Below are 105,495 nucleotides of genomic sequence, written 5' to 3'. Positions count from 1 at the left end.
CACGCCTAGACATGTGCCTCACTACTGCCTTGTTTTCCGGTCTTTGTTTGGTACTGCTTCATCCCGTCTTTCTTTCTCTCCTCTCTTTTGCTCCCCTGAAATGGCCCTTCTCTGCTAATGTAATTAGCACTGGTAAAGAAGGGCAGTTAATTACCCACTCTATTTTGATCGGGTAATTAATGTTATGCCAGGAAACAGCAACTGTTTCATTAACATAGCGCTCAAAGCAGTGAGGGGGCAGGGTAGCACCCAGTGGATGCACGTCTGTGTGTGTGTGTGTGTTTGTATGATACATGTATGGACAAACAGTGTATCAACAACTCAGCTCGGAGACAGTGAGAGACATGTGGACTTCAAACAGCTGCTGACACTGTCTGAGATCTGACCCCAGCAGTGAGTCACTGTTTCTCTCTGAGCTGTCTTTGTCACCATCAAGTGGCATGTGTCAAAAAAAAGCTCAGACTGCTGCCTCTTCCTTCTTCTCCTCCTCATCTCTCTCTCTCTCTTTTGATATGCTGTTAATTTGACAAGTTAAAGTCAGCTTTGTTCCCAGCACCTCAGCATTCATCTTGCTGAGTGCTCCTTCTGCCCAGTGGTGCAAGAGCCATATGCTTCTCTTCCACATGACTGTTTTGTTGTTGCTGTTGTCGAGGCTGCGGCGCGGCGCCATTTACCGTCTTCTGATCACAGTTTGGATAAAGACAGGATGAGATGCCACCTGCCACCAAGTCGTTCCACATCACACTGCGTGCTCAGCTTCAAAAAGCGCATCAAGCTGCTGGGCATATGAGAGCAAACACCATGTCATCTTTCATTATCGACACTGCTTAAGTACTGATGTGCTTCCATGTTTAAGTTACAGTATTGTCTGCCTAACAATACAGGGAGCATATAGCACCAAATACACCCTTCCCCTCCTGCCTCTCAGGGGATGTGTTTGTGTTTATATACCCAATTAGCCCTCCGGCCACAGCATGGCCATGCATTAGGCTGACATTAGCCCCGGGTGTATGCATCGCCTGTGTGTGTGTGTGTGTGTGTGTGTGTGTGTAAAATACAGTGCACCCCTTTTTCATTTGAGGCACAATTTCAGGGGTGTGCGTGCCTTATTAGGCAGACGGAGGCAGAGCTTGACAGGGGTGGCCCACTGTTTTGTCAAATAGATTGGTAGATTGGCTTCCACACACCCAGCCGGTGTCCTTTGCCTTTGGCCCGTCAGTAAAACCTGCATTGTTGCCCATTAGACCACTGGACCCCTGATTCCCTTTTTCAAAATGAATCCCCCACCCTTTCTGCCATTCCCTTGGGTGTCAGTAGAGTGGGGTGGCAGATGGGACAGACACAGAGCTGCCCCATGAGACCCCCTCACCCCCACCCCACCCCCCCAACAAAATACACACACATATATACACACATGTAAACACACACAGCCACATTCACTTATAGGGGCACACACACAGGCTCAGACATGCATGCATGCACATATGCATAAGTGCACACATACACACACAGAGACACACACACACAACAGCAGCAACAGCAACACATAGCTCCCCTGCCCCCCCACAAACACAAACCTCATCTGTCAGCCTGCTGCTTTTGTCCAGACCGCAGGAGTATGTTCTGTGAACACAGAGTGACGTCTCTGTCCCTGCCTCTCAATCTGTGCTCCGTGTACCTGTGTGTGTGTGTGTGTGTGTGTGTGTGTGTGTGTGTGAGGGAGAGAGAGAGCTGCACAGTAACAGCTGCACAGGGTGAGACGCGTAACTAGAGTGATGCTTCCGAGATAAATTACATTTTAAAAGTCACTGAGTGTGTTCCTCCTGTTTCTGATCCTGTGTGGAAACTTTTATCAAACCTAATGACTTTTGTCCTTTTAAATATGTGAACTCTTTATCATCCAGGTAGATGTAAAGGCTCATCACTTATTTTTATAATACTGACTTTATGCACATTAATAAAGACAGTGAAAGACACAGATATTATGCATGTTGCATGTTTCTGATCATAAGTTAACATACAGACTCCTGCATGCATGTATACTGTCAACAGCATTAGTTAGGGGAGAGCGGGGTCATTTTGCAAGTGTTTCCATTTCCTAAAAGAAATGTGTGAACAGGTGCTCAAATTTAGACTGCACTTTAAAAAAAAAAAAAAAAAAAAAATCAATTTAAAGTATATTTTTTAGCCCAGAATAATGTGTCCCAACGGACCCAACCCACTGTCCCAGGGATGCTGAATTTTGGATACAAGCACTCCTTGTACATTTTACAAAATTGTGCCTTTCACATTTGGGTTAGGCTGTAAAACGCTTAATAAACTGTTCAATAAATCTGTGTTTAAATTAATTTTTAAGGTGTTTTTTTTTAAGAATGTGCTTCCTTTGTTTGAGTATCATTTGTTGTATTTAAGCCATGCTGTGTGACAATGTTCTGTTATTATTGTATGTAATGGTTATGCTATGTACAAGGTGGTATGGTCATGAGTCAAATAAATGAAATGAACTTACATTGTTGGCAAACAGCTGTATCTATTAAGAGATAAGATTATTTTCATAACTGTTAAAGTGGTCTGTGAGTAATAGGTTATTTCATGCACAAAATGTCCCAACTGACCCCGCTCTCCCCTCATTAAGTGGTGTCTGTTGTGCAGATATATACTATACAATATTATAGGCCTACTATACTATGCTATATACCTAACTGTCTCTTTTGGTTTCACTATGTCTTAGGTGTGCCTTGTTAGTACATTTTCCAAACATCCTCCTCTTTATAAAATATGCAGTGTGCATGCTGTATTGCAGGATAGATGTTTTTGCCAGTAGAGAAGACTTTTTATGTCACGATCTCTCTCCTCCTCTGGGTATAATATTGACAATTAGCCAGATTAGAGGACTGGGGATGTAATTTGGGCCAAACGCACGTATTGGCTGTTTGTGCGCGCGCCGGTGTGAGGTGAGAAGGCCCCACACTGGTGATTAATTACAGCCAGGCCGCGTGACAAAGGTGGGAGCTCTCCCGGTGCTGTCTGCTGCCGACACGGAGGGAAACCCAGCCTGGCTAATTGACCCGGCTTCTGTAAGGCCATCCATCAACCGTGGCCCGAGTGGCCCCGTAAGAAACACATTATTCAGAGGTAAGTTAGTTAACCAACTAGCGCTCCACCATTCATTAATGGTATTAGCTGCTCTCCTGTCTGTCTCTGCGAGCCTGCGCGTCCTCAAAGCTGCGCTTCAGTAAACGAAATTAGCAGGCAGCAAATCCAAAAGCAGGCTTGTGGAAAGTTTTATTTTGTGTTTCGTGCTCGTTTTGATTGATGTTTTCATAACTTGTGACCCTTTTGGCGTGAAGTGCAGCTAAGGCAGCTGCAGGCCCAGAGCGAACAGCAAACGCCATTTTGAGTCTCATGGTAGGCTATTTTGAAACATCAACTAGTATATGTGGGATTAAAATGATCTTTCTCCACACCATTTATTAAACAAGTGCCAGGAGCAGTATTATTGTTTTTAAATAGAAGTCCTGGATGCAGTAATTTAAGTCTAAAATTAACTTTATGACAAATTTCCATCTGCTTATACAAAAACAAGATTGTATGACTCGGCAATTATTTAATTAGATTTTTGTAGAATGGTCTAGACAGCAGGGGAGTCCTTATTTCCTGAAAGTGGAGACATTTGATGTCTCTAAATGGACATCCACTCCAGATAGAAACCAAAATACATGACCCTTGTCATAGGTGATGATGTGCTGTTGATCTGTTACTCAAAGCCCCATCAAAAACATCCTTGTAATCATAGGCGTATATTTCATGGGGGACAAAGGGGACACATCCCTTCTTAATATTCAGAACATTTGCATTTGTGCTCCACAGTAAAAACATGAAAGTAGCTGAATACTTTTGACAAAAATAGACATTTACACCATGAATTGATGCAGAAAACGCACAAACTGGTGCATTAAAATTCATCAGAATCCAAGAAATTAAGTGTTTGATGCACAAAATTTCCAAACAGAGGAGCCCCAAACCTCCTGTTTCATATGTGTTCCCTCAAACAAATCCTTCGCCCTCTCTTGCAGTGAAAGCCCTCCATCTTACCTAAGTGGCAAATAACCAGTCTTTCCGATGGACTGCTATTAATGCTGTTGAAGTAGGCTAACCCTAAAAATCTCCGAAACCATTACCACACATCAACCGGTGCCGTAGCTGTCAGTCTTGTCTGTTATTGGATTTCTCTTCCCTCTCCTTTGCAAACCTATAGACTGAACAGGAGAGACAGGTACAGCAGTGTCCAGATCAGCTGTCAGAGCACTGTCTGGGTGGTGCGGTTATAGCTAAGTGAAAGGTGGAGGAGGCCTGAGGTCTCTGCTCTACACACTTGGTCAAGGCCCACATGTGCTTTCATTTGACTTCCTCACGAAATATCCCTCCAGATACCTCACAGGAGAAGAGGAGAAGACATATGGAGACACACATTAGAGGACGTTTTGGTGCAAGCGGGGAGAAATGATTTCTCATCCCCAGAAGGTGACTTATCATACTGGAGTCTCTCCACAAATATCCGTCCTCCTCCCTCCCTGCGAGTGCTGCGGAGGCAGAGAGTAATTGCAGCTGGGTCATATCTAGTTGTCACAGTTGACCCTTTGCCAATGAAGTTATAGCTCTGCGTGTGTGCGTGTGTGTGTGTGTGTGTGTGTGTGTCTGCAGATGCGTTGCAGCTTTTTATCGCTGCTCTAAACAGATGTGAGTTGTCTTCAAACCAAAATTTATCTTCAGACTTTTAATGGCAACTTTTTTGTAATTTTCAAATTTCAGTGGGTGCATCAGTGCTGCTCATGATCATTCATGCAAACTGTGGCTCCTGTGTGTCTGAGGCAGCCCCATAGCGCCACCTACTTGTAAAAGAGCAAATCTTTCCTCTCCCCTGAGCTCCAGTGTTCTTCACTAGAATAATTTTGACTATAAGAGACAGCAAACATACAGCATCTCTTTTAGTTACAATATTTTTCTCAGCATGATTTGTTGCAGGCAACATCAATTGGGTTTGTATGTCAAATTCTGTCACATGCCAGCGGTGGCAACACTGTGACAACAACCACAAACAACCGTTTTATATGTCTCACCGTCCTCTGTATACCAGCATCCATAAATATGCAGGAGGATATCTAATCAAATAAATCCATTCATTAGGAGAGCTGCTGGTATTTCTGCTTTTGCATTAATTACATAGTCATTACCATATCAATTAGAAAAATCAGAGATCATGTAATTAAGGTTTAACCAAAAGCACCTGCTGCCTCTGAGCTCTGTTGTGGTCTGTGTCTATGTGTGTGTGTGTGTGTGTGTGTGTGTGTGTGTGTGTGTGCGTGCGTGCGTCAGTCCTAATCTAATCTCTGGCCTTTGACAGGACTCCCCTTCATCAATCCTGAGCTGTCGGAATTTAGCTTCTTTTTTTGTGTGTTTTGTTTTGTTTTTGTTTATAAGGGTGGGTAGCGGCAGTGGTGGAGGGGGCGTCATGCAAAGTGTTGTCATGGCGATCAAATTGATTGGCAGAGACGCCTGATTAGAAAGGAAGAATAGGAGACAGGTGGAAGGAGGCGGGCTGTACATCTAAGGGAACAGATTGGGACAAAGTGAGGAGTCGCTGGGTGTCAGGAGGGGAGTCACTGTCTGTTTTGACTCTGGTTATACCTTGTAATTACTCTAACGGTCCACAGAGGGTATTCCAGTATTCTGAGGTTTCAGAGGTTGAAACAGTAAAGCCAGATGTTCTCGTATTTTACTTTGATGTAATTAAACTGAATCAAATATTTCAGAAATTTGCTCCAGTGACAGATTAACAAGTTTCCGAGGCTCTGACCGCAGAGGGACGATGTGCGAATGGAGGTGTTTTGCAATGTTGGTTCGCCACCTGTGAGGAAAAGATGAGTGGAGCTGAGAGGAGGATGGAATAATTCTTTTAATGAAGGGGTCAGAGGAAGCCATGTGTAAGGAATCATGGGAAGAAAAATACACAGAGGAAAAGGGACGGAGCAGGAGAGGAGATGAGGAATGAGAGGAGGGAGGAGCGAGGGGAAGGGAATGGGACTCAGGGGGACTGACACCAGCCTCCGGCCTCCTCCTCCCCTGCACTTCCTGTTCCATTTCCTTTCTTCTCTTAATTCTCCCTCTTTGCCTTTTTAACTCTTACCTGTTTTCACCATTGAGGTCAGCTCCACACCAACATGCACACAGGCCTGGTCAGATAAGTTCAAAAGGCTAAGAGAAAAAACAACAGTTCAGGAAATCTAATACAATATACTTATGAAACAATATAGGTCACAATTTTGCACATTTTAGCCCCAAAGCTATTTATCTTATTTGTAGCTTATGAATAAGACTTAGCATTACAGCTGATTCCTGAAGCATTTAATTTTTTGTTTTTCTAGGAAGGGCTGGGTGATATGGAAAAAATCTGATTATATTTTACAATATTTTTGATCAAATACCTCTACTGATATTGCAACAGTTTGAACAGTTGAAGGGTGGGCTATTGATGCTTTCACAAAATATTTACACAGTGAAATCATTGATAAATAATCATCAGTAATGTGGATATAATGACTAAGTGCGTAAAGATAAATAATAGAACAGCTATAACAGTCTGGTAGGTTCAGAAAAAATACATTATTTTACTGTAATGAAGCCTTTAAATCCAGGAAAAGACAGTTTCCAAAATTTAAGACAATATCCAGTCTCATGTCATGATATTCATATAATATAAATATATTGTCTCTCTCTGTTTCCAGGGGAGCCATTGCTTTTCAAGGGATATCAAAAATTTATAACACTGTTTTGCACAAATTTGAGGAACCGTCATATTGCATTTCACTGAAATCATACTCTCATGATTTCATGTGACAAATAAATTGATTGTTTGAATGATTGAAAATATGTCCCTGGTTAGTATTTATGTGAAGTCCAACATCGCACACTGTCATAAAGTCTGATTTTTTAAACACAAGAAATGCAAGTTATCTATCTCAGTAGTTCTCAAACTTTTAACCCCTTTGAAACTGATGTTTCAGATGTTTTGCATCTGTCACTAAATTTGCGGCAAACCCAATTTTTTGTCACATTAAGATGGCATTGTATTTGCATTGAACTGCGTCTTTGTGATAAATTGCACGTACAATTTAGAGATATAATTATGCTGGGAATTATGCATGACTAATATTTTTTAAATGATCATAAAAAAAACCCAACTCACGTAGCCCCTGCAGTACTCCAAAGTACCCCTAGGGGTAAGCGTATCCCCATTTGAGGAGCACTTACAGTATCTGAACTTGGGGACAAATGTGCAAGTTGATTTTGACAAGCAGCCAGTCTAAAACTTGGTGTGCTTCATTTAAATTAACGTAATTACATTTTTTAGTGAACGGATTAAAACATCCACCATATGGTTCATTCATGAAAACAAAACCTGTCCTATTGTTTGGGTTTTAAAAAGCATTGAATGTGTTAGATTGACGGTGATTGAACACCAGCCCTCAGCACACATAAAACTGTCCATCTGATGTCTGCAGTGATCCTGTGCCCTGATCAGACAACCTTCGTGTCCACATCGTCTCTCACTGTGTGTGTCAGCTCAGGATTAAGGTAATAAATCTTTTCCCCCCTCCTGTCCCCTTTTAACCTTTCTCATAACATTCCTTTATCCTCACATCCCATACCTAATTGTAGTTTAGTGCTGTGAAAACAGACCAGTCACCAGGATAAAATGTTGGCATTGTATGTTTCTGCAAATTCTACATTTGTAGGTTTCATACATATTATGCAGATCAGAGTACATGTATGTGAGCTGAGCTTCTCATCAGGGTGAGGAGGGGCTGGTGGATGCTATGACACTTAGGTGAGATGGCTGCAAAGTAGAAGATGGCGACAGACAACTGTTCAAGACCATTAAAAGTGTATGTTTTTAAATGATAGTTCAGGACATTTGTTGCGACAAATCCGGGTATTTTAGGCCATTTTTCTGACCTTAACCACAGCCTTGTCACAACATAAAGATGAAAATTAAAACAACTAAATGTAAAGTTTTAACATATGTACCAAGTTTGCAGAAAAATGCCATGCCAACATTTTTTTCTGGGGACTGGGTTGGTGAGAAATACTGGTTCTCTACATTATTGACTCTAAATGATAACATCTCAGATTTTTTGGTATTAATGAGCTGAAAGAAAGAGATTCATAAATAACATGTCACCAAAAATAGTACCTTTCGTACCATAAAAACATGAAACCATAACATTATACACTTCTTTTTTTTTTTTTTTTTTACCTTTTTGTTAATCAGCCCTATTTTAACACCAGGGCTCCTGAGGCAAAGTCTGAGAGCAGTCAAGGGTTTTTCTGACGGCATATAGTAGGTAAACAACTGCTAATAAGAAATGACAAAAGATGATATATAGAGACAGTTGTGTAGTAATAAATAATTCAATTTATTAATCCCCTTTGTAGAATTCCTGCCCATCAGTCAGCACCCAAGAGTTATCACTAGCTTTGCTGTATGTAGAAGTGACACACACTATGTCACCACTAGATGGCAGAAGTAAACTGGATATAAAGTCTGTCCCTCAGCTGTTGCAGCTCCATGTTTTGAGTAGCACGCTCAGCTTCCTCTTCATCTTTATCCTCTGAATGTTCATTCATTGGTCAGGCACTACAGTATGTGGAAAAATGCTCCACTTAATATTTTGGGCATCACACTCTGAGTCACTCAGAGCTATTTTTTCCTCTTTGTGTTGTTCTCCAGAGATCTTTCAACACTGACAGTAGTTTGTTGGACACTTTGATTGATGAAATAGTGCCAGTGTTCCTCCATCGATACAAATAGTGTTTTCAGTAACACTTTGCCTGCACGACTGAACCTGCAGCTGCTGTACTTCACACTTCACAGATGGCAGCTTCTGTTATTTGTGGTCAGAGACTCACCTTAATGATTTACAAAGATGAGGCATTTCAATTGAGGAGCTATTTTTGTGACTCTAATGAAGAAATGCTGCAGACTCATCACATCTCTTCCTCACAGTGAAAGAGGCAGTTACGTAATTGTTACAATCATTAGGCGAGCCTCCTTTAAACAGCCAGTTGAGAACAAAGTGTTGCTTTGCTTACACACGGCTGTGCTGTGCTTTGACAGATCCGCTGTACACAACAGCAGCGATTGTCAGTCTGCCTAAGGCCATTGCCATTCCCAGCTGGTGTGACGGTGAAATTCACTGCTGACTCTGCGGCTTTGAGACTACTCTGAACTGCTGTTCACACCAGCGAGCTGGTGATGGTGCAGCGTCAGTAACACTCTTGGCATATTTACACTGAGCTTTGGTCTACATACTTTACACATACACATACATACATACATATACATACCCTAGAATACAGAGCCAAATCAGATGAGCCCTTTAGATGAGGTGGCAGGCTGCCTGAGCCGCGGCACAGTGTGGACATGAAGCCTGCCCTTGGTTTGTTACCTGCCATATGGCTTTCCCAATCAGTGCTCTCTCTGCTGGTGCGGCGCCAACAGAGAGGGGGAGAGCGACGCAGAGAGACAGGGAGAGAAATCTTTCTGAAGGAGCATTTCAGGTCTCTGAGCTAACCTGCTCTATCCTCCCTTCACGCTCTACTAGCCAAGTGTTAGTAGGGGAAAGATGACCACAAAAAATCCACCAGACATTACACTTACTGAGGATGTACAAAATACCAAGAGCTACCCTAAATACAGTATAATTAATGCAGCAAATATTAGTTTAGTGAACTTTATTACATTGGAAATAAGCTAGTCTCTGTTGGAGAGGTGTTGATTTTAACTTTTTGTTCATTTATGAGTATGTAGTTTGTGGTGTTGTATTGGATTACATCATGCTCTTAATAGATATTAGTTAAAATTCTCACCTCCTGTAAAGATGTGGACCTGTTTAGCAAGCTAAGTCTGTCTTGATCCAGGTTGGACCCCTTTTGCCTTCAGAACTGCGTTAATTCTCTGTGGTATAGATTCAACAAGGTGCTGGAAACATTCCTCAGAGATTTTGGTCCATATTGACATGATTGCATCACGCAGTTGCTGCAGACTTGTGGGCTGCACATCCATGATGTGAATCTCCCATTCCACCACATCCCAAAGGTGCTCTATTGGATTGAGATCTGGTGACTGTGGAGGCCATTGGAGTACAGTGAACTCATTGTCATGTTCAAGAAACCAGTTTGAGATGATTTGAGCTTTGTGACATGGTGCGTTATCCTGCTGGAAGTAGCCATCAGAAGATGGGTACACTGTGGTCATAAAGGGATGGACACGGTCAGCAACAATACTCAGGTAGGCTGTGGTGTTTAAACCATGCTCAGTTGGTGCTAAGGGGCCCAAATTGTGCCAAGTAAATATCCCCCACACCATTACACCACCACCACCAGCCTGAACGCTTGATACAAGGCAGGATGGATCCATGCTTTCATGTTGTTTGAGCCAAATTTTGACCCTGACCCAGAAATCCAGACTCATCAAACCAGGCAATGTTTTTCCAATCTTCAATTGTCCAATTTTGGTGAGCCTGTGTGAATTGTAGCCTCAGTTTCCTGTTGTTAGCTGCCTGTTGTTTTTTGCAGAGATGGTCTTCTGCATACCTTGGTTGTAATGAGTGGTTATTTGAGTTGCTGTTGCCTTTCTATCATCTTGACCCAGTCTGGCCATTCTCCTCTGACCTCTGGCATCAACAAGGCATTATTGTCGAGAGAACTGCTGCTCACTGGATATTTCTCTTTTCCAGACCATCCTCTGTAAACCCTAGAGATGGTTGTGTGTGAAAATCCCAGTAGATCAGCAGTTTGTGAAATACTCAGACCAGCCCATCTGGCACCAACAACCATGCCACGTTCAAAGTCACTAAAATCACCTGTCTTCACTTCAGCAGGTCGTCTTGAACATGTCTGCATGCCCAAGTACGTGCCTTTTTTTGGTCATGTTGTGTGCCTTTGAGACCATTTTGTGTCTCTTTGTGGTTGTTTTAAATCGCTGTGGTCTTTTTGTGTCTCTTTTAAGTGGTCCTGAAACATTAGGCCCCTGGGCCTGTGCTTGGGAGGCCCATTTAGTAATCCATCCATGGTCCTATGGGTTTAAACATAGCTACCTAGCCTGACCAAGGGAGTACACTGCATATTCTCTTCTACAAATTCATCCCTCAGTTAGTTGTTGATGAATTGTTTAGTCAATAAAATGTCAGAAAAAAAATCTGTACATCTGACAAGATGGAATTAGCAAATGTTTGTCATTGTTGCTTGATAAATAGCTTCCATAATTGCTTATCAAAACTGTAGTTTTTGTCCATTGACTGTCCATTCTGTACATAGTGTCGGCAATAATTAAATACAAATTTTAGTGTTCATGTTCACGTGGGATTAGTTTCCTCCTGTCTATTTAGACACGTGATTATATCTGAAGGGTGCGCTCTCTTATCAGAGCAGCACTGAGCTGTGCAGTCCTGTGGTGTTGCTCTGAGTTGGCTATGTGCTGCAGTGCAGTGTTGAGCTCTGCTGTGCATGTACACTCACTCACAGTACTGCAAGATGAGCCTACGGGGGGCACTATGATCCACGGTGTAATCATTATTATGGATTAGTCCTCATGCTACCACACTTGTTGTGTTTGTCCCGTTAGTCCTGTAAATTTTGCCCTGTAAGATATCACTGATGTTGGTTGTTGTAACTGGTGAATTTCTCTATTATGTTGGTTGATTCAAGGCTCCTAAATTAACACATTTCAACAGCAGGTTGCTACCAGGACCCTTCATGTTTGACTGTAAAGTCGTGCAGTGAATGTTCCTGTCCCTCCGTTGCAGTACTCCCTATTGATCAATAGAGAGTGCTGTCTGACCTCTGTTTTTCCTCTACTCCATGTTTATTGCCTTTCCAATTGATCTTCTGTGACGACCAACCATAATCTGTTTCACGTGGTTAAAAGGGCAGTATTATGATCCTTTGATCCACTTAAAAATCACAAAACGGTCCTCAGTGTTCATCCATACTGTAGAAGCACAAATACAGCAAGGGTTTTTGTTCATCCCATCATCTCATTTTGGCTGATAGTGACTAACACTGCTGCTAAAATAACTCTATAAGCCACAGTTGATGGTGCAGAGGATGGCCTGCAGAATACTGTATCTCACTGTAGGCTGTGGACCTCTGCCAGCAAACACACCAGAGACTCTCTAAAATACTGAGGTGGATTCAACATGAGCAGCATAGTAAAAACCAGCAGCATCTGCTGTATCTGTTCACAAGCTACTGTTGCAGCTGATGTGTTAATATGACTGATGCAAAGCAATAAGATGCATTATTAGCTTTCCTGTCATTATGACTAACTGATTTAATGAAATGTTTGAGAAGTATTCTCCAGACCTGTGTGTCCATGTGACCTGTCCCCGATGATGAGGATGACTAAATTAGAGCAGGAAATGAGAATACTGTCCCAGGAGTTTCACCTGTGGTGTGGGTGTAAATTAGTGTAAAGCTGACATTTACTTTCAAGAATGACTGGCCAGAAAGTCCAGTCCAAGGACAGTGTACTTCTCACTTGTTAACACACACACACTTGACCTGCCGAATGTGGTATTTCTAGAGATGGAAACTTATTATCTGCTTCCAGCAAAGCGTTACTGTTTCAGTTTCAAGCTCGAGCATGTCAGTAAATGTCACAGCAAAATTTCTGGTGTTGCATGGTGTTAGTTTGGGCATCTTTGAGTTGGTTGATGTCAAAGAGGGGTGGGTGAGGTTTCTACACTGAAGCAGTTGATTGGACTCTACACTTGTTAAGGGTTAATTGAACTTGCGGTCCTTTCAGTTGACTCCAGATTGTTGTAGATACAACAGGCCCTTTTCACAGCAGAGTTGGAAAAGCACAGACATAACATTAAAGATGGGTCCGTTCGATACCGGCTCTGACTTTGTAAGGTAGTCCTTTATTTACTTTTTAAAATTTTCATTATTGCCCATGTGATAATATTGAATGGTGAATAAAATGCCCCAGGGATGACGTTTTTCTGTAGGTCGACACGAAAGTTAGCTCACACTGGTTCCGGCGTCAAAAAGCCTATGGTTTTTCTATTGGATTTTGGATTATTGTTTATTTATTTATTTATTTATTTGTTTATTTGAATGGGACAGTGCACATTGATGAACATGTTAAAACATGTAAAGATGCCGGATTGTAGCTTGACGCTAATTTCCATCCGTAGTCCCATTAACATAAAAACAAATTAAGACAGTACAACATTTCACAGTAAGAAAAAAGGAGCAGTAGCAATAAAGCAAGCACTAACAGTGAAAAACACATTGAAAAACACAAACCATAATATACAGACAGACAGATAAATTGCAATACAGATTGACTGTGGGTGGAGAGCTAGCCCACAGGTAGGGAGACCATAAGAGTTTTAGTTTCGTGCCAAAAGTAAGCTCTGTGGCAAACACTCATTTATGATACTTAAATGTTTTGTTCAACAAGATAATTTCCATAAATAAACACTGCTTTCATGATCATAGACGGCTATAAACAAACTACACTGCGGTTGCCTGACCTAACGTTGCCGCCATAACAAGGCACCTACAGTAATATTGAAGCACATATGAAGGCTAGGCGGCATCAGGTTTCAGAAACAAGTTCAACAATGAGGAGCAACTTCATGTAAAATGTTGCTTCAGAGGCTTTTATACCCTGACCAGAATACAGTTATCTGTAAAAAAAAACAAAAAACAAAAAAACAATCAATGTATCCATCCATCCATCCATCCATCCATCTTTTATCCACTTTGCTGCGTCTGGGTCGCGGGGGCAACAGGCTGAGCAAAGTACCCCAGATGTCCCTTACCCCAGCATTACTTTGCAGCTCCTCCTGGGGGATCCCAAGGCATTCCTAGGCCAGATGACATATACAATCAGTCCAGCATATTCTGGGTCTACCCCGAGTCCTCCTACTAGCTGGAGATGCCCAGAACACCCCTAATGGCAGGCGACCAGGAGGCATCCTGATCAGATGCCTGAACCACCTCAACTGGCCCCTTTTGACATGAAGAAGCTGCGGCTCTACTCCGAGCCCCCTCTGGATGTCTGAGCTCCTCACCCTATCTCTAAGGCTGAGCCAGCCACCCTCTGGAGGAAACTCAATTTGGCTGCTTGTATCCACAATCTCATTCTTTCAGTCATCACCCAGAGCTCATGAGGGTTGGGACATAGACGGACCAGTAAATCGAAACCTTTGCCTTCTGGCTCAGCTCCCTCTTCACCACGACAGTCAAACACAGTGCCCACATCACTGCAGATGCCATGCTAAACTGCCTATTCATCTCAGGCTCCATTTTACCCTCACACATAAACAAGACCCTGAGATACCTGAACTCCTTTGCTTGGGGCTGTAGCTCTGTCCCAGCCCAGAGGGGGCAATCCACTGTTTTCAAGCAGGGAAACATGGCCTCAGATTTGGAGGTGCTGACTCTCATCCTGACTGCTTCGCACATCGCTGCAAACTGCCCCAGTGCGTGCTGGAGGGCACCATGTGCTGAAGCCAACAGAACCACATCATCTGTAAAAAGCAGAAATGTAATTCTGAGGTTCCTTAACCAGACCCCTTCCTCCCCTCGGCTCTGCCTTGAGATTCTGGCCATAAATGTCACAAACAGAATCTGTGACAAGGGACAACCCTGGCAGAAGCCAACACGCACTGAGAACGTGTTTGACTTCACGTCGAGTATGTGGACACAACTCTCACTTTGGTCATACCTTATTGGATGGCTTGTATCAACAACCTTTTACCCTGTAATCCAGCAATACCCCCCAGAAGACCCCCTGAAGAACGCAGTTGTACGCTTTCTCTAAGTCCACAAAAAACATGTAGACTGGATGGGCAAACCCCAATGACCCCTTCAGCAGCCCTGTAAGGGTGAAGAGCTGGTCCTCCTGAATCTGGAGTTTGACAGTCAGTTGGGGCCTCCTTTCCAGCACCCTGGAGTAAACTTTCCCAGAGAGGCTGAACAGTGTGATACCCCGATCATTGCCGCACACCCTCTGATCCCCTTTTTTTGAAAATGGAAACCACTACCCTGGTATGCCAATCCGCAGGCACTGTACCCAACCTCCACACGACACTGAAAAGGCGTGTTAGTCAAGATAGCTTAACAATGTTCATAGCCTTCAGCATCTCAGGGTGAATCTCATCCACACCTGGCGCCTTGCTGCCAGGGAGCTTTTTGACTACCTCAGCAACTTCCGCCAGCAATATGGACAAGAGTTCAGACTGAGTGGGACTGAGAGACCTGCCCTCCCCACGGAGGACGTAATGGCTGGGTTCAGGAGTTCAACAAAGTCCTCCTTTCACCGCTCAATGATACCCCCAGTCCTTCTCCATATCCTCCCTGAACTTTTTGCTTCACTGACCACCACAGCTGCAGCCTTTCTGGCTGACCAGTACCTGACTGCTCCTTCAGGAGACCCCTGGGCCTAATTCAGCTTGATGGCCTTTTTCACCACTAGGGTCCACCAGCAGGTTGTTAGGTTGTTGCCACGACAGACACCGACAACCTTCTGACCACAACTCTCAGCCACTACCTCCAGAATTTAGGCTTTGAACATGGACCACTCGCATTCCATTTTCCCAGCCTCCTCTGGGAAGCACAAAAAAATCTTCTGGAGGTGGGAGTTGAAGACACCACTTATTACATTGTTGTGGAAAAACTTCTTATCCCCTGCCAGGGACCCAGCTTCTTAGCTGCATGTGATGAACTGTTTAAATCCCACCTAATGTTCAGTCTGTCCTTTGAAGACTCCCTTGCCCGCAGATGTACACCTTTGTGCAGACAGTAACAGAACAGTGACCTTTGAACAACAGTTGAGACCCATGGTGTCATGAGCTGCAGGCAGAACGTCTCAACTAGAGGTAAGGGATGTATGTTAAGGAAGTTTTAGTATTTCATTAGTCAGACCTTGCATAAAAACAGCCAGTAGGTGATATCTAAATTAAGAACTTGTTGTTTCTATCTCAGCTCGAGGTTTAAGCTTATTTAGGCACACACTTGTCAGTTTTTAGTTTTCTCTGGTTTCAGTTTTTCTCCTGCCAGACTTTATATATGAGCAGCAGTTTTGAGCAGGAGCGAAACAGGCTGAAAGTGCTTGTTTTTCCACTGAGATGCTCATTTTGTTATTCTAAGCATCTAATAACATGGAAAGGATCATTACGGAGAGAGACAGTTTGTTAAAAAATAAGATCTGTTTTGTTTTAGCAGAAACAGCCCTGAAATCTCTTTCACCAAACTCACCAGACTTCATTTACATGAACAATAATTTTATCATTGTATAACATATTTCACTTAATAAAACTCACAAACAAGTTGGTTTGGCTTACCACTGTTTCAACAATCACAAACTCTGGTTAGGTTGAAATAAACCCTCAATTCAGCCAGTTAGATGTGAAGGTATGCTGGCTTTATACATGATCAAATTACTGTTTATTTAAATGTATCCTGATGAAGTTGGCAATTGCGATTTCAGGGCTGTTGCTGGTTACAGAAAAAGGATCTTACTCTTTAACAAAAAAATCTTTCTCTGTTGGGCTGTAGGCAAGCCACATTTTTTGCGCCCTCACATTAATTGTTTTCAATGTAGACACTCGGCAGGTGCACTCAAGCGCCAGAGAAACGCCGTCACAGTGTGCACGCTTTCCCAAGTGCCTATTTTTCAGGGCGCGATGGTCCTGCGATAACCTGAGCTCAATTTTGGAATGCAGCAGGGTGAACTGCATGTCATGTGATGAGGAACAACCAATCACAGCCAGCAGATATTTTCCTTCTTCTGTAAATATCAGTCCATGGTAAATCTGAAGGAGAGGTTAATTATTTTAGTGCAGGGCTACTCAGAGCTTTACATCTGTCCCACAGACAATATTTTTGGCCTAATACACACTTACAATATAACACCTTGAAGAACATTAGCTCTGCACTCAGGATTTCTGGTAAGTAGGCTATGATACGGTACTGGTTAGAGTTGCATAGCAACCCGGATGCAACCTGCCTCCACGCCCTTGAAAGTTGGCTCACAGAAGAGCCCAGTGCCCAACCTCGTGTTTTCCAGGCAGATAAAGATGTAGCACATGTACGTCCCCTTTGTGTCCTGTCTATAATGTTGTAAGACACCTATTATAATAATCTGAGCCTGACAGTGGCAAAAACAAACCCTTTTAGTGCCTCTGCCGGCTGCAGCGGTCTCTTCAATAGTGGACCACTTTCAGTTATTGTTGTTACCATTAATCACTTAAACACAAAAACATGGGAAAACAGGGTCCAGGTTAACCCTCACACATACGCTATCTTATCATTGGGAGACATTACCATTAAAATACTTAACATGGACCAATAAAACCATTTAGTCTGAGTTAAGTGGATAGTAGTGAGAGGTTGGCAATATTGCTAAAGTCAGCATCCATAAAGACATTTACTCAGCTAACTGGGTAAAGCTGAATGAGATTGAGGGAATTCAGTGAAGGTGATATACCAGTGTCCTCTGACATAACTGAGATACCTAAGGTAGACATTGTTATTATCTTTGTTGTCGATAAGCTTTTGATTGACCATTTTGAACATAAAAATTGTCATGCCTATATGGTAAAGTATTAGACAGAGAGCGATCAAAGCCAACACTGCAGATTTACAAACTTTTGATTTACAAAGTTCATATGATTCAGATGGTGGCCAGTCTAAAATGTTTTAAAATCATGTCTACATCCTTCATTGTGATTTTCTTTGATTTTATAAATGTATCTCCAGGACAGACTTGAAAAACTGAATCCTTTCAGTCCTTAGTATGAAAATACCGGCCTTACACCAAACGACTTTTTGAGGGATCTGACCCAGCAACCAGCACTTATTTTTGTGAGAAACCATAATTTTTTAAATGGTCTGCTCCTTCTGAATAGCACAGCTTATAAATGGAGGCTGGTTGCGAGTTCAGGTGAAACTAAAGCTGATAAAAAGTAGATGTCAGATTGAAAAGAATAATGTCGACATATGATGCAATTTACATTGTGATTCTAGAGTTATGTGTTTTTGTGGACATGTAAGGAGTTGTCAATGTTTCATGTTTCTTAGTGCTTGTTTGGCATATTATTTTCCTCAATCTAGCTGTAGTCTAGCAAATAGTGACCCTGCAAGAGTCTTAGTCTCTGCAAAATCTTATAGTCGGTGACTAAAAACTCACATTGTCTTTAGATGTGAGAGGATGTCAGACTTAAGTCTTTTAGTCGTTTAAAGGTCCTCTAGTGTATGAACGGCACAAGTTGTTTTGTTAAATATTTGGTCGTCAGAATTAGTTCTTTAAGTCAGCTTCAATAAGTTTGCAGGAGAAAATCAGGCATGTGAAGTAATTTTTAGAATGTAGTTTAACTTCTTGGTGGTAAATAGTAAAAAGTAAAGTATTCAGTTCATGTTACCATTTTGGTTGTAAAGGGGGAATCAAGGGGTTAACACCTTAAGTGCTGTTGACCGTCACTACACTTAAAACTTGCAGTGACACTGAATGCTGAAAACTTAATTTAACAGTTCATAAACACTGGGCCAGTGTGAGCTTTAACTCCATTGGAATTGAAAGTATTTTTCTGTATACACTTAAGCAGTCACATGACTGTCTGTGTCTCTATTCAGAGGGTCTGGATTTGTTAGTGAGGTTACATACAGTATGCTCCCATGTGTTGAATAGGCTGCCTCTTCCTTCTCCTTTCACTGTGGTTAGTTTGCATGTGGGTCTGCGACGGTGTGTATGTGTGGCTCTGTCGTGTCCCGTTCACTGTTTTTTGAGGAGCACTGGAGCGGCTAATATGCTGGCGGGTGCTGGCCGTCACACTGAAGAGAAACTCGGGCAGTAGCTGTGTGTTTCTGTCTCCCCCCAGGTCCACACAACCTGTCCCTTTGTGTCCCAGGCAGGACCACCCCAGGGACAGTCAATATACAATGGGTGCACTCTGAAACACAAAACTAGGCTTATGTGTTTTTTTTAAGTACATTTCAGTGGTTTAGTATATTTAGGGAAAAATTTGTATGAAGATTATTTTATACATTGGTGCATGTTAAAGGGACAGTTTACCCCCAAATTGAAAATACATATTTTTCCTCTGTGTGCTTTTTATTTATCTAGATTTCTTTGATGTGAGTTGCTGAGTGGTCGAGATATTGGCCATTGAGATGTCTGCCTTCTCCACATTATAATGGAACAAGATGGTACTCAGCTTGTGGTGCTCAAAGCACCATAAAAATACATTTGAAAAACTCAACAGCAATATCTCTTTCGAGAAATCATGACCTGGTTACTCAAGATAATCCAATTTCCATTTTTCCTGAACAGCAGCAGTTTTTATGCCAACACAGATAAGAAGTCTTTGAAGTACTCAGAATTAATAGAAATTTAACATCTAAATATCATGTTGGACAAACTTCATCTGCCAGCAAAGATGATGTGATTCCATTAAAAGATCCTGAAGCCTATTTTACCAAAGCCACTTCTGAGCACTGTTGATATTCTGATCTCTAATGGAAGCAATGTCACGTTTTTCAAATGATATGTACCCACAAATTGCTAGTCAAAGTCCCACAGGGTTCTAGCATGTGGTTGCATGTATGGCATTTGTTTTGATTAGTGAAACCTGTCAAAAATGAACAGGAGAGGAAGTGGTTTCATGTGTATGGCTGCGAGGGTATGGATGTTTTCTTACCCTGGTTGTGATGTTTATTACATCTTCAGTAGTATCTGCTGCCTTACCTTTGACACAGTGTTAAGAGTCCATTTGCTGGCTTGAGCAGCTCGATCTTCGTCTTTGCTTTCTGTGGTGCGGCAGCTTTCAGTGTTGATATGCTGTTACTTATGACGTACAACCAATCAAAGTATTGTGAGCAGGACACTGAGCAAGGCAAAAGAGGGGCTGCATCAGAGCCAAAGAAGGGCATTTTTCAGTGAATTATCGGGCCCAGTTTGGGCCCAGTGGTAATTACGGTAGTTTCACATAAGTGCAGTATTGCAGTTGTCGTCACAGCCCTATTCAGTGGGTGAAACTGACCCCGGAACAGCCACTAAATCATCTTTTCAAATGCGATTTCCAAGGTCAAATTATATCAAATTGAATAAACTGGGATGTTGGTTGAATGGTGGGTTGAACTCCTAGTTAGATGTAATTGGTTGTAGCTGTTGTCAGGTTATAGACATTTGTTGAAAGTTCCAAAAGTGTAAATTTATTATCGAGGCATACTTTATATTGCTACCGTCACTCTCCCAAAGCCAAACTTAAGTTTTTAGATTAATTTACTAGTCAGTGGTTTCCATAAAATTTCAGTATGGCACATTAATTTCAAGTTAAAGCATTAATACATCACAGTAATGCAGCTGCAGTCATTGAGTACTTGAAAAACATGTGTTACATCTCCCAGTGACAGTGTACCGGCTCCGAACCGTGGTTGGGAACACACTGTCTTATTAACATTAATTTTAGCTTGGCTCATTATTAGCTGGTAACTAGCTTCTAGCGCTCCGAACCACCCTGCAGAAGGAAGGATGGCGAGGTGTTCGGATGCCGTAAAAGTAATACCGTTCACAACAATGGCTTTATTGCAGTCTTCACCACAATACAATAAACACGGCCTTCTCATGCGGTTAAGATGTAGCCCTGAGCTTATCTAGACACTTAATTCTACTGCTATCATCACTCTTTGCCGCCTGCCATCTTCACTGTGACACCCCGAGAGAGCTGCTTCCCTCCATATACACGATGAGGTGCACATCACACCCTCACAGGTTACCCACAAATCCACCGCCCTTTAAGGGGTAAAAGGGTGAGCCGGTAACACATTTCTTTGTTTCTGCATCCATGAAAAGGTTTGAAGGTAGGCAGCCAAAAAGCACAGAGTCAAACAGGGATTGAATCTGGTGGTTTGAATTTATTAAACCATTGCTTCTAACTATTAGGCTATCGTGTTTCTTGTTAGTATGTGATGGGTGTGGAACGCTCTCTTCTCTCAGATGATCCAGCTACTATAAGAGGTCCTACAGGCTGTGTTAAGATCCACCGTAAAACTTCCCCTCCATTAGCAGAGCAAGAGCATATAGCATAACAAGACCTATTTAGTTGGCTAAGCAAAAACTTCCTTATTACCCATGCAGTCAGTCCCGCTGGTGATTCATTTAGGCACATTCCCCAGGAGTTCAATATGGTGATGGATCTCTTGCCACAGAACTGTCAGCCCGTCAGTATTTGTGTTTGTTTGTGTCATTGCTAGGCCACATGAGCGAGTGATTTGTGTAGTAGCATTGCAGACAGAAGGCAATATCACCAGTCCTATTCATTAGTATGCTGCAGTATAGAGAGAGAGCTGCTATCAGATCAGGGGAAGCCTTGGCAGGAGAGCAGAGGGAAAACAGAGAGGGAGAGAAAGACATAAGTACACAGATATGGACAGGAAGCAGCAGCAGATAATGAGTGAAATGTACCAGGAATGGCCCAGAAAAGATGGCTAACAGTCTTTGCTTTGTTAACATAATTTTGGCTTTTAATAATACAAACAACCATGACTAACCCTAATTTCATTTTCTGAAGAGCACTATTCTTTCAAATCGGGCTCAAAATCATGAGTCATTCAACTGATGACTGTCAGAAAAGACCTGATAGTTACTGCAATAATAGGACAAGGATTGGCAGATTGGGACAATAGGACGGAGAGTGATAACATCCTGCTTGTTTTTGAATAACTCACGGAGGAGAGGAAAAAATAAGCCATAAATTAAGATGTGGCTGCATCGCAATCTATTAACAGCCATTCACCAACTGCCCCCCCTTTTTCTGTGTGAGTGTGCGTATATATGTACTGAAACACGTGTGGTGGCATGCGTGCTGATTGTGTGTGTGTTTGTGTGTCTACTGTATCAATGTGAACTGTACGTGTGATGTATAGTGAGCTGGGAAAAGAGAGATGTTAAAGGATATTTTTTGCCTGCGTCAGCAGCATTGCAGGGAGGAGGGGAGAGGGGGGGAAGGAGGGAGGAAGGGAGGGAGGGGAGGTAGGGGGAATGAGAGAGGCAGAGCAATACCAGTAAACAGGTGCTGGCTCCATCAGCACCTCTCTCCCTATGCACCTCTTTCTCACTGCGCACATATCCACACATACATTGTACATGAGCACAAGACACAGAATCCACTCACACTATAATATATTTATTCACACCACCCTTTCTTGTATTGAATGAAACACTATAACAAGGGATCAGGGGAAGAGGAGAAAAGGAATGGAGAAAAAGAAGTCAATGAAGCAAAGCTTTTGATGTTACTGAATCACACTTTACAATAGATGGCCAGGGAGAGATATGGAATAGCCTTTTATTGCTCACAGCCTCACTCTAATAAACACAAGCACACTGCACCAACATCCTTGCACGGGTACCAATCCTGTCTGCTGCAGCGCCTGAACAGTAGAGAGGGAGAAGGGAGCAGAAAGAGAGGGGGAGAGTAAACGAGTAAGAGGCAGCTTTTTTTTTTTCTCATGCATGTTTTAGATTTTTTTTTTTTTTTTTTTTATTTCCACTGGTAACCGTGTGTGTGAGTGATTGCGTGATTGGCTGTGGCGATGCCGGGTTCCCTGTGCAGCCTAGCGAGCCTCCACAGATGGACACACAGCAGGACTATGAGATACTGAGAAATTAAATACAGGAAAAGGAAACAAAATCAATGCAATGAGAGGAAGGAGAGCTGACTTTGACTCAAAGCTGCTCGGGCTATTCCTCAACTGACTGTCAGTTCATCCCTCTTTAATCTTTGTTGGGGGTGGGGGGGGTCGAAGCAGTTTCACAGAACGTCAAAGCAGTGAAGGGAAGAGAGATATAGAGAAGGAAAACAAGTCAAAAAGAAGGAAAACCTGTTTGTTCACTATTAATCTTTTTTTTTCTCCCGCACAGAGAACGAGGGAGAGGAGAGAGGAAGGCAACAGAAAAATTGAAGGAGGGAAGTGTACATAAGCGATTGAGAGAGGGAGAGTGCGAGCATTGGAGAGTGAGAGAGGGAGAGAGAGCAGCGCTGCAGTAGCATCCCACAGCAGACGGCTGAGGACTGCCGATGTGTGTGTGACTGCACTGCTGAAGAGGAGGAGGAGGAGGAGGCAGAGGGTGAGCACGCTCGCAGACTCTGCAGGGCCATAGAGGAGCACAGAGCAGCAGTGGCAGCGCTAGTGTTGGCCGGCACCAGGTAGAAGTCCCAGCGCTGTCGCCCCGCAGACCACCGCCGTAGGATCTGGACACGCCAACGCCACCGAGACCCCCACCACCCACACCATGGCACAAGCTGCCAAACATCTCCGCAAGAACAAGGATTTAGAAGCCCAGCTAGAGGCGGAACGCAAAGAGAAGGAGGAGGAGAGGGTCAAAAAGAGGAGTCGCTCACGGGATAAAAAGCGCAAGGTACTGGGACTATTCACAGGTGGGGTAGTCAGGGGTGGAGTGATGGGGGTAGGGTGGGGAGGGAGGGGTGGCTGGAGAGGGGGGCAGGAAGGTTGAGACGCCCCCCCCCACCTTCTTTCTCTGTCATGCCAAGCTCTGGTCAGGGGTGCCGGGGCACACATGGAAACTCAGTCATGAGTGTGTTTCTACTGTGTGTACACACAGTCTCCCTGGCACACATGTATGTCCTGTGCATACAGACATGGGGAAACGGTACAACACACTGCATGCTCTCCTACTCCTCTCGACTGCTTTATATCTGCTTTATTGACTGTCCTGTCTTAAGCCGTCTGATAAGGCAGTGTAGTACTCTACCTCTCACTGTGTCTGTCCCTCTTCACATCTCTGTCTCCTCTCTTTCTTTGTTGTCACACTGCGGTATGGTGTTAGTGAGCAAAATTACACTACAGCACTAATTATCCACGAAAACTGTGAGCTTGCCAATTTCCACAAACAGTCCATTCTCTTCTCCTCTCAGCTTTTCCTCTATGTGGCATTTTAATGACCGCAGAGCAATACCTGCAGACTTGCATCTGACTGAGAAGTCCCAAGCAGAGCTGGAGCGACTGGCAGAGCTCATTGTAAACAATAAATCTCCTCTCCGCCAGTCGCCGACTGCAGGGACGTATCACCAAGCTGCCGAGTCTACTTTATTCCTCTGGCCTCTCGTCGGATTTCACTCATTAATGAAAATGAGTCATCCACAGATTGTGCTGTTGTGTATTGGTGGCAAATTGGTCCTCAGCAAAGCGAGTATGAGTCCAGCCGCCCTGTGAGCCTGCACCGTGCCAGGCTGGCTGTAAACCAATCTGATGCTGATGCAGTAGAGACAGTGTTATGGACAGAAACACAGTACAGCTTCCACTTTCACAGAGAGGGGAGGTAGGGCTGAGAGGCTGGTGTAGGGGATTAGATTTTTCTTTTTGTTGTGCATGAAAGAAGAGAGGAAAAGGTGGTATGACTCAGATACACCTGGGGTAGATGTCTCTCAGGAGGGGTTTGCTCCTCAGCTCTTTTCGTAGAAGAGTCAGACACAGTCATTTCATCACAGACACACACACATATCACCACTCTGTCGGCGATGACTGACATGAGCCAGTGAATTACTGTAATGTTCCTCCATATCTTCACCTCTAACCTCTTTAAGAGACACATCTTATCAAGCTTTTGCTAAATGGACCAGGAGTGTGAAAGTCGGTGCAGAGATGCTTGTGTGCGTGTGTTTCATGCATGTGTTGTATGTGCATGCTGGGCAAGATGAGATTTAAGAAGGGGAAGCCTGCAGCTCTTACAGTATGGATGACACAGGGATAAGATATCTGGCGAGGGTACTAATGCATCCCAACTTTGACTGAAAGTGTATGGTTTCAGAGGATCCCATATCACTTACGTAACCATGCAGCTTAAGTCTTTCAAATAAGCTTCCTGACTCCCCTCCAGCTCCCCCTCCCAACCTCTCTTCCTTTTTTAACACCGGCTTACAGCCATTCCTGGTTTCTGGAGCAGATGTTAATACTGGGGGAATTCTCTCTCTTTCTCTGTCTTTCTCTCCAGTGCCTTCTTTGTTTCCTCTTTGATGCCCGCAGCAACGTAGTCAATTTCTACAGTCTGTAATTCAAAAGTTTCCTTATATTGCGTGGTGGTTAACAAAACCGCCGTCGCACTTAGTTTTTTTTCTCTGCCACTGGAAGCCTGTTTTTTTTTTTTTCTTTTTCTTTTCAGTAGTTGTGCCATCAGCTGTGAATCGACCTGCACCTCGGGAGTGTCCCTATCCTCGCGGTGCAGGCAAGGTCAACACTTCTCTCTGTGACAGAGCCACATTGTTTTTTATTTAACCACACAATACATTTTGCTCACCTTTTTTTTTTCTGTATCATTTTGTTGGCAGCAAATCAGGATCTTTGTTATGTAAGCCTCAGTTTCCTTCTTCACTGAAGGCCTTTCAATCGTTTATCCTGCACTATAGATGTGTTTTAAGTTATTAGCTTCCTTTATTGATCTTTACATGTCTTGTACATTGAATTGTTTCAATTTATTGTGATTGATGTATTATTGCTCCGGTATTTTTAGTCACAATAGCAGAGCGCAGGGCTGGGAATAGATGACAGTCAGCAGGTTAGTGTAGACCAGTGATACTCAATTTGTGGCCAGTGGGCCAAATCTGGTCCGTGATAGGGTGCTGGGTGGGCTTCCATGCTTTACTTTGAATCTAAATAAGGTGCCAGAGTCCATAAAAAAACAATAAAAAAGAGCTTTTTTCTATAAAGAAAAACATGCTAGGTGAGGATTCCCTTGGACCGCCTGACAGAGGTCCTGACTACGCCCCGCATGTCCTCAAATCCTAGTAACACTCCTGCTTATACCTGACCTGTGCAGGGCTGCTGCGACAGGATTTGCTTCTTGTCAAAGATGAGTGTGGACAGCAAATGTCAAAAGGTTGAAAAGAGGAAATTCATTTACTACATATACTGATAAATTTAATTGTTTGCATATTAACTGACCCTTGGGCCTCTATCATTTTGCAAAAGCGTCCCCTTCGGCAAAGCAAGTTGAGTATCCCTGCTTTACACTGTCACTGTGCTCTGGCTTTTTTGGTCCAGTTGGTCTTATGGCCTCTAGGAGCTGCTACCTCGGCCTTTAGGGTGAAAAGCCTTATTTATTTTCTAGTATTTTATTTATTTTATCTTTTAAAGACATTGTTTGATTTGCTTGTCCTCTTTATTGTTTTAATCCCTTTATTGCTGCCCTTGTTGCTAATGTATGCTTGGTGTTTTACATGATTATTTCCATCCCTGTGGGGGCATGTCCAGAGTCATAAAGCCAACAATTCGTCATCAAAGGGTGAAAGTGCTGTTTTAATTGGCTTCATGGTGTAGTGATATTATACAGCACAGGTCAGTTGCTGAGCAGTGGCTAATGCTGTCCTCAAATTACTTTATTGATGAGTTTGCTCCACTTGAAAAATGAGCATTGTCAGGATGTGAACAAAGCCCTATTGTCCTAGTCAGCACCTATTTTCACCTCATTCTGTATGTGGGTTTGTGTCTACATCTACAGCTGCTTCAGTGTGCAGTGGTTTACCTGGCCATGAAGGAAGGAGTAGTGCTTTGCTGTGTGTGTATTGTTTGTTTCATATCAGCGTGACGGATAAAAAATGTATCTGGTGCAATTTTCATTTGAGGCTGTTTACTTATTTAAAGATTCAGGATTATTTCAAGGTCATGGGAAATGTGCACCTGGCATTTCTTTCTGAACAGGCTGTTTTGAAGATTGAAAATATATCAACACTCCAGGGCCGCATAATTTTGTTCATTCTGTTTGAGTGTTATTTTGGCTTTTGTGTTATTTAAATATTGGCTGCTTAATTTTAGGAGTTTATGGTTTATCGCTGTTTTTAATACAAATGTGGAGAGACAAGAAGAACCATGAACACAAACAAAACAAGAATCAAGGTCTTTCTCTTCATGGTATTTATGCAAGTTACAAAATAGTGCGAGGTCAAATTGAACATCTAATTGCAATTTCTTAAGAAAACAATAAACTAAATTTGTCTTGCGAGCTGGTAGTAAAAGCCAGACAATTATTTCAGTCGGGCTCTTAATGACCATTTAGAGATCTGCTTCCTCCTGTTTCCAATTGTTTTAGTGCTACAGTACGTGATCAGTGCTCGGTGTGCCCCCAGGGTGGTAAACAAATCCAATAGTGTCATGGAGAATATATCAGAGCAGTATTTCTGTGAGCAGCAATATGGATTTATCTCTGAGGTCATTCACCTTTTGCTTATTTGAGTGGGTCATGAATGAGTTTTACGTTTCAGTGAGTTTTAATGTGGCAACAATGTCATGAATGCACATATAAATCTCATGCACCTATTGTAATTGTAATGGTTATTTTTGTGATAGGGCTGCAACATAAATGTAGATACCGGATCCGATGATGGCACCTGTTCATTCAAATGGAGTTGCTCGCCTGGCACATAGGCCAAAAACATGTTTCTTGCTTCTGGTTTTACTTATGTGGTTTGCAGTCCACTGAATATGCGCAGTAGTTTTTCTCCTGCTGGCCCCGCCCATGAGTTCCCACTTTGCTCATAGACTTTACATTGTAATGACATCACAAATCATAATAGAAAGAGTCATAATTAACTTTGTTTGCAGTCTGACTTGTCCTGTCAACAGTTTTACACATGTCTTTTTAGAATGGCAGCCTATGGGGAAAGTGCTTTTTGGAAGGCAATGTATTTTGTGTGCTGCAATACCGTGAGTGGCCACTGGGAAAAACTGGCTGCATGGCTGAGCAGCGTTACCAGCAGCCTGGGCTGCAACCAATGATTATTTTCATTATCAATTATTTTCTGCCATTTTATTTTAGTTTATTTAGAAAAACAAATTTGAGAAGAACATTTGAGAAGCTGAGAACCAGTGACTTATTGGCAAAAAAGAAAGGCTTCCATAAATAATCAATTTATCAAAACTGGTGCACATTAATTATTTGTTACTGTTTCAACTCTAGTGGCAATTTTAAACAAACTATGTAAATGTCTCTAAAGGCAGCGGGGATGGGCATTTTAAGTAACTTCCATATTTGAGTGCACATATTAAATAGTATAGAGTACTCGAGTACTTGGAAATTGGAAATTGTCCAACAAAAAACAAGTGCAATTTGAAATCCATTTGTTGAACAGCCAGGCTTCAATTAGCCTATTAAACCATAAATTCAAAGTTATCATAAAGAAATTGATCAAAGTTTCTGATGCTGCTGTTGCATAGGTTAAAGGCAGAACTTAAGAACAGTCTTGGGAGTCCGGAGCCACTCTCTAACCCTAACCCTAACGTCAGTTTAATGTCTGCCCAGTTAGTACAAGGTAAAACAGTAGCACCGGCTAACATCCAACACTGAACTGTTAAATATTCCAAAAATCTCACAACGGCACAAAACAGCCTAACTCTGTCCCATTAATAACTGTTTAGGAAACATTAGCTGTGTGATGCTAACAGTTAGCCCTGTCACTGTGTGTGTGTGTGTGTGTGTGTGTGTGTGTGAGTGAACGGACCCTGACCAACTGTTTCCCGGTGCGGAGCTCACACTCCAGCAGTAGTTCCATGATAATTGGAGTATATTCCTTTTGAGCGAAGAAATACACTGCACACGCTAAAAACAAATTTAAAAGTCATGTTCACATGTGGGAGGTTGGGCAGCGATTGAGTAACACTTTGAGAGTATACTGACAAGTACTCGAACACTCATGCCCATCCCTCAAAGCTTTTTCTGCCAGCAAATGTAACACCGTGGCATGCTGGGACAAAAGCTGCTTCTTCCAAAACAAAACTTAAAATTATTTGTTATAATCTGGCAATTATTTTCTTTTTTTTAATGATTATTCCATTAATCTATAAAAAACAGTGAAAATGGCCCATTAGAATTTCAGAGAGGCAAGATGATGTTACATTTTGCTTTGTCCAAAACCCAAAGATATTCAGTTTACTTCAGTTCACTGTAATGTAAGACAAGTCCAAGCAGCACATTCTCACATTTAACAAGCTAGAGCCATCAAATGTGAAAAACAGTTAATGAGAACATCTGCTGATTTGACTAATTGGTATAGGACTATAAAACTGTACTGTAATGTCAGTGTTGCAAGATCATATGTGAAGCCTGTATCTGATGTAGCTAAAAGGTCACCGTGTGTTCACATCCAGTTTCTGTGTAGTCGAGCTTGTCTGTTACTTGCAAGGCAGTGAAGTGCAGAGAAAGAGTCGTAGCAGCTAAGGACTGACCACTTAGTGGTGCTGGTACTCAGACTCATCAATACAATAAGTCTGGTCAGGATGCACTGTGGCTCCTTTTGTTGCTGTATATTGTCTGGCACTCAGAGGTGTTGGCTGCAGCTGCATATCGCAGCCCATCAGGCATCCATAAGGTATGGTTTTTCTAAACAGCAGCCGTGGTGCAGGATTGTGCAGCTAACATGGCTGCCGGGGAACATTTCAACGCTGAAAGTACTATCTAAGTGCCATCTCCATCTTCATATAAAGCAGAGGTGGCAGCAGAGGATCAGCATTCCAGCCTCGTCTCTGTCTGCCCTCCAAAATCTCTCACCCTCCCTGTCTGAACAGGAAGCTGAGCCTTCACTGAGGTTAATGTGTCGATGTCTGAGACAGATTGCCACCTTACTGCTGTAGATGTTGATGCCATGTTAAAGTGTATGTATGGCTTTGTGTTTTTTGAGTGTGTGTCCAGGTTTGGTGCAGTGGATTAGGGGTGCTGCAGCAGTGACTAAGCCCATCACAGGCAAATCTAGCACCTGTCTGCCGATCATCCCTGCCTGCCTGCTTACCTGTTCGCTCTTTGGCTACTGTGATCAAAGCGATGAATTTTAAATGGCCCATTCCTCAGGTCAAACCATTGGGAGATAGTAATCAATTTAATCATTGGCTGCTACAACGTGTAAATAGTTTATATGTGGATCGTTGTCTTTCATCTGAAACTTGGCTTCAGTCGATATCCATTTCAGGCTCAAGACAAATAAACACTGGCCTCCTGTTTTACCTCAAAGAGATATTGGCTGGTCCAATAAGGACTGTAACTAACGATTATTTTATTATCAGTCAAACAGATTATTTTTCTGATATACTGAACATGCCATTAAGACCTTACAGGAATTTGTAATTTTGGAGAATAAACCTATTCCTTTTCTTGCCAACTGATGAGAAGATCAATGCTACTCAAGCTGCTGGACTATTTCATGGCCTGGGCAATAACTTCCTGGAGTCTCTGGTGGTTGCCATGGTGAGTACCAGACTTCAGGAAGTCACTGCTCTTGGCAAAACTGTAACTTGTTATTTTTACACTTTGTTTTCTGTACAGATTAAAGGTGTACTATGAAGGATTTACCAAAAACACAATGTAAAGACAGAAGTTTGTGTGGTGTATTTATCTGCAGAGACTCTGCCCTCTGCCTGTATTTTCTCATTTTCTTCTTATGTTGCAATGCTCAGGACGTTCCCAAACACAGCACGCAGGTGAGGTCATGACTTATAGGTGCCAGACTGTAAGCAGCACGCATAGCTAAGGATAACATTGACACAAATATAGTGAACAAGAGTGAGTCTGGGGTTGGCTCTAACTTTCACTATCCTTTTTAATGTTACAAACCATAACCAACAATTTACATAGTAGGGGTGTGCCATATCATCTTGTTCATGATAATACCAGTATCATTTTTAATATCGTGACAAATGAAGTCAACTTGTTGACATATTGACATCATACTGTTACCCACGTCAACAATTATGGATGAAACCAAAATTATTACCGACTCCGCGGTGGTTCCAAAAAGGGGCAGCTTCAGTAGTGTGGAATAAACTGGTGTCCTGAATGTTTTATGAACAGCCCCGGACTTCTCAGACTCTTACTGCTCAGAGGGAACTCATTCAGCAGCTCCGCTGTGATGTAGTCATAAACATTTTGTATGGTAAACCTATGTAATGCTCGTGGCTCGACAAAAAAACTACATATTTGTGAATGTGCGATAGTTATCATAGCATAACAGCCTGTCACAGGTTACAGTGTGATGATTGGAGGAGAAATAGCAGAGCATAAAGGTCCAGGTGGGAAAAAAAAACAACTCTATCATTTAGGATTTTGCTAAAAGAAGGAAATCGCCTGTTGATTTATTTATATATAGATCCCAGGGTACATTTTTTGTATTTGTGAGCTGTTTAAATGTGTGATTTGTGGTAGATATTATTTTAACTATTAATATTGTATACAGAATCTAAATCTCACTCTGAGTTACTGTTGTTGTTCACAAACTAAAGAAATAAGAGATTATTTTATTTAGTTTTTACTGAATATTTGAAGGTAAACTGTTAGGTTGACATGTAAAACTGTATTACTTATTATATCATCAGAGAATATGGTTATTGCAAAAATACCCTGAAATATCGTGATATTATTTTAGGGCGATATCACCCACCCCTTCCACATAGTATACATTTAAACACACAAGATATAACAGTTTAATCAGTAAACTTCTGAGGTGCTGGTAGGCATATTTTGTTACCTTTGAAATATGCCGGGCTAGTTGTTTCACCCTGTTTCCTGTCTTGTGAAAATGGACCTTTCAGTGATGTACTGTAGGAGACCTCTTGTGTCCAACGCAAATGCACATTCATAGATTATGTGTTTTTGAATTGGGGGAACAATACGGAAGACACATACCACAGAAATTGCGGATCGTTTTTTTAATATTATACCCACATATCGCCTACTGGTCCACGAGACCACTCTATGCCAGCTTGCCGGTCCCCAAAACCAAAATGGTGGCTAACCCCTGCTTTAAACTTTGTGATAATTGTATTTAATTGGATATTTTCCCGTTCGATTCGTCGTTGGGGTTTTCTGGAGGAATATGTTGTGGCTCTAAAACTGCATTTTCTTCCAGATAGATCTTGGGTTTTAGATTTCTTTTAGTGGTAAGATTATGTTTAGTCTTTCTAAGGACACTAATGTGATGGTGTGTGGCTGCAGCCCAGGTGACCCTGTGGAACCCCTCAGACAGATGACTCAGCAGGCCTGGCCAAGGCACTCACTCATGTTGATGGAGCCTGGGAATGAGTTTCAGTGAGTCCAGCTCCTGGCTCTACAGTAAGTGCTGCTGGGGCAGGTTGGCCGGGAGCTGCAGCCTACTCTCCTTTAATTAAAGCAGGACTGGAAGGCGCATGTGAGGCAATTCACCAACCCCCGCCTCTCTCCTCCCTTGTCCTCCCTTTACCAGGGCGATGGCGGGTCTTTATTTATGAGCTAGCGAAGACTGAGTGATTCCAAAGCAGATAGCCCACCACATCGAATCAGGTTTATTTGATTAGAGAGACGAGACGACTCCCCTGCTCAAAAGTTACTCTCAGATCATTGTTAAAATAGAAAAAAAAGAAAAAGAGCAAAATAACATCAAGCATCCAGCAGGCACTCCCTCTCTGCAGGGGTTTGGCTTCCCCAAAACTCCAAAGCCTGGGGGTATTTTTAAATTGTTGATCCGTGATAAAGATTTCTCATCATGTTTTCGGTTTCATCCTCACTGCAGTGATTCATCCTTTCGATATAGACTGAAGCCACGAGCATCAGCATCCACTAATTTTGTGTTATCTCCGTAATCAAAGAAAGCCTGTGAGACACAAGCATTTATTGGTGTTTTTCGGCTGATGATTGTAAATGAAGCTGAACTGACACGTAGGACTGCAGTGCTTTCAGTAAAGCGTATAGTCTTCTCACAACAGGCTTGTGTAAACCTCCAAAAAATATTAACAGTAGCAGAATTCATCTGCGTTCGCCCTCCCACTGCACGGTTTAATCTATTCATTTGTGAGACAGCACGTGAAATGATGTGTCATATTTTGAGGGGCTTCCTTAGATTTCCCTCCTATTGCCTCCCTCCCTGCTTCATCTTCCTCCTATCTCTCTCCTTGGCCGATTGCGCTAATCTCTCCTCCCAATTGTTATTCTAATAGTGCAGCTGTTACGTAACTCCCTGAAACAAGAATTGAGAGATCAGGGTTATTGAAATGGATCCTCATCATGCCCAAATAAAAGAGAAGAGAGAGAGAAAGAATGAAGCGAGGTCTTCTTAAACGAATTTTATAGGTCATTGCTGGACAGCTTGTTGTGAAAAAAGGAAAGCTTTTGGTGTCTGTTACCCAACCTGAGCTCTTTCCCTTTAAGCTCCTTCTGGCCGATGAGAGAGGAAAGGACAGGAGGTGGTATGGGAGCTTAGTGCGGTTTGATGTCCAGGTACTCTGAGTCCTGCCTTGATATCCTCAAACTCTGCAGCATCTCATGGACTGATATGTGCGATAGCTAGGAGCCTCTGCAATGTGCAGCCTACCACTTATTGTATTGATCTACTCTGTTTTGCTCTGGAGAGAAATATTTTATTTGTCCTTTAAACAACAGGGCGTATAACTTACAACAGCAGGTGTTCGCTGCAATTCAATGCATTTTCTATCCCCATCCACCTTTTACTGACCTTATGATTCTGTCATTGTCTTTCCTTTTCATGTATGCCTTACCTCATGAAAAGAGAATGAATGAGCAAGGTTATTATGAATGATCATTATTGGTTTGCAGAGACCTTTCCCTCGTAGCATGGCGCTAGGGATGGCAGTGTCACTCCGCCAATTTGGACCACACCAAAGAATACAAACTTTCTGACAGATGGCTATGGAAATTTGTCGTTGACGTTCATGGTCCCCACAGGATGTATCTTACTGACATCAATCATCCCCCGGTCTCAGAGCTGATCAGCTATTGGTCTGAGGGGTGAGGGACAATATTTCAGGAGATCCGGTGTAGCCAGCAGATATCTGAGCCAGGACTTCCTCTTCCATGCACCAGAGGTTTCAGCTAATCTCTATACGCAGATATCTGCATATGAATGCAGATGGATTTTTTTAAAAAGCTAATATAAAGCTAGCTTGTCATTGAAGCATAGCTGATGGGTTAATTTCGGCGAATGTGTTCTGCCCCCCTACAAGGACTCTTTACCTGCTCTTCAAACATGATTGGTCAATACTACCCGGACTGGAAACCAGAACACTTACAGATACAAAAATCTTTTCCCGACACATAAAGATTCTGCATACATATAGAGAATCTGCAGAAATGAATGTTCCTCTGACTTCTCATCTAACAGTAACTACTAGTACCAATACCAGCAGTTACAATGTTACAGTGAGTGTTCAGTGTGAGCTACAGTTTGTCAGAGCCGCCAGACCAGCGAGGCTATTTCAGCGGCTCGTAGAGAAATGTTTAAGCGAGTTCTGCGTCACCTGATCGGCATTGCGACTCTTTAGAGCAAACAGTGTTGGGCTTGTTACTCTGAAAATGTAATATCACTTCGTTGCTCGTTACTCTTTTCAAAGATAATAAAATGACTTTACTTATTACTCCCTGCCAACAGTAATTCGTTACACTACTTTTCTGTTCCTCCCCATTAAATTGGTAATTGCGTATCTCCCCAAAATTCAGATGTGTGCCTTTGAGTGAGTGTCAGGGTAATCACCGGTAAGTGTAGCTAAGGCTAGATAGCTTCTTTTTTACCTGGGGGTTTTCTGTTGCCTCTGATGGGTATTTCCCCAAAGCTCTGCCTGAAAGATGGAGAGTCGCTCACGGACAACATTTCATCCACCACATATCCATCCACATGCTTCATCACTTCTTTGTAGCTGCAGCTGTGCACAAGTAAAATTCAGTTTTGGGTGTTTAACCAGTGCAGGATTACAGCCAACCTCCGCAGCCGCAGAGGGCTCACCTTTGGTGGGGTGTATTTCCTGGAGCTTTATGTCAGTTGTAGTAGCCGATGTGTTTCAGACAGAAGGTTTTTGCTGTGGAAAGAGTTTTAGTCCGACTACATGCAGTGAAAGTGTTTTTGTCATCTTTCCTCTTGACAAAATCAAAGTGATGGGAATACTTCCATGCTAAGTTCAGCGTTTTCAACTAGCTAGCTGCTTTGTGACGATAACTAAAATGAGTCCGCTGATGTGATGTTGCATTTCAAGTCAGTGGTGATGTGAAAACAAAAGTAACGCTGTAACAAGTTCTTTGGTTTTGGAGTAACCATAATATTATTACTGAAATTTCATTAGTAAATAGTTACACTACTCGTTACTTGAAAAAGTAATGTTATTACTGTAACACGTTACTGCCCAACACTGTGAACAAATATTGTCTGATAACGGTCGGTGGCTGATCAATTGGAGCACCCTTATCTTGGGATGTTGTAATTTATAATCCTCACCTGTCCCTGACTCTGGCTGGTCAAAGCAGAGATAGTGAGTTGATTGCGTATGGGGAGATTTTGGGAGCGTATCTATGTTTCCAGGGTTCTATGTTTTCCGGGTTCTATGTTCCCCACTTAACCCTGCAAAAAAGGTTCTATGTTCCCCGCTTGCATAAAAAAGGTTCTATGTTTCCAGGGTTCTATGTTGCCCGCTCAACCAAGCGGGCAACATAGAACCCTTTTTGTGTAAGCGGGGAACACAGAAGCTTTTTTGCATGGTTAAGTGGGGAACATAGAACCCGGGAAATATAGAACCCTGGAAACATAGGGATGATCCATCCACCACATACGGATGATACATCCACCTCCCCTGCACTTAACGTTCAGTAATTAGCAAATGTTAGCATGTTTAGACACTGAACTAAGATGGTAAACATGTTAAAGATTACACGTGGTTAGCATCAGCATGATAGTGTTGTCATTGAGAGCATGCTGATGTGTCATTCAGCTCAAAGCACTGTTGTGAGTCACTGAGCTGCTAGCACAGTTGTAGACTCAGTTTTGGCATCTCAGATGGTAAAATATGGAGGTCTACATTTTAGAACATGTATTGTTGCAAGTTTTGCATGTATTTCTGTGTTCAAGGCGAACATGCCAGTGAGGGACTACATTTGTATGTGTGTGGGAGGCACCTTATGTGTTAGTGATTGTGTGCGAGTGTTTGGTGTGAAGACGAACGCTCAGACTGAAGGAATATAGCCCAGGGGTAGAGCCATAGAAGAGGAGAGTGAAAGCAAAAAGGATCGAAATATCAGAGGAGTATGGGTGACCCCAGGGTGACTCTGCGCCCTTTTCCTCTGTATTGAATGACGGGTGTCTTATTTACCTGATTGATATGATGATTCCTTCTTTTCTGTCTACCGGAGGGAAGGGGAATAATTAGATTCAAAACCCAGCAGTACAGTAGGTCATTACAGCAGCGCAGCTTCCCGGCTGTAATTCTCAGTTCCAGTTGTCTGAGTGCGGACAATAGAGAACGTCTGATTCATTTAATGCGATGGGAAGGAGAAGATTGAGTTCATGATTGGAGTCTGAATTTCCTGACTGAATTAAACCTGCATAATCCAAAGTGGCATCTTGAAATACAGTATATATATGTTACAGCAGCTTAGTAGGGCTTCTGAAGGAAGGGATCCAGGTTTAGTTTTTATGACTATAGCAGTCCTTTTGGGTAACAGATGATGACATTTCAAGACCAGGACTTTGGCCTTGGTGCCTTGGAGTATCACTCTGTGCTCCCTGATGACAAATCTTACTTAGTGGAGTGCAGATTTCTTGAGTCATCTAATCCTTGTGTCAAGTGTCATCATAGTGTCGTAGCGTCATGGACCTGTTATTAAAAGCTTAGCCATTTGTCAACCCCTTCATCTGAATCCCCCCAAGGCAGAGGTGGTGTCACTTTGATTTGATCCTCTTCCTCATCCCACCCAGCAAACACAGTGGTGCTCTGCTCTCCAGGAGGATGGCCAATAACATGTAGAGACACAGAACATAACAGGACCTCCATTCATTCATCCATGCCTGTGCTGAAGGTGCTACATGTGTAGTAGCACTAGTTAATTAATTAGCTTGGCTGAAATATTGTGTTGCTTCTTTGCCAAGTCTGTAACTAAAAATTCTTTAAAAGTTTCACACTGCAGAATTCAGTGTGGAGGCACAGTAAATATTTTTTGCAAGGCTGACATTTGTTTTCACTAATTACACTCAGTTCTCAAACGGTGGGAATGTGGGAACGATTTGATGATGTTAAAATGCTACATGAACAGTGGCACCTTTTTTAAAATTACTCTCAAGGACACCCTGCATCTCTCACATCTGATATCAGGCTCCATTTCGTAGAATTACCACAGTTACTAAGCTCAGAGTTTGACAGATCTCTTTCTCTGCATAGGGATTTGAGGATGAGGAGGTGGATGGGTCAAACAAATACAGGACTTTTATCCAGGAGACTGATGTTTGTGTCAAGTGTGAAACAAATGTAACAGTCACATGAGATATATCATGTTATGTTACGTTGGCAACAAACATACTTAATTTAAGCCAAAATATGATCCTTTTTGTAAACCTAACCACGTAGTTTTGGTACAACTACAACGGTTTCACAACATTTAGGATTTTTGAAGTGGAGCTGTATGAGGTACATATCTATAGTCAGTTAGGGTTCAGTAGATGATAGTTGGTGTGCTCCCTGTTTGCAGAAACAGACAGGACTCGCACCCCAGAAGCTCAGCAATACATTGCTGTGAATGGGGGGGTGACACCAAAACGTATTTTAGCCACCCAAAACAAAAGGCACACCAAAAAAATTCACTATGACTCTAAGTGGATGCTACATTGAGGATATTTTCATCGCTTTTACTCACTGCCAGACAGTCCTTTTCTTTTTTGGCACTACATTTTCTCAACCGTAAAATAATGTCTTCTGTGTTGCCGCTGCTGTGCACTGTATGACTCCATAGGTCAACTGTTTTTGGGTCGGAAAATGCTGTTGCAAAATCAGATTTAAAAAAACCTTTACTTTTGTAAATACCAGTATTTCAAAGATAGTGTGCGCTTGTGTTTTTCCGGGCTGTCTAAACAAAGAAAAGTCCCGGTCATCACATACATTTCACCCTATTACCTTGATTGACATTACATTAATACGCTACCTGCAGCCTGAGACAATTTTGTGTGAACATTTCTCTTCAGAGGATTATGTAAAACCATGGCCAAATAAGTGAGAGAGATGCTTGCTGAATGTACTGTAATTTCCCATCACACAAGTCGTACATACAGTTATATATGCGGATATAAAATATGAAATACTAGGTTAGGCTACGGTTATCACAGTACACTAGTGGCTATAGAGTTTGTGATTCCAGCTTAGTTTCCCTCTACACATGGCTAACACAAATGCGTTGATAAGATAAACATAGCCAGTGGCACTTTGGTTGGTTTGGTCTTTACACAATAGTATTGAGAGCCAAAAATTTACGTTGACAAATAATCATTAGGCTCTTCTGGTCTGGAAAGTTTTTTCCAATTTATCTTGAGATAACTGAAGAAGGTCTGCAAGACACCGCCGTTCAGTAAAGCAGGGAACTCTGGATGGTTGGTAATGCTGACTTTGTAGACTGTATGTAAAGCGCTGGAATCCCTTCATTCAGAAAGATCCTGTAGTTGTGTTGCAAACAAGTCCAACTCATGGCAGCAGTAGCTCTCTAGGTCCGTGAGCATGCATTTACAGTTCACAGTTTAACTGTGAACTTGTTACTGACATAATCACTTAGTTTTACTTTCTAGTATTTGTTGTGTCTTCCATAACCCACTGACAGTCTGACCCAAACAGTGGACCTGCAAAGCAATACAGCACGCGGCAGTGGCGGCAGAAGTTTTACGGTTGAGAAAATGTAGAGACAAAAAAAAGGGCTGTCTGTCAACAAGGAAAATTGGTGAAAATATCCTCAGTGTGGCGTTCCACTTAAACTGATATTGATTTTTTTAAGTGGGCTGCTTTTTAGGAGGCTAAAATACGTTTTTGTGTCAACCTCCATTCACAGCACTGAATGGGGGTTCAATTCAATATATTGCTGAGCTTCTGGGGTGCTAGTCCCATCTGTTTCTGCAAACAGGGAATAGATAAGTACCTCATACAGCCTCACTTCAAAAATCCTGAACTGTCCCTTTAAGACTGCCACTGTTAGCAGATACTAGTTATTCTGTCGTCCACCAGTTGTGGTGCTAAGTAAATGACCCTGTGTGTCGTATTAGAGGGTAGGAACATATGACCTATGTGGCCATATGGGTTGGAAGACTTGTTGGTCTTGTCAGCTGGGACATGAGCCCTCTCTAATCTTGATGTATGTCAGTCATTCCAGGGCTGATTGAATGACATAAATTAATGCTCAATCTTTCAGACACATCTGCCATTAAAGCGCGTAAACACTTAACTCTCTGGTGTTTAACTACTGCCAATTTCACTGAGTGCTTAACATTTTTTCTGTGTGTGTGTGTGTGTGTGTGTGTGTGTGTGTGTGTCATCTTGCTTTTTTGTGTGTCTCTGTACAACCTCACACGTTCATTGAGCAGAGGCACGTGGGTTGTCTTGTGGCGCAGGATTTACTAGCTAGCAGGGAGGATAGTGGTGTCACCCAGCCTCTAATTGGCTGACCCTAGAGATTTTTCTCGAGCAGATGCAGAGCCATGTGCCCACCCCCTTCCCTTTCTCCCTCCCTCCCTCCCTCCCTCCCTCCCTCCCACAATACATTCCTCCATCCCTCCCATAATCAATTCTCCTGCTTCAATATAGACTACAACTCCCTCCCTCTCTCCCTGTTTCTGCCGCAGTTACTGGCGGCACATTGCAACACTGCAAGACCATGCTTTCGATTCTTAACACCTCCCTCTCTCCTCTCACAGCCTCCGAGTTTGCACTAAGCTATGGATCTCACATTTAGAGAGAGAAACAAGAGAGATTAAGTGAGCAACAGAGAGAGGCAGGAGGGGGGGATGGAGCATCAGTCATTTTTACTGTTACGGCAGCCTAATGTTTTCAGTAGGCAGGGAAAAGAAAAGAAAAGAAAAGAAAAGAAAATGGGATTGCTGTGTAGGTAGATATGGAATAATCAACTTCCACCACATACATTTGTAAAAGCTTTGATTTAGCAAACAGACATTTGTTCAGATAATGTTTGAGCTGCATTTTTCCCCGCCATATTAAATCAGTTTGGATCGAAGAGGAGGGGGGTCGGTCCTCGGGGACTGTTGCGGTATCAGCTCAGGATGAAGGAGAATCTGTGTGTATGCAGCAGCTTTACAGTACAAGGTCAACCGCACCTCGCACACGATCACATGTAAGCACACATGTATGTAGACCTGGCACACGTACATCCACTATCAGCCAGCCCTTAGTCAGCACAGTGTCGGGTGCTCTGTGAGAAAGCTGGATGTCGCCACCTAGTGCTTACACAGAGGACTTTCCAATCACTATATGAACACTGACATCATCTGATTTATTCTCTCATTTTCTCCTCCTGTCAAATACTCCTACACAATCCCTCTCTGTGCCACTACTACTACACACATCCTCCTCAGAAATGCTGTCCTTTAACTGCAGCCTACACCAACAGTATTACACGCATCCATATTTCATTTCCTGTTCAATGACCGAAAATCCATCATAACCATATGGATCGGGTCACAACAGTTGAGCACTGCTTCCTCGTTTGTTTTCTCTTTTCCAACCCAGTTTGTTCAGAGGTACATGCAGAGACTGACAGCTTCAAAAAGATAATCTGACATGTTTTTATTGATGGCTGGAGACTACTTTGCATTCAACTACATGCACCACGTCCTCGTCTCCTTTCTGCTCCTCCAGTCCAATCATACAGTAGCACTCCCTCCACCCCTTTCCCTTGCTCCTGTGGTCACTCTCCTTTTCACCCATTTCCCCCCGCTGCCTCCATGCAGAGTCTAAATGAGAGAAAATATATAACGGAGCTCAAGGCGGTGCAGGACAGTTAGTCTGCTGGTAATGGAGAAAATGTTTGTCAGAGCATAGAGCACGGTGACTTTGGCCTCAGCACCCCCTTAGGCAGAGACCTTTAATTGCCTACACACTGCTGGAACGCTTCTGCATGTGACGCAAGTGTGTGTGCGTGTATGTGTGTAGCCATTGTGGTTTCCTCTTTGTATGACCGTATTTGTCTAGGTTGTTCTTTGTGACTAAAATAACTGCTGGATCAATATTTAGCCTGTGTCCTTTTCCTCCTTATTCAAAGAAAATGAGTGACAGATTTACAGTAGATAACTTAAATGCACTAGATATAGGACAATATGAAAATTTCATGTCATGATTATTCAAAATGATTGTGATTCATGATATTATCCTGATGCTCAAAACTCTTAAAATAATGCCAGAACATACTGAAATCACTTTATCCTATACCTTGTTAGAAACCAGATATTTTTATTGCCTCACAGAGAGGACACACATCTTTTATTTTTACTGAACATCATCATTTTTACTCAGCATTTTAGTGAAGAACAATCTTAATAAGCTAGGCCTTTCAGCAATTTGAAATGACATATCTTCTAATAAGAAATACGCCAATGATTGATTAAGATCTTGTTGTGTTTTTTCAGGTTGGTGCATATGCAGCCTGCTTTTTGCAGAGTCTCTTTATGTTGGTTGCCCAGCACTCTCTTTGGGTACTACTGGACTTATTGTGAGTGCTTTTAACGCAGTCAAAAATTCTTATCCCCCTATTCTGCACTTCTAAATGTTTACAAGATTTTGGACCTTAAGGTTGTTGTAGTCATATAAGTAATGATTTAAGTCCAGATCCATAGAACATATCTTAGTAAACTTTGGTTTTAAGGACTGTGAGATCTTCACTGTTTGTGCTCACACATAATTTGTCAGCATGCATTAAAAAAAGAACAGCAGACACAAGAGCAGTTTTGTTTAGAGCTGAAATGATTCATCCATTTGTCAGTAGACAGATAATCAACAGTTTTGATAATAGATGGGTTTTTTTAAAGGAAAAATGGCAATAATTCCCAGTGTCTCAAATGTGAGTATTTGGTGATTTTTATTCTGCTACGATAGTAAACTGAACATCTGTTTGTGAAGACAACACTTTGTCTCTGGTAACTTGCTATTAATATTTGCAACAATGAAGAAAATAATGTGGATATTAATCGATAATTTAAAAAAAACTTTTTGTTGGAGTCTTAGACCTTTTAATGTAAAATGCTCAGTCTCAATCCTCTTTCTGCATCCCAGAGAATAAATGACACCACTTACATTTTGTATTTTGGCCTCAGCTCAACCATATTTTTCCCCAGTGCAATAACTCACACAATTTAAAATGACACCACCGTCCACATCCCCCTCTTGTTTATTCCATCTCTTGTTGTGTGTCCTTGGTCGGAGGCTGAAGGTCATTGTAAAGCAACTTCCTTGAACAACTTGCTGTTTTTCCATCATTCATCAGCTCTCTTACCCCCACATCCCCCACTGTCACTCCATTCTAGTCACTTTGGCATTCTTGCTTCCTGCTGAGTCGATGAAACTGAATCCACTTCAACACTTACTCACTCTTTTCTTTTTATATAATTCCACCCCCTTCTGTCATCCCTCATGCTGGCTTTGTCCATATTCAAGTCTGTGAATAATCTTCATCTTAATAACCTGGTCATAATTAAAATGTGAGATATTGTGTGTTTAATATAATAGTGTTAAAGGCTTCTCTACACTGAGTCCACTACACCAATTTTATGTTTACTTTGCAGTGTCCTGTGTAAACTTTATATGTATATTTACATCTAATTTTGGTATGTCTGAAATGCTTTGTAAATGTTGTTTAATTGTAGATTTTATTGTTATTGGGTTTATTTTTTACATTTCACATGCCTGTTTTTACACACTTGTAGTATCCTTGAACTTCAGCCCCTGTTGTTATGTAATGTGCTCAGAATATCTTGCTACTGAGCAGAGGAGTGTGCTTGAGTGTGAAAATCTGGCTCATGTTTCCAGCCAGCCATTCTGTTGAAAATCCTCTCTATTTGGCTTCAGCAGTTTTCATTTTAAAATAAGGCTGGGCATGGTTGTGTTTGTCATTTTGAGTGTCCTGCTGACGCATCAAGGAGCCTGTTCTCCTAATTATAATCTTTCTCTTTATAGCCATTACTTCTCTAAAGTTTTGCAAACACAATGATGTAAGGCAGTGGGTCCCAACTGGTGGGTCACGGTCCAAAAGTGAGTCACAGGTCCAGTCTTAATGGACCGCAAGTGATTCACCAACATGTCAGGTTTGTAAAAAACACACTTTAGTTTGAAGTACAATTACTTTCCGGCACAGAGCTTTTATTTTGAGGTACCGACTCATGCTTTTGATCAAGTGACTAACAGACAGCCACTTCACTGAGACAACAAACTAGCTCAATGATGTGGCCAAATGCAAGTATGGCGCTGAAAATATTAAACTGTGTGAACCTTGAATTAATGACCAAGGAGAAATGTGGACCCCATGGCTGTACGAGTCAGGAACCACTGATATGAGTCCAGACAAGGAATCCCTGTTTACTGTTAAATTTGTCAAATACTGTACATCAACCAGCATCACATTTTTAACAGTTGAGTTGTTCTCTTCTCCGAGAAGTTGAAGATTTTATTTTTTTGAAAGCACATACTGTGTCTCTTGCACTTGACATTTGATTTATGTGGCATCACTGCCCTCTTCACCTAAAAATGCAAACTGGAGCTGATGTGGACACAAATTAAATTAGGTGTGAAACAGATATTTTAGGTTAGGTGTTTTCTGTGTGGCTGTGAGAGTAAGCATGCATATTGTGTTTTCACCCAGAGTATGGCTCAGCACTGTCATCCAGACATCTGTTTCCCTCAATAGGAAGATTAATGAGAAATGGAAAAAAACAAACAAACAAACAAACAAAAGCTGCATAGCCAGAAATTGCAGCAGGGATGAATGTGAGAACAATGGTCGGATAGGGTAGGTATATGGAGATGAATGTGGTGTTAACAACAGATATGTCCTCTGAGGGACAAGACGTGTGCTCTGGATTGCCTGAAATTGTGTCGGAAAGATGTCATGTACAATATCAGGTTTAATGCATTTTGTTTTTTAAAGATGGATTGATAGCAGAGGACAGATGAAGGATGAGCTGGTCTTAGCTCCCTCTGCTGGTTGGAAAACGTTCAGATCTCATTTACAATCAGCTTCACTCTGACTTGGTCAGCATTGGAGCAGATTGACAACACAGCTTGATGCAGTCAGTAAGCTGACAGTTGGTCCAAAAATCATCCATAAGACACGGCCATGTCCTGAAGAGTGTCAGGGGAGGGAGGAACGGAGGTGTGAAGGACCTGGCACTGCATTGCCTTCACATGGAACCGGTCAGGTTGTGTTTACTCGACACACACACAGACTCCGTCTTTATCCGACACATACAGAGTCACACATTGCCCCAGATACCAGTCAAGCATGCACACATACAAGCTGTGTTCACACCCACCTCTCCCTCTGATCCAGTGCAGCAATTCAACACTGTTCTGCAATACTGTTACGCAGAGTCATCAATTATTCATTAAGGATTTCGGCACTTGTTCAGTCATGGGCTTGATAGACAGAGAGATGAAATTCAAGGGTGAAGAGGTTAAAGGTTCGTATCATTTTCCAAAAACCTCAATGAAACGGTATATATATATAATGCTATTGATTGTACTCATCTTATCGTTAGGTAACTGTTATCCTTAATCCTAAATCAGTGTGGGTGGAGAGATAATGGTGCAACAGATGATCCAGGCTGTCTGATTTATTTGTCATGTGGGAAACATCTGTTTCACTGCCAATAAAGCATCGCCGTCTCTCTGCTCCTTCCTCATAAACCCAACACATGGCTCCATCTTCTCTGCATAGGTAACATTGGTGGCCTCTATAAATGGCAGCGTAAGCACAATATATTATGTGGAACTCAGCAACAAGGGTCTCACTCAGTACATTTACATTTATTCATTATGCAGATGCTCTTGTCCAAAGTGACGTATAAATGAGGTACAGTCCAAACCACGTTAGATCAAGGAGAAGTCTTTGAAAATAAGTGCCTCAAGCTCAGTTCCGTGTATCTCCTGAAACAAGCACCACAAGGCTTACAGGGGCATGAAGTAACATAAGAGCCTAGCATACTGTTTTGTTTTATTCATTTTTTTTAGAAAGAGCTAGAGAGGGAACATATAAGTAAGCGCACAGATACTGTAGGTCTTCAAGTATTAAACTCTGCTGACTGCATCTAGTTCACTTACTCCTCCATTGAGATACCAATGGAATGGACTTGTTGTCATTCATTTGATACCAATATGAGCTGCAACAGGAAGCCAGTGGAGAGTAATGAAAAGGTTGTCTTTGGCTGAATAATCAGCCATGCCGCAGTATGGCAGTAGGATCTGATCTTTTTGATGTTATATACTGCAAAGCGACACCGACAAGTAAAGGATGCAACATGCTCAGTGAGCATTAATTTGTCATCATTCACGATGCTCATATGTTGGCAGACTTTGTTGGTAAAAGTGAGGTGGGGCTAAGCTAGATACTAAAGTGTTAAACAGAAGGACTGGCTGGGATCTCCAGGAGGTTAGTCAAACATATTTTGAAATATCACTGAGGCAGGCTGAGATCTGTAGTGAGGCAATCAGGTTGTCTGATGGGAGGTAACAATAGACCTAGGTATGATCAGTGTGAGAAAGAAAAATTGTAAGTGCATAATCAGACCAAGAGAGGTGGTGCATACTGGAAAGAGTAGGGGACCAAGTAAAGATCCTTGCGGTATCCCAGTGGGAAGAGAATAGTGCTTGGGCTCCTCTCCTTGCAATGCTGCTTTGAATGATCGCTCTGTAAGGTAGGACTTAAACCTGAGTTGTAATTTACCAGTGATGCATACTTCTGATCATGTTGATAGGAGTTTTGGGTGGTTCACTGTGTGAAAGGCTGCTGACAAGATGAGAACTGAAGACTTGGCAGACTGAAGACACCTTTCACTGACTGCAGGGTTTCCATCACTGACAGCAGTGCACTTTCAGTGTAAGGACAGCTCTTGAAACCAGACTGGTTTGGATCTAGTAGATTACTTTGAAGAGATGACGTCTGAGACATGCATGAAAGCTGCACGCTCTAGAACCTTGAATAGGAAGGTTAGTAGAGATTTAGGGTTGGCTTATTTAACAACTGAGATGGGATGTACCCAAAGCCTGCTTTTAAAAGACCCGGAGGACGAGTGTTGGGAGAAATTGTGAGAAATTTGGAGAAATCTTCCTTATTGAGAGGGTAGAGGTGTAGAAACCAGTGCACCCTTTAAGGAAAACTTACAGTGAAAGTCCCCTTAAAAAAATCAATAAAGTCATAAAGCAGATAGTCTATAGAGAGGGGTTCAGAGGTTCAATTGCTCTTCATAAGTGCAGAAACACTTTGGTCATGAGAGGACAACCTGACAGGAGAGGGAGGACGATGTCTTAGGGAACCCCCTCGTCCAAAGATTGGTGTCCAGTGAGACCCTCTGCAGAGCTCATGAATATGGACACGAGGCTGATCGATGGTGTGGGGAGTACTGTGCAGAGAAAGAGACCATCAGAGTGAGGAAGAGATTTAGACATGTTTTATAGATTGATACAGCCACTGAGGGTAGCCGAGGATACAGGTGTATTGAGCAGGAGCAAGGGGACACAAATAAATACCGACTGTCTGAGTATCTGTGAGTGTGTGTGCCTGCTTGAATGAGCATTTGTAATTGCTGTCTGCGGATGCTGATTTTAGTGCAGGGCTTAAAAGTGTAGTGGTGTGTGTGCTTACTGTCAGAGTGGAGACACAGATTGGCGGAGGCAGGTCTGGCACTGTGTGGTCCACAGCACTGCAGGGTCATGAATGATTTAATGGCAGGAGAGGTGAGCTCCGTCCTCCAGCTCTTAAGATGCACACAGGCATTTATGACCTGCAGAAGTGATTTACTTTCGTGACCGAACCAACTGTTGTATCGATACTCTGCATAAATTGGATTTCTTAAGGTGATATTTATGATGATGCGTGTGTATATGTAGCTCCATAAACGGCACCGCTGCTGCATTTTGCTGCAGTTTATCAAAAGAGAGGGAGTTCACTCCTACAGTCCTGTGTCGATGTTGCACATTTTCAGTGTAGACTTACGTAAGTTTCAAATACAGAAGAGGAGGTGGAAGATTTGCAGGCCTTCTTTCTTAAGTAGTATGTTACAGAAATACACTCTGTATATCGATATTTTCCTCACAGTACAAAACCACACATATTGTATCATCCTTGTATGATGTGAGAACAGTGTCATATTTCACTGTGTGTGTTGCAGTACTGCTCCAACATACCGCATTATGGCCAGGCTATTGTTGGACTGCAACCAGTGAGAATGGTCATATACCCTCACGAAGACTGCTTTATTCATGTGAAAGGTCACATCTCTCTAAATGGTTCAGCTGTTCACTGATACAGGTTTGATAGATCACAGCAACAGTTTAACAGGCTACCAAATGGAAATGTTACCGCATCATGAGAAAATCATGAAGACTGAAACATGTAGATGGAGTCTGAATGACCACACTACCTGCTCACAAGTTGTTTCTCTGGACACTGTTCAGTTCATCACACCTCCACATGGAGAAAAAACACAAAATCACAGCTATGCTCTTGAACTGTTCCTGTTTGCATGACAACTGTTTTACGTAGGGCTCCCCCCTGAAATTTGAAGATTTCAATCATCAGGCAGGGATCCTTCAGTCGACTAAGATTCCTCAAGTCAAGCAGTCATTTTTTGGGGTCTCTAGAAGTAGTTGCAGAGTCAGCGCTCCTCGCTTTCATGCTACTCTCTGGGGTAAAATCAATACACTATGTCATTGCGCTTGGTGAAGATGTCTGTGACGGGCACAGGCAGCTGCAGACCCAGAACCAGGGTGAGGCTAAGTGAAACGGAGGCAGCTGCCTGTAGGAAAAGAGGCTTTGCCCGGTTAGCATTGCCAGCTCTGGGCATAGGTAGTATAGGGGATTGGTAAGGGCGCTGTCATACATTGGGGGCATCTCAAATGAGGGAATTACTAACACTATTACCATTATTATTAAATAAAGGCTATATATCTATCTATTATTTTTTAAATATTACATAAGGGCACAACAACATCACTACATAGCAAAGTCTACTAAATGATAGAGAGGCCTCATTTTCTGGGTTCCTGCCCCCGCTCCCCAGCTCGTTAACCTGCTCTCTGGGGGAGAGATTCTTGGGGGAGTCCACGTCATTTGAACTGCGAAACAAGCTGTATCGTTATCATGTAAAAACAACAAAAGCGTTCTGGTTTCGTTCTCAACTACCACTACACTACTGAGAAGAATGTATGTGGAGAGAAAGAACATGGGAAAAAAAATCTGTGTTGATATCGGCAGGAGGAGAGCTAGTTATCGCTACCTTTAAGCAGCCAGTGACTACAACGAACAGCTCATGGCGGTTGCATTGATTTACATTGTGAAGCGTTCAAACTCTGTCCAGTAAAAATGAGTATTGGGCGACGGTAGATTATAACGTTCTCATGATGTCTTCCATATAAAAGGTAGCTTTTGGTGAGAAACTTGAATAAATCCAGCTGTTTGAAGTAGAAATTTGTTAATGTTTTCACAGCACTATGAAATAGATATTAGAGAGGGAATTATGATGTATCATATGCAGTAAAAAGGTTTTTTTCTTAATTTTTCAAAGATGTTTTTCATGTGAAAGAAGGTTATGTTAAATGTTGTTTCATAAATGTGTATTATTGAAATTGTGCTCATTCAAAGGTAGTGTAATCAAGAACTGAATGACATTAAAACTGTTTAGCTATTTTTTATAGTGTAGATTTCTGTGTTTCCCTGGGACAAAAGAAGAATAAATGCCTTCGAGATAATGTTAGAAGTGGTGAATTTACAGCTCACAGCAGCTGAATACAGTATAGTCTCTGGCTTTTGTTTCATATCTAGTGTCGGCAAAATATGTTGCAAATTTCAATCCATCATTAGCATAGTTAGCATACGTTAGCTCAGAGGGCAAACTTGGCTTGTTTACTATATTACATGAACGCCACTGTCAAAAATAATGATTATAGATATTAAAATGAATGATAATAATTTCTTAAAACAGCTGGGCATTGTTGATTCCAGTTTTTAGTAAACATCACTCAAACAGGAATAAATAGTGTATTGGTTGGAGACTATCTTCAGCTTGGATTAGTACACATTGGTGCTCTAGTGGCTGAAGGTTTATGTTTGTTACAGCAAAGGAACGTGCCACCCTGTGCAGCGGTGTGGCTTACTGATGTGTTTTCAAGTTTTTGGAACAGTGTCGGCACAGAAGGATATCAGGCTTTGGCTGCACTGGCAATACTCAGGGTCAGTTCATTGTTGTTTTGGTCCTTTCATGGGATTTGTTGACAAATACAGAATATCAGCAGACTTATCCTTCACGCCCTTTACATATTTTGTATATGCTCTTTAAAGGTTGTGGGTAACATTTGCAGAGCCTTTTTTGTGAACATGCCCTCTACATCACATAGACCACATGGCTATTGAAACACAAAGGACACCTGTGTCAAAGCTGAACAGAACCAGTGCGAGAACACATGTCCGGCATCACTGGGAGAAGGACAAGTTTGACAGAGATTAATAAGACCAAGCATGGCGGAGAAGGCATTTGAATATGAGAAAGACAGAAGCACAGAGGGAAGGGGGAAAGGTATGTGTGTTGGGAGCAGATTGAGGAGGGCGTAAGGTGGTGAGTATCCAGCTTGGCACTTCCTTGGCTGTTCATCCCTTTTTTATGCTCCATTTATTCAAAATGGCAGCCAATGTGCTGTCTAAGGTTGGAACTATTTTGAGGCATTGCTTCTGGTTATAGACTTTATTTTTTACATGCTGATAGGGTAATTTTTGAGGCCGTTGTATACATTCAGCACTCCTGAAGCAGAGCGTGTGCCCTCGGCCTTTCAGGTAAGAATAGTGTAGTAAACATTTTTACTCAATAGGATGTCCTTGATTGAACCACGCTATTGCAGAATTTAACTTTCATATCATTTCATGTGTCATTTGTTGTGAATACAGCTTCTGGAGTAATGTGACTGTATTCTGTGTCTTCCTTTCATGGGACACCCTCGCTTTGATTATTGCACATAAGTGATGTTTTTGTTCTCTCTCTTAGATGTGTCTGTGCTTTTTCTCAGAGCGTGCCCTGCCCTCCGTCGCTTCAAATTACTGAACAAATTGTTGATTTGTCGGCTCTTCTTACTTTGATCCAAAATATTTGTTCTCAGTAGCCCACCTCTCACTGATGATAATGTATTCTCAATTTTTCCAAAGTCTTTTCCCACACATTGTGCCTCCCAGTACAAACATGTTCCCTCAGTAGGGCCAACAGTGTATCACCTTTTCACTTTACGCTTTTTTCTCTCCCTCTTGACCCCTCTCATCGTGTACAGCTTCAGTTACAATGTAAGCTCTCATCACATCCAAACCTTTCCGCTCCCTCCTCTCCTCTTTCTTTTGTACTTCTTTTCTCTATTTCTATCCAGCTCTCCAGTTTTCAAGATGCTCACATTTCTGTACCTCTCGTCTGCTTTTCTCTCTTTTTAGTCCTTGAACTGACCCCCCAGCCTCCCCATGTGTGCTTCTTTATATGTTCTCAGCTTTGACAACCCCCTTGAGCCACTCTCACCCATCAAATCCAGACTCGAGTGCTCTCTTCCTGTTTCGGAGGGCTTTGCTTAGGGTCAGGGACTTCTCTGTGGTTGGTATGTGTCTCATTTGGGGGGGGGGGGGGGGGTCAATACATGCTTTGTGAGAATAGAAGTGTGTTTTTCTCAGGCCACAGGTGTGCAGCGGTAGGGAGTTCCTATTGTATGTGCCTCTTCGTGCACGAATAATGGGCTAGGAAAGTTAATTTAGATGTTGAGTGGCGGTGGGGGCTGAGAGTTTGTGAGGTTTTACCCCAACTCACAGTCTGTAATGTACCACAAAGGGCAGCAACTGTGATCATCATACAGGTGATTGGTCTGAACTAGGGCTGTATGTGACTCAAATCAGATTTGGTTGTTCAATACGAGTATTCCTTTTCTTCCATATCAAGTTTTAACAGGGTTCAGCGGGATGTTCAGTTTGACAGTGGCATTCACGTACTACAGTAAACAAGTTAACTGCACTAAGGATGGATCGGAAATTTGCAACAACATTTTTTGCCAACACTAGATATCAAACAAAAGCCAGAGACTGTGTTGCATAAAGTTGCTGTGAGCTATGAATTCACCCCTTCTCAGCAGAAGAGAGAGTATAATGTTATCTCCGAGCCTTATGGTGCAGAGTCTCTCCTCCTCTGTGCTGCTGCTTGCGTGTCTGCAGCACCCTGTACAAAAGAGTACCATGAAAGTCAAGAGTGCTCGCTCTGCAGCAATATCTTGGGACCAAAACATTCCCAGAAATACACTGCACAGCACACTGACAAGCAAACTTAAAAAAAATCCCTGCTCAACTTGAAGCAATCTCAGTCAACTGAAGGATCTCCAACTGATGATTCCCCCAACAATAGGGATCTTGAGGGTTTATTGAAGGCATTAAACCTTTATTTTAAAGTCCACCTGCTGTTTTTCCTCAAGGACGTGCTATTCGTGCAGGTGTATAGGCAAGATCTCAAGAAGCACACATGGACACTACAGAGATAAAAGAATCAAGATGTCAGAACAAGACCGTGTTCACAAACTGTGTGACGCACAGTTTGCCAGAACATTTCATCCAGCCAGACTTACCCTCAGACCCTCCAGACTGTTGCTCTGACAGCACAAAATGGATGCTCTTCATTTATGTGGAAGTAAACTTCTTCAAAAGACCACTGTCAGCCAATTAGGTTTTTGTCAGATCATTTTTCAACATTAGGTTTATTAACCTACTTTTAGAGCCCATTCACATCCAGAGCCGGCACCATGAATCATGTCTTAATATTACTGTACTGTGAGTGTATGTCTATGTGTATCCCAACAAGCCATACATTAGTCAAATGACTATTTAGTCCTACATTACATGATAGTATAGGACAGTTTTCACAATCCACAAACAAGCAAAATGTCAGTAATGGAAATTACTGTTAGTTGCAGCCTTCCTCAGGCTGCTGTTAATAGGATTTAGAGATCTCATACTGGAGTGATGCAGACATTACCTGATTAGGCAGCTTTCTCCAATAGGAGCCCCTTTTCTTTGCACATAAAATGAAAACTAGCTGTGTTTTATATCTACTGCAGAGGTTTCAACTCCAGTGTGTAAAAGTTGAGCACTGTGGAAATTCTCCTCCATCTCACCTTTACCTTATTCACTTCTTTTGTTCTTCTCTGTGTTATTTCATCATCTCATCTCTCCACTTTTTTCATTTCCTCTTTCTGACTTGTTTCATGTGTTGTTAGTTTTGGTTGATGTCATTACATCTTCATCAATGGGCCTATTCTGCTAAGATAAAGGTTCTCCTCTGGGATGTGCTTTCCTGTCCTCCTTCATCTCTTCCTCTCCACATTGTGGTGGGTGTCACTCATAAGTACTTCCCACTAAGCAGGCATAGAGAGAGGAAGAAGAGGAGGAAGAAGAGAGGGGAAGAGACCAAGGGATGGAATATGGAAATATAAGAGGAGAGACAGAGGACAAGAATTGAAAAGAGGGTATGAGGAGGGTATGGTGATGCTGGTGTCGATGGGGAGGAGAGGAAAGCTCCATGAAAGCGGCTTGACTGTCCACCAACTGAATGATCCCCACACTGCTGATAGGGACGATGAAAGGAATAATGATGACAGTGGGGGTGCCAATAGGGGGCTATTTTTAGATGCATTCGCCTCGCCTTCTGTGTAGGACTGAGTACTGTATGAGCGAGTGAACATCTCTTTACATGGACCTCTTTGTGCATGTGCAGGTCATTTGTGCAGGCATGTGCAAAGCTGCATTAATGCAAGGGTGTACGTAAAGGTGTGTCCAAGGGTGTGTGTGTGTGTGTGTGTGTGTGTGTGTGTGTGTGTGTGTGTGTATATCTTTGCTCCTGTCCTAGCGTGCACATGGGTGTAGGTTTAAGCCACGTGCTATTAGTGCTGACTACAGAATCAGGGAAGAGCTGCAGTGAGCAACTCAACGTGCCCTCTTCATGAACGCACTGAAAAAGGCTTTTCAACAGCTGTGCGCGTGTGTGTACATTACTGATTAAGGTGTCTCAGTGCTGTGTGTCAATACTGCGGACAGATGGAAGTGTAAAAGGACTGCAGGGCTGTGTGTGTGTGTGTAAAAGAAAGCGATACAGATGAATACATGTGTAAACGTCCTATGTTTTGGGACAGATAGAGGAGAGCTATAAGTAGGACCACCATTTTCCTCTTAAAATTATACATTTATACAAATTATGCATATAAATACCTTTTGGGCTTTAAGTTGTATGTCAAACAAAAAAAGCTGTTCAAATGTGTCACCTTGGGATCCGGAAATTATGGTTTAGATGGACATTTATTAGACTAAGTAATTAGTAACATAGCCTATGTCCTCCACACCACATCTCACCTGGACAAGACAGAGACTTATGGGAGACTTCTGTTCATGGACTGCAGTTCAGTGTTGAACACCTTAGTTCCCTCCAGGCTGGTCACATAACTCAAGGAGCTGTGTGACACCTCTCTGTGCATACGGATCCTTGACTTCTTGATAGGCAAAATCCAGATGTTGAGGGTGGGCAGATACACTTCTTTCACCGTTATCCTTAACACCGGAGCACCCCAAGGCTGCGTTTTGAGCCCCCCGTTGTACTGTCGATACACACAACTGTGTACACACTTTCGACTTCAACACCATCATCAAAATGACTGACAACACAACTGTGGTGGACCTGATCACAAATAACAATGAAAAGGTCTACCTGAAGGAAGTAGAGGACCTGACCCGCTGGTGTCAGGACAATTACGTACTCCTGAATGTCTATAAGACCAAGGAGCTGAAAGTAGACTTTGGGAAGAAGAAGGGAAGGAATTATGCTCCCCTTAATGTTAACAGGTCCAGGTGAGAAAAGTAAAGCAGAGAGTGTTTTACCTGCTGGTACCCCCCTCAGATACTAAGGAATTTCTGCTCCTGCACCATTGAGAGTGTCCCTACAGGGTACATCACATCCTGTTATGGATACAGCACCAAACAGGACCACATGGCTTGGCAATGAGGGGTTTGTTCAGCTGAACATACTAGAGATGCTGCTCTACCCTGCCTAAAGGCGCAGCAAGAATAAGGCTAGGAGAATCATTAAGGATGCAAACCACCCAGATAATGGCCTTTTCTCCCTTATTGAGGTTTGGAAGAAGGTACTGGATACATGAGGCCAGCACTGAGAGACTTTGTAGGAGCTTTTACCCTCAGGCCACAAGGATGACCCTGCCTAAGACTGCCCCATCATCATACACATGTATTTCTTACTATTCCCATTTAGACACTCTTTAATGCACAGATGGAATGAACTGGTGGGATTACATTTCACTGGAATTGTACCTTATATGACTACATGTGACAAATAAGAGTTGGGTCAATTTCTGATTTTGCTGGTCCAGTCAGGTGTAGGAGCTTAAAGCTATGTAACACAATGCAGCGCAATAGTAAGTTGCTCTTTTGCCGTTTGGACACAGTGTCATTGTGTCCAATTGTGGAGCAGCTGATTAGGTGTTTGGCTTAATATCAAACCAGTTTGAAATGTTTTACACTGGCCCAACCATAGTGACAAATAAATTCATTAAATGATCAACCCAAATATTAAACAGATAAATCAACAAGGAAAATAATCATGCTGTAATGTGTTGGGCATGTTTATACTTCCTGTGTCTTTTGACTGTTCCAACCATGTAAATCCCGTACCAATCTATGTTGCTTTTGATTTCAAAGTTATCTTAAGTCATATTGTCTTGTACAGTAGGCTAATTAGTACAAACACTTTGGCCACAGATATGCACATCAGGAAAGATCTATTTAAAAATTACAACAACAAAAAAAAACTGAATTAGATGCAATAGTAATAATGCATTTATATTTTCTTTTCTTTTTTTTGCTTGAGAGCGAGGCTTTTGGCCTTTGAAACTCTAACTTGTTTCAAAGGCTGACACAGTTGTCCCGTCTAATTAAACAGTCGAAATGAGTGGTGGACTGGCCTGAGAAATGGCTAAGATCTTCATATTGACATCCTCCTCCTCTCACACTTTACTTGATTCCAGATTGATAAAGCAGTCTTTAAAAATATGTGCGTATGCTTTAGAAAGCAATCCTGTAGCGCTACAGTGCATTTGTATGCACATGTCGTATGCAGGCATGCATACACACACACACAACCACAAACCTTTACCATCAGCAGTAGGACTCTAGCCCCACTGAAACCAAGCCAGGGCTGGCCTCAAGGAGGAGTCTCTCTAAGGGCTAAGTCAGCAACCACAGAAGGGAAAAAGAGAGAGAGAGAAATATGGATGAGGGAAGAATTTTATCTCAAGCTCTTAATGTCAACTAAACCAGCTTTTCCTCAGCAAAATAATGCACATCAGTTGGTCATAATACCCCCCTTCTTGTCCCTGTCTGTCTCCCTTTTATGACATGACATCTGTGGTGCATGGCAGATTGCTGCCGTCTTTTGTCCTTCTCCGTTACAATACATGCTGCTAACATTAATATGCAGATAACTGTAGTCTCTTTAGAACAGCCATCAGCTTTCTTTGTATCCTATTTTGTGAGTAAAAATATTCTGTTGATGAGCTGATGCTGTCAGCAGGTGTATTTGTGAGAGTTCACCTGAGAAATATGTGATTCATTATCTCATGAATGAAGCAAAAAGAAAACAGCTACAATGTTAATGGTGCAAACCTTCACACCGAGCTTGTGGGTGTTACATTAAAGCTCTTAATGTAATTTCCTCCCCTCATCAGTTTCCTGATGTAAGAGCCCACTCTTTAGGCTTTTTGGGGGGCTTTCTCTTTTTAAAGGTTAGAAAGACAAATCCATTTTTCCGTGGGATTTGACAGGCTTAACGCTTTGTCTCTCACCCTCACAGCTCGCTGGCTGCTGTTTTTGTCCCGTTCCCTCCTGAGAATATTACCCTTCAGATTCAATTTCCCAACTGTGAATCTAATCAAGGACACTTGCAATAAAGTTTTCTCTTAAGAGCTATGCAGCAGCCATCTATTGGATTTTATTGCCTATCCACATTATGGCACTGCAATGTAAAAAGTCTTGAGACTGCTCCTCGGAAATTCCAGCAGCTTTGGGTGACGGTTCAAGTCAGGTTCATTTAGGGTGAATGTAATGCTTGAAATATGAAATTTTTTAAACTATGACTCCAAAGCTTATTTTAGAAAAACTGTCTTTTTATGATGTACTGTATGTGTGTGTGTGTTCACATGTGCAGGTGTGTATGTGTTGTGCACACAGATGTGAGTTGGAGAAACACTGACTTACCACAGCAAAGGGGCTTAATGAGCGCTACATGTAGCAGTGGTACGTGTAGAGGGGGGACATCCGTCTTTCTGTCCCAGGAGGGAGTTAGAGAAGCACAACTCTGATATATGACCACCAACTGCTGAGCACACACATATAAATTGTCGGCACATATGAACAAGCGCACACACAAATACACACACAAAATGCAGCCAAGGACATCTTCATCCTTCTAACATGTGTTCGTGTTATTGTTATTTTCACCATGACGTCATCCATTGGTTTCCACTGGTCCTTTTTTGCATCTTCTTATAATGCTGACTTTATTTGGACAAGAGAGGAGCGAGGGGTGGATCTGACTCATAGTCTGTGGTGACACCTCACAGACAGCCTGTCATTTAAAGCAGCCCTGCCCTTAATTATGTGTAACTTTAAGTCTTAATAAAATGTAAATGCCTGTTATATAGAAAATCAAAAAGTTAGCTATAAAGATCAAAACCATTTTTGCAGCAGGCTGTAAACATGTTTATTTATGCTGTAGGGTTGGACATTCAAACCTGGGGGGTCTGTAATGATTAACTCGCCTCTGGAGCCAGCCTCAAGTGGCCATTCGAAGAACTGCAGTTTTTGGCGCTTCTGCGTTGACTTCATTTTTCAGCCCCAGAGGTTGCTGCTTCTGTATTTTGCATATTAAACCTGCATTAACTGATTTTTTTGACCACTTGGTGGCAGTGAAAACATGCTGTAAATGCAACATATTACCAATTCATAAAGTATTTTAAAATTGTTAACATAATATCCTGCAAATACAGAGCAACATTAGCGCTGACTTTTGTTTTGTCTTTTTCACTGTTTTTGGACTCCAGCAACAGCTACGTGCTGCAGGTGCAAACAAAGTTGATGAGTGAGACAGAACAAAAAATTATAAGCTGCAGGCTGTTAAACCAAAACAGTGAGTTAGCAGGAGCTACAAGGTGTCATTCCAGGTGACACCTTTCACAGGGCAGCTTTAAGATATAAATATTGTGTGTGATGAATATCTTTATATCTTATCTTTCCCTTAAACAGTTACCATATTTCAATGGTACACATAGCTTGTATTTCAGTCACAAAGCCCATCGGCTATAGGTCTGAAAATTATAAGCCTTTGGGTGTAGCTAGTGGATATCCAGCCCAAGACCTCATCTTCCATGCATTGGTCATTATTAACAGTTCGATCAGCAACTTGAGAAAGGTCCAGACAACATTTCGGCCAACACTATAAACTGATTTCTGCATACGAATGCAGATAAATTAGAAAACCAGTTTGAAATTTATAAATCGTCTTTGGAAGATAGCTCTTGGGTCCTGAGATTGCATTTTGGCATTTGCGTTGTGACCCTGCACTGTTTACCTGCAGGCAACCAAAGCCCACTTATTTGTGATTGGTCAGTACTTCTTGGACTACAAATGGAGCACAAATGGAAACCAGAATGCTTTTGATACTAAAATCTTGCCCCGTTGCATGCAGATTATACATATGTGGATATCTGTGTATAGCGATTACTTGTATTGTATTTCAAAAGTACCAAACACAAATGAAGTTGAGACTATGTGTTCAAGTAATGGAATAATTAGCAATAACAGTAAATATGAATATTTTTTTCCTTAAATGATTATGTTCTTCTTACCTATAAAATTATTTAACCATTGCATTTTTGGTGGCAGATACATTTATTCAAAATTTATCAGGTATGTTTTATGCAGTACATCATAATGCATTTATTCAAACATGTATTGTAGAATGTTTTATCACAGGCCAAACGTTACGCAAAGAGACAGAGGCATGTTGTGTTTCTGTGACCTCAGGTTTCTCAGTGACAAAAAAATTACTTCCATCACATCTGAACGTCTAATCATATTGGCGTTCAGTTTGAGACGTGATGCGTGCTGTGGCTAGACTACACACTGCATGCTGATTATCAGTGGACAGTAATACATTCTGTCCAGTATTATGATAGCCGTGCCCTGGTTTAAAGACCTAGATGTATTGTCCACACTGATGTCTGTGGTACAGCAGCTGTTCCTGTTGGTTTAGTCTTGGCATGGCTCTTTGGCTACACTTATTAAAGCATGTTACGTTCATGCTACACTTGGCAGGGGTGTTCGCTGGAGTGGTTGGTGGTTCTGTCGAGGTGTTGACGCGAGTCTGGGTAATCCACCGGCTGCCTGGCTATGCTTGTGCACGGCTCTGGGCTGGCCCCATACAAAAGAGCAGACCTGAAAAGCACCATAATGAGGCACAGGCTGAAAGAAAAGGCATGTCTCTTTCCATTTCTCTGAGCGAAAAGAAAAGAGCAACATAAAAGAATAGAAGACAAGAAAGAAAGATGAAAATAAGCCTCCCAAATCCAGGTTTTTGGCTGCGCTGTCTCTTTGAGTTTATCTTTTTTTCATGCGTGTGTTTTATTATGGTAATGAAATGTTGGATAAAAATAGTCTGGGATTGAAGAGCAACGGTTTTCAATGGAAATAGGCGAAAATAGGAAGGAGGGGCAGGGGGTGCAGCTAAATGTCATTGATAAAACACATAAAGAAATTTAAATTGGCTTCTCTCTCCCTCATGCCCCCCATTTCTGTGTCTTCTCTTTCACTGCATCTCTTCTTTCTTTTACAAAGCATCAGTGCAAACGTCACAAGTCCCATGGGTTCACACAAAACATGAAAACATTGTTCACTCTCTGTCATGTCATTGTTCAACTTCAGAGTGTTCCAACTACAGTAAACACTGTATATCATTGAGATTTCATTGTAGCTGCCTGGATTCAAATAATCCTTTGTTGGTTCGTCAGAGTTTTTCTTCTTTTATCTGCTCTTTTTATCTTCCACGACCAAAGAAACATAAAAGATCACTTCAGATTACTAACATTAACAAATTTTGCTGCAGTCCACAAATGTTTACATTCAATACACTAGTGTCAGTAAGCACTCATGCCCACGCGCTCGAAAGGTCCTTTTGTTAAAACAGACTCCTCCACTTGCCGCCTCGACAATCCCCCGTTAAGTATTCTCTGAGGAAGACGAAAAAAGGTACAAACAGAGCTGAGGATCAGAAGAGGTTGTACTTTCTCTTTACTGCAGAGAACATCAAAGAGCTCTGTCCTCTGTGTGCTGTGATGTTAATCATTCTGCTTTAATGACCTCTGACCTTCACGGGCTCAGAGCAGAGGGTGGGACTAGGAGGAATCAGACAGGCTGGACAAAATAACAGGAACACCTTATTACACTGCATGATGAAATCCAGTGCAGTCACCCTGACATAACCTATTTTAAAGTTAAAGTTGTTGTAATTCAGTGCTGCAGAGGGTCTACTACTCCTACTACTGTGACAACTATTCCTCTTTACTAATGCAATTGTTTGTGATGGTCATGATTTTTGCATTTGAGATGTTATTCTGACTAATTTGTATAGCTGCCTTTGTAATTGAAGCTCTACAAATCACAATTACAAGAGAAAATTTTAAAACAGACCCTTGTGTCAGCTTTAACAACAGCCAGATATTGACTATTTTTGACAGTGTTCAGAGGTTATAAGAGGCCAGATTACACGTCCAGCAGATTAATTTCGGGTCATGTTTGTGTCCATGTGGTAATTAGGATCAAATATTCACTCTTGTTTTTAGCTCTGTTTTTGGCCTCAACGACCTCCAGAAGGAAATATCTGCAGCTAAATGAATTGTGTTCACCAGGTTATGTAGTCATTAACTGTGTCTGTCTGCTGTTCAGGGTTGAGCAGGTCATGTTCAGTAGGTTTTTCGGGCATTTCTAGCTGAACGGCTGCCCGCTGCATCTAGAAAAAATGCTATGGGAACCAAAAAAATTACGTGAAGTGTGCTAGAAAGCTGCAACAATAACTGCAGAGTCAGGTGATAATTCTCTGTGGGTTGATCACTTGTAATGTGACTAAGGCTGGGTATCGTTCAAAAAAAATTTGGTACATTGACTTTGATAGTGGTTCCTGAACAAAACCAATTTCATAGAATTAATTTTAACATAAAGAAAATTACATTTCACATTACGGTACAAATCTCTACTTTTTTTCAGCTCCCTGGTATTTTTACACATCCAACACACTTTCATAGCATAAAAAATATAAACCTAATCACCACAGTGTGGTTTAACGTAAGCTGTCAGTTTTAACTCCTTAGTTTTATGTTAAAGCACTCAGGCATTTTTAACCAAATTTTTTTGTTTGCTAAATGTTACCTGCAAATTCCCAGTCATCAGCGCCATCTCTAGTTATCTCGGATGAGGAGGAGTCCAGCCATTGCTTTTGAAGGAGGCTCTGTAACTGTAGGTGGACGTGGAAGCTGAGAGGAAGATGGCTTTGGTCCGGTCTTGCAGTCAAAGAAGGAGCAACTCTCTGCTCTTAAATGTATTCCACGCTTTTTCAGATGTTTTGTCAAATTTGTCGTCATTCTTGACAACAGTGTCCTTTCTACATATTTGCATTGAGCCTGATAAAATGGAGCCACACTTTTGATCCCTTCTTCAACATGTTTTACACCTGTAGTCAAGCATCATAAAATACAACACACGTGATCCCTGTTTCAGGGTGTAATGTGTTTTTCCTGCATGCTTCTTTAACGTGCAACATTAGCCAATCAACAACATTCATTCACATCATGCTCATTGTGACGCTGATGAAATTTAAGGGTGATTTTGCTTGTGCAGCAGACCCTACACCATAGCCTACACACGTGGCCTCTGTCGTTGTGAGCATTTATACTTGTGCGGTGGTGTGTCTGTGTTGCTCTGCAGTTACACCTTCAAAACACTAGCTGGCAGCGGAGGTTTCTGTGAAGTGCTGTAAAGTTTAGTTGATTCAAAACACACATTAAACATGGCTTAATAGAGACAATTTCAAACACAAGTACACAAATCAGCTTCACTTTAACTTGTAGCATTCACAGACAGAACACTTGCCTTTATCTGGACACATTTTCCAAACAAATACAACATGCTAACATTTTTAGCACAAGCCTATGGCATTTTACATTGTATAAATTAGCCTAGCAGTTAGCAGACTTCTCTCTACTTAGCCTACATGAAGCCAGGGACAACAGCGACATTTAACAAAGGTAACGTTACAAAATTCAGCTCCGTTACAGCTCACATGGTTCACCGACAAAATAACTGTCATACTAAACACGTTTTCCAAACAAACATAAGATGCTAATGTTGTTAGCACAAGCCTAGAGCATTTTACATTGTACAAATTAGCCTAGCGAGATTTCCTCTGCTCATATGAAGCCAGGATAAATCCCACAATATAAATTATGAAGGATAAATTACACACAAGACTTAAAATGCTATTTTGTGGAGGCTTTATTGTCTTCACAATTTATTGTTTCTTATTTATGAAATAAAAGTAAATAAAAGCTTCATTTCCGCTGAGTGAAATGGTTTCAGCTTACAAAAATAGTCAGGAAATCTGCGTGGCGAAGATGCATTTCTGGGTAGGTGCAAGTCAGGCTACGGTGTAGGGTACGGCATAGGCTCTGCGTCGACACAAAGCCTAGGGCATAGTTACGGGTCGATTCGACGCAGAAGTATAAATTCCGCCTTACTCCTTAGGTATCGAAATTTGCTACCAAATGACAAGGCATTTTTTGACATTCAATAATATCAAAGCAATCCAGTCACTGTCATAAAAATATCAAGTTCAGTATCCAGTCCTAGATGTGAACCTTTTCACACACCCAGAGTCATTTGATCCATTGTTGATATACATGTACTAATTATAGCTGCTTTAACAACATTACAAAAAGCCTAAAATATCCAGATGAATCAACACCTGTATGTCCCTCCTAGGCATTCTTACTGCTAGTGTACTGCAGGGCCTCCCACTGTACACAGATGGAGGCAGAGTGGACAGTAAAGGATGAAGAGCGTGACTCTGCACAACAGGTAGAGAGTGAACGTGAGCCCAGATGGAGAGCTAGACAGACAGAGTGTAGAGGTGATAGTTGGAGGTGACTGCAGCATCCTTTTCTTTCATCCCACCTGGCGGGTCCCACCTGTGCCCCTCCAGAAACCACCTCTCCTCTGCTGATGGAGCTCAGACCGGTTGCTGCCAGCTCTCTGCCATGCATTATTTATCAGATCTGCAGAACTCTCCTGCTCAGTCTCTCTCGATTGTTTCTGAACTCTCTCTCTTGTTGGAAGTCTCCGTTTCTGTATCAGCACTCATTTACGCCTGCTTACAAGTAAAAGCTCTCACCCAAATGTTTTAAGCAGGGATGTTTTAGTTATTCATTTATTTGTTTTGGGGAGTTACTGGATGTCTTTTTTATATAATGCATTGTTTAAAATTTAAGTTGTTCCATAACAAAATCATAACATATATCAGGATGTAGCAGACACTGGGAGTCTGTTGGTTTTGGATTTTTTGGCTCTCATTCCATTTGACACATTGGCAGTCAAATCATTAAATCATAGGTGAGCTATATTATGCACTTAGAGCCCTGGTGGGTTTGAAATATAATTGCAATTGCTGTATCACATCTGATTATGTAATCTTTATGAGAAGTCTAATTACTGTCTTGATACTTTGAGAGAGCTGCCAACATTTTTCTTCTTCCTGTGCAGTATTGCTAAAATCAGTGTCATAATATTGATAGTAATATTTTTCCAATATGAACATAGTCTATGTAATAATAATCTTGAAACAGCAAATTATTGCTGAATTCATTAACCCACAGCTACACATTACATCAGACAAAGCCTTTCACTCAAGCAAAACAAAGCTGAAATAACCTATTTTATTAGTTTTTAATTTCACTTTAAATAATTTGCTGAATTTTGTTTCGATTGTGTAATCACCGTTTTAATCCACCGAAAAGGTAATAAATAGCATCACCCAGGCTTAGGTTTGCATGGAAGCCCATTTCTGTTGAATGTGATGGAAAAAAGATCCTGTAAGTCGTTACAATAGGGAACGTTCTTAAAATAATGACTTAATTATGTCAAAACAATGACTTATTATCTGGAAATAATTTGAAACTCACAAAACAATGACTTAGAATGGCAACATAATGAAAAAAATACGTTTTAGTATCTCACTATAATGAAATAGTATCTCAAAATATTGAGAAACTTTCTTGAAATAATGGTTAAGTATTGTTTGTTATTATTTTAAGATACAAACTCATTATTTTAAGATAGTTTCTCTTTTTTTTTTTATACTAACTCATCGTGTTGTGATACTATGTAGGGGTATATCAATTCATTGATCGATAATTGACAATCAACAATATCTCTGCCTCCACTCCAACTCCTGACCTCTTAGATCCTTGGAATAATGTCTTCTAAATAAACTTGATTTGATTTGAATACTATTGATGCAAAGTGAAAACATCGATACATATCATCATCTGTAAGGTCCGCCTTTATTTTGAAATTCCCAGGGCATGTCTGTGTCACCTCCTTCTTAAACATTCAACAATGCTAGCTGCCTAGTGTCAGGCAGATAATGATAAGCAGTCAGGGAATGATATTGACGATATCTAGATATTGTCTTATATCGAATCTCTCCCTTGAATCAAATTGAAATAGTATCATGGTAGACTTTGATTTCAACAAATATCGAATCATTGTCCAAAGACTTGATAAAATATTGTATCATGATGAAACCTGAGATTTACACCCTTAATACTAGTCATTTTTTAGACACCTAGTCAATATTTTTGAGGAAGTTTGTCATCCTGTTGCAATACTAAGTCTCATTTTAGATACCAAGACATTACTTTGAAAAAGTTTCTCATTTTTTTTGAGATGCTACTTTATTATTTCAAAAGGTTTCTTATAATGACTCACTGGGTGGTTTTTTTGTCACATTGGTGGAAATGGGCTTCCACATGTTTAAGAATTTTATTAAATATTTTTTGTAAATCAAGTACTGTAAAGTGCCATACTGCAGGGTTAGGTCAAGTGTTGCCCAAATTAGGGCTAAATATCAGACCTCAGTACCTGCAGTATTGACCAAAGGTGACCAAAAGGCTGTCAAGTATAAAATAGTAGACATCTGGTCACATTTGTCTGCTCAGATCAGACAGTTCCTGACTTAAGTCTACTAAGTTTGAAGTTAATATGTCAGGAGTTTAGCTGGAAAAAAAAGCTTTTGTAGAAAACATGTCCATGTTTCTCAAAGTAAGGCATCTTGAGAATCTGTATCTGTTTGGTATGGGTACCACTATCTGTGGTAGGACTGAAAATTGTCAAACTAAACCCAGCCCTAGTGCAGTGTACTCTATACCTGCTTAATGTCTCCTAGTTTGTATTTTATGGACTTTTCAAAGCCTCTGTTTAGCTAACAGATAACACATCCATCCTTTGTGTGCTTCCTTCAGTCACCCCTGTAGTTTATCACATTAGGGCCTCTATTATCCTCTGAGATGTGTTCAGTTAAGTTGTGTTGAAATAAGAACTGGAGACGAGATAAATCAGGTGCCTTATGGGATTCTGAGAAGAGCTCTTTACTGTCCAGCACCTCAGTAATGTTGCTGTCTTGTTATAACTCCACTTGATGTTTTTTTCTTAGGAGTTGAATAATTTATTAGGGGTCCATTTAGTTTAGATACTGTGTCAGCCTTTCACCAGGCGTTGGCCTAGTTTGACTCATGGCATTAGAGCTTTGATTACTTGATGTTTCTCCTGCACTTGAGGATAATGGACGGAAAGGTGGACGATCAAGAGAGAAGCTGATGCACTGCGGGGCTAAAACAAACTGGACTGATGAATAGATGTTTTGAGGACGGTGCTTGGTTCTTAATGCTACAGTCATTTGTATATCGCAGCTCCTTTGTATCTTATTGTTCTCTCTGTTCTCACTGAGGGAGTGTGAGTTATTGAGGCAGTGCAGGTCCATTGAGCAGCAGAGAGCTGTTCTGTCCCAGTGGAGGCCTTATTCAAATGAAAGCTCGGTGCATGCTGCTCGGCAGTTTTTTTGAAACCTCATAGCTCCACCAGTCATATGTGTATAATAATCAACCCTGCCACGACTTTTTATATCTTTATGCTGATTTTGTTAATGCTGTTTTTCTAAATCTCTGGCCTTGTATTGATTTCAGTAACGAAAAGACTTTTATTCAATCACAAACAAGTGTGCCAATAGTACGGACAAGCTACAGGACACTTTATTGTAAGAATATTCAATATTATAAGATCAATCACAATTATCAACAATAAAATTTTGATTTAAAAAATATAGGAGCTGTATGTAACATTCAGAACCTGTCAATGACTTTGAGTTTGGGGCTGGAATTTGGGGTTGGATACCGTTCACATTTGAACGTATGCCGGTACCAGTTCTGGTTACAGGAATTCAGTACTGATACCACTTTTTCAGTTCTTTACTTTTTCTGTAATAACCCAAATGTAATGTTTGAACAAGCAGCACGGTGAGTAGAAGTAGTAGACTAAAACGCAGTTCTGCTCCTCTGCTCTTTTTAAACAACATATAGAGCTAATTTTCTGGCCCTGTCTGTTTGTCTGTCTGTCTGTCGGTCAGCTTGTGTGTGTAATTGTGTGTCTGCTTGTCTTGCAATGATACTAGGCTATTACTAAAATGATAAACAAAAGAAAATCGGACCTGACGGACCAGACGCTGAAACTATTGCGGCACAGAGCTCTGTTTCCAGCTTCCTGGCTTCCAGGTGCCTCCACCTCCTGTCTGAAGTTGAACCCAGCAGCTCTGCGGCGGGCTTCCAAGCTTTGGGGCGCTCCTCACTGCTTGTGTAAACCCAGTGTTCTCACCCAGATGTGCTCTAAGGTACCAAAATTCTGGCACCAATGTAAATCCATACCAGGTAGGAACGACATAATGCGATCAGTACCCTAAAAAGAACAGAGTTCAGTACCCAACCCTAGCGGAATTGTTTGCATGTGATTCTCAACATGGAGGTGGCAGAACCGGCGGCTAGTAGCTAACACAGCTAACTCAATAAAGAGCACTAATAACCGTTAAAGTGTAGACAGGACTAACACTGTTAACCTGAGGGGGAACCAGAGGGTGAGAGCTACACTTCTATAACAACACTTTCCCAATATCAGTGGCAACAGTCGGATGAGTGCAGTGCAGAGCAGTGGCGATTAACAAGCCAGCGGGATACACTCACAGGGAGTAACATGTACATGCCGCTGCAGCATCTACCATAACAAAGAACAGAGAAGCTCGGATTAGAGCACAGAGAGAGAGAGCGTGACTTTACTCCACTGTTTCGTTACAAAGCAAATACTGTAGTTGTTATATACATTATTGTATATGTTATGTATATTATTGTTCTGAATGTCACATACAGTTCTTCTAAGTCTTAATTCAGGCCATTTAACTTTGTAATTTTTTTCTAGCTCATGTCCATACACTGCAAATGTTGTACAGCAAAAAGAAAGGATTAAACTTTGAATACCTCCACACAAAAATAACGAATCATGAATTTCTTTTTGTTTCACCTCTGCTAAGCACAGTAAGGATCCATGCTATACTGTGTGTTGCCAAATGTCAACACTTCTTCATCTTATGCAGAATTTTAAGTCTTTTTCCCTTTAGATTTTACTTAAAGTTTATTACATTAGTCATGAGGTGATTTAAAACATTTCAGAGTGGCATATTGTAGTATTGGTCTGTGGCCCTCACAAAATGTGGGGTTCACATAAAGATCACTTAAGTCATCATCGGACTGCATAAAATGTGCAAAAATTTTAATTAATTTTTGTAGTTTTCAGTATCTCTGTCTGGTAGATGGTTTCACTACAACATGCAGATTTACACAATGTAAAGTAACATTATGTAAATCTGCATATTGTAGATTTACATAATGTAAAGTAACATTTACATGTCTCTGTATGGTACGTGCAGGAAGGCTAATTAAACAGGACATGCGTGATGTGTTTTTATGTGATATTGTTGTGGGCTGCTATTGTATTTCCCTGTTGTATCCGACCTTATTCATTGTGTGTGAATTTAAATCAGATGGACTGATCTGAGGTGGACTGTAACCATCTCTGGTGAGCTTGTTGTAGATTTGTCACAGCATGTTGTGTTGACTGTCAGTTTAACAGTATGTGTAGTGAATGTGAGATCAGCTATAGTCTACAACTTCATGTGAATGCAACAGTGTCTTGTGTGACTAAAGAAAAAGAAAATAGGTTATATATCATCAGTGTTGGGCAGTAACCTGTTACTAGTATTTCTTACAGTAATATTATTTGTTCTGTAACGAGTGGTGTGGCAATCACTCATAAAATTTCAGTGGTAATATTACAGTTACCCCAAAACCAAATAACTTGTTGTAACATTACTTTTGTTATCACCCCACTACTGACTTGAAATACGATTAATCCCATCAGTGGATTAATTTTTGGAATCATCACACTGCACATACACGTCACAAAGCAGCAAGCTAGTTTAGAAGATTGTAATGCTCACATTCATCGGCTGGTAATATTCCGATTACTTTGATTTTGTTGGGAGGCAAGATGACAAAAGCATCGTTGTCCCAGGTAGTGGTACTAAAACTCTGTCCACTGTTAAAAAACATGACTTCAAACCTCTGGTCTGAAACACCTACTGTGGCCAACAGCACAACAATGTGAAGCAGGAAATACACCACACCAAAGGTGAGCCCTCTTTGGCCGTGAAGGTTGACTGTAGCCCGACTGCTGTAGTCCAAACCTGGAATTTAAAGGTGGACAGCTGCTGACTACGGACTATTGAAGCTTGTGGCTGGATAGTGGATATGTGGTGGATGAAATATTGCTCCTTGATTGACTCTCCATCTTTCAGACAGATCCTTGGGAAAATACCGGTCACAGGCAACAGAAGACCCCCAGGTAACAACAATTATTTACAAGCTATCTCTCAGACTCTCATGTGCCCCTCTGTGTGAATGTCAGGGTGAACTCTGTAAGTGCAGCTAAGGCTGAGGTAATGGCGGCACATGTACAAGCAGCAGCTCGGTGCTCTGTAGAGTGGTTTTCTTTAATATGAACTTATTTTATGTTTATGTTGGCACTGCTTGTGTGTGATAATATTACTGATGAAAAGAGTAATTTGTGATATTATATTTTTGAGTAACAAGCCCAACACTGATTATACAATATGTCAGCAGCTGCAGTAACAAACATGCAAAATTGGAATTTAATACAAAAACTTTTGATAAAAAAGTGGGTGACCTAGCTCGGGAAAAAAATTCAAATATGTATTTTATATTCACATTTTTGCACCATTACATTTTCATTCAGCAGAAGCACATTTTCTTTTCTGCTCAGGTACTTTACTAGTGTTTGTCTGCTCCACCTGAGGTCATCTGTGTCAACACACAACAAATGATGCTTGTGACAAATGAAACACCAAGGAAGCTTTATGTTATGTCCTGTTTCATCAGTGCCCCTCTCTCAGTGGATTACTCTCTAATCATTCTTCCACTCCTCTCTCTCACACACTCTTTTTTCAGTATGAGCAGTGGTCTCTCTTTTGACTCCTGTCCTCAGTTTCATCCTCAGCTTTGCCTCTGCAGCTGACACTGTAAAGGATAAGCTGTGAATGTGGAGAGGTAACATCTTGGAGAGTGGCCCTTCTCCAGGGGCCATCAGGAAGGTTTGAAAGCAGACGGACACAGAATGATGAGTTCTTTTTTTTCTGCTGTACAGTACATGACTCATACTGGTTGTCTTATGCTTGTCTTGAAATTTGATGTAAAGTATACCCAAATGCCAAGAGGCTGCTAGTTAGCTGTCCAGAGACGACGAGTGTTATCCCTTTATCCCTCTAATCTATAGCATAACGGTTTGAGTTCCCTCTGTGTGTCTGCTGGCTGCCCTCAGGCTCCCAGAGACTCAGCAGCAAATGGCCTGTTACTCTTATCAGCACCTCTCCCCCCCCTCTCTGCCTCACTCTGTCTCCCCACCTCCTCCTCCTCTTCTTCCTCCTCCACCACCCCTTCACCCCTCTCTCCCTGTCATCAGTAGCCGTCTGCTACTTAATCCAATTATTCTTTTAAGCTGACACGCTCTGTAACTCGCCACAAACTCTACGGATGAAGCCGCCGTGCATCACGTACACACATCCACACATAAACACGTACACAGTCAGGCAGCGTTACTGAGTATTTGTTACTGCAAATATTTCTCACAGATGAAGGTCATGCAAAGTGCACATTCATGCTTCGAAAGGTAAAAAAAAATATCAAAGCACATGTACTAGAGTGCTGTCTGGGTGTACGTTGTAGTTGCCCCCTTCTGCTTGTTTTGTCTATTTTCGGGTGTCCTTACACAGGACTTTGGCCTCTGCTGTCACCCTCTGATTCACAGTACCCTTGAGGTGACTCTGTCTGTTTCTGCGTTGTCCTCCGCTTCTCTTCTCTGTGTTTACCAGCTAATGCATCTGTCTTCGCGGACACAACACCTGACACACAAGGTCCTGCTCCCTCTCTTGTGTGTGTGTGTGTGTAACTGTCCTTATGGGGATCAAATGTCCCCACAAACATAGGAAGATGAGGAAAATCCTGAGGGAAGAGGACATTTTGTCTGTTCCCACCTTAAAAGGAGTTTTTCAGCATAGGACTTGGTTTTACAGACACGATTAGACTCAGGATTTATTTTACAGTATGTGATGCAATTGATGTTAGTTGGGGTTAGAAAGCAGCCAGTATACAGTACTCCTTCATTACTGCTTGTCAAATGTTGGAAAACCTTTGGAAACCACCTCCCCCAGCCATTTCTGTAATGTCTGTGACGTAGCACAAATAACTTATGAGATGTGCTGTCCCTACATGAAGGGTTAGGAAAGTACTGTGTCTTACAAGTACAACAATTCATCATACATATCAGTTTGTGTCTCCTCTCTGAATTCATTTTTGCAGGTCCATGAATGCAGCATGTGGAGTTTTGTGGAGGGATTCGGGGGGTTGATAATTGATCATTAGATCCAGTTAGAGCTGATCAGATCAGATCGGTGGATAAGAGGTGCAGCTGTATATGAGTGAAAGCAAACTTTTAGACCAGGCACAATTACCAGGTAAGTTTCACTTTCACTGTGCCTGACGTTCTGCTTCTCCGTCTGTGCCCAGAGCAGCTCTGCGCTGCCAATAAATAACCAAGCGGTATATTTATTCCAACAGCGCTTCTAATGAACAGTCCAGCCCCAAATATAGGAAATTAAAATGTGCCGGAAAAGGTTTTGATCATTGCAGGCCGCCACAAATAAATGAATATGTGGGAAACCCTGGTTGGAGCGATTGGAGACATGTTGTCCATCTTTATATACAGTCTATGGTCTGTACACTGCAAGCTTCTGCACTGTTGTCGGATCGGAAAAGCTGATTCTGTAGCAAGCTTACTAAGCTAACCGCCAGCACCTACCTGTCCTGCTGTTTATGGTCTGGTTCCTGGTTGCTACCTTTTTATGATATCCCAATCTCACCTGCGTGCTGTCACTGGCTGTGGGCTCCATGCCACTGCCCAAATGTCCAGCTCAACAATGTCCCACTCACAGCAAAACAAGAAGAAAATACAGGCAGAGGGCAGGGTCTCTGTAGATGAATACCCTACCACACACTTCTAATGGGTCATAAGTGATGGTTTAGAGGGATTCATTTTGTGTGTATGTGAGTTTGTACATTGTTTTTGTTTATTTGTGTGTTTATTTTAAATCCATAGCATACCCCGTAAAGAGGCCAAGCTACAGTTTTCTCCTTCAGTCAACAGTTTGTGTGCTAAACGGCCCTTCAGTCTAAAATAAATGTTATTTTGCAGTGTCATGGTATGACAGCCTGCATCACTGCATCTTAAAAACACAACACAAGTACCGTAAAATTGCTGGCGTAAAGTAAATAGTAAATGTGCAGTAGCAGCCATGACAGGGTAATTAATCCCCTGCATTCTGCGATTTCACCCCAGTGTAAATCTTGACAAGTATTTCTGCCGCAAAGGGGCGGCAAGCGTCACGAAAGGAGCTGCGTTGGGTTGTTTTTGGTGCTGACGCGACAACAGTCAAGAGTAACAGATGGGGTTTGTTGTGTGTGTGTGTGTGTGTGTCAGGACTGGAGAGGCTACAGAATATGGGTTTGAACTCAACAGAGGGAGTGTGAGCAGGGCCAAACTGCAACCTTTCCTCTGTCTCGTACTGTTGGTCTGTCTGGAGGAGGAATTGTCGGTCTGATTGGCTGAGAGGAGCAGACAGTCTTGGGAGGAAAAAACAAGTGTTATCTGGTCACTGTCTGGAGCTCACCGCCTTTTGTTGACATTTTTTAATGAATTACTGTTTCAACCATTCTTGCTGTTTCTCACACTATCTGGCGGACTGCATACATCTTTTGCAGACACTTTCTTTGCTGTAAGACAATGCTGAAATAGTATGTGCACTTCTTCTCTATGCATCTCAGTCAGAGGCCAGACTTGGCCTCACTGTGTGTCTTTCTCTGTGTTGTTGTGTTATAGATATTGTATGTGGTGTCTCGTGCCACACAAATGTGGTTGCACATTTCTATATGTGAATTCTGGGTAAGTACACTACGTTTTGTGTCCAGTTGCCACTTGCACAAGCGTGACTTGTAAAGGACTCACTCCAGTGTGTACTGTAGGTTGCAGCTGACCCATCTGTTAGCCACAAACCATCAGCACCAGATCCTCCTCCATTGCCATCAGTGTGGCGTCGCCCGGCGCTCATCACTGTATGTGTGATACCCTCGTGTCGTGCCATATCGTGCTTTCACACTCATACCACTCATCCTAACCTGACCTGTTTCCCACAGGGAGAGTTTCTTGGGGGAGGGAGGGGTTGGACAAGCAAGGTGGGATGGGACAGGGTGGGGTGGGGTGGTTCCTCTTCCTGCTCTCTTCCTCCTCCCCCTCTCCCTCCACCTTGTTTTCTACCTGTGTCTCAATATAATGTTCACCTGTTCCTCTTTGAATCTCTCTCATTTTCCTTGCCATTGTTTCCTGTCCTCCTCTCCTCTCCCCTTACCTCTCCCTTTCCTCTTCTGTCTCTCCGTCCCTCTGCTTCTCCCTGTTGCGATTAACTGGGCTCTGTCTTTATGTCGTATGTCCTTTTAGGCCCACGCCGTGCATCGCTGGCTAATCGATCAGGACAGTAGTGTGAGCTCTGAGATGCCGGATGGCCAAGGAGTATGGCACTATGATGATGAAGTAAATATCTGCAACACGTATACCTGGCTTTTCCTATTTCTATATATCTATATGTATATATATATATATATATTCTGTATTTATGACCATCTTGTACCTGTCACTTAAAGTTTGTGTCACTGTTGCTCTGCTGTTGTTGTTGTTTTTATCTTTATCTCTCTTGTTTTTGTTGTGTGTTGCTTATGGTATTGTAGTTCTGGTTCCTTTGACTTTCTAGTGTTGCTGTTGTGCTGTGAGCTAATTCAGTCAGGTGTCGTGGGATCAGGCTGGAGCTTTTTCTTTGTTCCCGTCCTTGCTTGACGTATTGTACTAACTTGCTGATTTTTTATTTTTTCATTTGGTTGTTTGCGTATTTTTCTTTCTTTTAGTCTCACATATTGATATACAACATGAGTGTGTATCTGTATCTATATTCACATCTATATCAGTGTCTGTGATTTCTCTGAAATTAATGTTCTCAAGCAGCATATTACATGGCAAGAGTCCACGGGCAAAATATAGATTTTTGATATATATTTCCTATCGACTGGATACAAGTATTTAGCACGTCTGCGTATGCTTCTACACAAAGTACTTCACACAACACAGGTTCACAGTAGTGATAATAGATAGACAACAGTCCAAGTATTTTTCCTGTGGGTTCTTCTGGTTTATAAAATATGCTTGTGTCATTTGTACCACTGTGTTCGTGTTTAGGATTAAATCAAAACACATGCAGTGTGTGTGTGTGAGTGAGTGTGTGAGAGAGAGGGAAACAGAGAAAGTGTGTGTGTTTTGGGAGGGTTGACCTCTTTATTCTTATCAGTGTGTTTGTGTGCATGCTTAACTTCCGTCTGTGCATGGCTTCAGACTGTGTATTACTATGAGATTTGATATGAATGTCCGTCTGTGTTGTGTCTGTGCTTCAGTCTGTCCTTGTGTGTTTTCCATTGTGGTGTTCCTGCTGTAGTTGTTGTGGTGGTGCCTGTCTTTGCCCGTGCCTTTGATGTGTTGCTGTCGTGTTTGTGTATTGTGGCTGTTGTGTATTTACTGTGTCACTGTTTGTCATGTGCTGTGCCTGTGTATTGTCAGGTTTTATCTGTTTTAATCAGTCAGGGACACGTTTGCCAAAGGTTTTATTGCACCTATCTAATAGATGATCTTGAGTCCATTTTCACTGTGTGGAGGAGAGATCATCTAAGTGCAATAAAGCTGCTGGGAAACTTGTTCCAGACGACCCTTGCCCATGATGATTTCCCCTCAAATCCTACCTCCCCCCTTGCTCTCATGTCAAATTCCCAAACCTACTCTCCCGATCTCCATATTGCTCCCAAAATATCTGGAGCATCATTGGGTTAATCTTTAATGAACCTCAAGACATTTTCAGCTGACTAAGTAAAGCTTCTTAAAATGCAGAAACACAAGAACAAAAAAACGTTAGGTGAACACATTTAACACAGACTGAAGGTAACACACAGTTTCCCTGGCCGTTGGCCCAACACACAACAATATGGAGTATTGTCTTTCCCTCGGTGATGCTCATGAATGCGTGTGCATTGGCCAGTTGTATTTTTCATTTTTCCTTTTGAATGTTCTTTTTACCTTTTGTGTGAAGGAGTGAAAGAAGGTATTTTTGTTTGTCTTTATGTGTCAGTCAGTAGGGTCGGGGATCACCAGAGGTCTCTTAAATTGCAGTTTTTAACTTTATGCTATATGCTGAGTATTGCAATAATATATATTGCGATTTATTATGTTTTTTCAACTGCAAAATTTATCCCCAAACAAAAATTTTGTCAATGTCTGTTCAAACTAATGACGTGAAGTTTTCAGTCCGTTCATCTCACTTCAATATTTATAACAACAAAATGTATATAGTGAACTCAGAAAGCAATTAATTTCATTATTCTAACAGGCTACCGAAAGTTTAATTTGTATTTGCAATAATATTAATTCCTATGATTAAAAAATCGACACTTGGAGTCTGTGCATTGACGAAGTATTGCAGTACAAAATATCACAATACTATGCTGTATCAGTTTTTTCCCACCATCCTCCTAGAAGTAAAGACTCAGTGCAGCTGGGACTTTAGACCCAGTCTGCTGTTCTTCAGATTTCCAAACAAACCCGACCTAGTAACTCCCTGATAGTTTGCAAATGACAAAATGACCAAGTGAGGAAAGGGAATGTAGAAAACAGTGGATACAGGTGGAGAATGGTGATTGCTGAGTGGGGGCAGAGGTATGCAAACACCTTGTCTGTCCCCGAGTACAGAGACAGAGAGAGAAAGAGTGGTGCAGTGATAGATCGTCCTGGAGAGCCCAGTCCCCGTCACTGGCCTTTAGCCAACACAGCAGTGGAAAACAACAGCAGCATAAACCAATCCCTGCAACAGGATGTCTGCTTCCTCAACTAGTGTTAGCTAGAGAGTGACACAGTGTCCCCTCCTGCCAGCAGTTCTCAACCTTTACTGCCCCAGTCCTGCATCTTAAAGGGGTTTTACAACTTCATTGCAGCTCCAGCCGTTGGTTCAATCTATCAGAGAATACGGTGGACACCAGATAAATTAGCTCAAACCAATTGCCCCTTGTAGGATTAATAAAGTTGTCTGAGTCTGAGTCTGAGTAAATTAATGAGGTCTGAAAATTGGGCAGAATTGCTAATAACATGGCACCAACACGAACGGTCAGTCAATCATGTAAACAGTTCAGTTGGATTATCTGAAGTAAAGTCAACAATAATCCCTCATTGCACAGGAAAACTGTGTGTGCACAATTTACGACAGTCGGTCAGCTAGTGGCCAAACAAGGCATTGCAACAAAAATACCCCCGACAGTCCAGAAAGCATTTTTAGCATTGACCACCATTATAAAAAAGACTTCTGTAAAACTGTTGACATGGGGAATACAAGTTTCCTCCAAGGTCATTCTTAATCCTTGGAAGTTTTATATTTGTAAAACTTAACAGAGCCTACAAAAATTAGTTTTTTAAATGTATGTATTGGCATCCCAATGTAGTCTATGGGCCAAAGCTATTAAATGAGAGTTAGGATACATTCTCTGACCCCATGGGAGCTATGACCAACACGTGCCCATTGTGATTGGAGCTGCAGTGTTGAACGGTTATAGCAGACAGTGCTAGAAACAAGCCGGTATACAAAAGAATGTTTTCATACTGAAAATATTTGTTTATGGTCTTTTATTAAGGACCTTTTCAATAATTGCAGAATTATTTGTTTTCACTTTCAAATAAATTTGACTTACCTGGGAAATGTTTACATGCTGACTGTCTGACCGCTCGTGCTTGTTACCCTGTTTAAGCAAAGTTGCAGCTTTTTGAGATCTCAGCAATTAGTATTGTGAAATCAGTCTTATAACTGTAAGATTGATGGTGCAAGCAAAGAACATAAAAGTAGTAGACCATAGTTTTCTTTTAAAGTGTCTCCAGCTTGATTTTATTATTCTCAGTCTTCAGAATAATTCAGATCAGTCAGTCGGCAGCTTTGTGATATAAAACTCACAGCAACCCCTTCAGCTGGTCTCACAAACCGTGACTCTTTCCCTGAGGGCTGATTTAATTTACACCAAAATCTAACGCTTCATCAAACGCCCCGTCCCACCCCACCCCCTCCTGTACGACAGAATTGTGAGATGTCAGAGGTCTGTGTAAAGGCCCCGTCCCCTTTGCCACCATTAATAGTTAGTGGGCCCAGAGAATATCCCTTATCATCCCACAGCTCTAATTACCCCTCAGTGAGTCCTTGGAGACAGATGCTCAGGGAGCCAAGCCCCATTCGTCACAGTACGGCTGCATGGCAGACTCAATATGAAAAAAAAGCAAACTGTCACACTCTGCACTGTCACATAAATTCTCCCCCGTCTCAGTTTCTCTTTTCCAGCTGCTCCCCAGCCCACTGTAGATGCAGACTACATTAGGAAGCCCATTCATGTCCAGCCACCAGCAGTTGGCTGTAATTTGTTTCGGCTAGGGGGGCAGAGTTTAATTTACATGTGAAAGGCCATGGCTTATTCAAATATTGTAACTCTCATTTTTATCCCAGGGTTATTGATACCAGCTCCACATAATTCAGATTAAAGGTAGAGGGGGCTTTGCTCCTATTGTGCAAAACTGCAGAAGTCGTGTAATAATGTCTCAGTTGGCCAGATACCAACTTTAGGAAGAAGACAGGAGAGCGGGATTCTCCTCGTCTTGCTGACCCATTAAGAACTGATCTTCTCTGGCTTTTTGCAAAAGTGAGACGCCTCATGGGAACAATCTGGCCTACAAAGAATGCTTTCAATGGAGCCATCCAAAGTTACTATAACCCAAATGGCTTTATAATGCAAACCACATCTACAGGACAGGTTCACTGTACTGGGTTTATTCTACACTGGGTTGAACATTTCTCAAAGTCCCTTTAAAAGTGGACATTTCAAACTTTCAGTAAGAACTCATGTAGCATTGCAGGTGGCAACGGTTTCTTCATAAACACCAGCACATTTCATAGATTATAACAAGACATTTTACACTCGTACAACTGTAAATGGGGCCAATAACAGGATTAACATAATATTGAAGTGAAAAATGTGTCATACACATGTCACTGTATCATGAAATATGAATATCACCAGTTCAAACTGAACAGAAGTATTTAATTTTGTATTACTTTGTCTCAAAGAAATGTGAAGACACACTGAACTTCCCGCTTAATATTTAGCTTGTTTCACACAGGGATGCAAGGAAGCCATTTTGAGACTTTTTCCACTTTTCAAAATCAGATTAAAGCTTTGAGTCCACCTACAGATAGTTTGTAGAGTATTTGTAACATTTCAGCAATTTATTAGTTGAGATTAAACAATTCAGCTGTTTCCCATTATTCAGTAGATGTTTATCTATAGTATCTATGTGGCAATGCACCATAAATTCTCACAGTAATTTAGTTCAGTCAACTTTTGCAGCACAGGTTTAGTGAATAGTCCAAGAAAGTATGTTCATTAATTGTCACATATTCTCTATAGATAGTCTGTTAAACATCTACAGAATAAATCAACAGTTGCATTGTTGAATCTAAACGAATACGCTGTTGAAATGTTGTAAACTATCTGTAGGTGGACTGTCCAAATAAAGTCTTATGAACTTTTTACATCCTCCTAAACTTTTACACTTCTATTTTATTTATATCAATTCACTTTACCCACTTTTAAAACAGTTTTTAATTTGTTCACCTTTTTTTAGGCACTTTACTTACAATCAGTTTTTGTGTGACAAAAAAGGAGAAACTGAGCGACAATGTGCATGCATGCGAGCATGTGCATGTGTTTAGGTGAATGCGCAGAGTGCATGGTAAAGGTTGACGTATACTCCAAAAGAAGTGCTGGTCGAAAAGTCGGAAAGCTGTAGAACACACCTTTGCAATGGACAATCTTTCTGCCGATACTGGAAAAGTGCATACAGAGTCAGTGTAAGACGTTACACATCCTGCATCCCGTCGACATCAGCAGTGATAAAGACCGGGTCGACTGTCTGAGAATGGAGGGTACGACCAAAATCAAGAGGAAATCTAAACAATATCTAAGACAGATCTGCTCAGTGTTCCACAGACAGCTTCTACTTCTGCTCGACGTTTCCAAGCTGAACATGCACAGCTCGTTTTCCACACAGACCAAAACCCGAAAGATCAAATGTCTGTGCTCCCTGAAGCTGAAATGTCGTGTAATTTTTATGTTTTAATTTAACCGTTGACAACACTTAAACGAGACTGGTAAATTACTTGGTCAATTAAACTGTGCTTTTACTTTGTAATTTCAAAGGCTATATCCAGGTTTCCTCCAGAGCATTTATTTCAATATAGCATAGTAACATATTTTTTAATGCAACCCACCACCATTTAACCTCAAACAAAAGGTGTTGCTTTACGTTAGCAGTTTGTGATTCATACTGTGGAGTAGGTGGAAGTGAAGTCAAACTCTAACATCCCACTAGAGGAAATATAGTAATCCCATACTGGAGTAGAGCGCAGGCAACGACAGCCAGGAGTTAAAAAAAAGTAAAACATGATGGATTAAATGATCAGTATGCATTCTTATCAGTGTATGACTGTAATTTTATATTTTACAGTGATATATGAATGTTAGGCCCACCTCGACCTGAACCCTCTCATAATCATATGAAAGTGGGACCAGCCCAAATCCATCCTCAAGTTCCGTCAGGCTCCAACTGAGTTGCAGACCATCCAACCTCTGACTCATAATGTAACCATCTCGCTATGACGACCAGCTTCTAGCACCACCTGTTAAAAAAAAAAAAAGCAGAGAAAGAAACAAGTTGGCCTCCTCACACGGTTGGACGACGAGTTGCACGACCCTTTTCAGTTTGAGTATACCGCTGCTTGAAGTGTTCGCCTGCATTTGGAAGGTTGCTATGAGCTGCATACTGTATGTGTGTCGAATGTGAGTGAGCGTGCGTGTTATGCACCTGCATGTACCGCACTGTAGGTGAATGTGTGTGTTGACACGTACGTGAGTGTGTATGATGAGTCGTCTGTATTTGTGAGTGTGCGTTTGAATCCGTATGTGTGTGAGGCAGCATTAAAGCAGGCAGACGGAGGCAGTGGAGTAATAGATCAGTCAGTTTTATAATCTCTCTTTTGACTGGCCCTGCTCTGATTTGATGAGAGCATCTCCCTTAATTGCTTGCTTAATATTTATTAACACGTCAGTCTCAGACACACATGGCAGCTCAGCATCTGGGCCCTGAGGCAACAGAAACGGTTTCTTCAAGTGGAAAGCAGCATCAAATATGTATTTATTTGTAAATTAAGAGCTGACCTTACATTGAAGTCTGTACAGTTTCCTCTTTGCTGCAGGAAGCCACAGTGTAGATAACATGGTGATGGAAGGTGTGCGTGAGAGAGGAGGAAGAGAAATCAGGATCTGACTCAGCAGAGCTGTGCAGATGAAGATGCCATCGCACTGTCAACAAGACTGTGGAAAAAAATAGAGTACAAACTGAGGCGAACAGGTTCAGTGCAGCTCCCCGGGCACATATTTATTTATCAGCACAGTTACCACTGTGCCCGAAACGTCCTCCCTTCTGTCAGCTGTGTTGAGTACTTCTCGCTCCTTACATCCATCTCTTCTTTCATCTTTTCTTTCCTGGCTTGTTTCCTATGCTTCCGCTATTTATGGTGAGAAATGACGCTGGTGATGCACTGAGGCAAGCCCAAACAAATGTCTGGAAATGCCATACTCCCCACAGAAACTGTAAACTGACAATCCAGTGCATTTAGAACAATATAATGCAGAAAGGTAAAGGACTCATAAGGTCACCCTCAAGGATTGTTAAAATAACAACCTGCCATGTAATAGAATATGACTTTGATATATCTGTAATAGAGCCCGACGGATACATCAGCCAGAGCAACACTATTTGCATATTTTATCTTTTCACTGATTTATCTCTCGAGCATATATGTAGATAGTGTTGTTATGATACTGGAATTTCTAACTTTGATACAATACCTTGAAAAAAATTAATATTTGATACCATTTTTGATACCACAGGGAAAATATTAACATTGATACTGAGGGCATAACAGTTACATCTAAAACATTAATATAACAAGGCTATAACATGACAGTGAGGACTTAACTCTCTTTTGGTTAGTAGAGGAATGACTGCAGTAAATATTAACAATAAGAGAGCGAGAAAGTGCAACTGGTAGCACAGCTGGTACCTGTGTATTGATACTACACAGAATGAGCATTGAAACCATTTAAAATATTCAGTATATGTGTCAATATATTGACAACACTAATGTGGACTAAACAAAAAGTGCAGTACAGAAATGCCTTTTGATTGAAGTTCTATCTGTTGATTAAAAAACTCTTAGTTTGCTAGCATATTTACAGAAACAAGGAGTAAAATTAGTAATATCACTAAGATTTTTTTTAACTTCATTTAATGGTCAAAATACAGGCTCAACTGCATAATAATTTGCTTTAATGCTTGTTATAGTTTAGTATGGTTGGTACAGTACTGACTGTTTGTTAACCTTTTTAAATAAAGTTTTATAGTCTAGAATTCTGTAAAGTTTGTTGCTTATAGTTTTAATTGATACAAATTCAGTTTTACAGACATTAGCTGGTAGCGTTATAATGTCTGACATGTTTATTTTTCAGCTGTAACGTCCCACTTAATATCTCTGTTCCAATTATTAAAGAACTTAATATAACGGATCCTTAAACAACCTTTTTAGCTTTCAAACATCAATATCTGCCTCAAATATCATTTACCATTTAGGTTCTAGTCTGACTCGTCAGATATGCCAATGGTTGGTGATGTCAGTTGGCATTTCTCCTCCCTTTCTGCTCTCTGCATGCTACCGTGTTGCACAGGCACCATTGCTGCATTTTATGTTTAGTAATGCCCAAGATGATTTTGATTGGTTGAGAGAAATACAAACAACCCAGGGTGTTTTCCCCCTACACCAGAACGATAATGGATGCTTCCAGACGTTTCTCTAGCACTGACACAGTGCTGTGGAGATAGGTCTGGCTATATGAGACTAGTTTAGCTGCAATCTGCAGTGCAACTGTAATCGAGATTCATAGCAAAATATTTTTTTCTAAATCAGCCACTAAGATGCTTTTTTGTTTGTCCCTAAGATTCAAGGGGAAGGGGTTTCTTTCTAGTCTCCCCATTTTGGCACAGATTTCACAATCTATTCAAGGATCTGAGTGTAACAGAGCCAGATACAGATTCCTCTGTCGATGAGGGATTTGCTCAATAATTGAGTATTAAGTAAATGTTTAATTTCAATCAGGAGTTCTACCTTTACTGTTTCTGTGCTGGAAAATGTTTCCAATATTACTACTGTTGTCATCATTACCATGGTGACATACTAAATCCAACAGGTATGTTGTCTGAGAAGTGTCAGTGAATCTATAAAGTGCAAGAAATGGTGGAAATTAGTGGAAATAAAAAGCTGGCTGAGGATGAAACAAAACATTCTCTCCGACTGTAGCACGAGGCATCACAGACAGGTGATTTGGAAGAGTTAAACAAGGTGACATTTTTCTTTTTGACTGCACCTCTCCCTCAGAGGATAGAGTACGGTTGTGTTCTCGTGGGACTTTTAAAAGAATTGCATTATGTCCCATTTTAACTGAGTCATGAGTTCAGTGGCAGGTGAACTCCGAGTCCTCGTGGAGTTCTCATAGTTTCAGGACAGTATATTAAGTCTGAATAGAGTCTGAAAACTTGGGCCGCTTCAGCCCTGCGTCTATTAACCAGACTGATTGAATTATGGTCTGGCTGCTCGGATCCTGTCTGTTGCTGACTCAAGCCCGGTTGTGACGGATGGTTCAAGCCTTTGTTTTAAATTATGGAGTCTGTGTTCTCTGCGAGTGCTCAGATGCTGCGTACATGCAAGAGAGGGAGACAAGGAGACTTGTGAGGACAGTGTCTGTCCATGGTGATGCTCTTTCTCTCTCTTCCTGCACATCTTCACTCCATATTTCCACTTTCGACTGTACCTCTCCACTTATGAAGATGAATGGGAGCCTGGCCCTGTGCTGACATATTGCTGCTGTCATTCTTCTCTCTTGCCCTCATCTTTTCTGCTTCCCTCCCTCGTTCGAGTATTTCTAACTCCCTGTTTTTGTCTTCCACAGGTCAGTCTGGCTTTGTCACGTTGAGGCGCATGTTGAGGCATCTTTACATACTGTACTATTTATGATAATATGTATATACGGGAGTGAGCAGCAGCGTGTGCTTTGACATGTGATACGTAATCTGTCTGCAGAGGGAAGGCAGTTTTAACACCCGCTGCTGTTAATGCTGACTTAAACCGCTCCTCTGTCAGTTCAGAGGCCGTGCAAGCTTAATGTAGCTTGTGAGGAGGAGCTGAAGCACAGGATAAGGAGTTGAAAGTGTGTGTGTGTGTGTGAGTTATGTGCCAGGCTGCAGTAATCAGCCTGACCCAGCCCATACCCTCTTTGAAGCTGCTGCAGGCCAATACTGCAGAGCATAACGCTGCCACTAGAGGGCTGTTAGGCCAAATTGAAATCTGACACGGAAGCAAAGAGTAAATTTCACTTCTACCACGGCTCTCTTTGGAAACTAGAATAGCTATAAATATTAATTCACAATCGTATTGTACAGGGAGTGTCTTTCTTCCTCCAAACTAATCTCACCACAGTCCCTGATGCTGCTTTGCCAATACCCCCTTCTGTTGGCCTTGAGAGTGTGTAGACCTCCATGTGCCTTCTTCTATATTTCATATGTCTCCAACCGCTTCTTTTGGAGGAACTTGTCCATCACGGTGAAATACACAAGAAGTTTCCAATGATTATGAAAACAACATTATTTAGATAAAAACAATTATCGTGTCACATTCCGTTTGGCAATGATGCTCTTGTTTTGTCTTGTATTATCAACCCAGCGCACCCCTTTCCTTTAGAGCGGTGTACTCAGCATTGCCAACTCTGTGACTTCCTAGCTAGATTTAGCTGCTTTTCACTTTTGGTGACTTTATGTCGAAGGGCATAGGTTTTGTTTCAATTTTAGGGGGGACACATATGAAAGGGGGTTTAGGGGTACTCCGCCAGAAAACTGTAGCATCAAACACTTAATTTCCTGCATTCTTGTGAATTTCTTTGCAGTAATTTGTTGTTTTGTGGGGATAAATGCACGTTCTAAATATTTAGGGGGAATGTGGCCCCTGTATCCTCCCCGAAATCAACACCAATTTGTATTTCTAAAAAGTGTCAAATAACAGATTTCAGTAACTTATCCAGACCATCTGGGAAAAACAATAAATAGATACAAATATACAATACTGTAGTTTATGCCCATGCATGCTGTTCAGAGTAATCACAGTCTACAGCTCTTCAGCCAACAGCGCGAGGTCTGTCCCTCTCCTCTTGCGCCATGTTTATATTTATATATGATATATTTTATTCATCCGTCCCATTTGTCGTATTTTTTATTATGTTTAAAGTTTAAGAAAATGCACTGTTTAAAAGGCCAAAAAAATATGTTCAATAAATTCACTGACTTTTTATGTTAAATAGTCATGATTACAGTATTGTCCAAAATATTAGTGAATATAAATTTTGCCTAATTGTGTGTAATCATGCTGCCATAACTAAAACTATGAATTTATGCCTGGTTTATCTGTGTGGTTTTAGGCAATGTGTGTGTGTGTGTGTGTGTGTGTGTGTGTATGTGTGTGAAACGTCAGACAACTGCAAAGTGTGTGACAAGTTGAAGAAAGACAGCTGACTCACTATCAGTGTTTATGTTGATTCCTCCCCCAACTTTTCCCCCACCAGTCTTTTAGTTTCTGTTCTCTGAGACATCACGACATGGGCAATAAACCACCACAAGCAGCACACGTGGACAGCTGTAGCCCTTTATCCTGCCAACAAGAGGGGGTCGACACGGGGTGCAGAGGGCACGTCTGTCCCAAACCTAAATCAACCCTGTTACAAGACCGGAGTGTGGCCTATGCTTTATAATGACTGGTAACCTCCCCGAGCCACATACTCTCAGTCAGTCAGTGAGACTCCTGCCTCTGTAAGAGTTTGCCAGTGCGTCTTTGTCCACTGGCCCAATGACTTGAGACTCACTTGAGTTTTGCTTCAGATGCCAGTTATGTTTTTGTAGGTTTTCCGAACTCAAAGATCCCCTCCAGACATATAGAAATATCTGCTTTGAATAATAATTTGTGTCTGACTTGGTCTTTCCACAAAAGAAGTTCAGTTACCTTGTTAAAAATCTTAAAATTATATCTACTCCTCCTGCCTCATAAAAACGTATAACAAAACTTAAATTACTGGACACAAGATGTCTCCTACTTCACTGAAAAGTCCATTCTCAGTGTATGTTCAATGGGGGCTACAAGTTTCACTTTTCATATCACCTACCAAACTAGTTGCCAATCACAAGATCATGCTTATACATAGATTAGTTAAACTCAGATATAAGGTTATACTTCATTCTACTTAACTTAGACCTGTTGTCCTTATCCGTGGACACTTTTTTGTGCCATCAAGTGGTAGTGAGAGCACAATACACTAATCCATGTAAAAACAAGATAGCAGCCATCTCTGCCAAGTCGGTCTTCAGCTGATCCCGACACAAACGTGGACAAGGTCTAAAACCTGATCACATTTTATGGTTGAAACTTGTTTATTTATAATTAATAATGTTTGTAGTTTGAAACGGCAACAAATTTGACCAATTTTAGCAACAGTAACAAGCTAAGACACTGTTAATTAGGAAGTACTTGTTTGAAGATATTGGGACTTCATTAAGGTCTCGTTTGAGGACATTGGGACTTCATTATCGTTGACAGTGTTTAGTTTTTTTATACTTATCAGGCCCTGTTGATCCCAAATAGCTAGGAGAAATTAAAAATGCGTACAGTACAAAACAAAAGTTCGGGTCTCAGGAGGATATTAAAGAGAAGGCCGACATCTCTACGTCTGATATCTCCAACACTCGGCAACTCACACCAAAACGGGTTAGACTGACAAATAGCACTACAGGGAAGAAGAAATTGAACTGAATTTGATTTTTGGGTGAACTGTCCCTTTAAGCTTCCAAGACAAACAAAAAGCAAAACACATTTTTGAGTGTAGGGGGGCTTGAACTTAATTGGCCTCTGGAGAAAAACTCCTACATCACTCTGCACCTTAAGGAGGTCTTATCAATCAGGACCTGATAAGTCGTCTTTCATCTCCTCAGATGAGTCGAGTTACTCTCTGCAGGCTGAGCCAAAGGAGGTTTATGTCAGAGGGAAAGAGTTGCAGTCCCCTTTTCGTGGAAGACCACAGGATAATTTGTCATGTCTTCATGGACATTAGTGTCCGGAGTCCCCTGCCCCACATTCTTTGGCAGTGGAGCTCTCATCACTGTCCAAACTCAATGTTGTGGACAGGAGAGACATCCCACGTGATGTTTTTGCCCAGGTCACGGTCCAGTGGCACTGAGAAGTGCGTAGCCTTCTTTCTACATTGCCCCCTCCTTCCCCTCTCCTACAAGCATTTATCTCTCTGCATGGTTTTGGCAGCGATGTGCTTTTCCCAGCATTTAGCCAGGAGAGGGAGAGAGGAGGGGAGAGGTAGAGAAAAGGAGGCCTTTTCAAGCAGGGAATGGCGGACGCTTTATTAAAAGAGGCAGGGCCTTTTGAGAGGCTGGCCCCTCTGTGCTCCCCCCACCCCATGTGTCTGGCCCATTGTCACGGGGCGGTGGCAGCAACCCCCCCGCCAGGCGCTTTGTCACTGTAAGTCACCTCACAGACTGAAACAGACCAGCTCTGAAAAAAACACACCCATTCTCCACAGTAACTCTACGCTATTCTGGTATCGCCTGGTCCGTGAAAAAAAAAGATTGTCTGGCTGTCACAAAACATACAGGAGACACAGAGATGGGCGTGACGTGTGGGGAAGAAGGGACAGGAGAAAGGAGGGATAAAGTTGGGGTGACGCAGAGTGTTTGGGGTGCAACAAAACCTCAAAGGTGGAGAGGATAGATGAGGTGGAGAGCAGAACATAGAGTGTGATGGAGGAAGACGGAGGGTTAGAAAAAGATGGAAAGGAAAGAGCAAAAATTATAAAAGGAGTTTGAGGCAAAAAGCACGAGAGAAAAGTTAAAGAAAATGGGTAGCCAAAAAGTGAGCCAGGATGTAGGCAGGAAGCGCTTGGTGAGAGTGTGGGGTACCCATTTGTTTTTGGCTGTGTGTGAAATGTGTGTCTTTAGATACAGGCAGCATTCCTCCAGAGATAAACCCCTGGGCCCCCCGTCCCCTCATCCCCCACCCTCCCCAGTCTCTCCACCCACCATGCTTACTCAAGTGTGTGTGTCAGGGTGTGTGTGTGTGTGTGTGTGTGTATCCGTGTTTACGTTGGACGGGGGTCTGCGTGCCCTGTATCGCAGCATTCGCAGGGGGCAACAGAAAAGACAGCTGGTGGGTTTGAGAGAAACAGAAAACGTAAGAAAGAGAGAGTGGAGGGCCAACAGGCATGCCAGTCAAGACCGTCACTTTTGGAGTGAGTACCACCATCTCTGCTGTTCTCTGTCTCCTCTTCACCTTCCTCCCTCTACTTCTTCTAACTTCATCTCTTTTCCTGTCACTCTCTCCGTCCCTTCACATTATATCTCTCCACCTATACACGTCTCTACCACTGTTGTTTAACGCTGCCTCTTTTTGCAATGTTTTCTTCTGTTATAAAATCCTCGGTTGCATTTTCTCAGATGTAATGCACCTGCCAGTGCTCCCTGTCTTTCACACCAGACAGTGATGGGCCAGTACTTCGTCACTGGCTTTGTTCCCAGTTTTACAATCCATTTCTTTCATATTTACTTTGTCTCGTACACATGAATATTAATATATCTGTATTTACTCTTTGTCCATTGAGTTCAGGCTATTTTTTATTTATTCAGCACATGTCTCTCTGTGTTTGCTCTCTGTTTGCTAAGTACCATTCTGTCCTCATGAACTTGTTCTAGAGACTTCCTCCGGGCTCCGCTTTCAAGGCTTATCTGTGTTTTTTGGTCTTGAATATACCCTTGTCATTAGTAATAACAAAGGACAATGATCAACAGAGGGATGTAGATCATGGAGATTTAAACATTGATCCTGCATAGTAAGGAAATGATGCGTCACTTGTTAAAATTTGTCTTAATCGAAGCTCAAATCGTAGCCTCAAACATAACTTGTCCTGATCAAACTCATCAGGCTTAGCCTCCCTTTGCAACATGGGAGGGAGCTTGTGATGCATGTGCATCCAAGATTAGTGTAAGTGCGTATATGTGTGGGTGTGTATCGTGTTCTGTTTTTCCTCCTTAATCTTGTTTTTGACTCCATTTGTTCCTCTGTTTGATGTTCAGATTGTATGATGTCAACCAGGATTAGCTGTGGTAAGTAAACTAGAGGTCAGTAAACTGATTAGCAGGTCAATTAATGAGGTTCTTTCAGTGTGGCTTCACTCACAACTATAGACTGTTTAATCTACTGAGCCTGCGGAGGTACGCTCACAAGGCCCCGCTGCCTGGATGTGTGTGAGCGGTAATTTTGTGTCAGTGACAGCTTACCTGGGGAGATAGGAGAGGAGATGATGCAACTTGCAGAAATGTGCCTGTTGTGTTTATACTTTATCTGTGTGAGGATGAACTGCAGTTATTTTACAATGCTGTCAGTAGCTGTTGCTTTTTCACATCTTGACGTATTTCATCATTGTTTATTTCTCCCAAAGATAGAGACATTTGCATGTAAACAAAAGTGGTCACTGATTAATTTTAACAGCCAAACCTCCCTGTGTAACTGTAGCAGTAAAACAGGAGGTATATGCATCCTTTACTTAAGTAACTGTAGCAGTACAGCAGTGTAAAAATACTATACTTAAAATACTATATTTAAAATTGTTTGTAAAGTACAGAAGTATCATACTTAAAGTATCATGCAGTATGACCCATTTCAGACTGTTATATACAGTATATGTGCATTGTAATTTGAGTCATATAAATGGTACTCAGGGTATTAATGCTGTAGTTGGTGAAAATTGAGCTATTTTTACTACTTTTATATATACTGTTGGATTGATTTAAAACATTTCAGGAACTAATCTTGTTTTGTTGGTAAAATCTTGAGTTAATACAGCTGTCAAATTAATGTAGTGGAGTAAAAAGTACAATATTCTACTCAAAAATGTAATAGTGTAGAAGTCATAGACTGTAAAAGGTAGAAGTTTAAAGTATCATAAAAAAGAAACACTCAAACAAAGTATAAGTACTTCAAACGTTTACAGAGGAAGGTAATCCAGGCACTCCAAAATGTATAAGTGAGGAAGGAAATAGTAAAGAGACTTTATTGTAGTGGCTAAATCATTAAAAGAGTCAACATGTTTCAACCACTGTAGGTTATTATTTGGGTTCCCTGTTTTCCATGAGCACCCAACCTTTTACAGAGCTACTAGTCACCTCTTTTTTCCACTTCAAACTCTCACTTGAGTGCAGTATTTGAATAAATGTACTTAGTTACTTTCCATCACTGCAAAAGCAACCTCTCTGAGCAGATAAATTGCAGAGTTCAGAGAAGTTGTAATGTTTACTTTTACAGTGTTAGACTTCAAAATATAGATTTCAGATCAGCCCAGTATCTGAATATATTATACTTTCTCTCTGTCCCTCCAGACGGTTATATTCTCTATAATTACCATTGTGTTACTGTGCTTAAAAACACAGGATGTTTACCATATCTTGATCCTATCCTCCATAGGTTCCAAACCCTATCTTCTCCCTATGGCTTTCACCCTCTTTGTCACCCCCACAAAAGATCACAATAACCATGACAATCTCATATACAGGCGCAGAGGCTGCAGCAGCCTGCAGATATAAAGAGACAATCAATGAGTACGGCAGGGACAAACAGTGGGATACAGAGAGGGGGAGGCTGGGAGTGTGAGAAAGTAAATAGTAAAAATGGGACAGGACGCTTCGCCACATACAGGGAATAGAAGCAGACAGACAGGCAGATTTACATACAGACAGACAGCGTTGAGTGGGGGAGTGTAACAGCTTCATCCCAGTGCCTCGCTCACTTGCTTCCTGTAAATGTGTCCATAGCTGAACGGTCCCACGGGTCTCAGTTTGACTGACTCTACACTTACTACAGCTCTGTAGCCGGAAACAGCCCACTGCCTGCTCAACCTCTTCAAGCAGCCTCAGAGATGAAGGCAGAGATGGAGGCCCGAGAAAAAAGAAAAAGGCCAGAGAGGAGAAAAAAAAATCAATTTCTAGAACAAATGCAAGTCAGCAGAAAAAGGGGTGATGAAATGGCTGTTTAAGCACTCTGCAGTAATTTCCATATCCACTGCTCAGTGTTGCCCTAACATGTATAGAAACCGTCCAATCACGCTGTGGTTTAAATACATCGAGATATTGAGTTTAATGGGGAGCTGACGTTCTCCAGATTTTGGTGTGCTTGCACAATTCATGTTTAAAGTTCAGGATATTGTTGCAAGTGAAGCAGGACTTGTGACATGCTGAACATACGTATGCACCTTATTCTCACCTTTCTGCCGGCTGTACAAATAGCTGTGGTGGCACTTGAAATATTTATGATTTGCACCTGGTGCTGTGTCTGCAAATTCATGCAGTTGTTGGTGTGTGTGTTTGTGTGATGCGTGTGTGTGTGTGTGTGTGTGTGTGTGTGTGTGTGTGTGTATGAAGGGGAGAGAGAGAGAGGGCCTCTGTCTGTGTATTGTGACTTTTATGGTAATTTTAATAGAAATGCTGAGATTCTCTTGAGCGGATAATAGTTTCATATCCAAGTAAAATCTTTGGCAGAGAGATTCTCCCTTTGACATTCAGTGGAAGAGCTCCAGGATTTGTCTCTGGATTGCATTAGCAAAACGGTCTTGGCTCCCTCTTCTGTAGCAATGAGACCTGAGCAGACGTAGACTAGCTTGTCTAGACTGTTTGGAAGGACATGACATACTGACTGGTCGAAAGATTATTATAGGGATTAGACAGAAAAACAATACAAATTCTGCTTATTTTTTCTTTGGTCAAAGTTCTTATACTGTATCTCACATCCATATTAAGGCCCTCATTTGTGATGGGGAGTTATAAATTGAAATTGCTTCATTTTAAGGGTCACAAGTTATTAAAAAGGGTTTCGAACCCCTGATAGGCCTGTTTATGCTTGATCTATAATCAGGAATATAGTTATAATCAAATATGTCTGACTAGAGATGGGACGATATAAGATTTTATCACGGATCGCGATAAAAGACTCAATAATACTCAACAATAAGTTGAGTATCATGTCCAGCAGCACCCAAAGAGACTGCTGGGCAACCAACAATAAAAGAGACCTTGCAAATACAGGCTGTAAACGCACCAACCTCAAAAAAGCATTGTCATATTTCATGTGGAAAGAGATGATTCTATTTCAAATATTTGAAAAGCCAAGGGTTTTAAAAGAGGTTTGATTACACTAAAAAAGATGTGTCCTATCTGTGAAGCAATAAAAATGTGTTTCTTTACAAAAATGTATGCAAAAATTTTAAGCTTATTTCAGTGATTATTAGAATGATACTGTGAGTCACAGTCATTTTGGCCAGGGCAATCGTGACGTGAAATTTCCATATCGTCCCATGCCTAGTCTAGATTTCATGGTACAGTTACCGTCTCAGAAAATATCACGGTTTCACAGTATTAGACTGTGATTGTTATCATTTGAGATGACCCTTAAATAAATGAAAACACAAGGTTTTTCTAGTTGAACAAACACTTTATTTTAAAGTATGTAAAGTATGGCTGGTAAAAAATGTCTGACAGGCAATCAAGAAGACACAAGATGTGCTGTCCGGTTGTATTATTTTTTAAATACCATAGCTGACCGTCAACTTTCATACCCCCAGATATGCTTTCACGATGTACTGCTGGAACCATAATGTAAAGTGACAGTTCATTGAGCTGGGAATATCGTGTCATTGCCTTTAAAGTCACCACAGACAGCATCTGTTGCTAAAATCATAAACTAGCATAATGATACAAACGGTTAAATGAAAGCTCTGTTGCTGAGATTATTGTGATTCCAATACAGCTTTACAGTATCTGTAGGTAATCCTGCAAATGTGTGCATGCAGCCACTGCTAAGAGAGAGGAGATGGGGAACAGTTGACACAAAGATTTGATTCAGATGGAGAGACAGCATCCTAAAGTTATAACAGACATTTTCAATCCTGCTACAGACACATAAGTTCTCCAATCCTGGTCTTTACAGTTAGATCACAAACACAGTTTTAAGACCGTGAGAGTCTTTTACTCTCCTATTCATGCCTCACACATTGTGTTAAATCTTATCCTCACACACACACACACACTCACACAGACACACACACACACACATTCAGTCTGAATCCATTCAGAATCGTCACAAACACACACACACACACAATCGATCTCTTGTTTAAATGATGATTCTTCAGGTCTAGTCGTCCGTTGCAGAGGATCTCCGTGGCCGGGATGTTGATCTCAGGCATGCCTCCTCGTGCATACATACGCGCACATACGTATATGTTGACTTTACGAACACTGCAGTCCGCCAGCGAGGGAGTGATGTCATTCTGTCTGCTGCAGCACCAGCAGAGGAGGCAAGCGAGGAGGGGGAGAGAGAGGGGGAAATGTAAGAGGCTAAGGGGAAGAGGAGAGAAGGAAGGCAACAAGCTGAGATAAAGACGAGGAGAGGGGAGTTCAGGGCAGAGGATTTTCTGTGATGAGATAGGGGAATAATTTGACTTGGTAATTTTGAGCTTCATTATGAGGAGCCTTGCGCTGTCTTAGCCTGAGGACAGTTGCACGACAGTATGTTGATATTGCTAATGTTAACCGTGGAGCTGCTGAGCAGGTTATTGTCTGTTTCTTTTGCTCCAAAACAGTATGATTAATGTGCTTGCTCATCTTTTGCTCAGCCCCAGTGCCCGAGGCTTGTCCACTCTCTATGGGAATAATGGGAGAGGGACACATTCATCTAAATTGTCCGGCAAGACGCAGCAGAGGAATTACCACAGAGTGTTTCTTGGCTGCTTCTTGCATGTGTGTGTTCCTCTGGTACATGCATGTGCACTGTACCTGTTTATGTCTGAGTGAGCTGATGGGTGTGGTTCCCCTGCATCCTTATCTTACCACACCACACACTCACTTCTTGACGTAAGCAGATACACACAGAAACATGCAGGACGCACACATTAAAATGCAGGACTGGCCACTAGGAGAGTAAATTTGCTGTAACCAGCTCAAGCCTTTCTGGGGGGATTCCAGTGTGAGTCTCTGTAGTCTTGTAAACTTCAGGCTGTTTCTGGGGGGCAGTGAGCTGAGTCTGGGGGCTGGGAATCCAGCAGAGGGGCCTCAGCCAGGGTCTCTATGGTTTCACCATGCAAGCATTTGCTGTGGGACCATGTATATTGTGTTAGGTTGTGTGTGTCTTGCATCAGCTGTATTTACTCCCACTTTGATGGAAGGATTTTTCTTGTGTCACCATGGCAGGGTCTGCAAACAATCCACCACAGTGTGTGTAGCTGCTGTATGGGCAGTATATTACTTGTATAATATGATTCACATTGGTGAAGTCTGTCTTTTGATAATTAAAGAGTATTTGCAAGAGCAGGGATTTTGAAGCTTTTCTGTTTCAAGGCCCATCTGTTCATGCATGTAACAGCCAAGGCCCGTCTCACTGCACTTATCCACAGCAGCTGGCAGCACCAGTTCCTTCACTTTTGCCAAGGTTTCTAGTTTTTGGTGCACCTCTAGATTGTGTAACCAAAGAAAGGACAGACATTTTTTTGTATTTGTAGTCAATGTATTTTCTTCAACTGGCTTTCCAGCAAGAGTTGGGCGTCAAGATGTCACTTCAGCTTGGAAGGCTTTAGCACATCATTTGAGAGCGTCAAGCCACACGCCACACATTGGGATTTGGGCTCTGTGTTGTCGCCTCCATTGACAAAACCATATTTAATGTAATCCAGATTGTATCTACGCACAATTAGCACAAGTAGGCTAGTTGTTGTCTTTTGGCTCTAGGAACTTTTCCATTATTTGCCACACTACAGCCTACACCTGTTAGCTTATCTGTAAACAAACTGAATGTAAAAAGTGAGTGGCCTACTTGCTCTAACTTGAAAACATTTTGCAGTCCACTAGAGGGCACTAATGGCCGACACAGACACGGTGGTTCAGAAAGTCTGACATAGAGTACAATAGCTTGAACTTTATCTCTAAGAAAATGGTTGTTGTCAATTATCAAACCTACAATGCATTCATTAATCAGATTCATAAAATATTTTTGTGAAAATCTCACTTCTACAACTATTGCCCGTCCTGGATTCACACACACATGATACGATACTTTAATCATTCTTAAGTCGCGATACAATATTATGCCGATTTCAAGTGTCTTCTAATATGCTAAGTATTGCAATAACATATATTGCGATTTTTTTACTTTTGTTCAACTGCAAATTACGTCCCCAAAGTAAAAATTTGTTAGCAACTGTTTTATCTAATGAGGTCAAGTTTTCTCTCGGTTCATCTCACTGCAGTCATTTTTATTGCAACAAAATGTGTCTAGTTGGCTGAAAAAGCAGTTGATTTTAATATCCTATTAGGATACCAAAAATGTCATTTGCATTTGCAACATTTATAAAATTAAAAAATCAATAGTTCGGTGTATCAATACTACTATCAGACTATGTATGTATCGTATCGCATTGTATCGTATCGTATCGTATGGTATCGTATCGATACAGTATTGCCGCGCAACATATTGTGTTACCAGCTATATCGATTTTTCCCCCACCCCTAGTACAAGTACAAGTAGTGTTAAACCAAACACATTCACAAAGATTCATTTGTAGAAAGAGTGCTGTTTTGGGATCGTGTGTCTCAGTATGGTGATCGTAACTCCAGTAACAGGTGTGTGTGTGTGTGTGTGTGTGTGTGTGTGTTACTGGGGTCAGTTTGCTGCTCTGCTGCATTCTGGAAAGAGGAGGAGGTTTGTGGGTTTCCTTCAAAGTAAAAGTGAAAAAGAGAGTCTGATGGGAGTCAGAGAGTAGGAAGAGGAAGAACATGGCTCACCAAGACAGCTTGGCAACTGTGAGTAAATCGTTAACTGAGACACTCGACAGACCAAACTAGAGACAGTTGTCTAGAGACTTGTACTTTTCATTTTGTTATATCTTTTTATTAATGTAGTTATCTAAATATCATATAGTAGATTTATAAATGCATTTCAGTAGCTGTACAGTACATCCAGTGTGTCTCTTGTGTGTGTGGGACTGTCTGATCAGTGTTTTGCCTGTCAGCATGTGTGCGAGTGTGACTCAGAGGCTTTGTACTGCAGAGTGTGCCTCCAAATTGTCTGTGAGCAAAAGCTCAAAACAAAAACATCTTTTGGAGAAAATGACAGTGACTCAGAGGCAGGTGGCTTCGCATGAGTCAGTGTACTCACACAAAAGCCCAGGATTTATTACTGCACACACCGGATGCTTCAAACTGTCGGAAGTTCATCTGATAAGTAGAAACTTTGCCATTGCAAACATTTCATCTCTATACCAGATATAAGAGTCATTGTCACTTAGTGTTTTGCTGCTTCAATCAGCTGGAAGCAACTTTTCCTTTAAAAGTTTCCTGTTCCCCTGCCATCGCCCCTGTCTTCTTTTAAAGTGACCTCTCTCTCTTTGCACAGCCGCTGTGCCATTGGTGTCATGCTGAGGGTGTGTTGTGTCATTTGTTGCTATGCCTCAACTTGAGGCATGTGGATCCTTTCTCTTTTTTTTACTCAGGCTCACTCCATCTTTGTCAAAAGAGGACCAACAACCCTGTCACAACAATAGACGACACAGCTTAAACTGATGTGTTATGAAGAAAAACACTTTCTTTGGTGTGTGTGTGTGTGTGTGTGTGTGTGGGATGGCAGCATTTGTTGATTTCCTTTGGACCAGAAAATTATACATGAATTCGTTCCCTGCATTTGTGTGAAAACAAACACTGAATGATTGGATGATGATTTTCCTGACCAGCACGTTGAGATAGCTGGTTAGATGATGTAGGGAGGGGATGGGCGAGGGGAGAGAGGAGATTATGTAAATGAAAAGGGAAAAAGTGCAGGGTTTGCCGCAGTCGAGCTTCTCCCTGTGGTTCTCCCTCTGTCGCTGCCACTTCTCCTCCTCTCATCTCCCTCGCTCTCCCCCTGTGCCGCATGAGTGATCCTGTTTCAGCAGCACCCCTGCCTGCCTGGGAGAGGCATGAAGCCCTCAGACACAAACAAAACACAGACAAAAACACTAGACGTGCCATGTGCCGGCCCGTGAGCCGGGGCTCGCCAAGCCCTCCCTTTCTCTCTCTCCGTATTCACCTTGTGTATCTCTTTCTCTCTCTTTCATTCACACACACACAAACTCAGAGTCCAGACAAAGAGCCAACAGTCGGCTGGGCACAACAGACACTCCGGTGGCTGTTGGTGTTATCACAGTTGCCTTATCACCTGAGTACAGAGGACAGAGTTGTGGACAAATTTTTAGAGTGTACTCCATCACATCACCTGCGTGCCCATCGCACCCTCAACACACATTTAAAGGTGCAGATGTTCAAACTGCACCGTCCAAAATCTCAAGGGCGGAGTGACATGAGAGGAAAACTGATGGATTTCGAGTGAACACTTCAGTCCTTCAAAAAATGCCCCTAAATAAATATTAACCAAACTCTGTCTCCCTCTCCATTTTCCCTCTCTACTTCCTTCACTTTATGTGTCTCTCACTTTCTCTTACACCCCTTATCCCCCTCCTCTCTTTCCCTCTCTCCCTGTTACGCTTGCAGGCAGATGCTGGCAACAGTTTCCTCCGAGCGGCCCGTTCTGGCAACCTGGACAAGGCCCTGGACCATATCAAAAATGGCATCGATATAAACACAGCCAATCAGGTGAGAGAGCTGCACATTCATTCTCCAGATTGAATTGGTTTAGCTTCCGACTGGCGAGCTCATGAAACTGTAAGCCAATGATTTTTTATTTATACTGCACTTGCCATCTTTGGCTTTCTATTCACTGTGTGAGAGTGACAAGAAAAGGAACAGAAATATTTGAGTATTTATGAGTCGTCTTGTGCCATTGATGGCTCTGAGGTACATCCTGCCAGGTTTTAGTCTTCCCTGTCTGCTTTCTAGGCAATTAAATTAAAATTCAGGAGGTGGGTGGACTGCCCATCTCTCATTCAGAAAACAAATAGGAATGTGTGAATGGAAACAGGCACAGTTTTGCTAATGTTATTTATGAGCAGTAAAATCGACAGTTTTCATTAAACAGCAGTATTTATTGGTTTATACAGAAAATTAGAAGTTATACAACAAATATATGGTTTCATTTATGAAATGATGGTTCTGCATTTTGTTCTGCTCAACCAGTGCCCCTGTAAACCACCATGTGTTGTATTATCATTTCTATTTAACTGTGTTTTGAGTGTCCAGTGTGCATGATGTGTCTGACTTGATCACTGTGCCTGTGCACTCAGTCATATTGTATGTGCATGCTCAGGTAGATGTTAATCAGTGTATGAAGGTGACAGGTGGAGTTTACAGGGTCTCCAGGGAAGGTGATAAATGGGGCAGGGGTTTCTCCTTCGCCTTGTCTCTTCCATCCTGCCTCCTTTACTGTGACGGTTGTTCCCAGAGTGACCAGGAAGAGGCAGCGTTAGTGGGGCTAAGACTGCTGCCCTCAGGCTACTGAAACTTGGCCAGAATCGTGTGTGTGTGTGTGTGTGTGTGTGTGTGTGTGTGTGTGTGTGTGTGTGTGTGTGTGAGAAAGATTCCTCTGGCTCATTAATCTAACTTAGTCATGGTTTCCCTTCCATTCACGTATGCTGTCCTCAACATTTTGTAATTATTGCTGGTAATGCTTCTGGCAGGGTTTCTATGAGGCCCCACAGACCCCACACAACAACAGTGACACTGTACCATACAGTGCCCTTTACAGGCAAACTGCTCCACTATGATAAAGGGAGACACCCCATGGATTCAAAATATAATAACATGCAGAAATACAATCTGATACCAGAAAGTTTTTTTGACCTGCAAGATGAATTTCTCTTGAATGACACAATTTCATTTCATTCTTCTTGATATTCGTCGTATGAAATTGTGTTATATTTTCACTGTTTGGTGTTTACTGTGTTTGGGTTAAAGTGATAATCTACAACATACTCACCTGAATGAGAAGAAACCACACATGTTGCTTTGCAGTTTTGCACTTGAAGCCCCTATACAGTATGTAGGATTTCTATGTGGTCTGGTGGTCTTTTGTTTATAAAAATGAAATGTTTTTGTGACGGTGCACATAAAGTTAACTTAGGGTTGGGCGATATGGCCAAAATCTTTGGTACATGTAATTTTAAAACACAGTAACAGTACACATCATATTGCTGTTATATAAAATCAATTAAATAAATGGTGGGGAAGGGGTGTCGGTGGCTTAGTGGTAGAGCAGGTGCCCCATGTACAGGGCTGTTGCTGCAGCGGCCCGGGTTCGACTCCAGCCTGTGGCCCTTTGCTGCATGTCACCACCTCTCTCTCCCCCCCCCATCACACCTGTCTGTCCTATTAATTAAAGGCTAAAAATGGCCCAAAAGATATCTTTAAAAAAAAAAAACACCGTACTTCATCATATGTGATTTTTTTTTAAATTTATTTATTCAAAACAGTAAAACTAAAATTATTTTAAAACATAAGCTTTAAGCTCCCTGGGGGGCTTAAAGATTTAAGAGATTTATTTTCGTGAGAACGTATCCATTACATTGTCTTGTTTTTCTCTGTTCATTAGTTTGCACCTGCACAATTTAATGTTAACTACATTTATATATTGTTTACATATTTTATTTTGCTCTTTACGTTAGATTGGGAACTATATAATATCAGTAATGAGAGTTAGGATTAAATTTAGCGGAGTGATATATATATATATATATATGCCACTATTGTTGTCAATGTTTAGTATTCCGTTCTTTTTCGGACATTAAAAAGTGGATCAAGTCACACAGAGAAGCAGTCCCTGTGCTCTTACCTCACCCACAGCCCTTTGACAGTTAATTCAGTAACTACTAAGTTTATAGGTAAGACAGGAGAGATAAATCTGCCTTACAATAAATATAAAAAGGCTATAACATGACAACAACAACTTTACTTTTCTTGGTTAGTAGCAGAGTACAGCAGAATGACTGAAGTGAACATTATCAATAAAGAGAGAGCAAGAAAGCACAGCTGGAATTGAAACCGTTTCAAATATTCAGAATGGATATGTATTGATAGATCGATTTTTTTTGACAGCACTACTCCTCCATGTTTGTCCAAATCATGTTAACTTATAGAGCATCTTTGGCAGCTGGATTCGCAAGATCACACAGTCAATCCCAAGATTTGCTGCGCAGCCTGTCCTGAATGGCTCCTGCACTAGAAATGGAAGACATTTCTACCATTGCGTAGTATATGCCGTCATATCGCCCCACCCTAAGCCCACTGCATGTGCTACTTTAAGTCAAGCTATGCTGTCTGTTAGAAGGAGTTATCAAGTTTTACACATAGTAGCTTTAGTGTTGCCCTTACTCAAAGCAGTAATCATTAACACAGGTCTGGTAGCGCTGTTAATTTACCTTTAAAATTTGTACAATGATACCAAATGTTGCTGATTGTCACTTTAACCCTGGTGATGAAAGCATTGTTGGTGTGACTGTCGGTCCTGATGCTGTCTGAACAGTCTGATAGTGGAGGCTTGACTGTGGCAGCTGTGTTTCCTTGTCTGAGTGGATACCTGTCACCAGCACACTGCCTCACTCCTGCCCTCCCCTTCCCTCCTCTTTTCTCCCTCTCGACCTAACAACTTCTCCTCTTCCCTCTCTCCTCCTTCTGTTTGTGGACTGTTTTCTAACTCACCTCCCTTTTTTTCTTGCTTTGTGCCTCCCTCCCTCTCTCCTCTGTCCGCAGTAGAGTGATGGTGTGCTGTGGTCTCCCCACTCAGAGGAATAATATCAGTGGTGTGGGAAAGGTCCAACCTCACATGTCCTGTGCGGCTGAAGGAAGGCTGTGTGAGGTCAGACCTATCCCACACGGCTCGTATTCTTCCCAGCCACGAGACCAGCGGCCTGCCATCCCCCTCCCGTCCTCCTCTTCCTCCACCTCCTCCTCCTCCTCCTCTCACCATCATTAATCAAATGAAAATGTTCACATCCTGATTTTCATCCCTGTAGACATTGTTTTCGCTAATGACCACTTTGATTCTGAGAGTACTGCATGCGTGGTGTCCAGTGTAAGTATTTGCCTGCTTTGGTTTGTGAGTGCTTCAGTCACTGTGGAATAAACACAACAGTTGTTTCAGTTGGCATGGCCCACATGTGTTTGTGTGTATATGAGTGTTTTTTTTTCTTGTAGAATAGGAAATATCTGTGTTCATAGTATGTTTAGGACCCTTCAGTATGAGGTTTACTCTGCTCTCTCACTCAGAATGGGCTCAACGGGCTGCATCTGGCCTCAAAAGAAGGCCATGTCAAAATGGTGCTGGAGCTACTTCACAATGGAATCGTACTGGAGACCACCACAAAGGTAAAAATCCTCAGAGAAAATGTCCCACATTCTTATCTCCTCAGAAAGTCACCTGTGCTTTGAATTTACAAAGCGTTCACCTTCCAGCAGAGAGTGAGATGAGGAGAGCTCACTTCCTGTCTCTAGCCCAGCTAAGAAATATGCTGCATTCACATGCTCCTCCAATGGTCCCATTTCCTGAGTTGGGAAGTTGTTCTTTCGACTTTGGTGTGTTCATGAGCTTTGGGAACAACGTGGACGCTACGGAAAATGCATTGTGATTTTGTCCCAGACTTGTTGCTGCACATGCACATCCCCTAAAAACTACCAAAATATTGCTTTGTTGGACTAATGTTGATAAAACACATTTCCAACTGGTCTATGTCACTCTATGTGGAGAGCAGCTAATACCATACTACAGATTAACTGTGAACAAAAAATCGACATACAATAGGAGAATTATGTAAAAGTTTATTACCACTGACCATATATGGCGTTAATTCAGCAACTTCGGTACCAAAATTTTCACCAACATTCCTGGTTGTTCCAATTTCAGGGGGCATTCACGTGATTTTCCCAGTAAGAAACACTTTTTTTCAATTATTCTGACATCACATGAATGCAAGGATAGTCCTGCACATGAGCTCCATAAAACAGCAAGTGTACACATATAATAAATTATGTATTGAGTAGTCAGTTGTAGAGGTGCTGGCAGGTAGGTTTCTTACCTTTAGATTGAGCAAGGCTATCTGTTTACCCCTGTTTCCAGTCTTTATGCTAAGCTAAGCTAACTGGCTGCTGGCTGTAGCTTTATCTTTAGCATACAGACATGAGTATGAGGTATTCATCTTCTTATCTAACCCTCAACAGGAGAGCAAATAAGTGTATATCTCAAAATGTTTAACACTTTCTGTATTAAAGTGGCAATTGAGAGGATTTCAGTGGGCTACAGTTTGACTCGGTAACAATTGCAGCTTAATACAACAGGTCACAGAGCTCTGGAGGCAGCAAAACAATTGCCATTTTCATTAAAAAAAAAGAAAAGTCAGCCAGTAATTTGCATTTATAAACCACTCTGTGAGCAACTGTGATCTGATTTACGCTGCACACAACAGGAGCCTCCAGACAACAGGGCTCAGTGAAAAGAGTTTGTTACATCGCTAAGTGTGCAGCCTGTCACCTGCAGCTCTTCATCTAACAGCTCACTGTGGCTATGATTCTTGTTCCATCGCTCCCTACAATATTTCACACTGATCTCGATCAAAAAAATGTAGAAAATGACCGTTGTCTTGTATTGTAGATGCACTTTTGATGAATTATAGCGGTAGGTGCTAATCTCACTCAAACAAGCTTCGGCTGTGGGAAATGTTCAGTGTGCATCTGCAGTAACTTAATACAGCATTTTCCCATGAATGTCACCCTCAATACCTATTGTACAATATTGCATATATATAAATATTGCAGATACTTTCATCAGTGGGTCATAGGCTCAATCCCCTCTTTGAGATTATTACTTAAAACACTTGTTGAATTGTGTCTTTTCATGGAAACTTAAAGGTTTTATTGTGGCTGGGTATCAAACCTCAATACAAAATTTGTAGTACTGAAAATTGGCATTTAATGCATCCTCAAATATGTACTTTTTTTTTTACTTATTCTTAGACAGTTCCTGATTGCCACCCAAATTAAACCAAAATACAACATGAAACATCAGTCTGCATATGAACAACTGCATATGAAAACCACCTGCACTTTGAATACACACGTGGGATTTCACCTATAATCTTTGTTAGTGCTGGTTATGACTGTGTACTCTTGTGCTCATGTATCTGTGTTTAAACAGAAAGGGAACACGGCCCTGCACATTGCAGCCCTGGCGGGGCAGGAGCAGGTGGTCACAGAGCTGGTTAACTACGGGGCCAATGTCAACGCTCAGTCCCAGGTGAGACTCAGCGCTGCTCTCACTGCGGCGATCACAGGACTCGCTGAGGCTACTCCTCAGTACTTAAACGTGAACTTTACAGTGAAACCATAGTAGTAACTATTGCAATCCCATCTGTTAACATGTGTCTTTGTTCCTATATATCTGTATGTTGCTGTTTCCTCTCTCTGTACATCCTTGTGCATCTGTGACTGTCTTCCTGTCTTTTGCTGTGCTTGTGTCTCCTCTGCTGCTGTGCGTGCGTGCGTGCGTGTATGTGTTGTGCATCTTTCTGAGACAGAAGGGTTTCACTCCACTCTACATGGCTGCACAAGAAAACCATCTAGAGGTTGTGAAGTTTCTTCTGGAGAACGGAGCCAATCAGAGCATTCCAACTGAGGTACTAAAGACCAAGGAAGTGATAGATGTTTTCAAAGAGTAGTAATCGCCCAAATTCCTCAATCCCATCCTTGCTGATCCAGACTGCTGCCGTGTTTCCATTCTGTTTTCGTTCTCATGAGCCTCTTTCCTCACACCTCTCTCAATTTTTCTCCACGAGTCAACTGGTCTGCTAACTCTCTTGTGTGCACTGCAGGATGGATTCACTCCTCTCGCCGTCGCTCTTCAGCAGGGACATGAGAATGTCGTAGCCCTGCTCATCAACTACGGCACCAAGGGAAAGGTCCGCCTCCCTGCACTGCACATTGCAGCACGCAACGACGATACACGCACAGCCGCAGTGCTTCTGCAGAATGACCCCAATCCTGATGTACTCAGCAAGGTAAACATTTGTGTGTGTGTGTGTCGTGTATAAGAGGTATCTGTGTTTGGTGTCCTCCGTTGTGTTTCTAAAATGCCAATGGTAATGACAGTGACATGAACTCACCCTGTTGTGTCCCTGCAGACTGGATTCACACCCCTCCACATTGCTGCACACTATGAAAACTTGAACGTAGCTCAACTGCTGCTCAATAGAGGAGCCAATGTCAACTTCACCCCAAAGGTAGAAAATAATTGATGGTGTCGAAAGGTTAATCTCTGTCCCTGCTGCCTGTTGTCCTTGAATGTGTGCCCATCTGAGTGTTTCTCTCTGCAGAACGGCATCACTCCTCTGCACATCGCAGCCAGACGGGGGAACGTGATCATGGTGCGACTGCTGCTGGACAGAGGAGCTCAGATTGATGCCAAGACCAAGGTGCAGCAGACATCCATCCTGCCGTTTTACAGAATCTTTGATTCCCTTACTGTTTCTAATTTGATGCATCATTAACTAAATCATTAACAATCCTCTCTCTCTCCAGGATGAGCTGACTCCTCTGCACTGTGCAGCCAGAAATGGTCATGTCAGGATTATAGAAATCCTGCTGGACCATGGAGCCCCCATCCAGGCAAAGACCAAGGTAATCCAACTACATACGAGTAAATTCTTAACTTCTCTTAGAAATGAACTGACACCATCTGGTTTGATAATGAGTGCAAATCACTGAGTTGCTTTGCTTTGCTTGTACTCTAAAATTAAGTAAATGAAAGTGTGTGATCCATCAGCCAAACAGCCATAGATCCCTCTTGCCGCTGCTTCTTGCTGCAATTGTTTGTTTCCATGACAAGACAAGTTGCTTCCCGTTTTGTGAGGGATGACAGAGTCAACACTTTTTCCTTTTTTTGCAGAATGGCCTGTCTCCAATCCATATGGCAGCACAAGGGGACCACATGGACTGCGTCAAGCAGCTCCTGCAGTACAACGCAGAGATTGATGACATCACACTGGACCACCTTACCCCTCTGCACGTGGCGGCACACTGCGGCCACCACCGCATGGCCAAAGTGCTGCTGGACAAAGGGGCCAAACCCAACTCTCGTGCATTGGTCCGTGACAAGCACACAGTAACATGAACAAACAGTCAATTTGTAAGTTCCAAATTAAATAAAAGTTTCCTTTGTTTTTTACAGAATGGGTTCACTCCTTTGCATATTGCTTGTAAAAAGAACCACATGCGTGTGATGGATCTCCTGCTAAAACAAGCTGCGTCATTAGAGGCTGTGACTGAGGTGAGAGAACAGAAAAGAGGGGTTAACAATAACAGCTCACACATTATTATATTGAATATGATTGGCCCGCAGAACCATTTGTAATATTCTTCTCCTCTTCTGAACAGTCTGGCCTGACCCCCTTACATGTGGCATCATTTATGGGTCATCTTAACATTGTGAAGATCCTGGTGCAGAAAGGAGCTTCCCCCAGTGCCTCCAATGTGGTGAGTTTCCCTCTGAGATCTCCAAAAGAGCAGCACAGATAACCAACTCAGCGCTAGTGTTGTTGTTGTGATAGTGATAAATCTGAGTGGGTGGTTTGTCTGTCTGTGCCTGCACAGAAAGTGGAGACTCCTCTCCATATGGCATCTCGGGCAGGACACTTCGAGGTGGCAGAGTTTTTACTCGAGAACGCAGCACCAGTTGACGCCAAGGCCAAGGTAGAGATTTCACACTCTATGGCACATATCGTTTACTCATGCATAAACATGCCTCATGTTAGACATGGATTAAATACTCATTATGTTTAAACGTTAATTTAGAAAGTTGGTTGAGCAGCTATTTCTTTGCAGAGCTTCCACATGCTGATTCCCCTCCTACACACCACAGCCTCATTTTACACTTAATGTAACAAGTTGAGATCATAGTGGAGAAGCTGAGAACTGAAAACAGGATGATTAAATCACTAGAGAAGTCATTTTATCGCCGGAGTTTCATTCAGTACCTTACACTTCATAATTCGTCTCCCCTCATTGTTCCAGGATGACCAAACACCTCTGCATTGTGCCGCTCGGATGGGCCACAAGGAGCTGGTGAAGCTGCTGCTGGAGCACAAAGCCAACCCCAACTCCACCACCACAGCAGGCCACACACCCCTACACATCGCTGCCCGGGAAGGTCACGTACAAACCGTGCGCATCCTACTGGATATGGAGGCTCAGCAGACCAAGATGACAAAGGTAAAACATGCCTGCTTTCTTTTCTCTGCATCTTTCCCAAATAGCTGTATTCCCAGACCTAACATTGTGTCCACTTCCTCACTGGTGCCTCTGTAGAAAGGCTTCACTCCACTCCATGTGGCCTCCAAGTACGGCAAGGTGGATGTAGCAGAGCTGTTGTTGGAGAGAGGAGCGAACCCTAATGCTGCTGGAAAGGTAAGACAAACCTTAAAGGCTTGGCTGTATGGAAGACAGAAGCTTTGTTTGCTCTACGTCAGTCTGATGCATTTTTGATTCTGTTTCTGCAGAATGGTCTGACTCCGCTGCATGTTGCTGTACATCACAACAACCTGGATGTTGTCAACTTGCTTGTCAGCAAAGGAGGTTCACCACATAGTGCAGCCAGGGTAAATAAATTTAAACAAAGATACACACAAGTCCAGACATAATTAATGTTGAATGGCCAGGTATAGGACTGGGCGATATGGAGGAAATATTTTTGACCAAACACCTTGATATCTGTGCTGTAGGGTTGACTATTGGTGCTTTCACAAAATATTACCACAGTGAAATTTTTGATAAATGATCACCAGTAATGATGATATCATGACTACATGGGTAAAGACAAATAATAGAACAGCTAGAACAGTCTGGGAAGTTCAGAAAATGACATCACTTTATTATAATGCAGCCTTTAAAAAAGGCAACACTCATAATCTTAAAATATTCAAAATCTAATCACAATATTGATATTTAAACAATGATATATGCCCAGCCCTAGCCCAGTATCATGCACATACACATCTTTTTCTAACCATAACTCACGTCTGCGTTCCAGAATGGCTACACCGCCCTCCACATAGCGTCCAAGCAGAACCAGGTGGAGGTGGCTAACAGCCTGCTGCAGTATGGAGCTTCAGCCAATGCTGAGTCACTGCAGG

The 105,495-nt window shown here is 41.8% G+C and overlaps 1 protein-coding gene and 1 long non-coding RNA gene across 2 annotated transcripts in view; both read left to right on the top strand.

Moving 5' to 3' along the window:
- Nucleotides 1–3,007: 3,007 nt before the first annotated feature.
- LOC126393797 (uncharacterized) lies at nt 3,008–72,557 on the top strand. The gene is made up of 4 exons (XR_007570304.1): nt 3,008–3,135; nt 7,563–7,635; nt 23,000–23,497; nt 72,464–72,557. It is a non-coding gene; the product is annotated as an uncharacterized LOC126393797 (long non-coding RNA).
- A 13,853-nt stretch (nt 72,558–86,410) lies between these two features.
- The window catches only part of ank1a (ankyrin 1, erythrocytic a), a 56,875-nt gene continuing 37,790 nt past the window's right edge, over nt 86,411–105,495 (top strand). Inside the window, exons 1-17 of the mRNA XM_050050138.1 lie at nt 86,411–86,589; nt 95,921–96,022; nt 99,587–99,685; nt 101,508–101,606; nt 101,887–101,985; nt 102,181–102,366; nt 102,490–102,588; nt 102,682–102,780; nt 102,887–102,985; nt 103,254–103,451; nt 103,536–103,634; nt 103,742–103,840; nt 103,958–104,056; nt 104,378–104,575; nt 104,672–104,770; nt 104,863–104,961; nt 105,393–105,495. The exon at nt 105,393–105,495 is cut by the window's right edge and continues 95 nt beyond it. Coding sequence (XP_049906095.1) covers nt 86,563–86,589; nt 95,921–96,022; nt 99,587–99,685; nt 101,508–101,606; nt 101,887–101,985; nt 102,181–102,366; nt 102,490–102,588; nt 102,682–102,780; nt 102,887–102,985; nt 103,254–103,451; nt 103,536–103,634; nt 103,742–103,840; nt 103,958–104,056; nt 104,378–104,575; nt 104,672–104,770; nt 104,863–104,961; nt 105,393–105,495 — 1,903 coding nt within the window. The 5' untranslated portion in view covers nt 86,411–86,562. The remainder of the gene's footprint in view (nt 86,590–95,920; nt 96,023–99,586; nt 99,686–101,507; nt 101,607–101,886; nt 101,986–102,180; nt 102,367–102,489; nt 102,589–102,681; nt 102,781–102,886; nt 102,986–103,253; nt 103,452–103,535; nt 103,635–103,741; nt 103,841–103,957; nt 104,057–104,377; nt 104,576–104,671; nt 104,771–104,862; nt 104,962–105,392) is intronic.

The sequence above is a fragment of the Epinephelus moara genome, chromosome 8, assembly GCF_006386435.1.
Source record: "Epinephelus moara isolate mb chromosome 8, YSFRI_EMoa_1.0, whole genome shotgun sequence".
Taxonomy (NCBI): domain Eukaryota; kingdom Metazoa; phylum Chordata; class Actinopteri; order Perciformes; family Serranidae; genus Epinephelus; species Epinephelus moara.
Note: the sequence above shows the minus strand (reverse complement) of the source record. Positions and strands in the feature narration are given on the sequence as shown.